Source organism: Artemia sp. Qi Xiang Cuo, chromosome 11 (assembly GCF_049724085.1).
Source record: "Artemia sp. Qi Xiang Cuo chromosome 11, ASM4972408v1, whole genome shotgun sequence".
NCBI classification, from domain to species: domain Eukaryota; kingdom Metazoa; phylum Arthropoda; class Branchiopoda; order Anostraca; family Artemiidae; genus Artemia; species Artemia sp. Qi Xiang Cuo.
The window spans coordinates 71035404-71179582 of record NC_142804.1 but is presented as its reverse complement, the minus strand read 5'-3'; the positions used below and the strand labels follow the sequence as shown (position 1 = coordinate 71179582).

At 36.7% G+C, this 144179-nt stretch overlaps 3 protein-coding genes across 4 annotated transcripts in view; 2 read left to right on the top strand and 1 right to left on the bottom strand.

Annotated features, from left to right (window-relative positions):
* Positions 1–35492: 35492 nt before the first annotated feature.
* On the top strand, positions 35493–36413 carry LOC148947303 (uncharacterized). Its single transcript, XM_089096562.1, has one exon. The coding sequence runs from the start codon at positions 35493–35495 to the stop codon at positions 36411–36413; it is 921 nt and encodes a 306-aa protein (XP_088952688.1).
* Positions 36414–40395: 3982 nt separating this feature from the next.
* On the bottom strand, positions 40396–130465 carry Atg17 (autophagy-related 17). The gene is made up of 9 exons (XM_089096997.1): positions 130372–130465; positions 121809–122029; positions 117652–117813; positions 106732–106858; positions 101515–101731; positions 97158–97507; positions 84171–84357; positions 48139–49545; positions 40396–45458 (listed from the first exon to the last, which is right to left on the bottom strand). Exons 1-9 carry the CDS (start codon positions 130437–130439, stop codon positions 44604–44606), a joined length of 3594 nt encoding a protein of 1197 aa, XP_088953123.1. The 5' UTR covers positions 130440–130465; the 3' UTR covers positions 40396–44603.
* A 6867-nt stretch (positions 130466–137332) lies between these two features.
* mRpL52 (mitochondrial ribosomal protein L52) overlaps positions 137333–144179 on the top strand; it is a 19431-nt gene continuing 12584 nt past the window's right edge. Inside the window, exon 1 of one of the 2 annotated variants that reach the window (XM_089097377.1) lies at positions 137333–137357. In XM_089097377.1, the coding sequence (XP_088953503.1) occupies positions 137342–137357 (16 nt within the window). In that variant the 5' untranslated portion in view covers positions 137333–137341. The remainder of the gene's footprint in view (positions 137358–144179) is intronic. The other variant, XM_089097378.1, reaches the window with a different exon arrangement.

Sequence of the window (144179 nt, the reverse complement as noted above, 5' to 3'; positions counted from 1 at the left end):
TAGTAAAATTATTATGTCAAAATAATAAAAATCGTAATTATTTTAACTATTTTATTGTGTGTTTGTGCGTATGTTACTAACAAAATTTGTAATTTATTATGCATTTGTTCTGTAAATAATGCTATAAGCAAAAAGTATTTAGTTTAAATAATTTTAGGAGGAATTGAATTTTGTGGGTGGTATGGAAAAAAAATGGTATGTGTTAAATATTCAGCTAAACATACGACTAGAAATGAACATGATTTTTCAACTTTATGAAATAATGCTTATTTCACATAGAAAATAAAACCTTTTTTCGATAGATTAATTACATAGTAGTACCACTGGGTCCGGAAACACCAGCAATTACTGGACCAAATCTATCACCACCAATGGAGTTCAGGGACGAACCTTCATTAGTTCTAGACAATATGGAGTGGTATAGAGGTTTTCTTAATGATTGTTTTGGGGACATGGCTAGCCTAGACGATTTAACTTGTGATATTGACATGATGAGGGATCCGGAGTGGGCAGATATATTTATGCGTGAGCATTTAGGGGGTGTTACTAGTGCATCTGAACCGGGTCCTCATAAGGAAATCCCATCACAGGACAATACAGGCTTGCTCGATCATTTGTCCCCAAACACCTTGGAATATGTACTAGCAGACCTAGGGGACCTCATGCCATCTCCAGCCATTGCATTAGAACAGAGTGGGGATGGCGGATTTGACAATTGTATGTCACCCCCCACAATTCCGCTTAATGATACAGGAACAACAATGCAAATTGTTGGACCTAATGATTCCTGGGACATTTTTGACGATGACTTTACTATTAGTGAATTGGGTTCTGTGCAAATAGGTGCAGAACAAGAAAATAGCATCGCATCCCCAGAATTACGTGAATTTTATTTGTTTGAATCTGCTCTAGGTCACTTACAAACACATATGATAGATTTTAACCCTCCGAAGAAAACGTGGTTGACGGGGGCGTTATTTTAACAGACCCTGTAAATGTTCTTCATACCTACATCCACCGAAGTCGAGCACATATAGAGATTCAGATTCAGAAATGGGAGGGTCAAGGGGGGATTAAAGCATCGGTAAATCAAAAAGTTTATTTACAAAAGGGGATATCTGGGGACATTTTATTTTCATTTTTCAACTGGCAACCAAACTTTTTACCCTGGTCTAAATGAAATTGAGGGTAACTTTTTCAACTGGGTTAATAAATTTATTTTGACTTTGGACACATTTAACGAGAAGGGAAGCGGGTCCACAATTTTATACATTGAACAAATGGATCTGAATCTCTGTAGATTAAAAAAAAACTTCATTTTAAGTGGAAGGCGGGGTAATAAAATAAAATTCCACCCAGATTTGTTGGCTACCAAAGGAGTTCAGAGTTTCAATTTTGACACGGGGCTGCAATGCTTTAAATATACATTTTTAGCAGTAGCCCATATAACATTAAATAATGAGTCAACAATGAAAAATCTCGACGGCCTTGCTCGTAACGGTGGTGAAAATTTCCCTAAAGTAAATTTTGACTGTTAAGAGGGGAAGTATCCGGTTTCCTTGAAAGAAATAGCCATATTCGAAAAAACAAATGAAAATCTTCGGTTGGGGGTGGTTGTTCTCCAGTATGACACGGAATTTGTAAATGGGGGAAAGAAACCAAATAGAAAAGGAGTTTTGTATTCAGTTAGGACACCGTCAGAAGATAATATTAAAAATTGGGTTTGGGTTATTTACGAGCCCCCCAAAGATGTAAATTCCTATGGTCATTTTTTCCCCGTTACAGCAATAAGTCGACTCTTATCCCAAGGTGTGAAGAAAGGAGAACGTCTCTATTGCCCCATGTGCCTTTCCCCATTCACATCTGAGCGAACATTCTCGGATCACATGAGACATTGAAAAATTCATGGTAATCAAAGAATAGAAATGCCGACAGAAGGCAAAGATACTTTACAATTTAAAAATTTCCAAAATTCCCTGCTACAAGTTGATAAAGTATGTTTGGACTGTGAATCAAGACTGGTGGAGGTATCAGACCCATCAAGGCCAAATATAGTCAAGGAACTCAAACTAGTTGTGTGTTCCTCTGCGCATGCTTATCGCGATTCTAATAATAAAATGCAGCTGGAAGAGTTTTTTTGCTATGGATGAGGAGGGTAGCATGGAAAAGTTATTGGTATCTTTAATAAAAACAGCAAACGGTGCAATTTCACGATTGCGTCACACCAACTACCCAATGTCATTATCAGATAAGGAGCAACTGGCACTAGAAAAGGGAACAATTTGTTGGGTTTGTAGGAGTGCTCTTGCCTCAAAAGACGCTGTCCAGGATCATAATCACCTTATTGATCCCAATTCAACGGTAAAAAGTAACTTTCGGGGGTGGGCTCACCATTCATGTAATTTAAATATTAAACAGCACCTCTTTCTTCCGATTTTCATACATAACTCTAACTACTATCTGAAGTATGTGTTGCCAGAAATAGCGCATCATCAAAGAAATGGAGCAGTGAATGATGCATGGGTAATAGACAGATTTTCCAGCAACATCATTCCTGAATGGACGAAAAAGTGGCCTTTTTTGGAATTTATGTGGAGATTTATTGAAGACGACGTTGAGTACACGAATAAAATTCACTTTTTAGATTCCTACGGTTTTTACCCTAAATCATTGAGCGAATTAATTCAAGTGCAGAAAAACAATGACGGCTGCAACGCTTTCCCCCTTCTCAAGCAACAATTTCCAAATGATTTATATGATTTGTTGACGGTCAAGGGCATATATCCTTATGATTATTATTGTTCCATGTCGAGATTCGCCGAGGAAACTATTCCCTCGATTGAATCGTTTTACGACAGTCTACACAATCGTAGGTGCACCCCCGATGAATACAGTTTTGCTAAAAAAGTGTGGGCAGAGAGAGGGTGTAAAAATAGGTTTGACTACTGCAAGCTGTATTTATCGAGGGATGTGTTAACTTTTTTAGACATTATGTGTAAAAATATGTACAAAATCTATGGGGAATTTAATCTTGCTCTGGGGTATTATTTTCCATCTCCTCATCTGGTGATGGACCTCATCCTAAGTTTAAGTGGGGAAAAAATTGTCCTAATCACAGTGATTAATCAGCACCTGTTTATTAAGAGGTCAATCAGGGGTGGATATGTTTTTCACGGGGATCGTATCTTGGAAACTGATCCAACTGGAGAGAAGACGGGGACAAAATCAGATGCAGTTTTCCTTGATATGAATTCTCTCTACCCTTCGGCCATGTCCCATTATGCGCACCTTGCGATGACTATAAATGGCTCAATGACCCTCAAGCTCCCCATTTCCCCAACATTGACAGCGTTGAGAACAATGGACCAGTTGGATCTTTTTTTCAAATTGATAGGGATATACCAGTAGAGTTTCACGATTCAGTAAAGGGTTTTATTTTCCCATTCAGCATAGGACCTTTGACTAGGAATTCCTTGAGCCCTCGTAACGGGTCTTTATTCTTATTGGGCGGATTGCATAGGTCACCTTCAAAACAAAAGCTTATTGCTGACTTTTTGCCGAAAAAAAATATTGTTGTACATCATAAGGCATTAAAATGGATGTGCAACAACGGTTTCAACGTCACAAAGGTTCATAGAGCGCTCCAGTTTAGTGAAAAACCCCATCTGAAAACGTTTGTTGACGCCTTTGTCAAGAAACGTTCTGAAGCACAAACGAAAGCCGAAAAAGAAATTTATAAGCTCATTTTGAATTCGGCTTTTGGCAAAATGTGTGAGAGTGTTCCCCAAACAATGTGCTCGAATTATTGCCGATCCAAATGACACTTCCTTCACGATCATTGGCCCGGACATGGTACTATTGAATAGGAAAAAAGAAGCATTGTATTAAATAAAAATATTGCTGCAGGCAGTGCGATCTTGGAGATCTCTAAAAAGCTCATGTTGGAATTCTACTACAATGTGGCTAGGGTACAGTGGCCGGAAAAGGGGCAAGTAGAGGTCTGCTACGGGGACACAGATTCTCTACTGCTAAAAGTAAAAACCGCAAACCTAATTGATGATTTGGTGCATGGTGAAATTATCAGCTCACGGATGGACTACAACAATTGGAGTGGGCTTTACCCAGAGCTAGTGAAACGTCGGGCGCCAAATCAGCTTTTATTTTTTCAATAAGAAACGGGAAGCGACATGATTTCCCGTGGTATTTTTGTAAGTCCGAAGGTGTACTTTATACAAACCCACGACGAGGAAATCAAGAAACGTTGCAAAGGAGTACCCACGCGCTATGTGGATAAGAATTTTGACATGGACATCTATAGGAATTGTATTGTTCAAAATACAATTCCACGAGCCAAATTGCTGGCAATTCGTTCCCACAACTACAGGAACTTTACTCTAAATATAGAAAAAATTGCCATGAGTACCATTTCCGACAAGGTGTATGTTTGTCAAGACGGTGTGACTACCTCCCCCCTGGGACACTATTTAACTTCAGACCGGGCCAAATGTGTTATCCATAGAGAAAGTCTTGGTTTGAATTAAGTCCAATAAATTTTTCCCAAAACCTTGGGGGGGGGCCTCGCAGCCTTTGGGGGGGGGGGAGGGGGCTCGCATCCTGGGGGGGGGCCGCCAGCGGGGGGCGCACCGCCACTACCAAAGTTATCTTTTTTTTTTACCTAGAGCAGATTTTTTTTTTGTGCTTTTGTAAATATAAATGTTGCATTCAAATTAAAAAGTGATATTATTTTAAATGCTTTTTCTAGTGCATTTCTTATAAATAAATTTAAAAAGTGTATTTTTTTTCTTTGTTTTCTGTAAAGTGCTGTTTTTAATACAAGACATATCATTCTTTACTGATATTGTTCTTGAACGGAGTAGTAGTAGTAGTAGTAGTAGTAGTAGGAAAATTATTTAGTCATTAGACAACTATGGTCTACAGTTAGTTGTCCAGGTGAACTATTGAAGGGAACATGTATCAATTTAAAACATTATTCAGATTGCTTTTGTTTTGGCCGACAATTTCGGTCAAAACAGCACTCTCAATTAAACTAATTTAAAATTGTTACAAAATGTTTGTGGAAAAGCCGAAAAATATCTTCTATTGTTATAGTACTTGGCAGATGTCATAAGATAAAATCTAAGCGATTGCCGTTATGAGATTAGTGAAAATACTAATCATACAGGCAATTGATATTTTCAACATTATTGAAGCAAACTCTTGGCTGATTTATTGACAATCTGGCTGAATCTATTGAACAATAGTCCCTGGAAATGCTGCAATTGTTTACCGTTCGCTCTCATTATGAACAGATTTCCGTCACTCAGGTTCTACACAATCTCTTTCATCAGAGTAAATGTATGCGAACACTTGCATTGAACTGCACCTACTGTAACATCTACAAAGTTGTTCGTGATTCAAGCTTCTAAATATCCGTCAATAAACAAATGTTTCCAGGCGGCCCTAAATTTCTGCTCTCAGCATACAAAAAGGCAACTAATAAACTCCATGGCTACATCCTATTGGATATTAATCAAAATACAACCAAGGTTTTGCGCGTAGTCACATATATTTTCGACAATGAAATTACAGTATATCTCCCCATGAACACTACAAAGACCTATTAGTTGCTATCATGACACTGAAGAAACTACATGAAAATAGACATCTGTTTTCAGTTCTAAGCACTTCAAAACCCTCGCTCAGGAAAGCCATACTCAAACATGGTATTGACAATGATTTCATTAATCTAATATCTGAACATTTTATAAAATTGACTGAGGGAAATGTTCAACTGCCAGAGATAGTTAACCAACAGGCAAAGCGACATCGTTCCATTGTGTATACAGTGGCCTCTAAGAAGAAAGGATAAAATTTTAAAAAAGAACGTCTTCTTCAGGCGGGCGGTAGCTTTTTCACACTTATACTGTCGATAATTGCAAGACTTGTAAAGAGTTTTCCCTAGAGAATGGCAAAACCCTAAAAATAGACTCCAATAGAACTCGCTCTCACACCAGTGGAACACTTTGAGAACAATCTGAGATAAATTCACTGACAATGAGAATATTGATGATAAAAAAACTGCTTTTACTTCAGGATACACTTGGCCGAGTAGACAATCTTAAGCCCTATTGTGTGAAAGCCACTGGTATTGATTACGAAAAAGAATCATCTCCTCAATAGTCTGCTGCTGCTGCTGGAACACAATTAAAGAAGGAGGAATTGGATTCAATTGTATTGAAAATTGGAAATCTAATGCCCCACTCATATCGTGAACAAAGTAAACGACTCCTAGCCTATCTCATGGAAAGTGGTCAAGATCATTTTCAAGTTGATAAGAATGAGAAAGAGATTATAATTCAAGGTAAGAGCTATATTCTACTCGATTTAATCTACGACATGGCTACAAATCATAAAGGACTATTATCATTTTACATTAATTTATGTAGCATTAGAAATAAATCAAACTTCCCCAAAATCTTCATCGCCAATAGACTAATTCCAAGAAAATACATGACAATGCATGATCATCAACAACAACACCATTAAAATATGAAGCAGAAGAAGAAAAAGAAGAAGAAGAAAATTTTAAATCAATCTTGGAAAATACTAGCACACCTAGTGGAAACTTGACAATGGTGGCGGCGAAAAAGCGAAAACGTATCATGTCACCAACCACAACTAGTATACAAAAGGGTAGCGGACGTTACACAACGTATTTTCGTTAATAATGGTTGAAGATCTGAAAGATGCTTATGAAAATATTGTTGAGGTGGGGAGTTCAAGTTCACCCCCAACTCTTTCCAAGGTCACTGGTGTTCACACTAAAAGTGTACAAGACTATCTACAAAATGAATCAAGTTACACTCTGCATAGAAATCATAGACTTCGTGCTAATCAATATCGAAAAACTAAAGCCTTTTTCCCGTTGCATATAATGCAAGCAGATCTCCTAACTCTAGATGAGATTCAAAGACGTCACAATACACCGTACAAGTACATTCTACTTGCAATCAATGTTTTTAGTCGCTATGCATATGCAATTCCATTGCGAATAAAGAGAGGCGTTGAAGTTTCTCAGGCCATTGAAAGTCTTCTCGAATAGGATTCATATGAAAAAATTCAAACGGATCGTGGTAGTGAATTTGTTAATCCTCATGTTGCAAAAGTACTAGAAAAATATAGTAATATGTTGTATAATGGGCATAACCCTGTCCAGGCTTCATGGGTCAAGTAGCTGAAATAAACTATTTGGAAATTAATCTCAATACTTTGCACATTGAGCTATACCCTTGCGTTTATCCTTAACTTATCATAAATCTTGCCGATCGATTAGCAACTAGACCTTCGAACATTATACAATTATACACCAACTGAAGTTCATCATTCTGATCATGATACATTTGACAACTTTCTTAAACAATATTCCAATGAAACGATTGTCAAGAATAAAAAAAAATTAAATCTTGGTGATACTGTTTGAATTTATTGAATAACTAAAGTTTTTGAAAAGGGGAATTACTTGTGGTCAGCCGAACTTTTTAAAGTGGCAAAAATTCTAGACACTATACCCACAACTTATTGTCTGCGTGATACGAATGATGAAGAGATTCTCGGCGGCTTTTATGACTATGAACTACAAAAGGTTAAAAATAATATCTCTCAAATTGAAAAGATATTAAAGACTCGTACTCGCTGGGGTAGGAAACAGTTACTTGTTCGGTGGCTAGGATACAACTCTGATTTTGATTCTTGGATCAGTGTTGAAGATATTGACAATGCCCAATGATTTCTATGTAACATTTATGTCCAACGTTTCCGATCCTCTCTACAACGACTTGAATACGATAAGTGATTTTTGGACAAAACTCTCCCCCGCCATCAAATTTGACGGTGCATATGAAGTGGCTCTTGTCGACTGTATTCTCAAAAATACCTATGATACCCTGAGATAAGATCGTGTGTATGATATAAAAGTTATACCATTCGATTGGACACTCTTTGTCGACTATGAATGGTTTGAAGCACTTAAATCTAGTGAATACCCACATGCCAAATTGAAATATATCGAATATGATAATATAACTGATCTGTGTAATACGATCAATAAAAAACTCTCATATCGTAGGAATGGTAAATTCCATTTTAATTATTCATTGGAACATAATAGTATTTACATCACATCACCTTTTGACACTGAAATAATTATTCTCAATGATAATCTGAGAGACGTTCTTGTCTTTAAACAGAATACAATCAGTGGGAAAAATGCTGGCGCCGTTTACGGGATGGATCAAGTTATTTTTGCTGATTATCCACCTGGTTTCGCCTCGGACTCTTGCATATTTCTCTATGCATCCTTTGTGGAAACATCGAGAGTCGGTAATTCAAATTTCCCCCTCCTACGGGTTCTTGAATGGAAAACAACTTATGAACTTGTTCATCACTATAATATAAAGCATCTTCAGTATGTTTCTGTAAACACTTCGTATTTGGAAATGTCAGTTAACACTAAGAAGTGAATTGGGTGATCCTCTAGCAATAACAAAAGGCTTAGCAGTGATTACATGTCATTTTCGACCAATTATCGGTGACAGCACAATCACCTAAAATGAACAATTGAAGAATTCCATTTGTCTGCCCCGATATCGATTGCTATGTTGGTGCTTTGAGTCCACATCAAATAGGCAATGGATTGGACTACTACAAGGGTCGTACTACAATGTCTGGCTATGGTCTTGGTAGCTGGATTGCTAGGCTATTTCGTTCTGCACTACCCCTTGCCAGAAAATATCTTGTGCCAGGTGCATCAAATTTTGCTGCCTCCACAATACAGGAATGGGGGTCGGGCAAGAATTTCAAGGAGAGTGTTAAGGAAAATATTAGATCTTCAGCAAGAGCCGTTGGTGAGCAATTAAAATCTCGGAAAAATCTGGAGGGATTGAAAAGGATGCGTGTGCGTCATTCACTCATCAGTCTCCACCCAGGCGGGAAGCGAAGGACATCAAAAAGGACTTTGAGGAATAAAACAAGGAAGACCAATAAGCGGAAGAAGAAGAAGAAGAAAAAGATTGCTAGATCAAAGAAGGATTTCTTCTCTTAAGATGACTTATCTCCCCCACAAGGAAGCATATCCTCCAGTCAGTTCCTCATTAAATCTATTCAATGCTGAAAATGTTCATGTTAGTATCAAGTATGGCTACTATGAACAATTTAATCCCCAACAACCCCTTTCGAACAATAAACACTTTCAAATATTTTCCAATGAAGACTATTCCATTGATTTGTCATCAACATTTATTGATTTAAATGTTGCGGTGATGAAAAAGTCAGATAATACAAAACCAAATGCTGGCGATGGTCTCTCCTATGAAAACTGTATTCTACACAACCTATTCAAACAAATTAATGTATTTATTAATGGAACATTTGTGAGCACTAGCAATAATTTATCAAACTATGCAAGCTACATACAATTTATGATGATGACGCCAAAGGCATACAAGGAGTTGAGAGGACAATCATTGGGCTATGAATATCGATCAGGTGTTGATACTGATGGTGAGTTGACTACTGCAGTGAGCCAGGAGTATCATCTGGTTGGACAATTAAATCATGAGATATTCAATATATCCCAATGGCTCCCCCCAATGTCAAGATTGACATAAAGTTACAACTTGCCCCATAGAATTTCATCTTGAGAAAAATACTTACTGCAGCACCCGATGCAGATGTCATTATCATATCGCCTACTCTCCGTGTTCAAAAACAAAAAGTTATGAGCTCTATTTCGTTTACAGTGAAAAAGATTAGATCCAATGGTAACAATAATAAACTTCTTGTCCCCCATACAATCACCAATCAACGTCACATTGCCGCCGGCTCTCGTAGCTATTGCGATTCATCATTTATCAATGGAGAAATCCCATCAAAATTGGCTTTGGCCTTTGTGAAGAGTGGCAGTGCCGTTGGATCCTGGACTGAAACCCCCATGATTTTAATTTTTTGGTCTATCTAGCCTTGTGTGCAAAGTGAATGGTATTCCACTGTACACTCTATCATTTGAAAAAAAAATCATATAGAACACTGTACGAGTTGACTATTCAATCCCTAGATCATGACTCAAATATTTGAAAATGGAATAACCGATTCAATGTTTTCAAAAAATCATGGGGTAATTGTTTTGGACTTGTCGGGGGCTCAGGATATGAGCATAGTACGAACAGGGAATGTATGTTTAGAGTGTACATTTGCCGATGCTTTGACTGAGAGTATCACGCTAATATTATTGAGTCAATATGAAACTTATGGGGAAATCACACCTGACGGCAGTGTTCTATTAGACCTAGCACCATGAACACAAACCAAATAATCAACGTTTTTAGTATGGATTCATACAGGTCCGAGTAAAAGTCCTATTGCATACCTTCGGACTTCATTGAAAAAATTCCAGGTGTTAACAATACCCTAATCATTGTTAATAGCTGTCCATCGAATTTGAAGACCAGCCATTGGCTGTGCAGTTTTCAAATGGCAAAAAAAATTGAATTTTTTGATCCTCTTGGCCTATCGAATAAATTCTACACGCTATACATCAGCAACTTTATTGAATGCAGTGGGAAAACCATTATTCAAAATCAACGAAGAGTGCAGGATTTAACGACTAAGACATGTGGCTTTCATGCACTACTCTTTTTCATGTTCAGATTTCGTGGCTATACCTACAAGCAGTTTCTCGACATCTACGTTGACTTACCCCGATTGAATGACTTTCTAGTGGAAAATATACTTACAAGCGTATTTAATATTGATTTTAGTGCCCTACTAATAAAATGGTACAAAAATGTTTGTTGAATTGTTTACTGATAAATGATAAAAATTTATATACACGATAAAAAACGACTTTTCTACTCTTTAGATTTCCTCTTCTACCAGGTATAGGGATTTGTCAACAAAAACTAATGCAGGTAGATTATCCGAATACACAGTATACTGATCCTGATGTACTGCAATGTCAGGGTCACATTTTCTACAGTAGAGTTTAACTTCAATCTTGTCATATCTCTTTGTATAGTCAATAGTACTATTCTCATTTCTTCTATAGAATTCACATGTTTCAATTTGCTTATTTGAAGTAATGTCACAAACAGTGTCCTCAAGTGTCGAATCACATTCCGTCACAGCCAAATAAAAATCAGTGGGCTTATAATCATAACACCCATTGTCTTCACAACGATGACGTAGAAACCAAATTCTCTTGTTGTTCCAGCAGTTGAATCGCTGACCCGGATCCTCCTCCCAGAACAATCTAAAACCACGACGATACCAATCTCGTAGCATTAAACTAAAATCACGCTTAGGATTTTTTCCAATTATACCGAGATATGTATTCTCCCACTGATTACATTTATCATAATGGCAATTGGAGCATAGGTGCCCTCTAGGATGAGAGTCACACACCTCTTCAAGACAGGAATTACAACCTATAATTTGTACTGTATATCCTCTATGCACTTTACACTGGGTGCATAATTTACACTTTTGATCATGCTCGTCGATCATTGGGCAATTCTCACTTGTTGATCAGTTGCCTAGCTTGTTCATGCACAGGGGACAGGCATAGAACATTTTTTTCATGTGTTTAAAGTCACTGCCACAATGAAACCGAGCTAGCAACAACAAAAAATTGTCTGAGAGAGAGATAGAGAGGAGTAAGTAATCCTTGAACACCGTCTTTTTCATGAAAAAAAAAGTCCTAATTTCCAAAGCTAGTGTTTAAATGCGTATAAGAGAAATAACATTTTCGGGTTGCTTTTAGAATATCAGTAAATTTTGTATAAAAGGTGGGACCACAGTTCCAAGTTGTCATGCAATTGTTTAAGGGTGGCGAATCACTTTCCATTATATCAAAAAGCATCCCCCGAGAAAATATCTTCCTTTGAATAGACAGCTCTAGAAAATTGTCACCTAGAATCAAACGTTTTTCCATAAGCACTAGATTCCCCATGATTCGCTCTTTCTCAAATCTATCCATTTTTTTTTAGTCCTAACACTCTCACAACCAACTTTAGACTAACCAGAATTTCTTTTTCTACTCAAAAAAATATACGCTAGTCTACTATAGAAAGAAAAATACCTTTGATTTAGAAACAATTTTATTGAACATAATTACAATAATAATATTCACTGATGCATTTTGTTCTCATCAATATATTTCGATAGGACATCTAATGCTGACCGAAGTTAATTTATATGGAGAATATTCACTTTTCCAGCAAAACATAGTTGCTCCTCCTGCTTAAATTTGCTTAATGATATCACGTATCTAGCATACACATCGTCCCATTCAAGGCATAGTCTACAGCCAGCGGTTATTTCCACAGCCACATTGGGTACTCGTATATCCTTGCTGCTACTGCCGGCTCCATCATTAATCTCCAATAATGTAAATGCACCACTCATTTTTCTCTACTAATATCCTCTCAAATAAACTATTCTCTTTGAATTCAATTCTCTTTCTAATATGAATTGTAGTGAAAACCATTCCTTTTATTCAAATCCCAATGTGTATATGTCTTGTTGAAATTTTTTCCTATATGTCTTGTAGAAATGGAAGGCCATTTGAGGGGGTACTCACTCTCTTTGAAAAGGTGTATATGTCTTGTAGAAATGTTTTCCTATATGTCTTGTAAAAGTATAAGGTACTACTCTAGTACAGACTACCTGCTTAGGGTCGAATATGCCACCACATGACCTTTGGAACTGGGAGGCCCTTAAACAGATTTTGACGTTTCTAAGCCGATATGCCGTTTCAGACCCTGTCGTTGCTCCGCAGCATTTTGACTCCGCTTGGAGTGTGCTAAAGTTGTTTTTTCGCGGTCAAAATCGCAGAAAGTACGACTTTTTTGTGGAACGATCTCTTTTCTTACTTAAAAAGAGTACAAGAATCTTCCTTTGAATTAATAACTCGATATTATACGATTAATGTTTCACAACGATTACCGCTGGTAAAAAAAAAAACGAAAAAAAAACCCACAAAGGTGTACCCTTGACTATACTGCTCAAAAAATCCGAAATTTCGCGTTTTATAGGGAGATAGGGCCTTGAAATCTCTGTTTAAGGATTTTCAGACATTTTAAACTTGATGCCCAACTTTCATCCAGATCGTCCCCTTTGTTGGAGGTCCCCTCTTCCTTTTGATAAAATTATACATGTTGGGTATCTTCATGTTGGGTAACATGAAAAACAGCATTATTTTATGATTATACTGTTAATAAAATCCTCATTTTAATTTTGGTTCATATAGACACAAGGTTCATGTTGGTTCAAGGTTCAAGGTTCAAGGTTCAATGTTCATGTTCATGTTCATGTCATCTTCATGTTGGGTAACATGAAAAAACAGCATTATTTTATGATTATACTGTTAATAAAATCCTCCTTTTAATTTTGGTTCATATAGACACAAGGTCGCTCTTTACTTAACCTTCATTACCAAAAACAGTTTAAACTTAATATGCCATTAGTTTTAACCATCAGCGTACATTTTCATCGACGTTTTAAGTGCAATTTTCAAAACATTTTTGGATATAAATATATCATTGAACATGAATTTAGTTTCATTATTTAAATACAACACTAACTTTTAAGTTTTTGCTTTGTTTTAAATCCACCCCTTTCAAATGTACAGAAAATCTAAAACCAAATTAAACTATCAGAAACATCGATTAGTAGTACTTGAAGGAATAGATCTAATTTTCAAAAAAGCACAATTGGCCAGTTGATCTTCTGGATTATCCTTTTCTCTTCGCCGTTCGAGAGGACAGCAGAATGACTACTTATGTTATCATAGGCAGCGCGCTAGCGCTGCCTAAGTAAAGAACGATTTGACCACAATGTGTTTTTTTTTTTGGGGGGGGGGGTCTCCATACCCAGGCACTTCGTATCGAAGGAGTTGTCGTAGAAACTTCGAAGAGGGCTCATTCGATTGGAAATTGGAGTGGCTAGAAACCTTTTAAATAGTCGAAAGTGATTGGAGGGCAACTAGCCCCCCCCCCATACCCATCATTCCCCCAAACACATCCAATAAAAATTTTGAGATAGCCACTTTGTTCAGCGTAATTGATTTCCAGATAGAAAATATATTTTTGAGGAGGACATTCCTCCGCAACCCTCAGGGCAAGGATTATAGGTTATGCCCTGGGGGCATATAAGGTTTTTATTGAAATATTTATTGTAGAAAATTGAAAAAGGGCTCACTTGATTTAAAATTATAAGTCCTAGTACCCATTTTAATAGTCAAAAATGATTTGAGGGCAACTAACCCCCCTAAACTAACATAAACCAGACACGACACACACACAGAGACGACACATACGTACAGACGACACACATACAGGCACGACACACACAAAGAGGAGACACACACACAGAGACGAGAAACGCATATAGACGACCAACACACAGAGACGATAAAGAAATACAGACGACACACACTCACAGACGACACACACATAGAGACGACACACACACAAAGACGACAAACACACAAAGACGACACACACAGAGAGACGACACACACACGAAAAGGAGAAACACACAGAGACGACAAACACACAGAGACGACACACACACAGAGACCACACATACATAGAAACGACACACATAGAGATAATACACATAGATACACATAGAGATAAGGTTTTTACTGAAATCCTTTCGCAGAAACTTGAAAAAGGGCTTATTCGATTTGAAATTCAAAGGGCTAGTACCCTTTTTAATAGTCGAAAAAGATTTGAGCGCAAATAACGCCCCTCTCACGCCCATCTTTTCCCCAGACACTCCCCCAAAACCTTCAGTGAAAGGATTATAAGTTATGCCCTGGGGGCATATAATGTTTTTATTGAAATCTTTGTTGTAGAAACTTCAAAAAGGGTTCATTCAATTTGAAAGTCAAAGGACTAGTGCCCTGTTTAACAGTCGAAATTGATTTGAGGGCAACTCCCCCCCCCTTCACGCCCACCTTTTCCCCAAACACATTCGATCAAGGGTTTTTAGATAACCATTTTATTCAACGTAGTTGAAAGTTTTGGAAATTAGGTCTTTAGGGATGACAACCCCTCCCCCCACAGTCCTCAGTGCAAGGGTCATAAGTTCTGCCCTGGGGGCATATAAAGTTTTTAGTGAAAGCATTGTCTTAGAAGCTTCAAAAAGGCTCATTCAATTTAAAACTTAATGACCTAGTTTCTTTTCTAATAGATGAAAGCGATTTGAGAGCTACTAACGCCCCTCTGACGCCCACCATTTTCCCAAACACATGAAATTAAAATTTTGAGATATCTAGTTTGTTTAACGTAGTGTAAAGTTCTGGATATTAGGTCTTTTAGGATGATAACCCCCTCAGAGCCCTCAGTGCAAGGGTTGTAAGTTATGCCCTGGGGGCATTAAAGTTTATATCGAGAGTTGTTATAGAAATTTCAAAAAGGTCTCATTTGATTGGAAATTGAAATTGCCCTTTTTAATAGTTGAAAGTGAGTGGAGAGTAATTAACCCCCCTCTTACAACCACCATTTCCCCAAAAACATTCAATCAAATTTTAGAGATAGCAGTAGAGATGACCCTATTGATCGTGTCAGGGCTCCTTATATGGGCATAGAACCACGTGGTTTATGGTTTTTGTCAGTGAGAATGAAAAAACAGGAACTTTGTCACATTTATGTCTGTTTGTTGTCAGTGAGAATGGAAAAACAGGAACTTTCTCACTTTAATGGATTATTGACTCTAATGGGAGCAGGTCAATGACACTTCCTTCTTGTTGTTGCTCTCAGCAAATTTTATGATCCAGAAATAGTATTTGTTGTTGTTGCTCGAGCCAAATGTTATGAGTTTCCAGGAAACCGTTAGATCACGTGTTTCCTTCTCCGCCAATCAGAGGGCTTGCTTACATAACAATTCGACCTTGAGATTTCATATATAACGGGCATGCAATGTGATTCAATTATCAGAAAGTATTTTGACACAATGGATAAATTTGATGAATTAGAAGCCATGGCAACTTCAATTTACCATGTATGCTCCGTTTTTAATTTTCAAAATAAAATTATTTTCCTTGGTCACCCTCCAGTATATTTAGGTAAGTACCCCCCCTCCCACTCTAATACAAACATCACTTTACAATCTTTATACTCGATGGAAAACGTAAAATATATTCTTTTACCCTCGAAACCTGCCCCCCCCCCTCAATTGTTTTACAACCAAATTTTCGCAAAAAGAAATAATTCTAATTTCGTTAAATTCCTTCCTTCTATATTTCCAGCTAAAGCGACCACTGACTTCTCTCAATTTTTAATGAGAATGCCGTTTTGTTTTGACACACGAGTCCAGTGCGTGGTTAAAATTAGCAGTCACCCCTTTCCATCTGTGTTTACAAACGCGGCAGCCAAAGTCAAAAGGAACTGTTTCTCCGTCAAAATTAAAACACTTTGAGGCAATTGTAATAATTAGGCGCAGACGCAATGCGCTATTTTGGAGAAGTGAAACAGATTATTTTCAAGCTTTCTTTCGACAAAGTTTCTTTTATATTCCCGGGAGGGGAGCGTGAATCCAGGATTTTTGCCGGGGAGGGGGTTAGCACTTTTAATAGTGACAAAATAGAAATGAAAGATTGTTTTTACTTCAGTGTCTAACCATTTCTCTTCGAAATTTAGCGATTTTAGCTATAACAATTTTCCTAAATTTTGGGGGGGGAGCATGAATCCGTGATTGTTGTTGAGGAGGGGGTTAGCACTTTTAATAGTTACAAAATATAAATGAAAAGATACTTGTTTCTTACTTCAGTGTCTAACCATTTCTCTTCGAAATTTAGCGATTTTAGCTATAACAATTTTCCTAAATTTAGGGGAGGGAGCATGAATCCGTGATTTTTGTTGGGGAATGGGTTACAGCTTTTAATGGTGACAAAATAGAACTGAAAGATTGTTTTTATCATAATTGTTTTCTACTTCGTTGTGCGAACCATTTCTCTTTGACATTTTAGCGATTTTAACTATAGCATTTGAATAAAAGGTAGTAAGATATATTCGTTATTGATCTGGCATACGCTTGAATAAAAAACTGAACGTTCGTATAATAATGCTTTGAGTTATTTCTGAGAAAAGTTGAATTTATTATAATCAATCTATGATTTTCAGAGTTTAGGTTGCTTTCGACAAAGATTTCTCTTTACATACGGCAAATTTCCACATGGTGACTGATCCATGGCCCTTCTAAATGTGATAGAAGCTACTACACCCTGCTTCAATCTCTTTTTACGTATTCAAACTGAATGTTCGTATAACAATGCTTTGAGTTATTCCTCAGAAAATTGACCCCTCCAAAATATTTACTCAGAGGAGCGGGTGCTGAGATGTAAAACGTTACTTATTTGCCAATCATTTTCACAGTTTTCAAGTTGGGATCTTTGAATACACTCCCTCCTTCTCAGTTTATTCTATGAAAGTGAGCTGTATTTGTTAGAGTTTCAGAAACATTACATATTTATTTAATTTAAACACTTTTTTTCAGATATAATAATGTTTGGTGTGATCGACACAGAATATATTGGTCTGAAATATTCCTCAACTGGCATTATTTTCGAAGCAGCTTTCTTACTCATAGACAATAAACGAAGTGAAATTAATTGCTATAAATGGAACATCAGATACAATATGTATAAGTACGAGAAAAACAGATGAAGTCCAACACTAAATTTTATAAATCGAAATGGCTTTTACGCTAAAACCATACGACCACATAATGAAAATGGCTATGAAATAAAACATGTACAAGAGGAAATTCAGGAAATATGCAGTTTTTTCGGTGTGCAAGCTGTTTATGTTAAGGGTAACGTGCCAACTGATAAACTCTTACTAGAAAAATGTGATAAAAACATAGCATTATTCAATTTAGAAGACTTCAAATGTTAGAAATACCTGCATTCAGTCCATGACCCAGAAGAGGAAGTTAGATATTTCGCTCAATGGATACCGGAAAAGATACCTGACATGGAAAAATGCATCAGATATCCAAAGTCCTAAACTTGCTCCTCCTCATATAAAATGTATTAAGCTTCTTTTTTTTTTAATATTTCATTATTTTTTTTTCAAATGTTTTAAAATATGTTTAAGCAATAAATATCTTAAGCCTCAACCGTTTTATTATTTAGATTATTCTATCGCCATGAAAATTATACTTTCAGATTCAACATGTCAGGGAACACACTTTCAAGTTCAGCATGTTGGAGAACCCTAAATACTCACCCCTAAAAAGGTAAGTTAACCCTAAAAGGTTAAAGAATTTCCCTGAAATTACACTTTCAGATCCAACAGGTCAGGGTACAAACTTTCAGGTTCAGCATGTAGGAGAACCCTAAATGCTCATCCCTAAAAAGGTAAGTTAACCCTAAACGCTTAAAGAATTTCTCTGAAATCACACTTTCAGATTCAGCATGTAGGAGAACCCTAAATAGTCACCCCTAAAAAGGCAAGTTAACCCTAAAAGGTTAAAGAATTTCCCTGAAATCACACTTTCAGATTCAGCATGTAGGAGAACCCTAAATGCTCACCCCTAAAAAAGGTAAGTTAACCCTAAACGCTTAAAGAATTTCACTGAAATCACACTTTCAGGTTAGGTGAGGTAGGACCCCGACCCACACTACCACAACCCCGAAGTAACCCCCGGCCTCAAGGCCCCCCCGGCCCCCAAAGACCCTCCGGCCCCCACAAAACATTTCAAAGACCAATTCAGAGCAACTTCTTTTATTAATGTACCACCAAAACCCAATTCCCAAGTTGAAGTACTTATCTTTTTCATCCAAAACTATACTTTACAGCTTTTAGGATACCTCAACATCAAGAAATACTTTCCAAAGACCATTTCAGAACAAGTTACTTTCATATTGTCCCTCCTAAACCCATTTTACAAATTTAAGTACTTATCTTTTTCACCCAAAACTATACTTTACAGCTTTTAGTATACCCCAACACCAAGAAATACTTTTCAAAGACAATTTCAGAGTAAGTTACTTTCTTAATGTCCCTCCTAGACCCATTTTACAAATTGAAGTTCTCATCCTTTTCACCCACAACTTTACTTTACAGCTTTTTGAATGCGCCAACATCAAGAAATACTTTTCAAAAGGCATTACAGAGCAAGTTCCTTTCTTAATTTCCCTTCTAAAACCATTTTCCAAGTTGAAGTACCCATTCTTTTCACCCACAACTTTACTTCACAGCTTTTTGGATACCTCAACACCAAGAAATACATTTCAAAAGGCATTTCAGAGCAACTTCCTTTCTTAATGTCCCTTCTAAACCCATTTTCCAACTTGAAGTACCCATGCTTCTCATCCACAACTTTCCTTTATAGCTTTTTGGATATCTCAACACCAAGAAACACTGTTCAAAAGGCATTTCAGATCATGTTACTTTCTTACTGTCACTTCTCAACCCATTTTCCAAATTGAAGTAACCAGCCTTTTCACCTTAAACTTTACTTTACAGCTTTTTGGATACCTCAACACCAAGAAATACTTTTCAAAAGGCATTTCAGAGCAATTTCCTTTCTTAATGTACCTTCTAAACTCATTTTCCAACTTGAAGTACCCATCCTTATCACCCACAACTTTACTTTACAGCTTTTTGGATACCTCAACACCAAGAAATACTTTTCAAAAGGCATTTCAGAGCAAGTTCCTTTCTTAAAGTCCCTTCTAAACCCATTTTCCAACTTGAAGTACCCATCCGTTTCACCCACAACTTTACTTTACAGCTTTTTGGATACCTCAACACCAAGAAATACCTTTCAAAAGGCATTTCAGAGCAAGTTCCTTTCTTAATGTCTCTTCTAAACCCATTTTCCAACTTGAAGTACAAATCCGTATCAACTACAAATATACTTTACAGCTTTTTGGATACCTCAACACCAAGAAATACCTTTCAAAAGGTATTTCAGAGCAAGTTCTTTTCTTAATGTCCCTTCTAAACCCATTTTCCAACTTGAAGTACCCATGCTTCTCATCCACAACTTTACTTTACAGCTTTTTGGATACCTCAACACCAAGAAATACTTTTCAAAAGGCATTTCAGAGCAAGTTCCTTTCTTAAAGTCCCTTCTAAACCCATTTTCCAACTTGAAGTACCCATCCGTTTCACCCACAACTTTACTTTACAGCTTTTTGGATACCTCAACACCAAGAAATACTTTTCAAAAGGCATTTCAGAGCAATTTCCTTTCTTAATGTACCTTCTAAACCCATTTTCCAACTTGAAGTACCCATCCTTCTCAACCACAACTTTACTTTACAGCTGTTTGGATACCTCAACACCAAGAAATACATTTCAAAAGGCATTTCAGATCAACTTCCTTTCTTAATGTCCCTTCTAAGTACATTTTCCAACTTGAAGTACCCATCCGGTTCACCCACAACTTTACTTTAAAGCTTTTTGGATACCTCAACACCAAGAAATACCTTTCAAAAGGCATTTCAGAGCAAGTTCCTTTCTTAATTTCCTTTCTAAACCCATTTTCTAACTTGAAGTACCAATCTTTTTCACCCACAACTATACTTTACAGCTTTTAGGATACCTCAACACAAAGAAATACATTTCAAAAGTCATTTCAGAGCAAGTTCTTTTCTTAATGTCCCTTCTAAACCCATTTCCGAACTTGAAGAATTCATCCCTTTCACCCAAAATTTTACTTTACAGCTTTTTGGTTGCCTCAAAACCAAGAGATACTTTTCAAAAGACATTTCAGAGCAAGTTTCTTTCTTAATGTCCCATTCTAAACCCATTTTCAACCCCGAAGTACCCATCCGTTTCACACACAGCTTTACTTTACAGCTTTTTGGATATCTCAACACCAAGAAATACCTTTAAAAAAGACAATTCAGAGCAAGTTCCTTTCTTAATGTCCCTTCTACACCCATTTTCCAAGTTGAAATACCCATCCGTTTCACCCACAACTTTACTTTACAGGTTTTTTGTATACCTAAACACCAAGAAATACTTTTCAAAAGACATTTCAGAGCAAGTTGCTTTCTTAATGTCCCTTCTAAACCTAATTTCCAATTTGAAGTACCCATCCTTTTCACCCACAACTTTACTTTACAGCTTTTTGGATACCTCAACACCAAGAAATACTTTTGAAAAGACATTTTAGAGCAAGTTCCTTTCTTTATACCTCTTCTAAACTCATTTTACAAGTTGAACCATAAATTCATTTCATCCCCCAACTTTACTTTACACCTTTTTGGATGCCTCAACATCATGAAGTACCTTTCAAAAGGCATTGCAGATCAATTTTTTCTTAATTTCCCTCCTACACCCATGTTACAAGTTAAAGCATCCATCTTTTTCTCCCACAACTTTACATTACAACTTTTTGGATACCTCAACACCAAGAAATACTTTCAAAAGACATTTCAGAACAAGTTACTTCTTAATGATCCTTCTAAACCCATTTTACAAGTTGAAGTACTTATCTTTTTCACCCAAAACTATACTTTACAGCTTTTATGATACCTCAACATCAAGAAATACTATTCAAAGACCATTTCAGAGCAAGTTACTTTCTTAATGTCTCTTCTAAACCCATTTTATAAGTTGAAGTACTTATCCTTTTCATCCAAAACTATACTTTACAGCTTTTAGGATACCTCAACATCAAGAAATACTTTTCAAAGACCATTTCAGACCAAGTTACTTTATTATTTTCCCTACTAAACCCATCTTACAAGTTGATGTACTTATCTTTTTGTCCCAAAACTATACTTTACAGCTTTTAGGATACCTCAACACCAAGAAATACTTTTCAAAGACCATTTCAGAGCAAGTTACTTTCTTAATGTCCCTCCTAAACCCATTTTACAAGTTGAAGTACTTATCTTTTTCACCCAAAATTATACTTTACAGCTTTGGCGATACCTCAACACCAAGAAATACTTTCAAAGACCATTTCAGAGCAAGTTACTTTCTTAATGTTCCCTCCTAAACCCATTTTCCAAGTTGAAGTACCTATCTTTTTCACCCACAACTTTACTTTACAGCTTTTTGAATGCCCCAACTCCAAGCAATACTTTTCAAAGGGCATTTCACAACCAGTTCCTTTTCTTAATGTCCCTCCTAAGCCCATTTTACAAATTGAAGTACCCATGCTTTTCACACACAACATTACTTCACAGCTCTTGAAGGCCACAACACCAAGCAATACTTTTCAATGCATTTCACGACAAGTTCTGTTCTTAATTTCCCCTCCTAAACCCATTTTCCAAGTTAAAGTATCTTTTTCAACCCACAACTCTACTTTACAGCTTTGGGGATACCTCAACACCAAGAAATACTTTTCAAAGACCATTTCTGAGCAAGTTACTTTCTTAATGTCTCTTCTAAACCCATTTTACAAGTTGAAGTACTTATCTTTTTCATCCAAAACTATACTTTACAGCTTTTAGGATACCTCAACATCAAGAAATACTTTTCAAAGACCATTTCAGAACAAGTTACTTTCTTAATGTCCCTCCTAAACCCATTTTACAAATTGAAGTACCCATCCCTGTCACACACAACTTTACTTTACAGCTTTTTAGATACCTCGATAACAAGAAATACTTTTCAAAAGGCATTTCAGAGGAAGTTACTTTCTTAAAGTCCCTCCTAAACCCATTTTCCAACTTGGAGAACCCTTACTTCTCACCCACAACGTTACATTACAGCTTTTTGTATACCTCAACACCAAGAAATACCTTTCAAAAGACATTTCAGAGCAAGTTCCTTTCTTAATGTCCCTTCTAAACCCATTTTCCAACTTGAAGCATCAATCCTTTTCACCCCCCCAACTTTACTTTACAGCTTTTTGGATACCTCAACACCATGAAATACCTTTCAAAAGGCATTTCAGAGCAAGTTCCTTTCTTAATGTCCCTTCTAAACCCATTTTACAAGTTGAAGTACCCATCCTTTTCACCCACAACTTTACATTACAGCTTTTTGGATACCTCAACACCAAGAAATACTTTCAAAAGACATTTCAGAGCAAGTTACTTCTTAATGATCCTTCTAAACCCATTTTACAAGTTGAAGTACTTATCTTTTTAACCCAAAACTATACTTTTAAGCTTTTAGGATACCTCAACATCAAGAAATATTTTTCAAAAGGCATTTCAGAGAAATTTCCTTTCTTAATGTCTCTTCTAAACCCATTTTCCAACTTGAAGCATCCATCCTTTTCACCCACAACTATACTTTTCAGCCTTTTCGGATACTTCAACACCAGGGAATACTTTTCAAAAGGCATTCCGCAACCAGTTACTTTTCTTAATGTCCCTCCTAAGCCCATTTTACAAATTGAAGTACCCATCCTTTTCACGCACAACATTACTTCACAGATCTTGAAAGCCACAAAAACCATCAATACTTTTCAATGCATTTCACAACAAGTTATGTTCTTAATTTCCCCTCCTAAACCCATTTTCCAAGTTGAAGTACCCATCCTTTTCTACCCAAAACTATAATTTACAGCTTTGGGGATACCTCAACACCAAGAAATACTTTTCAAAGACCATTTCAGAGCAAGTTACTTTCTTAATGTTCCCTCCTAAACCCATTTTCCAACTTGGAGTACCTATCTTTTCACCCACAACTCTACTTTACAGCTTTTAGGATACCTCAACCCTAAGAAATACTTAGGTTGGGCTAGATTAAATTAGGTTAGATTAGGTTAGGTTATCCTACGTACGCTTCACTTAGGTTAGGTTAGGTGAAAGACAGGCAAAAAGTTAGGTGAATGGTTAGGTTAGGATAAACTAGATTAAGTTAGGTTAAGTTAAGTTAGGCTAGGTTAGGTTATCCTACGTACGCGCGCGTACGTAGGCTAACCTAGCCTAACCTAACTTAACCTAACCTAACTTAATCTAGTCTATCCTAACCTAACCATTCACCTAACTTTTTGCCTGTCTTTCACCTAAACTAACCCAAGTGAACCGTACTTAGGATAACCTAACCTAATCTAACCTAATTTAATCTAGCCTAACCTAAGTATTTCTTGGGGTTGAGGTATCCTAAAAGCTGTAAAGTAGAGTTGTGGGTGAAAAAGATAGGTACTTCAAGTTGGAAAATGGGTTTAGGAGGGAATATTAAGAAGATAACTTGCTCTGAAATGGTCTTTGAAAAGAATTTCTTGGTGTTGAGGTATCCCCAAATCTGTAAAGTATAGTTTTGGGTAGAAAAGGATGGGTACTTCAACTTGGAAAATGGGTTTAGGAGGGGACATTAAGAACAGAACTTGATGTGAAATGCATTGAAAAGTATTGCTTGGTGTTGTGACCTTCAAGAGCTGTGAAGTAATGTTGTGTGTGAAAGGGATGGGTACTTCAATTTGTAAAATGGGCTTAGGAGGGACATTAAGAAAAGGAACTGGTTGTGAAATGCCTTTTGAAAAGTATTCCCTGGTGTTGAGGTATCCAAAAAGCTGAAAAGTAAAGTTGTGGGTGAAAAGGATGGATGCTTCAACTTGTAAAATGGTTTTAGAAGAGACATTAAGAAAGGAAATTGCTCTGAAATGCCTTTTGAAAAGTATTTCTTGGTGTTGAGGTATCCAAAAAGCTTAAAAGTAAAGTTTTGGGTGAAAAAGATAAGTACTTCAACTTGTAAAATGGGTTTAGAAGGATCATTAAGAAGTAACTTGCTCTGAAATGTCTTTTGAAAGTATTTCGTGGTGCTTAGGTATCCAAAAAGCTGTAATGTAAAGTTGTGGGTTAAAGGGATGGGTACTTCAACTCGTAAAATGGGTTTAGAAGGGACAATAAGAAAGGAACTTGCTCTGAAATGCCTTTTGAAAGTTATTTCTTGGTGTTGAGGTATCCAAAAAGCTGTAAAGTAAAGTTGGGGGGGGGGTGAAATGGAGTGATGCTTCAATGTGAAAAATGGGGTTAGAAGGGAGATTCATAAAGTAACTTGCTCTGAATTGCATTTTTAAAAGTATTTCTTGGTGTTGAGGTATCCAAAAAGCTGTAAAGTAAAGTTGTGGGTGAAAAGGATGCGTACTTCAAGTTGGAAAATGGGTTTAGAAGGGACTTTAAGAAAGGAACTTGCTCTGAAATGCCTTTTGAAAAGTATTTCTTGGTGTTGAGGTATCCAAAAAGCTGTAAAGTAAAGTTGTGTGTGAAAAGGATGGGTACTTCAATTTGTAAAATGGGTTTAGGAGGGAAATTAAGAAAGTAACTTGTTCTGAAATGGTCTTTGAAAAGTATTTCTTGATGTTGAGGTATCCTAAAAGCTGTAAAGTATAGTTTTGTATGAAAAAGATAAGTACTTCAACTTGTAAAATAGGTTTAGAAGAGACATTAAGAAAGTAACTTGCTCTGAAATGGTCTTTGAAAAGTATTTCTTGGTGTTCAGGTATTCCCAAAGCTGTAAATTAGAGTTGTGGGTTGAAAAGGATGGGTACTTCAACTTGTAAAATGGGTTTAGGAGGGGAAATTAAGAACAGAACTTGTTGTGAAATGCATTGAAAAGTATTGCTTGGTGTTGTGGCCTTCAAGAGCTGTGAAGTAATTTTGTGTGTGAAAAGGATGGGTACTTCAATTTGTAAAATGGGCCTAGGAGTGACATTAAGAAAAGGAACTGGTTGTGAAATGCCTTTTGAAAAGTATTGCTTGGAGTTGGGGCATTCAAAAAGCTGTAAAGTAAAGTTGTGGGTGAAAAAGATAGGTACTTCAACTTGGAAAATGGGTTTAGGAGGGAACATTAAGAAAGTAACTTGCTCTGAAATGGTCTTTGAAAAGTATTTCTTGGTGTTGAGGTATCCCCAAAGCTGTAAAGTATATTTTTGGGTGAAAAAGATAAGTACTTCAAATTGTAAAATGGGTTTAGGAGGGACATTAAGAAAGTAACTTGCTCTGAAATGGTCTTTGAAATGTATTTCTTGATGTTGAGGTATCATAAAAGCTGTAAAGTATATTTTTGGGTGAAAAAGATAATTAATTAAACTTGAAAAATGGGTTTAGTAAGGACATTAAGAAAGTAACTTGTTCTGAAATGGTCTTTGAAAAGTATTTCTTGATGTTGAGGTATCCTAAAAGCTGTAAAGTATAGTTTTGGATGAAAAAGATAAGTACTTCAAGTTGAAAAATGGGTTTAGAAGGGACATTAAGAAAGTAACTTGCTCTGAAATGGTCTTTGAAAAGTATTTCTTGGTGTTGAGGTATCCAAAAATCTGTAAAGTAAAGTTTTGGGTGAAAAGGATGGGTACTTCAAGTTGGAAAATGGGTTTAGAAGGGACTTTAAGAAAGTAAGTTGCTCTGAAATGCCTTTTGAAAAGTATTTCTTGGTGTTGAGGTATCCAAAAAGCTGTAAAGTAAAGTTGTGGATAAGAAGGATGGATGCTTCAAGTTGGAAAATGGGTTTAGAAGGTACATTAAGAAAGGAAATTGCTCTGAAATGCCTTTTGAAAGGTATTTCATGGTGTTGAGGCATCCAAAAAGGTGTACAGTACAGTTGGGGGGGGGTCACAAGGAATGATGCTTCAACTTGTAAAATTGGGTTAGAAGAGGTATTTAGAAAGGACCTTGCTCTGAAATGTCTTTTGAAAAGTATTTCTTGGTGTTGAGGTATCCAAAAAGCTGTAAAGTAAAGTTGCGGGTGAAAAGGATGGGTACTTCAAGTTGGAAATCGGGTTTAGAAGGGACATTAAGAAAGGAACTTTCTCTGAAATCTCTTTTGAAAATTATTTCGTGGTGTTTATGTACGCAAAAAACCTGTAAAGTAAAGTTGTGGGTGAAAAGAATGGGTACTTCAAGTTATAAAATGGTTGTAGAATTGACATTAATAAATGAACTTCCTCTGAATTGTCTTTTTAAAATGTATTTCATGGTGTTGAGATATCCAAAAAGATGTAAAGTAAAGCTGTGGGAGAAAAGGATGGGTACTTCAGGTTGGAAAATGGGTTTAGAATGGGACATTAAGAAAGGAAATTGATCTGAAATGTCCTTTTAAAAGTATTTATTGTTTTTGAGGTATCCAAAAAGCTGTAATGTGAATTTGTGGGTGAAAAGGATGAATGCTTCAAGTTGTAAAATGGGTTTAGAAGGTACATTAAGAAAGGAAAGTGCGCTGAAACGCCTTTTTAAAAGCATTGCTGGGTGTCGAGGTACCCAAAAAGGTGTAAAGTATAGTGTGAGGTAAAACGGATAGGTACTTCAAGTTAGAAAATGGGTTTAGAAGGGATATTAAGAAAGGAACTTGCTCTGAAATGTCTTTTGAAATGTATTTCTTGGTGTTGAGGTATCCAAAAAGCTGTAAAGTAAAGTTGTGGGTGAAAAGGTTGGGTACTTCAAGTTGTAAAATGGTTTGAGAAGGTACTGTAAGAAAGGAAATTGCGCTGACATGCCTTTTTAAAGGAATTTCTTGATGTTGAGGTATCCAAAAAGCTGTAAAGTAAAGTTGTGGGTGAAAAGGATGGATGCTTCAAGTTGGAAAATGGGTTTAGAAGGGACATTAAGAAAGGAAATTGCTCTGAAATGTCTTTTGAAAAGTATTGCTTGGTGTTGAGGTATCCAAAAAGCTGTAAAGTAAAGATGTGGGTGAGAAGTAAGGATACTTCAAGTTGGAAAATGGGTTTAGAAGGGACATTAAGAAAAGAACTTGCTCTGAAATGCCTTTTGAAAGGTATTTCTTGTTGTTGAGGTATACAAAAAGCTGTGAAGTAAAGTTGTGGGTGAAAAGGATGGGTACTTCAACTTGGAAAATGGTTTTAGAAGGGAATTTAAGAAAGGAACTTGCTCTGTAATGTCTTTTGAAAAGTATTTCTTGATGTTGGCGCATTCAAAAAGCTGTAAAGTAAAGTTGTGGGTGAAACGGATGAGAGCTTCAATTCGTAAAATGGGCTTAGGAGGGACATTAAGAACGTAACTTACTCTGAAATGGTCTTTGAAAAGTATTTCTTGGTGTTGGGGTATCCTAAAAGCTGTAAAGTATAGTTGTGGGTGAAAAAGATAAGTACTTCAACTTGTAAAATGGGTTTAGGAGGGACGATAAGAAAGTAACTTGTTCTGAAATGGTCTTTGGAAAGTATTGCTTGATGTTGAGGTATCCTAAAAGCTGTAAAGTATAGTTTTGGATGAAAAAGATAAGTACTTCAACTTGGAAAATGGGTTTAGGAGGGACATTAAGAAAAGAACTTGCTCTGAAAAGATATGGTAAAGCCTTTTGAAAAGTATTGTGGGGTTCGGAGGGTCTTTGGGGGCCCGGGGGGTTTTGGGGCCGGGGGTTACTTCGGGGTTGTGGTAGTGTGGGTCGGGGTCCTACCTAACCTAACCTGAAAGTGTGATTTCAGGGAAATTCTTTAACCTTTTAGGGTTAACTTACCTTTTTAGGGGTGAGCATTTAGGGTTCTCCTACATGCTGAATCTGAAAGTGTGATTTCAGAGAAATTCTTTAACCTTTTAGGGTTAACTTACCTTTTTAGGGGTGACTATTTAGGGTTCTCCTACATGCTGAATCTGAAAGTTTGATTTCAGAAAAATTCTTTAAGCGTTAAGGGTTAACTTACCTTTTTAGGGATGAGCATTTAGGGTTCTCCTACATGCTCAACCTGAAAGTTTGTACCCTGACCTGTTGAATCTGAAAGTGTAATTTCAGGGAAATTCTTTAACTTTTAAGGGTAAACTTACCTTTTTAGGTGTGACTATTTAGGGTTCTCCAACATGCTGAACTTGAAAGTGTGTTCCCTGACATGTTGAATCTGAAAGTATAATTTTTTTGGCGATAGACTAATCTAAAGAATAAAACGGTTGAGGCTTAAGATATTTATTGCTTAAACATATTTTAAAATATTTGAAAAAAAAATATTGAAATATTTAAAAAAAAAGAAGCTTAGTCGATTTGATATGACGAAGAGCAAGTTTAGGATTTTGAATATCTGATGCATTTTTCAATGTCAGGTATCTTTTCCGGTATTCATTGAGCGAAATATCTAACTTCATCTTCTGGGTCATGGACTGAATGCAGGTATTTCTAACATTTGAAGTCTTCTAAATTGAATTATTCTATGTTTTTATCACATTTTTCTAGCAAGAGTTTATCAGTTGGCACGTTTCCCTTAACATAAACAGCTTGCACACCGAAAAAACTGCATATTTCCTGAATTTCTTCTTGTACATGTTTTATTTCATAGCCATTTTCATTATGTGCTCGTATGGTTTTAACGTAAAAGCCTTTTCGATTTATAAAATTTATTTTTGGACTCCATCTGTTTTTCTCGTAATTATACATATTGTATCTGATGTTCAATTTATATCAATGAATTTCACGTCGTTGATTGTCTAGGAGTAAGAAAGCTGCTTCGAAAATAATGCCAGTTGAGGAATATTTCAGACCAATATATTCTGTGTCAATCACACCAAACATTATTATATCTGAAAAAAAATGCTTAAATTAAATAAATATGTAATGTTTCTGAAACTCTAACAAATACAGCTCACTTTCATAGAATAAACTGAGAAGGAGGGAGTGTGTTCAAAGATCCCAACTTGAAAACTTTGAAAATGATTGGTAAATAAGTAACGTTTTACATTTCAGCACCAGCTCCTCTGAGTAAATATTTTGGAGGGGTCAATTTTCTGAGGAATAACTCAAAGCATTGTTATACGAACATTCAGTTTGAATACGTAAAAAGAGATTGAAGCAGGGTGTAGTAGCTTCTATCACATTTAGAAGGGCCATGGATCAATCACCATGTGAAAATTTGCCGTATGTAAAGAGAAATCTTTGTCGAAAGCAACCTAAACTCTGAAAATCATAGTTTGATTATAATAAATTCAACTTTTCTCAGAAATAACTCAAAGCATTATTATACGAACGTTCAGTTTTTTATTCAAGTGCATGCCAGATCAATAACGAATATATCTTACTACCTTTTATTCAAATGCTATAGTTAAAATCGCTAAAATGTCAAAGAGAAATGGTTCGCACAACGAAGTAGAAAACAATTATGATAAAAACAATCTTTCATTTCCATTTGTCACCATTAAAAGTGTTAACCCATTCCCCAACAAAAATGACGGATTCACGCCCCCTCCCCTAAATTTAGGAAAATTGTTATAGCTAAAATCGCTAAATTTCGAAGAGAAATGGTTAGACACTGAAGTAAGAAACAATTATCTTTTCATTTCTTTTTTGTCACTATTAAAAGTGCTAACCCCCTCCTCAAAAACAATCACGGATTCATGCTCCCTCCCCTAAATTTAGGAAAATTGATATAGCTAAAATCGCTAAATTTCGAAGAGAAATGGTTAGACACTGAAGTAAAAACAATCTTTCATTTCTATTTTGTCACTATTAAAAGTGCTAACCCCCTCCCCAGCAAAAATCCTGGATTCACGCTCTCCTCCCGGGAATATAAAAGAAACTTTATCGAAAGAAAGCTTGAAAATAATCTGTTTCACTTCTCCAAAATAGCGCATTGCGTCTACGCCTAATTATTACAATTGCCTCAAAGTGTTTTGATTTTGACGGAGAAACAGTTCCTTTTGACTTTGGCTGCTGCGTTTGTAAACACAGATGGAAAGGGGTGACTGCTAATTTTAACCACGCACTGGACTCTTGTGTCAAAACAGAACGGCATTTTCATTAAAAATTGAGAGAAGCCAGTGGTCGCTTTAGCTGGAAATATAGAAGGAAGGAATTTAACGAAATGAGAATTATTTCTTTTTGCGAGAATTTGGTTGTAAAACAATTGGGGGGGGGGGATAGGTTTCGAGGGTAAAAGAATATATTTTATGTTTTCCATCGAGTATAAAGATTGCAAAGTGATGTTTGTATTAGAGTGGCGGGGGGGGGGGTACTTACCTAAATATACAGGAGGGTTACCAAGGAAAATAATTTTATTTTGAAAATTAAAAACGGAGCTTACATGGTAAATTGAAGTTGCCATGGCTTCTAATTCATCAAATTTATCCATTGTGTCAAAATACTTTCTGATAATTGAATCACATTGCATGCCCGTTATATACGGAATCTCAAGGTCGAATTGTTATGTAAGCAAGCCCTCTGATTGGCTGAGAAGGAAACACGTGATCTAACGGTTTCCTGGAAACTCATAACATTTGGCTCGAGCAACAACAACAAATACTATTTCTGGATCATAAAATTTGCTGAGAGCAACAACATGAAGGAAGTGTCATTGACCTGCTCCCATTAGAGTCAATAATCCATGAAAGTGAGAAAGTTTCTGTTTTTCCATTCTCACTGACAACAAACAGACATAAATGTGAGAAAGTTCCTGTTTTTTCATTCTCACTGACAAAAACCATAAACCACGTGGTTCTATGCCCATATAAGGAGCCCTGACACGATCAATAGGGTCATCTCTACTGATAGCCATTTTGTTTAACAAGTTGAAAGTTCTAGAAATTATGTATTTAAGGTTGAGACACCCCCGAGAGCCCCAAGGGCAAAGGTTGTAGTTTATGCCCTAGGGGCATATAAGATTTTATAGATAGAGTTGTCGTAAAACTTCAAAAGGGGCTCATTCAATTCAAAATTGAGAGGGCTAGTGCCCTTTGTAATAGTAGAAAGTGATTAAAGCGTAACTAACCTCCCTCCCACGCCCACCATTCCTCCAAACACATCCAATCAAAATTTTCAGATAGTAATTTTGTTCAACGTAGTAGAAAGTTCTGGAAATTAGGTCTTTGAGAATGACCTTAGGGTAAGGGTTGTAATTTTTGCCCTGGGGGCATATAAGGTGTTTAAAGAAAGCGTTGTCGTTTCCAAAAGGGCTCATTCGATTGGAAATCATAAGGCTTAGTGCACTTTTTAATAGTCGAAAATGATTGGAAGGCTTGACATTTCTATAGTAAAGATCGATGTGGGTATAATGTATTATTTTTTGTTGTTGTTGTTTAGACCAGGGCACTTCGTATCGAAGGAGTTGTCGTGGGAACTTCAAAAAGGGCTCATTCGATTGAAAATAGAAAGGGCTGGTGCCCTTTTTAATAGTCGAAAGTGATTGGAGGGCAACTAGTCCCCCTTCCACTCCCACCCTCCTATTTTCCCATTATGTTTAAAAACTAAATGTCGCCTTAAGATTAAATCAAAATGAACTGTGATAGTGCTAATTCCCAATAAGGCATCTCAGCTGTATCCCAAGAACGACCGAGGTTATTATGTTCAAACTTTCGGGGCTACTTCTGCTCTTAAAATTTAACCAAATCAAAATAGCGTAAGTTTATCCAAGCTATCAAAGAAAGTAAACAGACTTTCTTATGAATGGTATAAAGTTTTCCATTACAGGTCAACTAGAGGAGGTATGAAACTAAATTATACAGTACTATTTGTGTCTAGATTTATAAAATGGTGTATGCTGTTAAATATTGCTGGAAATTTTTCTCCGGTACAAAAAAGGCAGGCCAAACTATATAGTCTTAAAACAAGAAAAAATTTGAAGTATTATTTTCTTTCTCCCTGAAAAGACTATGTCAATATAAAACGAACAAAAATTAATTAAAAAAAACTTGTTCTACAAAATAAGATTTTCAAAGAAAAGTAAAGAACTCCATTAAACAAAAAAGGAGCAAAAATAAAATCAAATAATCTACCAAGCGTGAAACTACCACAAATCAGCATCGATAAATAAATGAAACCCAAAACGAACAGAAATTACAATAAATAACCGAGTCAAACTCAAAACGAACAGAAATTAACATAAGTTGGGCGCAAAACCCCTTTGCTTTCTCAAGGCCAGAACAAAATTTGCACTGTACTGAAAAAATACAAATGAATGTGCATTGCAAGTTCAATATACATATACTGATATTTAGTAATCAAAATGTTAATATTATTTGATTTATTAAAGTTATAAAAGTAAAAACATTTATATGTTTTCAGTAATGTGCAAATTATGTTCTAGTCTTGGGAGGCATAGGGTTTTTGAGCCCAACTTATGTTAGTTTCTGCTTGTTTTGGGTTTGACTGGGTTATTTACTGTAATTTCTGTTTATTTTTGGTTTCATTTATTTATCGATGCTGATTTGTGGTAGTTTCACGCTTGGTAGATTATTTGATTATATTTTTGCTCCTTTTTTTAATGGAGTTCTTTACTTTTCTTTGAAAAACTTATTTTGTAGAAAAGCTTTTTTAATTAATTATAATGAAATGACTACATATACTGGGCAAAGCGCACCAAGATGCTTCAGAGACACATTTTCTTGGGCTTTTCGACCAATCGAATTAAAATACCTATCTTGGAATTTTTATTCGATACTACTTGAGGTGTCAGAGCCACAAAGGGCAGCTAGGTGCCATCTGATTCATTCCGACAGTTAAAAAGAAGCATTAGAACTTCAAATGAGCCTTCTGTTAAATCATCAATTCTATTTTATGAGACGGCATATAAAACAAAACAAAAAAACGGAATACATAGGAGGCAGATCCGTCTTCAAAAAGTATACGCTATATGGCAAGTTGACCTTTAGACTCCAATGCCGCGCTTGATGTCACATACCTGCTGCGGACGTCATGACATGTCTTTTTATTCCACAATGGCGAACAGCTTTCTAGTTAAAGCCGGTATAGGTGCAGCATTTGTTCTTCCTGGAGAAAAGGTTAACCGCATGATTCAAAGTCCAGTGGTCAAATATAACAGATTAGTGACCATCTTAGTCACTGATATGCGAGAACGATCTGCTTTTCGTTTGGCCAAAAAGCACAATTTTTGGCAATCTATCATACTTCATCCGTAAAATGTACTTAGAATTATTCTTAGATTTTCTCTGGAAACAATTTAAAAAACACCTGCCCCACGTCTTTATGTACGCCCATGTTCCAGAGCCATTTCTGGCATTCTAACCTGAGCCCGCAGACTCATCTTACATTCTTCCAAACCAACTGAAAAAAAACTGAAAAGTTTCAGTTTTTCACCTGAAAAAAAAAAGCAACAACGCCTTGGCTATTTTATGTTTTATACCCCCATATCATTCATTATCTCTACTGTTAGTACTAGTGAAACTCTTCACTTGGTAAATTTTCTCATCTAATATAACCTGTTCACCCTCATTCATTCCTACTCGAATCGACTTAAGTCTATTTAACATTAACTTCTCAAAAAGCCACGTTTCCCACTAAAAAAACTGCATAAAACAAGTACAGGAGAGTTTTACCTTTACATTTTATATCCTCTTCTCAGTAGGAACCCTCCCCAGGCCACTCAGCGCATCCCCAGGTGGCGGATAGGGGAACGTCCTGCAGATATGTAGGGTACATCCCATAAAGGGAGGCACAGACCAAGGAGAACCTAGCCCCAGGGGGTCCATAAGTTGAAACTGGGGTACCCTTACCCGGGGTTCATAAATATAGGGGGAGGAGGAGTACGGCCCTTCTGATGCACACTGAGCAGGGCCCCCCGGCGTATGAACACGTCCCACTAGTTGCGAGCCTTCTTCCAGCAATGGGTTAAATTGTATGGTACTGCAGGATACCATCGTGGAAGGATCCTTTTCAGGGGGACAACTGCGAAAGGGCAGAAAATCCAGACTTGGACAACGACCTTTGCAAGTTCGGTAGGCACCGGGGAGTTCCAGCCCACCGGTCATGAATTGGGGTTCCAGCCACTAGCCGAGCCGAAGAAACCGGTTGGGCAGTAGCCTAGCAAGTCGCTCCCGAAGAAAAAAATATGCTAAAGAAACGTCAGTAAAAAGCCTCGGATCAAATCCCAATACGATGGCGACCTATCCATGCCCCTCGACCAGATTTCTGAATGCGAATAAACTAGTACAAATCGGATTTTGGAGCGTAAGGACCATGTCTGCTCTTTCAACAACTGAACAAGTTCTACAAGAGTGCAAAAACTTTCGACTAGACCTCCTCGCAGTGACCGAAGCACGATGGAAAGGCTGCGGAGAAAAGAAGCTCAAAGCAGTAAACAGCAAAACAAACAGCAACACAATACAGTTCTGTACAGCGGAATGCGGACAGACATACAGCTGGAGTCGCAGCTATATTGAACCCAAATGCAGCAAAATCACTCTGCTCGTGGAGGCCGGTTTATGAGAAAATCCTGTATACACGATTTGCATCTAAACATACAAAGCTGTCGCTAGTCATCTGCTATGCATTAACAAATGATGCCGATAAAGCCTCGAAAGACGATTTTATGAAACCCTCATGTCCGTCCTAGACTCCATTCCTCTCTATGACGTTGCTTGCTTGGCAGGCGACCTAAAGGCGAAAGTTGGTCACCACAGATCTTATTGCCCCGAGGTATTGGGGCATCACGGGCTTGGAACTATCAACGAAAATGGTCCAAGGCTCGTCAGCTTTGCCATTTCGAACGACCTGTTGATAGGAGGTACATTATTCGATCACAAAGTTATCCATAAGTATACATGGACATACCCAGACAAAACTGTCAAAAACCAGATTTGCCACTTTCTTATCCGACGAGGGTAGAGAACTAGTCCGAGAAACATGAGGAGTTACATCACTGCGGACATCGGGTCGGACCATGAACTTCTTGTAGCAACACCGAAGTCGAAACTCGGCTCCAACGGACCTAGACAACCAACAAAACTACCAAGAAATTTCGACGTGGAGAAGCTCAGAGACAAGGACGTTAGGAGACAATTCAGCATTAAACTCTCGAACAGATTCAAGGCACTTGCTGATATACCACAGGACGTGGAAGAAGCTTGGACGACTATACAACAGAACTACACTGAAACTGCTGAAGAAGTCATTGGCTCTAAAAAGTCAATAAAGGAAAAGTGGATATCCCAGAAGACATGGGACTTGAACGAAGACCGAAAGAAAATAAAACAGAGCACGCTCAGTAATGATCCCTCGGCTGATGTCATGAAAGACATAGCGTATAAAGACACGAACAAAGAAGCGAAGAAAAGTGCTAGATCAGACAAACGACAGCACCTCAATGAGAAAGCAAGAATGGCAGAAAAAGCAGCCCAACGTGGTGACACGAGAGCTGTGTACCGCCTAACTAAAGAAATCGTCGGGAAGACAAACGTACAAGATGTAACAGTAAAAGAGGAAAACGGAAGACTGCTAACTGATCCAGATGACCGGAAAAAAAGATGGGCGGATTACTTTGATAGCCTTCTCAACCGAAAGTCCCCTTCTGTTCTACCAGATATTCTGGACAGCCCACTTTTGGATCTCTTCATTAATGAAGACGAGCCAACGGCGGGTGAGATCCTTTCAGCCTCGAATATGCTGAAGAATGGAAAATCTCCAGGTAGTGACCGTATATCTGGAGAAATAGTCAAGTCATCGATCCGCAGGTCCCTTTCGATGTGGCTAGTCTTCTTTTCCCACCTCTGGCAAAAAGAAAAAGTCCCAGGGACTGGAGAGCAGGAATCATTATTAAATTGTTAAAAAAAAAGGAGACGCGACGGTCTGTGGCAATTACAGAGATATCTACCTCCTCTTGATACCGGGGAAACTCTTCTGTATAATCATCCTGACAAGACTTCAAGCTGCCTTAGACCCGCATTTACGCGAGGAGTAACATGGTTTCCGACCAAAAAGATCTTGCGCTGATCTGATATTCACACTGCGCACCATGCTTGAAGAATCAAACGAGTGGAGACTACGTCTCTATCTATTGTTCGTCGACTTTGAAAAAGCGTTCGACTCAATAGACTGCCCAATACTATGGAGGAAACTGATCTTCTACGGTATTCCTGAAAAGCTGGTTCGCCTTACCACAGCAATGTACGAAGACACGGAATGCTGCGTGACAACATCCGAAGGAGATACAAGATATTTCAAAGTGATGACAGGTGTCAAACAAGGATGCATATTGTCTCCATTCTTCTTTATTCTCATAGTGGACTACATATTCAGGCAAACTGATGGATACGGGATCAGAATTGCAGGCAGACTAGTCCAAGATCTCGACATTGCAGACGATGTTGGATTGATGGAGAAAGACAAAAGCAAACTTCAAGACTTTTTATGCAAGTTAGCCGAAAGAGCCGAGCAGTTTGGGTTACATATCAACGCCCCCAAAACCAAAGCGATGTCGCCCACTAACTCACCAATGAATATCCAGTTGGGGACTGAAAGCATAAAGCAATTCACCGACTTCCGATATCTTGGTAGCACCGTCTCGTTCAGTGGCGATTCCAAAAAAGAGCTGCGAACACGAATAGCCCTGGCAAGCTCGGAATTTCAATGACTTCGACCAGTCTGGAGATCAGCAAAATACTCACTCCAGCTAAAACTTCGCCTTTTCAGAAGTAACATCCTTTCGATCTTGACGTACGCGATGGAATGTTTAAAACTCACAGCTCAACAGGAAAACGGCTCACTGCATATGAAAACAACGGTCTTCAGCGTGTCCTAAACATTAACTGGAAGGATAGGATAACAAACTTGGAAATTCGCCACTACACAAACCAGCCTGATGTCGCTGATGCAGTCAGGCAACGAAGATGGCACTATCTTGGCCATGTTATCCGTATGCCAGGATCAAGACTACCGAATATACACCTCCAGTGGCAACCAGACGACAAGCGTCAACGAGGAAGGCCTAAAAACACGCTGCGCAGGACATATGAGCGGGACAGGAGAGCCCATCCTTAATCCCAGAGTGGAAGGACATCTACCGCCGCAGCTCATTTTCGGGATGATTGGAGGCTGTTAACGGACGGCCCATGTGCCTCTTGAGGAACAGGAGGAGCTAAGGTCTAGGGTAAGGTCTCCCATTGCCTTTTGTCAGTGTTCTTTATTTCATCTAAATAAGATTAGGACATAGCCCTTCTTAACTACTGATTCCGTACCAAACTAACTACTGACCCCACGTACATTTTTTTGCGTCTATGCAGGACCGTAGCCAGGATTTTTTCGGGAGGAGGGGTTGAAAAAACTTTAAATCATATCAAAAACTGATTTATATGCATTTTTGTTACGTTTTTACGAAACAGACAAAACTATTGTGAGGGCGAGGGGTTCAAACTCTCTAACTCCCCTGCGTCCATGGCACTAATCACTTTAATGTACAGTACTTCTTTAAAATACCATACAAGATTAAGTCCTTCACTAAAGCTTTTCTATCAGTTGAATAGAATGCCCGCTCATACTTTATAAACTACTACTAATATTACTAACTCTAGTACCTAGCCACCTGAGGCCAACACAGCTGCACACGCTCCTCATTCACTTCAATATATTCAAACCTTAACTCTTCACCCCTCCTATGAAGTTCTGATATCCTTCAAATCTTTCCTTATAACCTCTCTCCGCCCTGTTCTGGGACGACTTGCCTTTCGTTTTGCCCTAATTGGATGACCGAAAAGCCAAATCTTTGGCAATCTGTCATCCTTCATCAGTAAAACATGGCCTTGCCATCTCAACCTTTCTTTTATTATAGTCCCAAAGAGTGGAATTAAACCACATTTTCAGACACTTCTTGATTATTAATTAAATAAATAACAAGTTTTTTCAACTGAAAGTATGGATTAACACTAAACCTTAAAACGAACAGAAATCATTCTGTATATGAGGGGGACTGCCCCTTCCACATCCCTCGCTCTTTGCCCTAGTCTTAAAGTTCTTTGAAATATTTCTTGTTCAAATTCAACGGCTCTTATGTTTCACGAGTCATTCTTAAAAATATTGGGACATAATGTCAAACTTTAGCGTAAAGAGCGAGAGATGAGGAAGGGGCAACCCCCCTTTTATATATGGAATAATATCTGTTCGTCTAACTTTCCTCATAAAACATCTTCTGCTACTTCGCAAACTAATTTTCTAAAATTACTCCATTCATCTGCTACATTGTCAAATTCAATCCAAACTCTTCAGTTTCACATCCTACTGTTCTTGGTAGGTTCCTCTAAAATTCTAATCCTGGTGTCTATTAACGTCAGAACTCCTCAGAAGGTAGTAAGCCTTCCTAAATTTTAGCTTTAGATTAACGCTAGACACCTACAACGGCACCCTTCTATTTCTTATACAATAGGAAAGCCCCTTGAAAAGGACTTTGACGACAATCTCGTCAAACTCCCCAGCTCACTGATTAGAAGAAAAAAGATTACAGATAAGAAAGAAGACTGATTATCACCAAAAAAGGCCGAAAGCCAGCCACAGGTACGCAGGTGCGGATAGTTTGAAAATCCTTTTTTTGCTAAGAGGAGAGGAGTAAGAAAAAAGTTAATGAGCCATATTTTTTTGTCAATATAAAGGTATAAAATAGTTTCACTTAGGGATACAAACACGACCTGGGATCCACACTGTCGAGGGATGATACGTATTTACAACGCTTTAGTTACCACTGTATTGCTGTATGGAGCAGAAATATGGCTATTCGCAAAATCTGTCCTCTATACAGTCGATGTCTTTCAAACTAATCACCTTCGATAAAATTGAGGGTCTTCACTGGACTGACTTTGTTTACCAATCAGAACCTTCCTGTCACGTACTTCGCAAACTCCTTTATAAACGCAGCTTTCCCAGCGCACTGTTCGCTGGTATAGCCACCTCTTTTGTCTGCCAAATGACACCCCAGCACAGGTTGTGTTTGACTTCGAACCCACCCTACGCGGATGGAAACATCCCAGAGGACGCCCCCCACTAGGTGGAAAGACACAGCCAATGAACTCCCTGCCTAAGCCTACATTCCAGTGAAAGTTGTCATGAGCCTGGTAAGCGACAGGTCAACCTGGAGGTACCTAGTCTCATCGTTCTCTACGCTGTCCTGGCAAGAGCCGTAAGTCAAGATACAAACAAGGATTTCTCATTTTCGTTGCTTCGCTTCATTACAATACCAAAGCTTTCACGTCAGCTTGTTTAACCATAATTACTATTTTATATATGAAAAGAAAGAATTAAAATCTTAATTATTGTTAATGGTTCATTCTGAATAGGAACTTCAAAGTTGCCATTTTTGCGCGAATTATGGGTGTTTATTTTTGTTTACTTTTGCCCGATGTGTGGAAGTAGGGACGAGAGTGTGGGTCATGTGATGTATGAGGGTGTAGAATTGAGTGAGTTGAGAAATGAAGTGTATGGAAAGTGTGAGCTTGATAAGAGATGACTGGTGAATGTAATGAGGGATGAAAGTTTTGCAAATATCAAAAATTTAGGACGATTTCTCAGGATAGCAATGGAGCACAGAAGCAGATTTTTGTGATTTGCGTTTCTCTTTGTCTGTGTTATATAATGTATATGTAATGACAATTATTTAAAAGTGAATTTTTCTTTTTGCTTTGTATTGCCATGGCCCTAGGGCTGTTAGCACAATAAAACTTACTTACTTACTTATTTAGATTCCTCAATTTCTTTGCCGCAATGCCAGCATTTTAAGCCACCTTATTTAACTAACTTTCACTTCTATGAAAATGAAAAGAAAAATTAAAACTCTATTTATTGATTAGCAATCAGGTACAAAACAAAATATATCTCACAAATAAAAAAATGACAAGACACTTTTTCCACTGACAGTCTCACACAAAAAAGAATAAAGAAAGAGTAAATGTTCTTAGCCTTTCCCATTAGAAATTTCAGCGTGGCGTATGCACCATTGGGAGGAAGGGAAGCGATTTCCAAGTCTGTCACCCACAAAAACCCACGATTTTTACCATTTTATCAATAATTTACTTATCCTGCATATAATTCAACCATCTTTTGTATAGAACCCCCTCCCCCAATGAACCCCGAAGACAAATTCCATATGAACGCCTGATCTGGTTTCTCAGTATGGATTGTTAAGTTCTTAACGGGGATGGAAACTCACGATGTTATCTTCTTTAGGGAAAAATGTAAAAATTCTTGCAGATTTTATTCAGCATTAAAAATTTTTTAAGATAAACGTATTGATAAGATAGGGGGGGGGTAGGGAAGTACCTCATAATAGTTCGCTTTTTTGCAACAAATATCCGACGTCCACAAACCAAACAACTTATTTTTTGCACATACATTTGTTTAAAAATCCGGTTTCCCATAAGAGTAATACTTCGGCTTGGTTTGAGAAGTTCAAAACTTCTTAATGACTATCCCTATCTCTGTAATGATTTTCTAACTTAATCCTTAAAAGTTTTGTATTTTATCTTTTTTCAATTTATTCATTTCATCAGTGAAAAAAGGAGGTTTCTGAAACTCTATAAAAATATGAATTTCTTCATGCAATTGGACAACCTTGATTGACTCGAATATTGTCAATTTGAAAATACAAAGAATTCCTTCCAGAGGACTGACAAACCCATATACAGGAATAGCGACATAACAGGTCCTTTTGACGTACCTGCCACGCAAAAGCGAGGGCTACCCATGTCCGCCACCTGGAGTGTGCTTGGAGCGCAACATATGGCACATGCCAACTGATGTACGTGATTTCTTTAAGTAGTCAATCCTTCACGCAAAATAGTTAAAAAGGAAAAAATACTGTTCTGGAAGTGTCAACACTGATCAAAATTTATAATCAGATTTTCACTGAGAGACCCAATTCCACAATCCAACCATCAGCAAAAGTCAACGAGAAAAAAAGAAAGTTTTTACTGAATTTTGTTGAGCAATAATATATCTGGAAAATGTCTAGGCTGTCTGGCCATATACTTGATTATTGCACAGTGCTTAATATTTAGAAGTTTAAAAAGGGGATATATGATATACATGCGAAAAGGAGGAGCTCCCCCTCCCGGGGTTTTGTCTGGAGAAGCCCCTATGAAATTAGAAGACCTGCGCTTAAGAAAATGCAATTTTGAAGATTTTCAGACCAATTCGCTTTTCCGTCTCAGAAAGCTACAGGGACTTCCGAAGAATACTCTAGATTCATGAAGAAGAACCAATACTGAAAATAAGGAAGAACTGATTGATAATGAAAACAGGAAATACAAAACTATAGAGGAAAATTTTCAACCGAAGTCAGAACTCAAACATCATAGATCTAAAGAAAAACTTAACAAAGACAAAAGACTTTTGGACCCACATGCAAAATATCCTTTGATGATTCTCCGTTACTGAGGTTATATGCTATACCCAATTATGATTCACAACTGTTTCCAATTGTGGATGTATACAGTAGGGTATTACTATCATAGGCGAATAAAAAGGCTCGAGTGAAGGAGATTTGAGAAAAAAACTTGCATTTAACGTTGGCATTTTTCTTTTTTAATACTGGCTTTTCGGATAAGATAGTTCAACCACCATCTCGGCGACATTTAGAAACTTTTCTTCCAGTCTTTTAAGAAAGAATCATGTTCACTCTTGACGAGTCTTCATGGGAATCGAATTAATAAAATCTAAAACAAAATCATTTTCATAATTCTACGAATTATTGCACAGTTTAACGAACTTGGATGGGTATTAAATAGTGATGCCAAATCAGCCGGAGCGAGACTACGTTTGGCGTTTTATGAAAAACTGGACCGGAAATATGGCAAACTAAACAAATTAAGGCGCACCCAAAAATTGGGACGAATCAGGACATATTACATCAAGGTTTGTATTGGTTAGTTGAGTTTCCCAGATTTCCGGCCAAGTTTAACAGAAAAACTAAATGTAAACACGTTCTCAGAAGATAGGCAAAACCCAAATTCTACACTAGACTATAAATTTAAATGCCAAAGGGCACAACTCCAAACCCTTCTCAAAGTTACCATAACCTTTCCCGAGAACTAACATAGCATTATTAGCTATTCAATTTCTAATGAAGCAGTGTTGTCTTTAGAGTATTCTGGTCTATTTATGGACTTATCACCCATAAAGTTGATAACTACCCAATTCCAGCGACACATAATCGAACAACTGATAAAACAACGAATCTCATAGAATCGACATGGAATCTCAAAATACTAAATTTACTTATGTAGACTTTTATAACCTTTTTGAATATCTCTAATAATCACGTCCGCTGCTAAAAGAGGAAATAACTAAACCTTAAAACGACTTCTTAGTAATCCTTAAATAAAAAGCCAGCAAATAATACATACAATTAGATATATATAGGAGTACCGCAAGGAATTTCTCTCCGGGAGGGGTTACTATCAGGAGCACTATTTTTACCAACAGTTTTGTTTTTACCAACATGGGAATATTTCTCGTTTTTTCTTTTTATACCAACATAAAATGTCATCTTCTTTCCCAGGGGGGGGGGGTCCCCTGATATCTCCCTTGGGGCGCCCGTGGAAGTATATGTAATACAGTCTCTCAATGCGAATAAAATATAAACTCCGATGTACCTCAAATAAGACTAATACACCTTCAAACACCATATTTTTATTGTTGTTAAAGGTTGTACTGGGTTTTTTTTTTTATATTTCGATTTACAGCTAAGTTCTGAAATCGAAAATAAAATCTTTCAATTTATATTTTAATGGCAAAATAATAGCCCAAAGTAATTTCAGTACAAGAGAGAGGATGTATATATACTTCCACAAAATAGGGAGGAGGCAGTTGCCTTTCCCAGCTGACTTTTTGGATCCCTCCCCTGAGCAAACGAAAAAAAAAATTAAACCATAGATGACTGTGGGTGAAATCGTAACAACACCAATACTTCAGGAAGGGAGGGGGCTCGGGTCTGAAAGCCCCCCTTACGCACATTGCACACAACAGATAAAAACATGCCCGATTTCCAAGTTCTATTTCCTAAACTAGAAAAAACAGTAAAAACAATATAATATTGAAGCCAGAATTGTAACTAAGTAATGTGGAAACAAGATTTTCTGTAACAAAATCTCCAAGAATACCGTCAACCAAAGACATCCTGTCACAAGTCGAAATAAGATAAAAATCCAAGTGATTGTCTATAATACACCAGATAAAATACTAACCATTAAAAAAAAAATACTAATGCAATTATTGTCAATTTTTACTATCAAAAGTCAATTTTTACTATCAAAAGTCAACTTATTAAAAAAAAAACAAAAGAACTCCATTTTGAAAGTTCATTGTTAAATAATTTATATCCAATATGGTCCCCCAGATACACAACAAATCTTTACCAAACAGGATTGAACGAGTAAATACTGAGGACGAGAAAGGCCGCCCCCCCGAAATCTCATGATTTTTTTCTTTCCTCATTATTCCCTGATACTTCTCACAGAATAAGGGATTTGGGCACCCCCAAAACAAATTTCTGTGTACGTGCCTGTCCTGTTCTATCAACTTCGTCAATGAAATTAAAAAAAAAAAAATTAGGACTATTTAAGTTATATCAAACACGTTTTTAATCTAAATTAACTTTATTATCAGGCAACCCGGGTTGCCCCCCGCTCCAATTTTTTTTTATTAGAAAGTGGATGTACTTTTCGGACTGTAATTGTATTTCTATAACCAGAGCTAATGGGGGACATGGAAGGAGTGTGCACCCTACCCTCTCTCATTTTTTTTAAGTGTAGTTTTTGTGTATGTTTCTAACTACACTTTGGTAGAAGTATTGATAAAAGCAGTTACGAAAAAAAAAATATAATAAGTGCCTCTTTTATTTTGTTTTGCTAAGTCTCAATCGGACTTGATAGTTAAGACTTACTTGATAGCTTCGATAACGAACGGAGAAGATGATTTTAGAAGATGGTTAGATGGTACTACCCCGAATGACATAAAATATAACCGCTTTTCCAACAACTATTCTTGAATATTCATTTTTTCAACCCTGATTCGAAAGAACTGTTTACCCCGTGGTAAGTTATACCGATTACCATCTTTTCTCACCATACAGCACTCTTTTTTAGTGATCTTAACCCTAGCTTGACCTGCAGGATCTCCAAGACTTGAAGTGCAATCAGTATGCACCAAATGTAGAGCGTCAGTATTGCCAACCACAAACCATGCACTTCTATTCGGGTCGTATTCTACAGTAACAATAGATCCTTCATTAGCAGTAACTTTTTGGGGTTTTTCTTTGGAAACTGTACGCATCAGTCTAGGAGAAGAAGGCGAAGATAATATTACGCTACTGGTCATGGGATCTGTACGTAAGCTTCTGGATAAATCAGGATCAGCCAAGTCAGATGTAGCTTTAGAAGTGACCATGCGAAAACGCATTCTCTGTGTTTCTAATTCTTGTCTATACTGTATGCTTAGATTTTGCCTCTGAGTTTCCAAACCTTTCAAGTATTCTTCTTCCAAAGTTGAGCGGAGATCAGCAATAACTCTTGCATGATCATTTTTAATTCCGTTGATAGTCTTATTCAACTCTTCGATTTTTGTATCTTTTTCTTTCAGCATTTGCTCTTTTTCCATATCTATGCTGCTCTTTTTTTCTTTTTCAATTTGAGCTTCGATTCCCTGTTTCATTATATTTATCTGTTGTTCGTAATCATCTCTGAGTGTGTTCTCTTTCAATTCGATTTCCTTCCTGTGTTTTGATATAAGAGAATCGATTAAATTTTGATTTGTCACAGCTTCTTTAGATTGAGTTTCAAGAAATTCTACTTTCATTGCTAGTTCACGATTTTCATTATTCTTATCTTCAAGAGCCTAAAAAATGTAAAAAGGTAAGCATAGACAACGTTCCTTTAGTAAGGCAATCAAACTGAATGTAGAATACATGCTATACGTGTTTATACCCTCACCACTACCTTATCAATTTCTTTTTTGTTGATTATATATTTTTCTCTTCATATTTTAATTCCATTTTTATTCCACCACTATCTGAGTAATATTATGTGGCTTATAAATAAATAAATTGACTTTACGCACAAAAAAAGAAATGCCCCCATGATTTTAAGCTCCCTTACCCCCTCCCCATTCAAAAAGAAATCTTTTCCTGATAGTCCTAACTTGATCCTCCGAGGCGTGAGACAAAACAGTATATAGTTACCAAACTTAGGTAATATCGAAGACCAAACTGCCTTTATGGCGATAAAAAGCAGTTCGAATACTCACATGTACGATCACTTTATATGTGATCGAAATATCCAGTATATTTTTTTTCACTGTCTAATAATAGGATTTATCCATATTCGAAATGTTATTTATAGTTACCAAACTACGTATAAAATTTGTCACCAATTAATGATACCAACTGATTGCATACAAGTTGTATAACGAGATTTATTTGCTTGCCTTTGAAAAAAAAATTGAATATTCTCTTACAGCGTTCGAAAAAGAAACAAAAAAAAAACTCGTTTGTCTTTTGAATTTTCTGAAAAATCACACTTATGGGTTCGAATAAGGAATTTGCCATGCTTGATATAAAATATTAATAAGTCAGTTATTTTAATTTTTTGCCTGATTAGTCTTTCTGATGTACATTTTTTTTATTGTAAAACCCAAACTAAGTAAAATGTACATTTTTGGAATCAATATTGACAGATACATATTCTCATCATTAAGGAGTAAACATTAAGGAGTAAACATCATTAAGGAGTAAACAACATCAGGAGTAAACATTGATCTAACCACTATCAGCCAAATTTCCACATACCTAAATTTTAAACCAGTTTTTTTTTTAGTTTTCTGCCAAAAACAACATACAAATACTTGGAGGGGGTATATCTTATCAAAAATTTTTTTACACTCTCGCCCGTAACTCATGTATAAGTACGCACCTACGCCCACACATTGATCATCTTAAATCGCACACCATTAAAACAAGTATGCTTCACCTTAATTCAATTATATATATATATATATATATATATATATATATATATATATATATATATATATATATATATATATATATATATATATATATATATATATATATATATATATATATAAAAATCACAAGAAAACCAAACAACTGAAAAACTGGCAAAAGAATGCCAAAAACAACAGTATCAGAATTAGTCAAAAATATTAAGCGGCAAAATGCCAGAAAGCTAAAAAAGTATAAACTATAAAACTAAAAAGGATTGAAATAAAATACGTCAAAAAGGTTTAAAATAGAAAATATAAAAAGTGGGAGGGAACACAAACAAAATCAAACGAACATAAAACTCGGGTATCACCAGCACTAAAAAAAAGAGGATAACTAACTGTTTATTTTTTATCAATAATGAAGGGATGACAGGTTTTTTCATACCTGGAGGTAAAGCAACGGATGGGGGATAAGATAGGAACGGGTTCAGAAACAGTACGTGGCAAGCGGTGTCTTGGTGGAAAGTGTCTTTTGGGGAAAAAGTTTAACGTGCGAAGGTTTATAATTGCATTTTTTGCAAAACTGAGGCATAACGTTTCTCTCGACCTGTGCTCGAGTGTTTCCAGCTTGCCCTTTTTTTAGAAGGAGCGAGTATGGTAGCCCTGAGAATGAAAAGAATTATTCTCAGGGCTCTTTTTTGAAAGGATTCAATTTCTTCTGATTCATAGCGGAAGATGCCAGGATGCCAAACTGGAAAAGCATATTCAAGATTCGGGCGGACAAAGGAAATATAGATCCATAAAGAATGGGACGGAGGGACATTAAACTTATTCAAGAGCTTAAGGAGAGACAAGGACGCATTAGCTCTATGGACAATATCTTTAACGTGGATTTCCCAAAATTGGGCTGGAGGAGAAGCGTTTGCAGCAGTGTCGGTTTCGGACAGCTTGGTTCTAAGCTGCGTTCATAGTAGTAGTAGTGGTAGCGTAACTGGATAAAAATTGTTGCCCAATATGTAGCTACTGACATTCTTTTTTGTTTGAGAAGCTATTGAATGAGCTGTCCCAAGATGTTTTTCTTGCTTTAGAACCTCATTCAGGCTCATTGCAAATTATTCTTTTTTCTTTCTCTTTTCGTTAGTCTTTATTTTTGCCATCATTGCTGCAATTTTATTTGTTTGTCTTTTTGTTTTGCTATTCATCTATTTTTTCTCAATTTTGTGGTTTTGGTGAAAAATAAATTTTTATATTATAGTGTGAAATGATAATTCGTGCAAGATATTTTATAACATGTAGTTTAAGTTTCAGCTCAATGATTCCCTTGAAATTCCTAATAGAACAGCTTCCGAGGACTGATCAGTGACTCACTAATATGTTCTATCGTGTTGATACAGTATGATGCTGTTAAAAAATGATATTGGTGAATGTAGTCACTTTTAAAGGACTAGACAGACCAGTTTAGGCAGACAAGACTAGACAGTCTAGGCTACACACACTATACCAGACAGACTAGAAAAAAAAATACGGAAAATAAGGACTTTTCATTGCCCAAAAGTAAAAATCGAGTATCAACCTTTTTGAGAGCCTTAATGATTTCATCCGAAGTGGACTGCACTTCCTCAAGTTCAAGCTCATGTACCAATATGATTTGCTTCTCGTGACTTTCCCATGTGTCTTTCGCCTCTTTATATGCTTCCTTTGATTTTGCATTCTCAGTTTCTAATCCCACTTTAACTGAGTTTAACTCTTCTTTTTTTCGAAGAATCTCTTCCCTCTCATCCTCAAGATTTTTCACAAGGATCTTAAGACTCTTAAGCTCATTTTCACTCATCGATACTTTGTCAATAAGGCACTGTTTTTCCACATCAGAATCTTTCACTTTTTGAGTCTCCAAATGAAGTTGGTCAATCAGACTACATATCTTATTTTCAAAAACCTTCACCTTCTCCAAATACTCCTTTTTTTTACTAGCCATTTCTTCATTATCTCTTTCAAAACGTTTCGCTGCTTCCTTCAGCTTTTCTAGATCCAAAAATGCTCTATTCAAATTGTCATTTTCTTCTTTAACTTCTCTAAATTTATCTTTAACTTCTGTCAATTCGGTTTCCATAGTGGCTAGATGTTCTTGCAATTGACGTCTTTCCGACGTACTATTTTCACTTAGCTGACGTAAAACACTAACGTTTGATATTAAGGCTGCGTTTTCCTCCTTTAATATTTGTGTTGTTTCAAAAATATCAGATTTCTCCTTATTCAACACCTCATTTTCTTGCTTTAACATGACTAACTCCATTTTATGCTTATCTAGCTCTGCATTCATCTTTTCTTCAGCTCCTTTTATAACATCCATTTCTTCATTGAGTTGTTTCAAATTTTCTTCTAAAGAGTTTCGTTCTTTTATTATTAAGCATAAGCGTTTTAAAAGCTCCAACCCTTTTTCATTCCCTTCATTTACAAAGTCAGCAATCATTTCTTTTTCATATGTAAGCCAGTCTTTATAGTCATAATCACATTTGGATGCTAATGATATCTCCGTAGCAACAACAACTGCTCTTAACCTCTCACAAGCCATCTTTATATCTAAGCAACTCGAAACCTTTACATCTTGAATCACATGTTTAATCTCAGCAATAGCGTCTTTAAGTCCTACAACAACCTCCTTTATACTGCTCAGTTTCTGCTCAGAATCTGGGTTGAAAGTCAGTGGAATCCCTATGTCACAAATTAGATTTAAATTTGTATTTAACTGGGAAGCTAGCCAAGCTATTTCTGCTTCTTTAATGTGAGGCATATTAAAATCAGACTTGTCCCCAATGGGAATTTGAGGCAAAAAAACTTCTTGGCATTCAGGGGGTGGAGCCGCCAGTGCCTTAAAAATAGAGCCTAGAAAGTGACCGTCCAACTTGTCAAAGATATCTTGTCTCACGGCTATTTCTCTGGCTTCCATAGTCTTTAAAGCGTTTTCAGTTGTCTCTTTCCACTGGAAAAAAAGTTGGATATAGTTAACACTAACACTCAGTAATATATTCAATAACAATAATAATCTATGACAAAAAAAAATGTGCAATACGTTTATAGCATTAAAATTAGAAAATAATAATGTATAATAGCAAAAGCGGTGAAATGTATCAGGGACAGAAGCAGGGGCGCAAAATTTCCCCTCCGTGCGTGTCTGGCCCACACTCCAAGAACGGTTTATGATAAGATCAAGCTCAAAGAAAAAACCCTAGATAACTTAAATGATAGCGAAAGATCCAATGACTTCTTTTTTCAATATTTAATGCGAGATACAAAATCTTTCCATTCCACAGCTTATGGCACCGGGAATGAATTTCGAAGGACAGCATGTGAATTTCACATTTTAGCACACATTTTTTGAATGACATCGTAGCGTTATACTGCTGGTTTATCATTAGTTTTGGATAGAAATTAATTTTAAAAACTTTCCACAAAATAATTTTTTCAACCATAAGTAAAGAGCACCATTAAGCCAAAAATGAGCGGAAATAAAGTCAAACAATCTTTCAAGCGTATAACTACCACAAATTACTATCAATAAATAAATTAGACTCAAAACGAACAGAAATTACAATAAATAGCCGAGTCAAACTCAGAAGAAGCAAGAATTAACATTAGTACGGCTGATAACCCCCATGCCTTCTCAATACCAGAACATAATTTGCGTTTTACTGAAAGAAAACAACGAAAAAAAAAACGAATGACCGTGGATTGTCAGTTTAATTGACATATACTGATATTTATTCCTTAAAGTTTTGATAATTTTTATTTATGAAAGTAAAAAAAGTGAGGACACTTAAAACATGTTTTGTTTTCAGTGAAGTCTAAATTATATTCCGGTCTTGAGAAGGAATGGGGGTTATCATATCAGCCGTACTAATGTTAATTTTTGTTCTTTTTTAGTTTTGATTCTGTTATTTATTATTATATATTGTAATTATAAATTTATTGTTTTAATTATATAATTATATATGTTATTATATATTGTAATTTCTGTTCGTTTTGAGGTTTATTTATTTATTGATAGTAATTTTTGGTAGTTTTACGCTTGAAAGATTATTTGACTTTATTTCCATTCATTTTTGGCTTAATGGAGCTCTTTACTTTTCTGTGAAAAACTTGTTTTGTAGAAAACGTTTTTTAAACTTATTTCTTTCCGTTTCATATTGACATAGTTTTTTTATGGAAAAAAACAACATTTTATATCTTTTCGTTTTTTTCTATAAAAATCCACAGTTTGGGTTTCTATTTGTATGTTGGAGAAACTTATTCAATAAATTTTAAACCTGACACTAACATCCTTTTTAATTTAATTAAATAAAAAAAACAAATTTTTTTAACTGAAAGTAAGGAGCGACATTAAAACTCTAAACGAAGAGAAATTATTCCGTATATGAAAGGAGCTGTCCCCTCCCCAACGCCTCGCTCTTTACGCTAAAATGTTTTATTGTTTTAAGAAATAGAGTTGTGAGAAAGAGTCAAACTTTAGCGGAAAGATCGAGGCATTGAGGAGGGGACATCCCCTTTCATATACGGAATAATTTCTGTTCGTTTTAAGTTTTAATGTCACTCCTTACTTTCAGTTAAAAAAATTTGTTTTTTAAAATTTAATTTCTGAATGTTTTTGAATTAATTCAGGTTCTGGTTTTGGCTCACCGTACATGAATAATTAAAACAAAATTTGCATATTAACCTTACTTTTTCTTTTGGCTAAATGGCTTTCCCGAAAGTTGTTTAATTTTATTTACCATTGTTTTTATTAATTATAAATAAACATAACTTGCAAATCAATTTTCGTAACAAAATTCAATGTTTGTATATTTTTATTACGTATATTAGGGGGCTCGCCCCCTTATCAATACCTCGCTCTTTACGCTAAAGTTCGATTTTTTTTTTCAATTCTTTAAGAATGGCCCCTAAATCACAAAGGCCGTTAATTACAATAAATAGCTCTTATGAAAGTACTAAAAAAAAATTAGCGTAAAGAGCGAGGTATTGACTAGGGGGTGAACCAAATCCTATACGTAATAGTTTCTGTTCGTTTTAAGTTTTCAGTTGAAAAGTTTTTCAGTTTTTTTTTTTTTAATTCTGATTGTTTTTTAAATAATGCTGGAAAATCCGGCGCCCCCTTCATAGCAATGTCCCTTCCCCCATGAAAATTTCCTCCGTGGAGGGATTCTCCCACGTAACCCCCAACCCAAACCCCTCCCCAATACAAGAAAAAATCCCCCTGAAAACGTCCGTATATTTCCTAATAACCAATATTATATGGTATGTAAATATTGGGCAAAGTTGATAACTTGCAGCCCTTCCCCCAGGGACTGTGGGGGATTAAATCATTCTCAAAGACATAGCTATTATATTTCTCGACCATGCTGAACAAAATGGCTATTTCAAAATTTTGATCGGGTGACTTTGGGAAAAAATGAGCGTAGGAGGGAGGCTAGTTGCCCTCCATTTTTTGTTCACTTAAAAAGGTCACTAAAACTTTTAATTTCCGCTTGAATGAGCCCTCCCTCGATATTCTAGGACCACTGGGTCGACACAATCACCCCTGGAAAAAAAAAACAAAAAAATAAATAAATACGCATCTGTGATCTTTCTTCTGGCAAAAAATACAAAATTCGACATTTTTGCAGATAGGAGCTTGAAACTTCTACAGTGGGGTTCTCTGATACGCTGAATCTGATGGTGTAAATTTCATTAAGGTTCTATGACTTTTAGGGGGTGTTCCACCTTTTTTCGAAATGAGGCAAATTTTCTCTTGCGCGTAACTTTCGATGGGTTCATCTAAACTTGATGAAACTTATAGATTTGAAATCAGCATAAATATTTGATTCTTTTGGTGTATCTATTAGTATCAATATTCCGTTTTCTTAGAGTTTTGGTTACTATTGAGCCGGGTCACTCCTTACTTACAGTTGGTTACCACGAACTGCTGGATTTTACAACTCCTGAAGTTGACCTGAAAAATAAGACAATATCTTTCCCAAAAGATTCTATCTATGCTCTTTGACAACATGGGTACATTTACACTCTTTTTATTTATTTAAATTGCAAGAGCAGAAGTAGTAATATTATTAGCCCCAAAAGTTTTAACTTAATACTCCCAGTTGTTCTCGATATATTGCTGGGGTTTCTTCCTGGCAACCATAAACAGAATGTTTTTTTATTTAATTTACAGCAACATTTAGTTCCGAAGTATAATGAGCCAATTACGTGATTGTGGGGGTTGGCATACCTGGTTGGCATACAACCTGGGTACACTTACACTCTTTTCATTTATTTAAATTGCAAAACAGAAGTAGTAATATTATTAGCCCCAAAAGTTTTAACTTAATACTCCCAGTCGTTCTCGATACATTGCTGAGGTGTCTTCTTGGCAACCATAAACACAATGTTTTTTTATTTAGTTTAAAGCAACAATTAGTTTCAAAGTATAATGGGCCAATTACGTGATTTGGGGGGGGGGGTGGAATACCCAATATCCCTAAAGACACAATTGCTGGACCGATGTACTATGCTGAACAAAATAGCTGTCTCAAAATTTTGACTGGATGCGTTTGGAAAATGAATGGGCTTCAGAAAAGTTCTGCTTGCCCTCCAATCTTTTTTTACTCTTAAAAAGGGCACCAGAACTTTTAATTTTGAAAATCAGCTCCTTTAAAATTTTCAATGATATTTATAGCTATTATAGAGTGGTGCTGCCTATAATATTGTTTACATGCCCTTTCGAAAACTTGCATGCGGACAGTTTTTTCATCTAATTGACACTCCTCCTAAACTTTCCCTAAAAGTTTCACCTTACCCTTAGCGTCATTAGTTACAGTAACTGTAGCGGTAGTATTCAAAGTATACTAATAACGCCTTCTGACTAGTTCAAAATCTTCCATAACTCAACCTTAAAGGTCTAACTTAATAATATAATTTGTTATTCAGATATTCTATTGTCACCTTTTTGAAAGTCCACACGCTCATAGTTTGTTTTGAATTAGATCAACATCCGCCTCAATATTCCTTAAAAGCTTCACCTTAATACCCTTAGCTTGCGCAGTAGCAATAGTCGTAGAGGCATTAGTAGCAGTATGCACATATCACCTTCGGTTTCCTCGACATCCCCTTCAACACACGCTGAAAGTTTCAGCTTTATGCTATCAACTGCTCCTGGAGTATTTCCGATACGCCCACTTGACAACCTGTGTGGGCATAGTGTGTTTCAAGATAGTTCCATTTAGTTTCTATATATCCCAAAATTTTCACCTTAATATACTTAGCTTTAATAGCAGTAAAAGTAGCATTAGCAGTAGAATTAATTGTAGAAGCCTAAGCTTTAATGGCAGTAGTAGTAATAGAAGTAGTGATAATAGTAACAGTAGTAGAAGTATGAGAAGATGCAGTAGCATTAGGATGAAAATATTTTCTGTTGATTAGTTCAATATCCCTCACAACAATCCCTGCTAGTTTCAACTTCACACACCAAACTGTTCCTAAGAGATTGCTTTTACACTCTTTTGACAACCTACATACAGACAGCGTGTTGTGATTCAGTTCACCTACTCCCCCCCCCCCTCAAAAAAAAGAAAAGAAAAAAAATTCCTTGAAAATTTCACCTGCATACCCTTAGGCATAGTTGTAATAGTAGTCACAGTAGTAGTACTGATATTAATAGTATTAACAAATTGCCTTTTGATAAGTAGAACATCCCTCTCATCATATCCTAGAAGTTTCAACTTAATACAATTAGCCGTTGCTATGACATTGCTGATATGTCCTTTTGATAACCTGTATGTTATCAAATTCCCTCTTAATGCTCTTAGCGTTACAAGTAGTATCAATAGAAGTAGTAGTTGTAAATGCAGCATTAACCGTAGTATTTGCAGTAGTGCGCACATATTGCCTTTTGGTGAGACGATCTTACCCTTTAATTATTCTCTGAAAGTTACAACTTAATACACAAATAAATTCTTGGGATATGCTATTTTGACAATTTGCATGCACATAGCGTCTTCTGATTTAGCTCGAATTTCCCCTCAATATTGTAAATAGAGTAGTCTGGCAGCAGTAAAAGTGGTAATTGTAGTAGTATTGGTAGCATGCAAATATTGACTTTTTGATCATATCCCTTATCATCCTGAATTTTTCAAATTAATACACTCAGTTATTCCTGTGTTACACCCTTTTGACAATCCTTATACACACAACGTGTTTTGATATAATTATACACTCCCCTCAACATCCTCTGAAAGGCTCAACTAAATGTCCTTCGTCTTCTGGGAAAGTAAAGTTCAAACATGTATACATTTCTCAACTACATATACTGTGTGTAAACAATGAAGGAATTGCCTAGCTTACATCCCTTGTCCTGAGGACTGTGGGGAGGTTGACATCCCCAAAGACATAATTACTGGACCTTTCAACAAGGCTGAACAAAATAGATCTCTTAAATTTCGATCAGATATGTTTTGGGGAATGAAAGGCTTGTGGGGGGGGCTGATTGCCCTCCATTTATTTTTTACTCTTAAAAGGGGCACTAAAGCTTCGGACTTAAAATCAAATGAGTTTCATCCGATCCAAAGCTTATACGACCACCCGTTCCAAAAGAACCTTATATGCCCCGGGGCATAACATACAACCCTTGCCCATAGGCTCTGGGGGATTTTGTCCACCCGAAAGACATTAGAGGAAATTTCTTAAAAGGGAACTAGAATTTTACATTTCCAGTTAAATGAGCTTATTCTAAAGTTCACACGACCACCACTTTCATAAAAACCTTATTAGTCCCTGGGCATAACTTACAACCCTTACCCCCAGACTCTGGGGGATTCTGCCCACCCCAAAGGCCTTATTGTATGATCTTTGGATGATTTTTGAACAAATGGCTGTCTCAAAATTTTTATCGGATTTATTTGTGAAAAATACAACGGAGCGGGGGGGGGGGCTGCCCCCTATCACATTGACTCTTAAAAAATGAACTAGAAAATCTGATTTCCGATCCAATGAGCCTCTTCCGGGGTTTATACGAACACCCTTTCTATAAAATCCTTATATGCCCTCGGGGCATAGCTTACAACCCTTGCGCTAAGGGCAATTGGGGGGGGGGGGTGTTATTCTCAAAGACATAATTTTTAGATCTTTCAACTACGCTGAGCAAAATGGCTATCTCAAAATTTTGATTAGATGTGTTTTGGGATTTAATAGGTGTGGGGGAGGGGCTTGCTACCCTCCAATCATTTTTGACTATTAAAAAAAGGTCCTTTCAATTTCAAATGGAATTAGAATTTTTTGAAGTTTCTATAATAACAAATGGCTATCTCAAAATTTCTATCAGATATATTTCGGGAAAATACGAAGTGTGAGGGGCGGGGGGAGGGGCGGGTATCCACCATCCAATCAATTTTAATCTTAAAAAGGGCATTAGAAAATCTAAGTACGAATCTAATGAGACTCATCCGAAGTTTATACGAAAACCCTTCTATATAAACCTTATATGGTCCCAGGGCAAAACTTACGACCCTTGCCTTGAGGGTTGTGGGGGGGAGGTCGTCATCCTCAAAGACATAATTTCTGGACTTTTTAACTACATTGAACAATATGGCAATTTCAAACATTTTGATTGGATGTGATTGGGGAAATGGTGGGCGTTGGAGGGGGGTTAATCGCCCTCCAATCAGTTTCGACTATTTAGAGGGGCACTAGCCCCTCAATTACCAATCGAATGAGCCTTTTTCGAAGTTTCTACAACAACAAATACCCTTGTTTTAATCTTGTCAATCTCGTCTAATCTCAAGTTTTAGAACAAAGGAATCTAATCTAGAACTGATAGATTTTATTAAGTAAAAGCACCTTAAATATCAAGGGGAAAAAAATTGACCTGAGCATAGAACCATTAACTAGGCTCACATTTTTACTTAATCATATTTGGAAATATATCAATGTGGAACATACTATGAAGTGTAACGGAGCCCTATTTTTCTCGTTCTCTTTATGTTAGAAAAGAGCATGGATTAGCTTAAAAAAATAATTTGCTCAAAATTAAGAGTAATTTTGACACTTAAAACGAGCTTTTAAACAGGTTTGAAGCTACCTAATAAATTACAATTTTTCCCAATTATTGACGGGAAAGGCAGGGCATGCCTTTCCAAAAACTAACCTGACAAGTATGTGTCCAATAAGAGAGTCATGCATACTCCTGCCATTTACCCGTGCCCCATCCATTTAAACATTTGCCTCTCAATTACTTGGACTATCTGTCTTGGCTTTTCTCTGTCTAGAATTACCCAGCGTCTTGATGCAATCCTATTGCAAAATACTTGATAACTTCAATTCAATTGAAGTTATCAAGTATTTTGCAATAGGTTGCATACGTTGCATCAAGACGCTGGGTAATTGTAGACAGAGAAAAGCCAAGACAGATAGTCCAAGAAATTGAGAGGCGAATGTTAACTGGCTGGGGCATGGGTAAATGGCAGGAGTATGCGTGACTCTTACTGGACACATACTTGTCAGGTTAGTTTTTGGAAAGGCATGCCTACCTAGAGTCTTAGGCATGCTGATCAAGAATTCAAAAATTGACATAAGACCGTTAGATTGCCTCTAATGAGAAGCAAACAAGGCACGCCCGCCTATGGTCTTGAGAAGGTTGACGAATAAATTAGAATTCACATCGGACCATAAATTTGCTTGAATTAACAGGCAAACAATCATTTAAAGCCATCTTTATCTTTCAAATAGTACCTATTCATTGCCTAAGCTTAGCCCCACATTCTGAAAAAATTTGAATTTTTCACAAATTTTTTTAATTTTTGGGTCACTTGCCCAAGACTCTGGGCGGGTGGGCGCCCCCAAATATTGTCCCAAATTCCTCTCTCAACTTAGCACTTGTTCACGAATGCCCAGCGTCTCCAATCACTTTCCCAATAGTATCTATTCATTGTCTCAGCTCAGTTTAGCAATCTGAGCCAATTTCCACTTTTTCAAGTTTAGGGTAACTTGCCTGAGACTCTGGGCAGGTGAGGTGGGCACCTCCGAAAACTGTCCTAACTTCCACTCTCGCCTTAGAACTTATTCACGGATACCTAAACCCGTCAACGGTTAGACTTTTGCCCTAGCGGTAACCATGCATGCGCTACACACATACCAACAATATTTTTTTTTTTCATTTTCACATGGGGTCCCATTTACGCTTTCACATATTGATTCCCGAAAAATAAGATTTATTACCAAATAAATAGGAAGAAAAAAGAAAGAAGATACCATTTTGGGCACTTAATACTAAACAAAAATCGTTCCTAACCAATTACTAGTTCCATGATAGAATTTAAAAAAAAACCAATTTTATTTAACTGAAAGTAAGGAGCAACATTAAATCTTAAAACGAATATAAATTATTCCGTATATGAAAGGGGCTGCTGTCCCCTCCTCAACGTCTCGCTCACTACGCTAACGTTTTTTTATTGTTTTAAAAAATAGCGTGGTGAGAAAGAGTCTAACTTTAGCGAAAAGAGCGAGGCGTTGAGGAGGGGACAGCCCCTTTCATATACGGAATAATTTCTGTTCATTTTAAGTTTTAATGTGGCTCCTTACTTTTAGTTACAAAAAACCTGTTTTTTTTATTTAATTTTTTAACATTTTTGAATTAATGCAGGTTTTGATTTTGGCTCACCATACATGAATAATTAAAAAAAATTGCATATTAATTTTACTTTTATTTGGGTAAATGGCTTTCTCGAAAGTTGTTTAATTTTATTTACGAACGTTTTTATTAGTAATAAATTTACGTAGCTTTCAAATTAACTTACGTAACGAACTTCTATATCCATATATTTTTAATACGTATATTAGGGGGGTCGCCCCCTAGTCAATACCTCGCTCTTTAGGCTAAAGTTCGAATTTTGTTTCAATTCTTTAAAAATGACCGCTTCATCACAAAGGCCGTTAATTAGAACAAATAGCTCTTATGAAAGTACTAAAAAATCTTTGGCATAAAGAGCGAGGTATTACCTAGGGGGTGAACCTAATCATATATGTAATAATTCATGTTCGTTTTAAGTTTTGATGTTGCTCCTTAGTTTCAGTTGAAAAACTTTTCTTTATTTAATTTCAGATCGTTTTTTAAAATAATGCTGGGAAAACTGGCGCCCCCTTCATAAGAATGTCCCTTCCCCCATGAAAACTTCCTCCATTGAAAGATCCTCCCACATAACTCCGACCCCCTCCCACTACCAGAAAAAATCTCCCTTGAAAACGTCTGCATACTTCCCAATAACCAATACTATATGTAAACATTGGGTAAAGTTCATAACTTTCAGTTCACCCCCCGGGGACTTTGGGGGATTAAATCATCCTAAAAGACAATTTATTATATTTTTGACCATGTTGAACAAAATGGCTATCTCAAAATTTTGATCGGGTGACTTTGGGGGAAAATGAGCGTGGGAGGGGGCCTAGTTGCCCTCCAAGGGCACTAGAACTTTTAATTTCGGTTCGAATGAGCCCTCCCACGATATTCTAGAACCACTGTGTGGACGATCACCCCTGGAAAAAAAAATAAAATACACACGCATCCGTCATTTTTCTTCTGGCAAAAAATACAAAATTCCACATTTTTGCAGATAGGAGCTTGAAACCTCTACAGTAGGGTTCTCTGATACGCTGAATCTGATGGTGTGATTTTCACACCATCCTATAACTTTCAGGGGGGAGTTTCCCCCTTTTTTCGAAAATCAGGCAAATTTTCTCAGGCGCGTAACTTTTGATGGGCGAAACTAAACTTGGTGAAAGTTTTATATTTGAAATCAGCATAAAATTTGATTCTTTTGATGTATCTATTGGTATCAAAATTTTGTTTTTTAGAGTTTCGGTTACTGTTGAGCCGGCCGAGCCGGGTCGCTCCTTACTTACAGTTCGTTACCACGAACTGTTTGATAAGCTTAAACATATTAAATAAACTCACACAAAAACACCACTAGAACCCCCCCCCCCAAAAAAAAAAATTCATCGTATGATTGCTAGATTATCATAGGCAGCGCGCTAGCGCTGTCTAAGTAAAGATCGATGTGGGCACAATGTGTTTTTTTTTTCTCCACCCGGGCACTTCGTATCGAAGGATTTGTCGTAGAAACTTCGAAAAGGACTCATTCGATTGGAAATTGGAGTGGCTAGTGCCCTTTTTAATAGTCGAAAATGATTGGAGGGTAACTCGCTCCCCCCCACGTCTATAATTCCCCCAAACACATCCAACCAAAATTTTGAGATAGCCATTTTGTTCAGCGTAGTTGATTTCCAGATAGAAAATATGTTTTTGAGGGGGACACTCCCCCAAAACCCTCAGGGCATGGGTTTTAAGGTAGGCCTTGGGGGCATATAAGGTTTTTATAGAAGCCTTTGTCGTAGAAACTTCAAAAAAGGCTCATTCGATTGGAAATTCAAAGGGCTAGTGCCCTTTTTAATATTCGAAAGTGATTGTAGGGCAACTAGCCCCCCCCCCTCCACGCCCATCATTTCCACAAACACATCCAATCAAAATTTTTCCATAGTCATTTTGTTCAGCGTAGTTGATTTCCAGATAGAAAACATGTTTTTGAGGAGGACACTCCTCCACAGTCCTCAGGGCAAGGGTTTTAAGTTATGCCCTGGGGGCATATAAGGTTTTTAATGAAGGTGTTGTCGTAGAAACTTCAACAAAAGCTCATTCGATTGGAAATTCAAAGGGCTGATACCCTTTTTAATAGTCGAAAGTGATTAAAGGATTAATAGCCCCCCCAACCTCAGCAGTCCCCCCCTCAAAGCGCTGAAAAAATTCGAGATACCAATTTTGTTTAGCATTGTCAATTTCCACACATAAAAAATATTTTCGAGGAGAAACCTTCTCCACAACCCTCAAGTTAAGGGTTATAAGTTATACCCTGGAGGCATATAAGGTTTTTCTCGAAATACTTGTTGTAGAAACTTGAAAAAGGGTTCATCAGGTTTGATGTTCAAAGGGTTAGTATCCTTTTTAATAGTCGAAGACGCTTTAAGGACAACTAGCCCCCATCTCACGCCCACCTCTCCCCCAAACACGTACCATTAACATTTTTAGGCAGCAATTTTTCTCAACAGAGCTGAAAGTTTTGGACATTAGGTCCTTAAGAAAGAAAAACCCTCCCCCCAAAGTCCTTACGGAAAGGGCTGTAAGTTATGTCCTGGGGCATATAAATTTTTTATTAAAAGCGTTGTCGTAGAAACTTCAAAAGGTCTCATTCAATTCGAAATTGAAAGGGCTAGTGCCTTTTTAATAGTTGAAAGTGATTGGATAGCGACTAACGCCCCTCTCACGCCCACCATTTCCCAAAACACATTCAATCAAAATTTTGAGATTCCAGTTTGTTCAACGTAGTTGAACGTTCTGGAAATTAGGCCTTTTAGGATGATAAAGCCCTCAGAGCCCTCAGTGCAAGGGTTGTAAGTTATGCCCTGGGGGCATATAAGGTTTATATAGAAAGTTGTTGTATAAATCATAGGCAGCAATATCGTACTGCCTAAGTAAGAACGGGGACACTCGAGAACGAGACAAGAAACGGGGACTAAGTAATGAGGAGGACACTCCCCCACAACCCTCAGGGCAAGGGTTTTAAGTTATGCCCTTAGGGCACATAAGAACGATGTTGGCACAATGTATTATTTATTAATTTTCTCCTTTAGAGCAGAGCACTTCGTAACGAAGAAATTGTCGTACAAACTTCAAAAAGCGCTCATTCAATTGGAAATTGGATTGACTTGTGCCCTTTTTAATAGTCGAAAGTGATTGGAAGGCGACTAACACCCCTCTCAAGCCCACGATTTCCCCAAACACATCCAATCAAAATTTTGAGATAGCCATGTTGTTTAACGTAGTAGAAAGTTCTGGAAATTCGGTCTTAGAGGATGACAACCCCCCTAACAGACCTTAGGGTAAGGGTTGTAATTTATGCTCAGGGGGCATATAGGCTAAGGTGTTTATAGAAAGCGTTGTCGTTTTTGTTGTTGTTGTTGTTGTTTAGACCAGGGCACTTCGCATCGAAGGAGTTGTCGTGAGAACTTCGAAAAGGGCTCATTTGATTGAAAATAGAAAGGGCTGATGCCTTTTTAATAATCGAAAGTGATTTGAGGGCAACTAAACCCCCTTCCAGTCCCACCCACCCACGCCAACCCTCCCATTTCTGCTCTTAAAATTCAACCAAATCAAAACAGTGTAAGTGTATCCAAGCTATTATAGAAAATAAACAGTCTTTTTAGCGAATGGTTTCAAGTTATCCATTTCCGGTGAACTAGAGGAAGTCTTAAACTAAATTCAACAGTACTATGTGTGGCCATATTTTTAAAAGGTTTTTTTTTGTTTATAACTGCTGAACATTTTTCTCCAGCATACAAATAGAAGGCCAAACTATAAAGTCTTAAATAACGAAAAGATTTAAAGTATTATTTTTTTTCCCTAAAAAGACTATGTCAATATAAAACGAACAGAAGCTAATTAAAAAAATTTCTTCCACAAAATAATTGTTTCAAAGAAAAGTAAGGAACTCCATTAAACAAAAAAGGAGCAAAAATTAAATCAAATAATCTACCAAGCGTGATACTACCACAAATCAGCATCGATAAATAAGCGAAACCCAAAACTGAACAGAAATTACAATAGTTAACCGAGTCAAACTCAAAACAAGCAGAAATTAACATAAGTTGGGCGCAAAACCCCTATGCCTTCCCAAGACCAGAACAAAATTTGCATTTTACTGAAAAAAACAAATGAATGTGCATTGTCAGTTTAATATACATATACTGATATTTAGTAATCAAAATGTTAATATTATTTGATTTATTAAAGTTATAAAAGTAAAAACATTATATTTTTTCAGTAAAGTGCAAATTATGTTCTGGCCTTGGGAGGGCATAGGGGTTTTGCGCCCAACTTATGTTAATTTCTGCTCATTTTGAGTTTGACTCGGTTAATTATTGTAATTTCTGTTCATTTTGGGTTTCATTTATTTATCGATGCTGATTTGTGGTAGTTTCACGATTGGTAGATTATTTGATTTTATTTTTGCTCATTTTTTGTTTAATGGAGTTCTTTACTTTTCTTTGAAAAACTTATTTTGTGGAAAAAGTTTTTTAAATTAATAATGGAAACGAACAACCAGACACGTAAAGGGAGGGTTTTCGTGACCTCCTATTTTTCAATATTTTCCATAGTGTTCGCTATTAGATTTTCGTGTTCCTCATTGTAGACAATTAATAAATTTGGTCAGGGCATATCCAGGGTAGTTACTGGGTTTGACCCTCGTTCCAAAAAAGTTTGGTACTTATCTGTTAGCCAGTACACACTCGAGAATTTTGGATCTACCGGTACAGGGTTGAAACAACTGAGACGCTTGGGAGATAAATAGGATATATATAATTTGGGTTGCATATTTGCACATTAAGAGGGGTTGAGGGTTAATTATAGCGGGCCTGCATGCAAAATGTAACCTAACCTAACCAAAATACCAACTAAATATTAATTGAAATATAGCTGCAATGTGGTTTTACACTGAGCCAAAGCTAATTGTCTCCGTATACAAACAGCAATAAACTGATTACTGTCTGATTTTATAGATCCAAATTCTCGAGTGTGTACTGGCTCATAGATAAGTACCAAAAAATTTTTCGAATCGGTCATATAAACTAAGGTAGCCTACAAAGATTATTTCTCAAAAAAAAAAAAAATTCAAATTATTTCCCCGACTACTTGATTGGCCCGAAAATTCATATAAAAGATCCTCTAACCCCGAAACCCCAGCAAAATTCTTTCGGTGAACCCCCACCACTGGACAAAAATTCTTTCGGTATAACTCATAAACTAAAGTCCATGAATAGCAAGGAAGCATTGTCATTTCCATTTTTATATAGAAAACAAATTAATGGTCCCAATTTTTCATGTTAAACAGTTCTTTGCAAGTTGATTAAATCACGTAACATATGTCAAAGTGAGTTTTTGTATTGTCACTAAGAACGTCACAATACCATATTAGGCTAGATGATCTTTATATCCTGTTTTAATACATTAATATAAATCGTATTTATGTGTCATCCTTTCAAAGCTACAAAGACAACCGGCTAGGGCAATATTCAAAGTTATGGAAATTAAACAAGAGACAAATCAAATATGCACAGAACTCATTAGTTTATGTCACTATGCTGTGGACCCATGATGACCACTTAAGAACACTATGTTATAAAGCGTGGGTAGATACCAAATATATACCCCCTCCCAGTTTCAAAGGCCTATAACTATTGAATCTCTAAGAATTGTCTATCTTAAAACCAAACTTTCATGTTGTGCATGTCAGGGAAGCCCCCCCCCCTCCAAAAAAAATAAAAAAAACTACAATCCTATTATAGTTTCCTAAGAGTTTATAATATTTCATACAAGTCGTCAGTTTTTTTTTAGTTGCCCCCTCTGCCCAATTCCTACGTACTTGTCCACTTCATTGTTAAAGGAAAGAAACATAACACTGGATTATAGTTCTCATGAAGCTGGAGTCCATCTACACTTTTATTTTTTAAAGTTTACAAGCGACTTAGGAAGTATTTACCCGTCAACAAGGTAAGTATTCAGGGGGAGGGGGGGGAGGACTCTGAACCCAGCCCATCCCAAAACTTATTGATTTTCACCGTTGCCCCCTTGCTTCCCTGAAATTTGTCTTCTTTTTTGTTTTCTTAACGGAATCAGAGACAACCCTTGTCAAAATGAAGATCGGTCATATTCTACACGTAGCAATTTTTAAATTGGCAATCAAACACATAGAAGGGGGGGGGGGCAAGAAATTCCGTAATTTTTATGATTTCCCTCTATAATTTCCTATATCTCCCATCAGGGCCGTTTCCAGGGGGTAGGGGTTCCAACCCCCTTCCCCGAAATGTTTGTCCAACTCGTAAAAAAAATATATAAACCAATCTTTGATGCGTTTTTAAATTTTTTAATAACCCCCCCCCCCAAAAAAGAACTATTTTGTAAAACCCCCTCCAAAAAAAAAAATCCTGGATAAGTCCCTGTCTCACACATAGTTTAACTGAAATGACGAATTAACTCGCCTCCCGATATTGGCATTGGAATGAAAATGCAACATTTGATATTCTTTCTAAAATAAAAGCTTTGCATGCGAACTGGAAAGGAGGGAGGTGGTTCCATCCCAAGATCGGTTTGCAGAATATTTGGATACATTTTATACTTCCCCCCTAAATATTTCGAAGAAATACCCATGAATGAAAAATTGTAGATAAGGTTTAAAAATAAAGAGAAAAGGAAATTTAAGATGAAAAAAAAGAACAAAGGAGACTAGGGCCAGTAGATATTTTTCTCTTCAGTTCGGCTGTACATCTTTCATTTGTATATAAGGTTTTTATAAGCACATATTTTTTTAAGCTTCCCCTCACCCTTGAAATGCATCGTGTCGTTGCCTCAAAAGTTTCGGGTGTGTGCACCTAATAAGAAACTGATACTACCCAATGGCTTCCCAATATCTAAAAATTCAGATTAAGTTCAACTGATGTTAATACCCACCTTAACAAGCAATAAACCACAGAGAAAGGAAATATTCAGAGATCTCAACGAGTTTCTTCTTTATTTCAACAGAAAACATAATCAAGTTTTATGCAAATAAATTCAAGGTTTATATGAGATTTACGACAACGTAACATGGATAGCTGATAATGTCTGAGATAAAACAGACATATAGCAACAGGTTCTAGAGATCTGTTATAGAATTGGATAAAAAAAAAAAAGACACGAACGGTTTTAAATAATACGAACCTGGCTTCTGCAAACATCGAACAAGCTTCAAGAAACAGACAAATAAAGTGGCATATTACCAGAGAGTGGCGGACAAGGCCATATCCAGGGAGGGGGCTACGAGGTTTGACCCCCCCCCCTCCGAAATGTTTGTCCAACTCGTAAAAAATGTAACAAAATACATATAAGCAAACATTTGACGCGTTTTTTAATATACTATTTTTTGTCATTTAATTTTGATGAGAATAGACATATCAAAAGAATTGACTGTTTATTCTGATTCCAAATATGTAAAACTCATTGAGTTGCGTGTAACCAATGAAAGGCCACGAGTCTGAAAAAATTGCCTGATTTTCTAAAAGGTGGGGGGGAGATATTCCCAAAAAGTTAAAGATCTTAATGAAAATCCCACCATCAGATTCAGCGTATCAGAGAACCCCAGCACAAAGGGTTCAAGCTCGCCAAAATACGGAACTTTGCGACCAGCCCCCCTTCCACAGCCTTTTTAGATGCCACCCCCAACCCATGAAAACATCTAATCCAAATTTCGAGATAGCCTTCTTTCTTAAAATAGTCAAAAGTTTATTATAATTGTGACTCCGGCGACATGGCCTCCCATAACCCCTGGGACAAGGGTTGTAAATTCTGCGTTGCCCAGTATTTACACATAGGTTTTAATTGCTGGGAAAAGGGGGCCTGTTGATCCATGGTCTCCGAAAAGGTTAAGGTAACTAGGATGAAACTTTGAGAGAATGTAGAGGGGGGTGTTGAAATAAATCAAAAGACAGCATGTGCAAGCCGGTTGTCAAAAGGCCAGATTTGCTATTTCTCAGGAACGGCTGATGGTATTAGGTTGAAAATTTTAGAGCATGAGGATGATAGGACTTTACCAAGAGACTAAATAAAAAAAAACAGTTTTTTTAAGTGAAAGTAAGGAGCGACATTAAAACTTAAAACGAAAAGAAATTATTCCGTATATGAAAGGGGCTGTCCCCGCCTCAACGCCTCGCTCTTTACGCTAAAGTTTTTTATTGTTTTAAAAAATAAAATTGTGCGACAGAGTCAAACTTTAGCGTAAAGAGCGAGGCGTTGAGGAGGGGGCAGCCCCTTTCAAATACGAAATAAATTCTTTTCTTTTCAGTTTTTAATGTCGTTCCTTATATGCACTTAAAAAAAACTTGTTTTTTTTATTTAATTTCTGAACATGTTCTAACTAATGCAGCTTTAACTTAGGCTTACTCTACTTGAATAATTAGAATGAAACGTGTATATTAATTTTACTTGTTTTGGCTAAATGGCTTTCTCGAAATTTTGTTCTGACGTAACTTACGAATTAACTTACGTAAGAACTTCTACATTTGTACGTTTTTATTATGTATATTAGGGAGTTTACTCCTAGTCAATGCCTCGCTCTTTGCGCTAAACCCCTGAATCACAAAGGCCGGTTAATTAGAATAGATAGCTCTTTTGAAAGTGCTAAAAAAACTTAGCGTAAAGGGCGAGGTGTTGACTAGGGAGCGAACTCCCTCATATACGTAATAATTTCTGTTTGTTTTAAGTTTTAATGTTGCTCCTTACTTTCAGTTGAAAAAAACTTGTTTTTTTATTTAATTTCTGATCCTTTTTAAATAATGCTGGGAGATCCGGCGCCCCCTTCACAGACATATCCCTTCCCCCAAGGAAACATCCTCCATGGAAAAATCCTTCTCCGTAACCTCCTCCGACCCCTTCACCCAAAAAAAAATTCTTCCTGAAACATCTGTATACTTTCCATTAACCAATACTATATGTAAACAATTGACAAAGTTCATAACTTGCAGCCCTTCCCCCGGGAAATGTGGGGGATTAAGTCATCCTGAAAGACATATTTATTAAATGTTTGGCTATGCTGAATAAAATGGTTATCTAAAAATTTCGATTGGGTGACTTTGGGGAAAAATTAATGTAGAAGGGGGCCAAGTTGCCCTCCAAATTTTTTGTTCACTTAAAAAGGGCACTAGAACTTTTAATGTCCGTTCAGATGAGCTCTCTTACGATATTCTAGGACTACTGGATTAATACTGTATCAAAAAATAATAATAATAAACACGCATCCGTGATCTTCCTTCAGGCAAAAATTACAAAATTCAACATTTTTGCAGATAGGAGCTTGAAACTTCTATAGTAGGGTTCTCCGATAAGTTGAATTTGATGGTGTGATTTTCATTAACGTTTTAGGACTTTTAGGGGGTGCTTTCCCCTTTTTTCGAAAATAAGGCAAATTTTCTCAGGCACGTAACTTTTGATGGGTAAGGCTACACATGATAAAAATTATATATTTGAAATCAGTATACTAATTTGATTCTATAGATAAAACACCGGTTTTTAAAGTTTTGGTTACTATTGAGCCGGGTCGCTCCTTACTTACAGTTCGTTACCACGAACTGTTTGACACTACGTATATGCATGTTGTGAAGGGTACATCTGCAGCATCAAAGAAATGGCTAAGGGTATTGAGTTGCAAGTTGCAGTGCATGTTGTGATTGGGATGTTGAACTAAATCAAAAGACACAATGTGCATCCAAATTTCCAAAAACAAAGTATCTGCAATGTCTAAAAAACAGCTAGGGGTATAAAATTAAAAATCTCTGGGCATGTTGAACTAAATTAAAGGACATACAAACATCTAGGTTGACATAACGACGTATCTGCAATATCTCAGGAAGGACTAAGGTCATTAAGTTGAAACTCCCAAGGGTGTTGAACTAAATCCAAAGACAGAAGGGGGAATCGTTATCTTGAAGGACTACTCTATCTAGTCCACTATAAACTTTTTTAGTTTGTGTTGCCAAACTATTCAGAACTGATTAAGCGGTCAGGCCATAACTTGTATAGATTGGATAAGAGATCCAAATAAACGACATAAAACTAAAAGCCGGCAAATACTTTCCGGGCAATAATAGAAAAAAACATTTAATTTCTCCTGTTTTGTAACGGAGATAGATACATTGAGATTTAATGAACTTACATCATTAAAAAGCGCTATTTTTTCAATTGAATGGAGCAGAATTTTTTTTCTTAAGGTGATGAAAGGGCAGTCCCTAAAAATATTCGAGTATACCTGCGTGGAAAATGTTAAACATCAGCTAAAAGGAAATTTCATTTGAGTAATTTGATAACTTTCGGAATCCCCTGTTATGCTACCCGCCTTGATTTCAAACCTTTCCCGCACCGGATGCATTATTTACGCTGTATGCACATTGAATACACAACACTTCGCTTAGCAATTAGAAAGAGATTATACGTTTTCTTTATTTTAAAATAGCCTCTTGTCAGCTTTTTGAACTGTTAAAGAATTTAAGATCCTCCATCAATTTTTACCAAACTTGCTTTGGGAGTTTCCTATGGGTCTGGGAAAATTCGCTAATGGACTCGTTGTCTTTGAGACGGTCAGCCAACGCTGACACTCGCAAAAATAATTTTTAGGCATCGGATCGCCTCAAATTGAAACTAGCGGTGAAATGTTGATAGGGATTTTCGGCTATGTCAAGAGACTTTAAGTGCATCTAATGTGTCAAACTGGCATATATGCAGTATCTCAAAACCCGCCAAGGGTACTAAGTAGAAGCTTTTAAGAAAAGTTGAGAGAGATGTAAAAACAAACGAGAAATAACTATGTGCATCAAGATAGCCAAAAGGGTAGACGTGCAAGATCTCAGGAACAGCCGAAGGTATTACGCTGAAACTTTCAGATCGAGGGATAATGTGTGGACCCAAGTTGTCAAAAGAGCGTATCTGCAGTATCTTAGAAACGGCTAAGGATATAAAGTTGAAACGTTCAGAGAATGTTTAGGAGGAAAGTTAGAGTAACCCGGAATAAACTATGCGCACCATGGTGTTCAAAAGGACGAATCTGCAATATCTATCTCAGGAACAGCTAAGGATATTAACTGAGATTTTCAGGGAAAGTTAATTATATCAAAAGACAATATATGCATCCAGGTTATTGAAAATGCTTATCTTCAGTATCTCAGAAAGACACTAAAAGCATTCAGGTTATAAAAAAAAGGCATATCTGCAATACCTCAGGAATGGCTAAGGGTATTATTTTGAAACTGTTATGGCAGTTTGGGGGGAATGTTGAACTAGATCAAGACACTATATACATCCATGTTGTCAAGAAGGGTTAAATGCGACATTTCAGGCAAGAATTAGGGGATTAAGTTGAAAAATTCACAGAATGTTGAACAGAATCACAACACACTATGCGCTACCAGGTTGTCAACAGCGCTTACCTGCAACACCTCAGGAACGGCTAAGGTTATTATGTTGAAACCATCAGGGAATGTTCAGGATGGTATTGAACTAAATCAAAAGACACTACGTATATTCATGGTATCAAGAAGGGTTTATTTACAATTTCTCAGGAATGGCTGAGGGCATTAAGTTGAAAATTTCAGGGAATGATGAGGGGTTGTTGAACAAAATCAAAAGACACTATGCTTGTACAGTTCGAAAAGGGCGGATTTGCGGTATCTCAAGAACGGCTAAGGGTACTAAGTTTAAATTTTCATGGAATATCGAGGGGGATATTGAATTAAACCAAAAGAGATGTTGAAAGAATTAAACCAAAAGAAATTGAATTAAATCAAAAGAAGTTCATCAAGGTTGTCAATATAGCATATCTACAATACCTCCAGGAGCAGCTAAGGTTATTAAGTTAAAACTTTCAGGAAAAGCTGAGGGTGGTGTTGAACTAAATCAAAATACACTATAGGCATCCACATCGTAAACAAGAGCATATCTACAATATATCAGGAACAGGAAGAGAAGGGCGTATTTGTAGTATCTCAGGAGCAGATAATGGTATTATGTTGGCATTTTCAGATAATGTTGAATGGGTGTTGAACTAAGCCAAAAGACACTGGACATCCGGGTTTTCAAAAGGGCGTATCTGCAGTATATTAGGTACGGCTAAGGATATCAATTGTTGGCTTAAGGGAGCCACTTGAAACTTTTAGGGAATATCGAACGGGGAGACTAAGCAGATTTTAGAGTTTGAGTTGGGAGACCAAGGGGAACCTTATTTTCGTCTCTATTAAGGACAAAAAGAGTTTGAAAAAAAATGTAGCTGTATTGATTCTCAGTGTAAAATATTCTTTCTTTTTTTGGGATGATCTGCTTAGAATGTCAGGCCGTAAAGTCACCTCACTTAAAGTTTAAGAACCAAAGGAGCCTCAATCGGAAACAAATCTGTTTGCATGGATTCTTCAAGCTCTGTTTTAATTTCTTAACCGAAAAATGAGAAATGTTTTTAGTAAATGAGCTCAAAATGCATCGATTCAAACAAACAACCAGTTAAAACAAAATATAACACAACGATATTTTAAAAATGAAACGGTCAATTAATATTCACATATACACAAATTGTAACATGATGGGGGTAAGGATGGCTTCAGCCCCATAGACGGCCAAAAGTTATGCAATTTTTCAATCCGAAGGTTTGAATAATATTTCTCCCAACCAATTCATCCAAAGTTCTATGACACAGATACTATTAAAAAATTTGCAAAATTTTGTCCAAAATATAACTACTTCTCCTATTTTTGGCAATTTCTTTTTTTAAGTTTGACTTGATCATTCATTGTTACCTCTGTTCGTTTTAAGCTTTAATATTAAGTTTTAGTTTATTTCTGCTCAATTTGGTTTGACGTAGCTTTGTTCTTTCTTGAAAAACATTCTTTTGTAGAAGTTTTTTTTTGTAAAATTAATCAATAAAAAAAAAAGAAAAGTTAAGTTCCACCTATTTGATCCACCTTTGGAAAATTTGAAGCCATTAAAAAGATCAAATCATTTTAGAGACATGAGATTTATTACTTGAAAACTCCGTTTCTTTGTAGTTTTAACAGTAAAACAGCATTTTCTTCCTACCCTTTCCCCTGAAAATGCAGTTTTATGATATCTTGCTGTTTTCCAAAGAGCTGCTCAATTATACTACTTCATTAATCGATTCATCCTTACCAAAATTATGGATACCTAATGCAATTTAGCAGCGAATGCAAATAAGTCGTTTTATTCAAACTCATAAATACACTTAGTACCTTAATCAGGTGTGAAAGATCATCGATCAAAATTAAATAATCTACAGTCAGGCATCTTCAAGAGAACCCCTTAAACGACAGGATATCTAAACAAGTAATTAGAAAATCAGAGGACCAGCAAGAGGCGTCATAAATTATACATTCTTATTTAGACAAATTTACAAGTCTGGATTTGAGACTTTGGATTTCTGATAATTTTTCAAGTCATTTGAAATGACAATTCAAAGTAATGGAGAATTTTCCTTTGATAATGATGAACAAACAAACCTAAAAAAGGGATCAGTTATCAGGGGGTATGAATTGGGGGGGGGGGGGTACCCACCCCCCTCGAAATTGAAAATTCCTTTTAAGGTCTTTACATTGAAATAAAAACCTCACCCTACACTTAAAAAATAACTTTTTTGTAGTTTCATAAAAAAATTCCTCACCCCTCTCCCTATATTTTCGTGAATTGGCGTATATGTGCAGGGTTTATCCGGAAAGTAATAGGACGAATTTTCTTTCACCACGACTGTCCTTCGGAGCGTATGCGCTCCGACTGGATTCGGTAGAGGGCTTCCCTAGCTAACAAACAAAGTATAAACACATACAACAAGTACTGACAAAACTCTTCAAAAGTGACCCCGCGTACCTCAGCGCCTCTAGAGGAAAAATGCTGTACTACTTAATCGCTCCGAGCCAATAAATTAAATTTAATACAGCTTTTACGGAACAAGTATAATCACCTACGGAGCTTGTGCATTTATCCCCCAGGTTCGCATAGATATGGAATCGTCTCCGGAGACACGGACAAAGGGTCACTTTTTTTGGGTGGAGAGGATAGGTTTTGTCAGTACTTGTTGTATGTGTTTATACTTTGCTAACAAACGAGCTGCTGATCAGTTGTCTCCGAGCACCTGGAGAGTCAGGACAGGCATTTTTGCGTGACGTGTATTCTGTGCGTGGTGCAAGCCAAAATGCAGCGTTCGCTAGAGTAGAGGTACGCGATTAAATTCTGAGTAAAACTCAGTAAATCTGCGACAGAGACGTTTGATATGATCAAGCAGGCTTACCCAGATGTTGCTTTAGCAAGAAGTGGCGCGTTTCGGTGGCACCAGGCCTTTTTGGAGGGCTAGGAAGAGGTCGCCGATTAAGACCGTGCTGGAAAACCTTTGACTTCAACAAAAACCGACAATGTGACGCGTGTGCGCAAAGTTTTGAACTCAGGCCGTTGTTTAATTGCATAAATTTTAAATTTACCAAAATCTGTCGTTCATGACATTGTGACGGTACATTTGAGCATGCGCAAGGTGTGCGCGAAGGAGGTCTTAAAAGTGCTCACTGGCGACCAGAAATTGCGGCGAGTGGAAGTGTGCCAAGAAAATTTTAACATGTGTGAAAGTGACCCCCAATTTTTGAATAACGTAATCACAAGTAACGAGTGCTGGATCTTTGAGCACGATCCCGAGACAAGGAGGCTATCTTCCGAGCGGCTCATTTCGATGTCTCCTCGCCCAAAGAAGGCAAGAATCAGCAAATCCAAAGTGAAAACGATGCTCATTGTCTTTTTTGACATCAAAGACATCGTCCACCATGAATTTGTTCCTCCTGGGTAAACCGTCAACGCGAAGTTTTTTTGTGGAAGTGCTCAAGAGACTCAAACGAAGGGTCAATTGGGTCCGACAAGACATCGCAGCCGACTGGAAGTTACAACAAGACAACGCCCCGGCTCACACCGCCTTTCTCGTGAACAGCTACCTGACCAAGGCTGGCATCCCGCAGCCGCCCTACAGCCCAGATGTGCCCCCCGAGACCTTTTTTTGTTTCCTCACCTGAAAAGGCCGATGAAAGGAAAGTATTTTGCGGCAGCAGAGATGATCCAATCAGCATGCACCGCGCCTCTCAAGGCTATTCCGGCGAATGCATACCGTGACACCTTCAATGCTAGGAAATCGCGATATATAAATATATATTTTTTTCGGGAAATGGGTATCCTGGGATTTTCAGGCCTAAAAAACGATCTATAGAAGTCAAAACTTTGAGAAAATTCGTTAAAAGCCTCAATTTTGGAAAAAAAATCTATACAAGTGATGTCATATTTATGGATACATTTGAAAAGCATATATACGTCAGATTTACCTCAGTAATGGTTGTATCGTTTTCAGTGTCTATGATGCAGGCAGTAATACACAAGAAACAAACGATTGACAAGAAAAATCATATGATTGACGTCATTATAAATTATATAATTCCCCACCCCCCTAAGAGTGAACATATCATTTATATATCAATTAATTAAAAAAAAAATTTCCACAAAATAAGTTTTTCAAAGAAAAGTAAAGAACTCCATTAAACAAAAAATGAGCAAAAATAAAATCAAATAATCTACCAAGCGTAAAACTACCACAAAACAGAATCGATAAATAAATGAAACCCAAAACGAACAGAAATTACAATAAATAACCGAGTCAAACTGAAAACAAGTAGAAATTAACATAAGTTGGGATAAAAAACCCTATGCCTTCCCAAGGCCAGAACATAATTTGCACCTTACTGAAAAAAATATAAATGTTTTTACTTTTATAACTTTAATAAACCAAATAATTAATATTTTGATTACTAAATATCAGTGTTTTGCCCTGGTCTAAACAACAACAACAACAAAAAAATAATACATTATACCCACATCGATCTTTACTATAAAATGTCAAGCCTTCCAATCACTTTCGACTATTAAAAAGGGCACTAAGCCTTTCGATTTCCAATCGAATGAGCCCTTTTTGAGTTTCTACGACAACGCTTTCCATAAACACCTTACATGCCACAAGGGTATAAATTACAATCCTTACCCTAAGGGCTGTGAGGGTGGTTGTCATCTTCTAAGACCTAATTTCCAGAACTTTCAACTGCGTTAATAAAAACGGCCATGTGAAAATTTTTATTGGGTATGATCATGGAACTGGCGGACGTGAAAGGGGCATTGCTTGCTGTTCAATCACTTCCATCTATTAAAAAAGACACTAGCCCTTTCAATTTCGAATCAAATGATCCTTTTTGATGTGTTTACGGCAACACTTTTAATAAAAACCTTGTATGCCCCCAGGGCGAAACTTACAACCCAGGCCCTGAGGGCTGGGGGGGGGGTTGACAGCCTCAAAGATCATATTTCAATAACATTCTGTTACGTTGAACAAAATGGGTGTCTGAACAATGCTATGTGAGGTGTGTGGTAGACAAGTGAGGGTGAAAAGAGGGATAGTTACCCACCAATCACCTTCAAAAATTCAAGGGGGCCATATCCGTCTCAATTTCAAATTGAATGAGCCCCTTTTAAAATTTTTACGACAAATCTATCTATACAAATCTTATATCCCCCTAGGGCATAACTTACAACCTTTGCCCTGGGGGATCTGGGGGGTTTGTCATCCTCAAATACATAATTTCCCGAACTTTCAACTACGTTGAACAAAATGGCTATCTCTAGACTTTGATTGAATGTGTTTGGGAAATGGTGGGTGTGATACGGGGGTTATTTACTCTCCACTCACTTTCGAGTATTTAAAAAGGGCAATTTCAATTTCCAACCAAATGAGCCCTTTTTGAAATTTCTATAACAACTTTCCATATAAACCTTATATACCCCCAAAATAACTTACAACCCTTGCACTGAGGGCTCTGATGGGTTTATCATCCTAAAAGACCTAATTTCCGGAACTTTCGACTACGTTGAACAAAACAGATATCTCTAAAATTTTGATTGGATGTGTTTGGGGAAATAGTGGGCGTGAGAGGGGGATTAGTTGCCCTTCAATCACTTTCGACTATTATAAGGGCACTAGCCCTTTCAATCACTTTTGACTATTAAAAGGGCACTAGCCCTTTCAATTTCCAATCAAATGAGCCCTTTTTGAAGTTTCTACAACCTCGCTTTCTATAAAAACCTTATATGCCCTCAGGGCATAACTTACTACCCTGACCATGAGGGCTGTGGGGGTGGAAGGGTTTTCATTTTTAAAAATCTAATTTCCAAAACTTTCAACTACGTTGAATAAATTGGATATCTCAAAATTTTGATTGGATGTGTTTGGGGAAAAGGTGGGCATGAGAGGGGGGTTAGTTGCCTTCAAATCACTTTCGAGACTATTAAAAAGGGCATTAGCCCTTTGAATTTGCAATCGAATGAGCCCTTTTTCAAGTTTCTACGACAAAGATTTCAATAAAAACTTATATGCCCCAAGGCATAACATATAACCCTTGCCCTGAAGACTGTGGGGAGATTGTCTTAATCAAAGGTATAATTTCCTAAACTTTAAACTGCGCGGAACAAAATGGCCATCTCAAAATTTCGATTGGATGTTTTTGGGGAAATGGTGAGCGTGGAAGGCGTGTTAGCTGCCTTCCAATCACTTTCGACTATTAAAAAAGGCACTAGCCATTTCAATTTCCAATCGAATGAGCCCTTTTTGAAGATTCTCCGACAACCCGTTCTATAAAACCGTATGTGCCCCCAGGGCATAACTTACAGCCCTTGCCCTGAGGGCTGGGTTATCATCCTCAAAGACCTAATTTCCAGAATTTTCTGCAACGTTGAACAAAATCGCTAACTGAAAATTTTGATTGGATGTGTTTGGGGGAATGGTGGGCGTGGAGGGGCGTTAGTTACCCTCCAATCACTTTAAACTATTAAAAAGGGCACTAGCCCTCTCAATTTCAAATTGAATGAGTCCCTTTTGAAGTTTTTACGACAAATCTGTCTGTAAAAGCCTTATATGCCCCCATGGCATAACTTACAACCTTTGCCCTGGGGGCTCTGGGGGGTTTGTCATCCTTAAATACATAATTTCCAGAACTTTCAACTACGTTGAACAAAATGTCTATCTCTAGACTTTGATTGATTGTGTTTGGGGAAATGGTGGGCGTGAGAGGGGGTTATTTACTCTCCACTCACTTTCGAGCATTTAAAAATGGGAATTTCAATTTCCAACCAAATGAGCCCTTTTTGAAATTTCTACAACAACTTTCTATATAAATCTTATATACCCCCAAAATAACTTACAACCCTTGCACTGAGGGCCCTGATGGGTTTATCATCCTAAAAGACCTAATTTCCAGAACTTTCAACTACGTTGAACAAAACAGATATCTCAAAATTTTGATTGGATATGTTTGGGGAAACAGTGGGCGTGAGAGGGGGATTAGTTGCCCTTCAATCACTTTCGACTATTAAAAGGGCACTAGCCCTTTCAATCACTTTTGACTATTAAAAGGGCACTAGCCCTTTCAATTTCCAATCTAATGAGCCCTTTTTGAAGTTTCTACAACATCGCTTTCTATAAAGACCTTATATGCCCCCAGGGCATAACTTACTACCCTTGCCCTGAGAGCTGTGGCGGTGGAGTGGTTGTCATCCTTAAACACCTAATTTCCCAAACTTTCAACTACGTTGAAGAAATTGGCCATCTAAAAAATTTTGATTGGATGTGTTTGGGGAAAAGGTGGGCGTGAGAAGGGAGTTAGTTGCCCTCAAATAAATTTCGATACTATTAAAAGGGGCACTAGCCCTTTCAATTTGCAATCGAATGAGCCCTTTTTCAAGTTTCTACGACAAAGATTTCAATAAAAACTTACATGCCCCAGGGACATAACATATAACCCTTGCCCTGAAGACTGTGGGGGGATTGTCTTAATCAAAGGTATAATTTCCTAAACTTTAAACTGCGCGGAACAAAATGGCCATCTCAAAATTTCGATTGGATGTTTTTGGGGAAATGGTGAGCGTGGAAGGCGTGTTAGTTGCCTTCCAATCACTTTCGACTATTAAAAAAGGCACTAGCTATTTCAATTTCGAATCGAATGAGCCCTTTTTGAAGATTCTCCGACAAACCGTTCTATACCGTATGTGCCCCCAGGGCATAACTTACAACCCTTGCCCTGAGTGCTGTGGGGGGGGGGGGGTCACCCTCAAAGACCTAATTTCCAGAACTTTTAACTACGTTGAACAAAATGCCAATCTCAAAATTTTGATTGGATGCGCTTGGGGAAAGGTGGGCGTGAGAGGGGGGTTAGTTGCCATCCAAGCACTTCCGACTATTAAAAAGGGCACTAGCCCTTTGAATTTCCAATCGAACTAGAGTTATTTGAAGTTTATTGGACAACGCCTTCTATAAAAACCTTATATGCCCCCAGGGCATAACTTACAAAACTTGCCCAGAGGGCTGTGGGGGAGCGTCCTCCACAAATACATAATTTCTATCTGGAAATCAACTACGCTGAACAAAATGGCCATCTAAAAATTTTGATTGGATGTGTTTCGAGAAATGGTGGGCGTGGAAGGGGTGTTAGTCGCCTTCCAGTCACTTTCGACTATTAAAAAGGGCACACGCCACTCCAATTTCCAATTGAATGAGCCCTTTTCGAAGTTTCTACGACAGCTTCTTCGATATGAAGTGCCCTACTCTAAAGGAAAGAAAAAATAATAAATTATACATTGTGCCAACATCGCTCTTATATGCCCCTAGGGCATAACCTAAAACCCTTGCCCTGAGGGTTGTGGGGGAGTGTCCTCCTCAAAAATATATTTTCTATCTGGACGTCAACTACGCTTAACATAATAGATTTATTAAATTTTTGATTTGATGTGTTTGGGGGAATGATGGGCGTGGGGGGGGGGGCGAGTTGCCCTCCAATCACTTTCGACTATTAAAAAGGGGTGTTCCAATTTCCAATCGAATGAGCCCAAGTTTCCAAGTTTCTACGACAACTCCTTTGATACGAAGTGCCCTGGTATGGAAACCAAAAAAAAAAAAATAATAATAATACATTGTGCCAACATCATTCTTTACTTAGGCAGCGCTATTGCGCTGCCTATGATACGACATTACAAAAGGAACATAGCTAATACCAAATGCCAAATGTAAATCAAATACCAAATGTAATTAGTCTATTTACAAAAGGCGCTTTAAATAATTTCACAAGGCCTAGAGTAAGCAGAGCAAGTAAACAGAGTAATTATAATGCCTAGAGGACAAATTAAGAACCTAGACCATAAAACGTAACAATACCAATCCGATCCGACCGGATCTGACCAATCCGAGAGGCTAAGGCGAAGGACATTGAAAAAAAGTCTAAAGTAATGATAAATGAAATACAATCAGAATACTTGCATCAGCGAAAATCACTACAACTCGAAAACAAAAGTGAAGAACAAAGAAATGTCTGGTCCAAAGATGATCTGCAGCAAAAACTAATAGAAGTCAAAACAAATATGAAGATCAAAGAAATATCTGATTACAGCACATGTGACAACGAGGAGTAGAACGAAGTAAAAATGAAAGTGAAGAGCGAACATATAAGCGGTTAAGAGATATGCAACAGCGAGAACAAAGAAATATGGGACTAGAAGATAAGTGGCAGCAAAAATCACAAGCGACAGCCAGAAAGCGAGTATGACTGGCCACAAAAACGATCTAAATAGGCCAGGACTTTAAGAAAGAATTCGTGTTTTTCTAAGGGTGGTTGTAACGGGTGGCCGGCGTTTACCTCCCCTGAAACTACCCCCCCCCCCCGCGGCGAATACCCCCCACGGAGTATATAGAAAATGATGGAGTCTAATAGAAAAAGAAATAAAAAATATATATAAAAAAATCCATGAAAAAGACTATCATAGGCAGCGCAATAGCGCTGCCTAAGTAAAGAACGATGTTGGCACAATGTATAATTATTATTATTTTTTTTTAGTTTTAGACCAAGGCACATCGTATAGAAGGAGTTGTCGTAGAAACATAAAAAAGGCTCGTTCGATTGGAAATTGAGAGGGTTAGTGCCGATTGTAACAGTCGAAAGTGATTGGAGGGAAAATAGCCCCCATCCCACACCCATCATTTCCTCAAGCACTTCTTGCCATTTTGTTCAGCGTAGTTTAAAAGTCCGGAAATTATTTCCTTGGGGACGACAAGCCCCCCACAGCCCTCAGGGCAAGGGTTATAAGTTATGCCCTGAGGGGCATATAAGGTTTTAATAGAAAGAGTCGTCGTATAAACTTTGAAGGGGGCTCATTGGATTGGTAATCACAATTTATAGTGTCTTCTTTAAAATTTAAAGTGATCGAAGGGCAGCTACCCCCCACACACGCATCGTATTTTCTCGAAATGCATCTAATAGACATTTTGAGACAGCCATTTTATTCAAAATAGTTCAAATATCATACAAAAAGGCTTTTGGAGTTGAAACAAACTTCCAGGGCTTGGGGGCAAGAGTTGTAATTTATACGTAGGGGATATAAGGTTTTTATGAAAGGGGATGTTTAACTTTAGAGGAGGCTCATTTGGATGAAAATTGGAAGTTCTGGTTCCCTTTTAAGAGTCAGAAGTGATGGAAGGCAGCTAGCCCCCCCCCCCCCCACCTCGATTACCCCTCGTCACCAAACAAATCTTATTAAAATTGTGAGATAGTGATTTTACTCAAAATAGTCCAAAGAACATATAACAATGCCTTTATGGTTGACACAATCCCCAGTGTTGTAAGTCACGCTTTGGAGGCATACAAAGTTTTTATGGAATGGGTGGTCGTATAAACTACTGATGGGACTCATTTGAATTGAAATTGGAAGTTATAGTGCCCTTGTTAAAAATCAAAGTGATTAGAGAGCAACTAGCCCCCCCCCCCTAGTTCCCAAGGAATAAATATATAAATATGTATATTAAACTGACAATCCAGGGTTATTATTATTTTAGTAAAATGCAAATTACGAGGGCTATTCAGAAACTAGGGAACGCTTCCGTCTGACGCCACTAGACACGCGGCAGTCACGTATGTTTTGGTATGCACGTGCTCGTTGCTTTAGTCGGCATCCAGCCGTGAGAACGAGAACATCTTCGCATTGCCCGTTTTCCCAATATTCCAATTTAAAATGTGCGCTGTAATTGCAAATCCCGCTAGTTGTGAAGTGCGGTCCGTAGTACGGTTTTTGTTAGCAAAAAAAAAACGATAGAAATTCATCGGCAACTGTGCGAAATGTATGGCAACGAAGTAATGAATGAAAGTTCAGTGCGAAAATAGTGTATCCGGTTTAAAAATGGCCAAACTAACGTGCATGATGAAGAGAGGAGTGGACGCCCGAGCATTGTGACAGACGATCTTCTCGCCAAAGTTTGATGAGAGGATTCGTGGGACTCATTTAAATGGGATATTTTCCCACATCCACCCTACAGTCCCGACCTAGCACCGAATGATTTTCACTTTTTTCCGAAGATGAAGAACTGGCTAGCGACACAGCGTTTTGATGACGACGACGAGCTCCGAGCGTGCGTCACTGAGTGCCTGAGATCACAGGCGGCGAATTTCTATGATGAAGAAATTTCGAAGCCTGTCCACCACTATGATAAGTGCCTTAATTTGTTTGGTGACTATGTAGAAAAGTAGCATTTTAGTCACTCTTTCAGATGTATATAATAAAATATTTTTCCTGTACCTAGTTTTTGTTTAATAACAAAACGTTCTCTACTTTCTGAATAGCCCTCGTATGTTGGGGTTGCAAGAGTTGTAAGTTATGCCCCGGGGCATTAAGGTTTTTATGGACGGGAGGGATATTTAACTTCAGAGGAGGCTCATTTGGTTGAAAATTAGAAGTTCTAAAATCAGAATATGTAATATTAAACTGACAAACCACGATTTTTTTTTCTTTGTAAAGTGCAAATTATGCCGGGGTTGAAACAAACCCCCAGGGGTTTGGGGCAAGAGTTGACAGTTATGACCCAGGGGTATTTAAAGTTTTTATGGAAGGGATGGATGTTTAACTTTAAAGGAGGCTCAGTTGGTTGAAAACTAGAAGTTCTAGTTCCCAAGGAATAAATATCAAAATATGTATATTAAACTAACAATCAACGGTTATTATTATTAATTTTTTAGTTAAGTGCAAATTACGTTGGGGTTGAAACAAACTCCCAGGGCTTGAAGGCAAGAGTTGTAAGTTATGCCCCGGGGGCATCTAAGGTTTTTATGGAATACATGGACGTTTAACTTTAGAGGAGACTCATTTGGATGAGAATTAGAAGTTCTAGTTCCCAAGGAATAAATATCAGAATATGTGTATTAAACTGACAATCTATGGCTATTATTATTATTTGTTTTAAGCAAAAGTGGGTAATACGTTTTTAGCAAAATTTTGATGATTTTTCACCCACTTTTTTTCTTCTTTTTTTTTAATTTGGCGCCCGCTACTGCCAAAAATTGCACAAGTTCATACGGAAGTCTTTTCAACAAGATGGGTTTGCTGGTTTTTTTCTAAGCTTTTAAGGTACTTGTGGGGTTTAAATTCTTCTGTTTCCCTTTCCTTAGCACTTCTCAACGAAACTAAAAAAAAAACACAATTCAAATACAATTCTTAAGTTTAGAAAACCCAATTTTCCGCACGGAGGTCGGGGGGTATTTTCCGGGGGGGGGGGGGTTAAACACCTATAAGCAGTTGCAACAACCTGAGGTGACGTCATGACATCAAGAAGAGGCTCATTCTACTAAGCTTCAGCGATATCTACTAAGCTTCAAACTTTTGGTTTTCGTTTTTAAGGTTTTTCAGTTGTTGTAATCCCTTGTTAAAATATATATAAATATTTTTGCAATTACCAGTTTTTGGTTCTTTAAGTAATTTAATGTAAACTTCTCCTTGCATGAAAATCTTCAATTTTTCTACATAAATATGGCAAATGTGATAAAGTTATTGTAATACTGATGTAATCTAGATCGTTTTTTAGGGGGGAAAGAATATCCCAGGATACAAATTTTCCCGAAAAAATGGGAAATACAGTGTCTTTTCAAAGATATTTGATTATTGAAGCAAGTCCGATTTCTAGCACCGATTATCTACTAAGCTCCAAATTTTTAGTTTTCTTTTTTAAGCTTTTTGAATTGTTGTAATCCCTTATTAAAATATATTCAAATATTTTTGCAATTACCAGTTTTTTTCTCTTTAAGCAATTTAACGTCTTTTCATACTGCTACCTTTTCAAAGATATTTGATTATTCAAGCAAGTCCGATTTCTAACAAAGTTTTCTACTAAGCTTCAAACTTTTGGTTTTCTTTTTTAAGGTTTTTGAATTGCTGTAATCCCTTGTTAAAATATATACACATATTTTTGCAATTACCGGTTTTTTTGCTCTTTGCGCAATTTAATGCCTTTACGCAATTTGAATGATATATTTCGACTTACTTTTGGTTTTCTTTATTAAAATTCTTGAACTATCGTAATCTCTCGTTAAAATGTATACAAATATATTGGTACTTACCAGTTGTTTGCTCTTTCTGCAATTCAATGTCTTTTTATACTGCAGTCTATTCAAAGATATTTGATTATTACAGCAAGTCCGATTTCTACTAAGCTTAAAATTTTTGGTTTATTTTTTTTAAGGTTTTGGAATTGTTGTAATCCCTTCTTAAAATATATACTAACATTTTTGCAATTACCAGTTTTTTCTTCTTCAGGCAATTTAATGTCTTTTCACACTGCAGTCTGTTCAAAAATATTTGATTATTACAACAAGTCCGATTTCTACTAAGCTTCAAACTTTTGGTTTTCTTTTTGAAGGTTTTGGAGTTGTTGTAATCCCTTGTCAAAATATATACTAACATTTTTGCAATTACCAGTTTTTTCTTCTTCAGGCAATTTAATGTCTTTTCACACTGCAGTCTGTTCAAAAATATTTGATTATTACAACAAGTCCGATTTCTACTAAGCTTCAAACTTTTGGTTTTCTTTTTGAAGGTTTTGGAGTTGTTGTAATACCTTGTTAAAATATATAGGCTACAAATATTTTTGCAATTACCAGTTTTTTCGTCTTTAAGCAATTTAATGTAACCTACTTCTCCACAAATGAAAATCTTCAATTTTTCCTCATAAGCGTGACAAGTGTAAAAACGTCGTTACATTACTGATGTATATAAAAATGGCATCACTCACATAAATATTTTTTCTTCCGAAATTAAGGTTCTTAACGAATTTTCACAAACTTCTGACATATCCAGATCGTTTTTCTTAGGCCAGAATATACCAGGATCCAAATTTTCCGAGTCGTTTTGAGAAAAAAATACAAACATACATAAATAAATATACAATTATTGCTCGGTTATAAAGATAGTATATATAAAATATGGCTTTTATAAGTTTTTCGTAGGAACTGTTTTTGGTCGAGGATTTAAATGATTATACTTTTTTTTTACATAATTATCGTGAGCAGCTCAGTGATTTGGTTACATTTAGGTATACAATACATACATTACGTTAAACATTCTTTGGAATAGAGGTACTAAAATATTTGTTGTTGACATTACGAACTTTAGATCAATGACCCCCCCCCCTGTAAAGTAATGTTGACATTTCTTTGATTTTTTCCATAATTCCTCACATTCTTTGGATAATTCACATATATATATTTTTCGAAATTGACCGCCTTCCCAAAACACATGTCTTTGTGTGTGTCAAATTTTTCCCAGGTAAGCAAAGAAGCGAAAGACGAAAAATTGAAAAACTAGGTCCCAAAATATATATTTTATCATTTAATCCCCCCCCTCCGCCCCTCTAAAAGACAAATCTTCCAACTGTGGTAACAACGGTGTGTGCACCAATAATTTTTTGGGCTTGTACATTCAATGATCTGTAACTAAGTTCCCTTGTTGCACCTTTTTGCGTCTATTACTTTTTTTAAATCCCAGCTATTTATAAGTTGAACAGGGAGAAATTGAGTCATATTTACCTTACAATAGGTTTTGATGAAGTTCCGCCTCCGTAGAACCTCCCTTATTGCCTCTTCATAGAGTTTAGGAGCAGAGTGAATCTGAGACACAAGTTGCACGTACTGACGAAGTTTTTCAAAAGATTTCTGCTGAATTAGAACCCTATTTGTTACTTCAGATATACTTTTCTCTGTGTATATCAGCCATCTAAAATGTGGATTTCAAATCAATATTGGTAAAAACTAACACCCGAAGTTGCTGCGCTATGAGAGTGAGAATCTATTCAAGGGGGAGGGAGGTATAAAAAAAAAACACACACACAAGCGGGCAAACTATATGTAATATATAGAAAACCATAATAATCCTGAGATTTGGGGTATGGAGTGATCCAAACATCCCCCCACATACATGACTGATGGAAAATAGAGGATAAATTTGAGCCCCAGTACGTTCTCAAATTCTTAATTCCGCCTCCTTCCACCCTCAGGAAGATGAATCTATTGTGGTAGGTGAACGAAATTTTAAAAAAATGAATCAATAGGTCAAGAGAAAAGCACACAAAACTTGATCCACTTACACCAACCTAGTTTTATAACTAATTCTTCGATCGAACTTTTCACCAAAGAAAATTGACAGAACCCTGAACGCTACTTATCCTTACATCACACATAGGCAATAATAGCCGAAGTTTAGTTTTGTTAGCATTTAGCAACTGTTTCTAAATATGATTTATTTGATTGAAAAGCTAGTAATGGCTGCAAAAATAATAGTTGCACAATAAAAGCAGCAAAATTAATACCTGCACAGGTTTAAAACCGGTGCAGACATAACGGCAACAAAAATTTGCTTGTCAATTTAATGGACGAATAATTTGAACCCCAGCATCAGCTGAAACTGCGATTCTGAAAACTGAATCGCATGAAAACTGAAACTGCAACTGAAACTGAATCGCATGTGAAACTGAATCGCATGAAAACTGAAACTGCGATTAAGGTGAATGTCGCTAAATTCATTGCAATGTTAATTTTTCTAAATTCATTGCAATAATAATCTGAAAACTGAATCGCATGAAAACTGAAACTGCAACTGAAACTGAATCGAAGTGAAACTGAATCGCATGAAAACTGAAACTGCGATTAAGGTGAATGTCGCTAAATTCATTGCAATGTTAATTTTCCTATGCTACGAAAAGAGATCTTGCTCTCTGACCCGACATACCAGCACAATGAAATTTTGCACAAGTGATCTTTGGACAAGGATCTAAAATTTGGCCGGTTTTTTTTTCTGATTTAAATCCTAGGAAAAAAAAAAATCTAATGTGAAACCTGGTAGCTTTTTTTACAAAAAGGTCTGGAGCTTAAGAATGAAAAATTTGAAGCAATCGAAAGTACTATAAATTCAAAAAAAAAAATTGAAATTAATTGGCCGGATTGAAAATTCTAGATTCTTTTAATTTATTCCTCCACGATTGTTTTTGTGTTTTTATATTTTGGACTCTTGCACGGCATGGATAAAGCGATAAAGTCGAAAGTAACTTCAAATTGTAGCTCTTTTTATTCCAAAGTTTTCAGCTTTCTAGTCCAATTCATTAATTATATATATATTTATAAATAAAATTAAATTTTTACTCTGTTTCTCCTGTCTTACATAACCCCACTTTACACCCCCTTAATGGAAACATACCTCAGGCTAGGACGGGTCATGCTTGCGTTTAACTGTCAACTTGTCTTTAATTGGAGTTTGTCAGCTAAGAGAACTATATAAAAATGACCAGAAGAAAAAAGATGAACAAAGGATGGCTTAATCTAAAACAAATGCGGTAAGTACATAAATTATAAAACTATCAACACAGTTTTTTCATAGTTTGAACAAGATCTTGAAGGAGGGGGCCCGGGGCTCATGACAGATTTGGAGACCAATTTGGCAGAAGCAACGAAATGCAATCGAAAAGATTATATCCAAATATCGTATATGGAATAAGAAAAATCGTGTAAAAGCGATAATAGACAAAGGCATACGCGTCGTAATTTCCTGGGCGAGGCTCTAAATCTCTTTGTCTCTCTCTCACTCTCTTGCTTTCCCTCTCTCTTCATTCTTCGGTAACAGTTTATTTCATTTATAAAAAAAAAACATTGCCATTTGATCCAGCCTCAGTCGCGTCTATTATTTTGTTTTTAATAATAAATGATTCTGATCAACATAGTTTTTTATAAGGCCATTACTGAATTTATTTAGATTATATCTGAATCTTTTAGATATATTAATTAGATTACGTCTAAAAGAGTATTCCATGTCGTATATATGAAACACTGTAGCTTATATATAATAGAACACTGTATATCAATAATTATATATACAATGATATGGAACAAGAAAAATCGTGTAAAAGCGATAAAAGACAAAGACATACACGTCGTAAGTGTACTGCGGGGGGGGGGGGGGGTGGAGGTCTTTAATCTATTTTGCTGGTTTTCAAAATATGAATTTAATTGCTACCATTACTGAATTAAATTAGATTGATTATTTAGTCTGAAAAAGTAAGAGCATGGGCAGACTGACACCACGAAGAAGGCGCTAAGTTTGAACTGTGGAGGGTACCAAAAAGGGGGATGGTCTAAAATTTATAGAATCTGAGGGTCAGGAGGCCCCCCCCCCAAAAAAAGAAGCAAAATTGATCATCCTATTTTATAGTGTATGTAAAAATAGCAAAGCTTCGTGGAATCTCAGTATTTTTCATAGTTGAAAAACCCAGTAACTATGTTTTTGAGGATAACACCACCCTCCACAGCCCCTGGGGGAAAACTTCGCAAGTAAATAAATTTGTCCATTGTTTACCTATAGTATTTCTTATTGGGAAGTAGACAGACATTTTTCTGGGAGGAGGGGAATTTTCTACGGGGATGATTTTCCGTGAAGTGAAGTTCCCGAGAGATGAAATTTCCAAGACAAATTTTGTACTGGGAGAATTTAGTCTCCGGAGAAAACTTCATGCGGGAGCATCTTTATACTAGGGGGTGGGGTGTTTTGGAATAATTTTACACAGAGGGTAATTTTCGGTGTAATTTTGAAAACAATCGGAAATGAAAGTCTTTTCCAAACGAAAGTGGACTAAGAAAATTTTTTAAGCCGGAATTGTTCGCAAGAAGTTTTGCGGGGGTAATTTCCAGCTAGAGTGGAATTTTCCTGGTTGGGGATATTTTATGTGGGAAAAAACTATATAGGGAAGAATTTCCCGTGAGGGTAAGGAATTTCTCTTGGTGGGTTATACTGTATTCCCCGGAATTATTTGAAAAATATCATACGTTAAATTTAAAAAAAAAAGGTTCTTCAATTGAAAGTGAGGAACAACATCAAAACATAAGGCCAATCTCCTTCCCAACGTACCAATGGTATTTTTCCATAAGAGGAAAAATCAACAGAACTCGGAAACAGGAGCGATTTCCTGGATGAAAAATTTACTGTAGCTTCCTTAGACACTTATCCAAGAAATGGCCGTTGCAATTTTTCCATTTTTATTCTCTGAAATCTCTGAAATAGTGTCCGCTATTTGTTTGGTTTTTCTTTTGGTTTACGGACTAGGAATTGATTTTGATCTGATCTGAGTCAGAAATGCCTTAGAAAGAAATAGAAAGCAACAGAATGTTGTAAAAAACATTGCCAAAAATACAAGTTCTGCAAAGCCTTATTTTGCTGAAGAAGACCAGCGGAAACATTTTCAGTGTCCTTGATAATCCTAAATTTTTCGGGCCTTTGTTTTATTCTATAAGCTCGGTGAGAGAGATCCAGGCCCCAAAGTAAACGAAAAGTGAATTTATTTAATTTTCAAAAAAGTTATGTAAAATTCATTTTTCATCCTGACTCAAGAATAGTAACCTAGGAATAGGAAATTCCTATATTAGGAAAGCACCAAAATTGGTGGACTTGTACTTTAAAACCTGCTCTTTAATTTATTATTACTCTATTATTTATTATTATTATTATATTATATTTATTATTATTCGTAAGTTTGGTGCATCAGACTGGTGTCGTATGAAAAGCTACATTCTAAGCTGAAAGAAGAAGCTTAACTACGATTAGGTCCATTTCATCGACTAGTGCGATTATTTTGATTTGCATTTGTTTTCTATATTTTTAGTTCTGTAGTAAGAAAAGTTTTGTTTTGTATGTGTTTTTCTCTTTCTGTTTTGTTACTCCACTTCTCGTTATTTAGTGGGTTAAAAATAAATTATTATTATTATTATTTGGTCCGAGGACGTTGACGAGATCTTTCCTCTGAGCACCGCTAGCGGCTCATGACGGCGTAAAAAATAGAAAACCTGTATTTTAGTAGAAAAGCACAGAGTTGGAATCATTCAGGGGGGTTTACAGACTCATAATTCTGGAATAACCCATTTGACTGTTTTGAGCCACCATCTTGAGCCGGTGGCTGAACCGGCGGCATAAAAAGCTTGCAACTTCAGTTTGTTCCTGTTATACAAGCAAATTGATAGTTTCTTTGTTAGAAAAAGAGCTTGCATCAGAAAGCACACTAAAATAGGCCTCCTGCCGCAGCTACTTTGAAAACGGGTTTGGTACTGGCAGCTCATATACACATAGATGATGTAAAATTCTGGTGACTGATGATTGAGTTTCATAATATGATTTTTTTTTTCAGGACGAAAACACAAGGGAAGGACAACGGAAAAGGAACCAGTAAATCATGTTCGACTTCTTCAGTAACGGAAGACTCCAGAGGAGAAGAGAATCTGGCACCTCTAAGGCCATGTGGTGCAGAACCGTCCGCTAATGACATCGATATTTCAATAGTCCCAGATGTGAACTGCGTCGTAAACTTGCGTCTTTTCCTTCACGAACTGACGGTAGTGACTATGCATAAGACGAACTGCAAGAACGGGCAGACTAAACTTAAAGTGAATACAGTGAAGAATGATGGAATCAAAACGGAGTTGACCATTGAATGCCTTTCATGTTGCTGGACAAACCGAATACAAAGTGAGCCAGATTCCCCTATTACCACGGTAAAGAAATGCCTAAGGAGCTTCGGTGCAAGCAAGTCGAGCACCGTAAATGAACGGTATCAAAATTTATGTGGTGACGTCAATTTGAAAGATGTCTGGGGTGTACTTGGCACTGGCGGAGGATATGCTTCACTTATCGAAATATTAAGCGTGATAGGAGTGAAAATTATGTCACTGGGAATGTTTATGCGTATTGAAAGGGGATTAGGCACCACATGGATGAATGCCCTAACTGATATCTTGATAGAAAATGGACATGAATCATTGCAATTAGCCATACGTCAAGACAGTTACATGAACGACTCTTACTGGACAAAAGTGGTTTGTGATGGTGGGTGGAACAAACGCAGCAAAGACCACGACTACACTGCAAAAGGCTGCGTGGCAGTGATCATCGACGCCTATACACTTAAATTGCTATATGTAGGCATAAAAAATAAGTATTGCTACGTTTGCTACAGTTCAGAGAAGGCTAAAAAGAGTCCCAAGAACCACCTCTGTTTTATGAACTATAGGGGGCCTTCAAAAAGCATGGAAACTGAAATTCTTGTCGAAGGTTTCTGTGCGAGTAAAGACATATATAACCGACAGTACATGTGCTACATCGGAGATGGGAACTTTTGCGTCGATTTAAAACTGAAGCACAGTGTTTCATATGGATCTCTCATCCAGAAAGAAAAATGTGCAAATCACGTAACAAAAAATTACACTTCGTACCTTCATAACTTGGCCAAGGGGAACAGGGATTTGCACGCAAAATTCTTAACAACTGATGTCATTTAGAAGCTTACCAAGAACTTACGTGGCAGCATAAAGAAAAACTCAGAGGACAACGGGACTGCTGGGAATCTCAAACAGCTATAAACAGCTCCGACCATGTGTTTGGAAATCACACACATTGTGACGCGGGCTGTGCCAAAAGAACTCAATTACCAGAAGGGAGTTTTGGTAGAGGAACGCTGGAACATTTTCCCGAAAGAAGTTATAGAAGACGTCAGAGCAGGTGTCGAGAATGTATGTCGTAAGGCGGATTTACTAAAGAATGACTCTACAACCAACCTGGCAGAGAATTACGTGTCGGTTGCAGCAATGTTCATAGGTGGAAAACAGACAAGTCGTTCAAAACGTTGGTCGTACCACGCAAGAATTCACGGAGAGAGCCTATCCTATTCATTAGGTCCTAAGTGGCATTCTATGACGTGGAAAAAAATGTTTGGTTTTAGCCCTTATAAGGGGACAAAAGATTACTGCACAAAGACTGCCAAGTTCCGAGCCCGATCGAGAGTCAGATTGAATAGGCATTTCCCTTCTATCGGAGGAAGGTACCAGGTTAAAAAGAAAAGTAACGGAAGTTATTCTAATGATGACCAAGCCTACGGGTTGGATTGTAACAAGCCTTATATGACTATCGAAGAGCTGGAGACGGCAGAGGTTGCTTATGTAGAACATAACTTAAATCTGAAAGAAACTGAGCTTCATCAGCTTCATGAAAATACCAAAGAACCGCCAAGGAACGATTATTGGGTTTATAAGAGAATAAATTGCAATACAAGAACTTATTTCGATAGAATCGTATCCCGAAAAAATGGCACGAAAACCGCCCCGATTGTGGAAGTCATTCAGACTGGTGGGTGCAGTTTTCAATCTGTGGCTATGATTAGAGGTCTACAATTGGAGCCTGTTGCTCTTGCGGTATACGAGAGCAAATTAGGCATGTCGGTTGTAAAAGGGGAAGAATTGGGCCTTCTAAGACACTTCAATATTCAATATCTTGGCGCTTCTCTCGACGATTGCTAGCTTGATGGTACACCAGTTGAAGTAAAACCTGTAAACAATATCCCCTAGGGGAAGACAATCAGAGAAGCAGTTAATGAAAAACGCTTAGCAAAGTATTTTTTCTAGGTGCCTTTACATTTGGGATCGCAGTTGAAGAAAAAGCACAAGCATTATGGACAAATACAAGGACAGCTCGAGATCGCAAATCGAGACGAATGCCATTTAGTCGTATTCCACAACGAGCACGACTGGGAAGTGGTGGTTGTTCCACGATCGAGGGAATACTGGTCTAGGATATTGCCTAAACTTGATCAGTTTTGGAATGAATCTGTGCTACAAGAGATCCTAGATTCAAGAATTTTAAGAAGCATGTCAGTTAGAGAACCTTCATTAGTTCTAGCTGCTTTAAAAAGTAAATCTAGCGGACCTGCAGACCGTCCTGGTTTGAAGCGTAAAGAGAACATGGAGCCAGTTATTGCAAAAAAGATGCGCCTTCTCGAGCAAAAGAGTAAGAATATGAAGCAGAACACTGGAGCGATTCTGATAGTTTAGACTTGAGTGAAATCGACTGGTCTGACGATGAAAGTGAATGACAAGTGGTGACTTCGTAAACGCGACTGGTTATTTCGTGTTATATTATCATGTAGTCGAATTGGATTGGTTCTTGGAAGTATAAATATAACCAATATATAACGTTTGCTTAGTGCCTTTGTGTAGGCTCTATATTTTTGTATAGGCTCTATATTTTAGTTTGCCTTTTGATGTTTTTCTTATTGTATTTCATCATTTTTTTTTATCTAGTCAGTGGTTTTGCCGATAAATAGCTTAGAAAAGTCGTAAAATACGAGTAACAATAATTATTATTGACTTTTGGCTGGAATAGGCAAATACGGTTACTCTTGAACTCAGGGACCAAATACGTTTTTGGCAAATAGCGGGGGAAAGGTAAACGCATAGAAATTTTTTCAGAGGTGGAAATTTTTTCATAATTTTTTAGAAAATTTGAATAAAGTCTTAAAAATTTGAAAAAATTCAGATTTAAAAGAGGCCCGAATCTCCACCCATCCCCCCCCCCACCCCCTGCGTACGTGCATGAAGAAGAGATATAGCTTTCTACACTTTGTATAATCTTTTGCAAAAAAAAACAACAAGAAATGGAGGTCGAGGATAAAACAATATTTGGCAGTGACTGGATCCTCCCCCCATCCCCCCCAAAAAACAACAATAATTCGGAAGCAAAACTCAGAAGCAAAATATAAGTCTAGCGGGCCTGCAGACCGTCCAGGTTTGAAGCGTAAAGAGAACACGGAGCCAGTTATTGCAAAAAAGATGCGCGTTCTCAAGCCAAAGAGGAAGAATATGGAAGCAGAACACTGGAGCGATTCTGATAGTTTAGACTTGAGTGAAATCAACGGGTCTGACGATGAAAGTGAATGACAAGTGGCACTTCGTAAACGCGACTGGTTATTTCGTGTTATATTATCATGTAGTCGAATTGGATTGGTCCTTGGAAGTATAAATATAACCAATGTATAACGTTTGCTTAGTACCTTTGTGTAGGCTCTGTATTTTTGCGTAAGCGAGGTTTGAGCCCCTGTTGCTGCAGAAATCGTTGATTCAATTCGCTCGATTTCTTTTGTATTTTATTTGGACTTTAATTCTCACTATTTGGGTATTCGTTTTATGTCAAAAGCAACTGAGCTATGTCCACTTTCTCACCAGACAGTACCCCAATTGGCTACATTGGACTCTATCCGGCGCAAAAATTGCGTCTTTAGCCCCTTGGAAAGACTCATCTGTAGCGGAGAAGCGTAGTCGAAGGGCGGTCAAACAGTCAGGAAGCATGTTAGACCTATCTTTGGGAAATTACAGTGATGCATATAAACTACGAAACGAGGTTAGATTGACTAGACGTGTCTGTAGAGACAAAGAATCCCTATTTCTGATTTCGTTTTCTGATGTCACTTTTTTTTTACCCAAAATCACTCTTTTCGGATTTTTTCCCTCTCTCGAGCCTTGGTTAGTCGGGAACCCTGCTTATCCGGACCTCAAATAATCTAGAATCTCGTCCACAAGTCAATTATTCTTAGTCAAAGTTGTCCTCATAAGCGGTTTCACAAATTTGCACTTTTCTATTTCTAGCTCTGCCATTTCAAAGAGAACAACTATTATCGTATCTCTAACCATTTCGGAGTATTGAGCGTCGCATCCAGAAAAAAAACCGTACAAAATCAAAGTATCGCTTCGCGACACAAATAAAATATCGTTAGCATCCTCGGAGGAAAAAATCTGGGTACGGTCCGGGACACATGCTTCCCAATAACCTGAGGTGGGGCTATTGAAGGGATCAAACAGTGAGTCATGAGTACAGAGCGCCCTTTCGAACTTAGACGATTACAAAATAAATAATTCTATTATTATCAGTATTTCTTCAGATTGTCTTCTGAATAGGAGTTCATGTAAAGCACTGACAACGCTTATTTCTGCAATTGTACTTTTTCTCGTAGCTAAGACACTTCTCGCAGAGCTTTTTGTTGCTACCTCACTCTGTCTTTTTACAGCCCAAAGGGTGAATTTACATGATTGACATCTGACGCACCACGCACGCATCTGATAATGCCAAAACATTAGTGAGCGTAGTGACGCACGAGGCGGGTGGCTTGTGACGCGCTGGTCTAGAAGTCCACCCGCCGCGGGAAGGAGATTAACCTTAACAGGATTAGTGAGGTTACTCATTCTGAGAAATCTGACCAAGACATTTGCAAAATTTTTAATTGAAAATTTAACTGCCAAATTTAAGATTTTACTAAATTTAAATGTCATATTACAGTTTGTGTGCCCAAACTATCTAGTATTGATTGGGCGGTCTTGCCACAGCTTGGACAACAACTAGTAATAAATGGCAGAAAAATAAAAGCCCATGCCTAATTTCCCGGGAATCTTAGAAAAACCATTCATCTCCTCACGTTTTGTGCCGGAAATAAAAACACTCAGCTTCAATAAAATTTACATCATCAGAAAATATGAATTTGATTTTTTCCATTAAATGGAGCAGAATTTTCTTTTTAAGTTCAGGAAAGAACAGTCCCTAAAAATTTTCTAGCATACCTACTCAGAAAACACTAAAAATGAGCTCAAAGGAGTTATCATTTTGTAAGCAATTTGGCCGCTTTCTGAGTTCCCTTTTGTGTACTTTAATTGACAAACTCGCCAACAAAAGGGACGTAAAATTTTCCCGCGTTTTCAGCGAAATTTCAAAATCGAACCGCAAATTCTCGACAGCTACTGATGATAGGTAGTCCCTTTAAAGAATTCGTTAATGGACCCTTGTCTTTGATACTTATAATAAAGATCCTGAAGCTAAGACTGCGAGGACTAATGACAGAACGCTAAAGGTTATCATCAACATCTTAACTATTTTGAGGGTGCACTAATAAGGTTGGCTTATGGCCCAAAAGGAGCTAAATCAAACGACGGGTATTAGGGTATTTAGGCCCTAAGAAATTTAACACATATAACTGGAAAGTACATATAACTCATAGAGAAATCTATTTATAAAAAACCCACTTATTTGTATATTTTAGTAAACCTAAGGAGTAAAACATACAACAAACCCGACTAACAAAAATGAACATGACTCCTATCTCGGGTCCCGGGTTTGACACTGAGGTTAGGCTCTTTTTTTTGTCAGTAAAAGTGAAGTACCGAGAATTAAGGACGTATCCATGGCGGGGGGTTACCGGGTTTGAATTCCTCCCCAGAATTTTTGCCTGACTCATAAAAACGTAACAAAATACACATTAACAACTTTTTGATGTGTTTTTTAAGTTTCTTTGTACCCCCCTCCCTCCCCGACCCTTCCCCGTACAAAAATTCACGATAAGAATTTTTCCAAGAATATATTTCTTTTTTGGTAAGAGTTAAATTTTTTGTAAAAAAGAAACGACAACAGACTATTTTACGCGTACAAATGGATAAAGAATTCGGCTGAAGGGGATAGGAATGTAAGTAAGGACTAGAGCGTCATTTGCGTTTTGCTGAAAACAGAATATACCTCAAGCATTTTTTCCCATTAACAATTATGACATTAAAAAATCGATAATTGCTGTGACTTCTAAGAATTTATGTCAGTATATATTAAACAATCAGTATACTTTCACTGGTTCTTTTCAGTAATCTTGGTTATTATGGAAATTTTGTTGTTCTTGCTGATGTTTTGACAAGTAAAAATCAAAATATGCATTTATTACTGTCTTTGATATATTATTTTTTAACCTTGATTATTTAACACCCGAGAGGCACACAAAACCAGACCTGAAATATTGATATTATTGTGGCATTTATGTATGTATGTATTTTTTTCTCAAAAATGACTCGGAAAATTTGCATCCTGGTATATTCTGGCCTAAAAAACGATTTAGGTAGGTCGGAAGTTTGAGAAATTTGCTAAGAGCCTTAATTTTGGAAAAAACACTATTTATGTGAGTGACGTCATTTTTATGATAAATACAAATCACACTGCTCGAGATACAGTTCGTGCTCGGTAATGCACAAACGACTCTCTGGTCTTTAGAAGGTTTTGGGGGCGATAGCCCTTCTCCTGTGTGTGGTAATTTCTTGTCGTTTTAAATTTGACATGTATACACATTTTAATTTCTGTTTGTTTTAGGATTCACTTATACTTTATGTTTGATATGGTTATTCATTTTATTTTCTGTTCGTTGTGGGTTTTATTTATTCGCTGGTAGTAATTTCTTTTCGTTTTAAATTTGATATGTATACACATTTTAATTTCTGATTGTTTTAGGATTCACTCATACTTTATGTTTGATATGATTATTCATTTTATTTTCTGCTTCTTGTGAGTTTTATTTATTCGCTGGTAGTAATTTCTTTTCGTTTTAAATTTGACTTGTATACACATTTTAATTTCTGTTTGTTTTAGTATTCACTTATAGTTTATGTTTGATATGGTTATTCATTTTATTTTCTGTTGCTTGTGGGTTTTATTTATTCGCTGGTAGTAATTTCTTTTCGTTTTAAATTTGACTTGTATACACATTTTAATTTCTGCTTGTTTTAGGATTCACTTGTACTCTATGTTTGATATGGTTATTCATTTTATTTTCTGTTGCTTGTGGGTTTTATTTATTCGCTGGTAGTAATTTCTTTTCATTTTAAGTTTGAATTACCATTTGAGTTTATTTGTGCTCGTTCCAGGATTTAATATGGCTCTTTAATTTTCTTTGAAATACTTCTTTCTTGGGAAGAGTTTTTTTTTTTACATTAACATAACAAGATATGCCAGAGAGTAAGATAATGATATATTTATTGTACGAGAATAACACTGCTGCGTTTAAGGTAGGAAATAAGATTAGCAGCTGTTTTTGTGTTATATAAGAAGTTAAACAGGGTTGTGTTCTATCCCCCTTTATATGGATCATTTTGATGAACTTTGTCTTAAGGAGCACAGGAAAGGCAATGGGAGACCATGAAAATAATGGGGAGGAAAAACTCTCCTGGAGTTAAGTTATGCTGATAATTTAAGCATCCTAGATAAAATTTTGAGCAAAATGAATGAACTTTTTGAGGTTTTGCGAGTTCAGGTTGCTAGAATAGGTTTGAAAATTAATGTTCAGAAGACTAAGTCACTAAGGCTAGGAATAAGTGAATATGAAAAGGTGACGCTGGGTAACAAAAAGATTGATCAGGGAAGGGTTTAAAGAGGGAGACTTTGAATAGATTAGGATGGAGGAGGAGCGAGCAAAGCTATGTTGGCCTCAGGCGGTTTGGTGCTGCGGTGAGTTGTTAGTAGTAGTAGTAGTTTAATAGAATGAGAAAAAGACACCATAACCTCAAAATTTAATAAAACTGGAAATAGTTCTTTTCTTGCGATCAGGAAATTTTTTTTATTTTGATGTTTAAAAATTATAGGGTGGGGAGAGAGGTTCACGAGACAAATTTTGTGCTTGAATAGTTATAAAATGTCTCATGATCAATTCAAGGTTTAATTTTTTGGCAAATTTCCATCAAGAAAAGAAAATATTCAGTTTCTAGTAAATTTTGAGATGAAAGCGTTTCCATTTTCTAAAGTGTCTATTGAGATGTGCATTCTTGGCTAAACAATTCTTTCATCGTAATACACATTTTGGTGGACCGTTTACCCCTACAGCTCCACCCACTTTTAGGCTACATAAAAGTTCTGCAGCTTACCTCAATCGCTGACTCAAATTTACAGACATTTCAGCCTTTGCTCTTGCCAATCTCAGCCTCATATCTAAAAGCTGATTCATCTTCTGAACCATTCCCGTTATTTCCTTCCTGTGACTGTTGCACAATTCAGGAAGTACTGTACTATCTTTAACTGTCAGCAGTCTTTTCTGATTGCTTGTCAAAGCTGCTAATGAGCCAGATATACTGTCAAGAACTTTTTTCGCCGAATCTTTCCACTGTTCAAGCTTAGCGAGTCGCTCAGTTATGCCCTTAATATGTTTCATGTCATTGTTGTCACACTCACGTAAAACCAGTTCCACTTGCTGATCATCAGTGAGTGATTGATCAAGCTAGAAAAAAACCAGGACGATTAGTGAACAATTCCAAATAGATAATTTGTTTTTCTTGATTTCACAGCCCTGGACTAACCAAGGGTGCCCGATATGCTGTTAAGCCTTTATCCAGTTCAATGCTGAGATTTATGCAACTGGCGAGCCTTCCCTTGAAAGAATCAACAGATGGTATTGATGGAATAAGGCCATTAAGGACAGGGTTGCATATACTTATTAAGCATAAACTTGTATATGAGAAAATTTGCAATATAATTGCAGGTCTTATTGTGCTTTTTTAAGTGTTATTTTAATTTTTTTAAAAGGAGATAATAATGAAAATATTCCGATTGAGACTTTCGTTCAGCCATCCCCATGCAAAAAAAAAAGCTCATTTCTCGATCATTTCTTCTACGTTTTAAAAAAAAAAAATAGTGAAACATATGTCAAGCAGACTTTTTAAATTAAAATTAAAAATAATTTAATTTTTATTAGAATATAAATATTAAAAACAGTAAAAAATAATTGGTTCTGAATGATCCAAACTGCAACACATTCCTATACCTCGAAAACACATTTTAAGCACAAGATGGAATCCATTAAAAACTCTCAAAAATACCTCTTAATGTGACTTTTCACAGTGTTTTGCAACGAAATTATACAAAACACGAAACACGAAGAAACACGACGAAACACGAAACACGAATTATACAAAACACGAAGAAAATACAATCTAAGTAGGAATTAAAATCTAAGTATGAATTTTCGCTGAGTTTTGCGGCAATACTGTACAAAGTACGAAGAAAATTTGCTTGTATGATCAAATATGCCCCTTTCAATCAATCAACTTAATCTCCAGGGTTAGAACAAGCAATTTTTCTCCTTCTTCAGTTACGTGTTACAGTCTGTCTTGTAACGGCTATTTAGCCCTCTTCTTGTCTCACTATACATTTTACATTGTACTATAATGGAGCTGTTTTAATCCATGAATTTTAATTGACGAGTCGATTGAATACCTATCCATCTATCTAAAACCATGGAGAGCCGTCCTTACAATAGTAATGTTCATCGCTTTGGGATGAACATTACTGTATCACGACAGTATGACTGTTTTCATACGATTTTATTTAGAAAAATTCCGCTGTATTTTGAAATCTCAATGCACTAAATTAACTCTTTGTCTCGAAGTATCATTATGCAAAAGCTTTCAGATGAGAAAAATCCAAAAAAAAAATGCAAAAAAACATTGGTTAAAAATACAGAACGTGTTTTTGAGCCAAAATTTGTCAATCTTATTATATTTTTAGTTATTATATGCAATATACCATAATATCGATGTCTATATTTACATTGAACTATATAGATCCTTTATATAACAAATATGGCACCATACCCTAGAAAAATTTACTGATGATATTGCTGCGACTAAAACTAAGGCTAGTACTATTAATTAATATTTCAGTTACTATGAGCTAGCTTTTTACAGTATTGTAAATTACACTATTGTATTTTTTTGTAAAAAAAAAAAATCAATGATCTTTCTTTAGACTTTGAGATGATGTGGACTAAGAAAGGTGGCTGTCTAAGGAAAAAATTTCGCTTAGAATGTTTTCATCAATAGAACCTTGTTATAGGTTGGTCAATACAAAAAAGAAAAACTGAACAGAGATGATAAAAAAAACACATAAAAAAGGATATGATCAAATAATACACGGATATAGTTTAACCAATTTTGTATCCAAAACTACTAATTTTAATAATTAACTATGAAATTAGTAATTAATAAGATTTATTTGATTCTTTATTTGACTGAATAGAAATTATTTGGTTAAAAATGTGATTAGATACAAATTAAATAACTAAAATAATAGAAAGGAGTAGTTTTAACATTAATGGAACTCTTGTATTAACTTTTATATGAATTAGAAGTAAGTAATTCCAGATACTCAGCTGAGCGAGGGAACACCTAAATTTGTTACCACACTTGAATTAAGACCAACATCCTACTCAAGACAAAATATCCTTTCTCTCATCTGAAAAATTAAAGGGCGAGGTTGTGTAACGTAGTTGTACATATAGTTGTGCGTATTTGTACGTAAAATACGCTAACGAAGTTGCGTAGCGTAACGTACAGATACAGGTCCTAGGCGACCTTAGAAAATGATATGCCAATATTTAGAAATGGCAATATCATTTAGAATCCCTAGTAGCTGAGACTAAATTACCTCTATATTTTTCCCAAATTTGAGGCAGATAAAAATCAATTATTAATTGAAACAATTTCAAACTTGGAACAAATTAGAACAATTGTTGGAAATCCAATCAAGACTGAACCTATTTGAAGCCGTAAAAACAGAATACTGTTTTACAAATTTATAGCCCTTTGAAAAAAAAACCTTTGAGACTTGGACCCGCAGGAAAATCAAATTTATAAGTGATTAAATTTGTTCTACCTAGTCCTGCGTACATTGCTGTATTTTTGGTCAATCTGTATACATACTGTAGATCCTAGGTTATTCACAAAATCAAAAGAGGTAGCCTAACAGATATTGCTAGTATCGACCGTATTTGACATCGAACAGGTGTAATATAATAGAAAAATCATGCAATTTAATAGATCTCGAAAATGTTTCAAGGAAAAGTTCAATTTGCAAAGAATCAATTTTCTTATGATTTTCAAATTTGCCTACTTTGAAGCAGATTGAATTAAAGATATGCATCCTATTCCAAATTTGTGATTTTTGACAACCTGTCATCCGTAAAACGCGTCCCAACTCTCTAAAACTTTTTTTCATTATACTCTTAGAAGGTGGAATTGAACAAATCGGGCAGGTGTTTCAGGAACTAGCCCTTTCAGTTTCCAATCGAATGATCCCTTTTTAAGGTTTCTACAACAACTCTTTCTATAAAAACCTTGTAAGCCCCAAGGGTATAACTTACAACCCTTGCCCTGAGGGTTGTCATCCTCAAAGATTTAATTTCGAGAATTTTAAACTAGATTGAACAAAATTACTATCTCAAAATTTTGTCTGGATGTTTTGGGGAAATGGTGGGCGTGAGAGGAAGGTTAGTTGCCCTTCAGTCACTTTCGACTATTAAAAAGAGCACTAGCCCTTTCAATTTCCAATTGAATGAGCCATTTTTGAAGTTTCTACTACAAAACTTTCTATAAAAACCTTATATGCCCCCAGGGCATAAATTAAAAACCTTACCCTGAGGGCTGTGGGGGAGGGGGGGTGTCATCCTCAAAGACCGAATTTCTAGAACTTTCAACTACGTTGAAAAATTTTTTATCGGATGTGTTTAAGGAAATGATGGGCGTGAGAGGGGGGTTAGTTGCCCTCCAATCACTTTCTACAATTAAAAAGGGCACTAGCCCTTTCAATTTCCAATCGAATGAGCTCTTTTTGAACCATTTTTCCAGTCCTTATCTCAAAATTTTGATTGGATGTGTTTGGGGAAATGGTGGGCGTGAAAAGGGTGTTAGTTGCCGTGGAAAGGGCTGTGGGGGGTTGTCACCATCAAAGACCTAATTTTCAGAAATTTCAACTACTTTGAACAAAATGGCTATCTCAAAATTTTGATTGGATGTGTTTGGGGAAATGTTGGGCGCGAGAGAGGGGTTGGTTGCCCTCCAATCACTTTTAACTATTAAAAAGGGCACGCGCCCTTTGAACTTCCAATCGATTGAGCCCTTTTCGAAGTTTCTACGACAACTCCTTCGATGGACGAGTGCTCTGGTCCAAAGAAACAAATAAATAAATAAATAATACACTGTGCTAACATCGTTTTTTACTTGGACAGCGCTATTGCGCTGCCTATGATGATGTTGAAATTAACGTCACAAAGGATGGGTGCAAACTTTCCATTTTTCGAGGGGGTAGGGGTGTAGATGGAAAAAAAATTTCAGCTTAAAAACTTTGATATTTTGATCATACGGAGCAATTATTTGGGATGACCCTGACCCCTGGCTCTCCAGCACTCATGTCTGTAAGTGAATTCACACCAATAACACAAAATAAACCTACCTGAACTACAAGCTTCAGTCCATAGTCATAAAGCTGTGAAATATAGCTATTCTTAGGATCCTTGGAATCTAGCCATTGTAAAAGCGATACTTTCTGCCTTTCTAGGCTTGATGTTTGGTCAACACCACTATCAACTGAAGCTGCATCCGAAATCGACAGACTTAACAAAGATGGCACTAACGGTACACTGTCTAAATTCTGCAAGGCAGTCTCAACACTGAAAAACAGAGCCTTGTATAAAAAGGGCACCATAATGTGCCACACTCAGGGATGCCACACCCCGTGATTTATTATTGGTTTTGGTGATTTATTCTCCTCTCTGGTGATTTTTTCTAGTGATTAAGTCACACTTATGGCAAAAATGAACATTTCACATCAACACCCGGAAACCTTTATCAACGGGCAAAAATAAAGGAAAAACAAATACGAAAAACTAGCTGAAACAAATTAAAAATACAAAAAAAGATGGAAAAAAAAACATAAACACTACGCCGAAAAAAAACTATAATCTTATACGTTATTGTTATCATTATTGTTTGTATAGCATTTATGTTTTTGCCATCTCTTTATTTATTTGTTATTTTGTTTCATCTGATTTTTTACCTTTCTTTTTCTTTTATTGACAAAGCGTTCCGGGTGTGAAGCTAAAACATTTGGACTTTTATTGGAATTGTTTACTGTGCTTACTTACTGCAACAACATTTATTATTGTACTCCAAGTAAATATTCGCACCTCGGACACAACCACATTACAGACAAGAGTGGGATGACTTCAGACCGCAAAATGCTGCAACCGGCATTGCTAATTTAAAAATCGGTTTAATTTGTATAACTGCAGGGTAAAATTACACGATTTTCAAGGTCATATTAGTGGATATCAGAGGTCTTAGTACTGAAGAGAGTCAAATTATTAACCTATTTCTTTTGCTTGATCTGCTAAATAAGTTTGATTAAATACTAAAAAAATATTTTGTCTAAGAAACAACTATCTAAATTTTCAGTGATCTTTAAGTACCAGATACTTTGCATTTTTAGAATAGATTCAAATTCTGTAAATAATTTTGACACATAATTGGCGTAGACCGTGTGGTTCGTGTCGTAGACTGTGGCGGTTTCTCAGTCTGAGGGACGCGACCCTCTCGGAGTGGACGTTGGAGGACCTTCAGAGAGGTTGCAATCCTACAAACAAGGGGAATATAGTTGTTCAAAAAACACTAAACTTAGAAAAATGAAGAAGCATGGACAAAAAATTAGGATCTATGGATCAAACAAATAATTAGGCTCAAATTATTATTTAATATTACACGGTCATCAGATAAATCAATTAATTTTTAACAATTTGAAGGAGGCACTCTAGCTTGAGAAACGCTGATATAGACTATCTAAGCCCTTGCACGAGGGCCAAGCTTATTTTAGGGGGAAACAGGGAGTTTTATGAGTAAAAACGCGTTTCAGATATCTTGATTTGTGTGCAATTTAATCAAGGAGGTTTCATTTTTTCCAATACTGCGATGGACGTCTAATTTTATGTACAGGAAAATACTCTTTCGGATTGCTACAAAAAAAAACAAAGCTCTACAATAACGTCACAGTTAATATACCAAAACATATATACATAGAATAGAATTTAATTAAAAAATTTCTTTCACAGCATGGTTGTCGAATTTGAATTTCGTTTCAAAAATAGCACTAGTACACAATATCATATCAAAAATTTTGTCATCGCGATGTTCACGTCAGTACAAAATACATAAATAAAATGAGTCTAAACTTAGTTAAAAAAAAAAAAAATTGAATTAATGACTAGTTTTCGTGGCTATGATACAATTCAACAAAACTTAGAACAAAACTCTTGCAATATCTTTCATGTTTAGTAGGGACGGGAGTAAATTTGGGGACATTTTGGGACTTTATACTACTACTACAACTACTACTACTACTGACAACTCATCGCAGCACCAAGCCGCCTGAGGCCAACACAGCTACGCACGCTCCTCCTCCACCTCAATCTATTCAAAGCCTCCCTTTTTACACTCGCCCACGAAGTTCCCATTTCCTTTAAATCTTTCTTTATGACGTCCTCCCACCCCAGACGGGGACGACCTGCTTTCCGTTTAGCCCTATATGGTTGGCCAAAAAGAACAATCTTCGGCAATCTGTCATCCTTCATCCGCACAACATGCCCTAACCACCTCAACCTTTCTTTCATTATAGACCTAGAGAGCGGTATTGAACCATATTTTTCGTAGAGCCTATTATTTGAAATACAGTCAGTCAGCCGGGTACCCAGAATAATCTTTCAGCAATTTCTCTTGAAGACACCTAACATATCGTCATCCGTTTTTCGGAGCGCCCATCAGAGCCATATTTGACCACTTTCATCACAGTAGCTTCTAAGATTCTAATCTTGGTTTGCAGACTTATCTTCCTATTCTTCCAGACTTTTTTTAACTGTGAAAAAACACCCTGAGCCTTGGCTATTCTATTTTTAACATCTTCACTGCTCCCACCATCTTTACTAATAATACTACCAAGGTAAGTGACGCTGCCCACCTGATCAATCTTTTCATTACCCACCGTCACCTTTTCATCTTCACTTATTCCTAGCCTTAGTGACTTAGTCTTCCTAACATTAATTTTCAAACCCATACTAGCACCCTGAACTCGCAAAACCTCTAAAACTTCATTCATTTTGCTCAAACTTTCATCTAGGATGCTTAAATGATCAGCATAATCCAAGTCCAGGAGACTTTTTCCTCCCCATTTGATTCCGTGGTCTCGTATTGCCTTTCCTGTGCTCCTTAAAACAAAGTCCATCAAAATAATTCATATAAAGGGGAATAGAACACAACCCTGCTTAACTCCTGATTTAATACGAAACAAGCTGCTAACCTCATTTCCTACCTTAACCACAGCAGTGTTATTCTCGTACAAAGCACTAATCACTTTAGTGTATTTGTCTGGTATACAAGGACATACAAGGATAAAACGTTTGCTAAAGCTTGTCTATCAACAGAATCGAACGCTTGCTCATAATCTATAAAACTGAGGACCAAAGGTGTTTGATAACTCAGGCACTTTTCAATTGTTAACCTAAGAGTGAAAATTTGGTCGACACATCCTCTACCTTTTCTAAAACCGCACTGCTCTTCTCTTAAAACTTTGTCTACGGCATCTCTCAGTCTAAAAAGTATCATATTACTAAGCAATTTGCTACCTACAGAGACCAGACTAATGCCTCGATAATTACCACACTCACTTTTATCACCATTCTTATAAAGTGGCTTAATTAAGGTTTTCTTAAAATCGTTAGGTACTTCCCTTTTTTCAAAAATCATATTCATAATCTTCAATAACTTATTTCTAACCTCAGAGCCACCATATTTAAGAAACTCATTTACCAGCCTATCAGCACCTGGAGCCTTATTATTCTTTAATCCTTTTAGTACTGTTGCTAATTCCTCCTCACAAAACAAATCTTCGTTCACATCCAAGGTATCACAAACTTTTTCATTCTCTTCTATATTTTTTCCTGCAACTCTATCTCGGTTAAGCAAGTTCTCAAAATGTTCGGCCCATCTCGCTTTAGCTTTTTCCTTATCGCTAATTGCCACCCCATTCCTATCTTTAACTGGGACAAGTCGGGATTGACTACTACCTCTCAATTTGTTAATGTGCCAGTACAATATTTTACTATTATGCCGTCTAGCTGCATCTTCTAAATCCTCGGCAATTTTATCCATGGCTTCCACTTCACACCTCCTTAGTTCATATTTCAATACTTTCTCCACTTTCTTTACATTTCTTTTGTTTTCATGCGATCTATCACTCAGATAATTCGTGTACAAGTCCTTTCTCCTTTCTATTAAAGATAAAGCTTTTTCACTAATATTCTTAGCTACAGTTCTAGCTTTCTTCCCTAATACACCTTCAGCAACTTCACAAATTATTTTTCTAAAATTATTCCAACCAAATTCCACATTATCAAATTTTAAAGTCTCAAGTTTAGTATTCAACTGTTCCTGGAAGGTTTCTCTCAAACTCGCATCTTGGAGTCTAATAACTTCATAACTTCCCGGGAGGTAATTACCTTTCCGATATTTCAGCTTTAAATTAACCCTTGACACTACTAGATGGTGATCTTTACTTTTAATATCAATAACAGCACTCCTATATACACTAGTATCTTGTATTGATCCTGCCAGTCTTCGGTTTACTATAATATAATCAATAAGGCTTGCTGTCTTACCATCACGTGAAGACCATGTTAGCTTATGAGCCATTTTATGACCAAACACCGTATTGGTTATAACTAGATTGTTATACCTACAAAATTGCAAAAGTCTGTATCCAATACTGTTTTCTTTTCCTACACCAAATTTACCTAAGCTGGGATACCATCTATCCTTATTTCTACCAACCTGGGCGTTAAAATCTCCCAGTAATAACATCATATTTCTACCTGGGACCTTGTCTATTTGCTCCTGTAACTGTAAGTAAAATTCATCTGAGTCACTAGTATCTCCATCAGTCGGTTCTACAGGGGCGTATACTACTATAACTGATACCCTGAACTTTCTATATGAGCAATAAATCACCTGGGCGTTAAAATCTCCCAGTAATAACATCATATTTCTACCTGGGACCTTGTCTATTTGCTCCTGTAACTGTAAGTAAAATTCATCTGAGTCACTAGTATCTCCATCAGTCGGTTCTACAGGGGCCTATAGTACTATAAATGATACCCTGAACTTTCTAGTCATAAAATGAGCAATTAGTATTCTATTATTAATACTTTCCCAGCCTAAACAAGACTTAGCAGCTTCCTTATTCATCATGAGCCCTACTCCCTGTCTATGTACCCCATCCTTCCTGCCTGAGTACAATGGCACAATGGCAGCTTCTTTTTCTGTCTCATACCTGTCCCATCCCTGAGCTTAAATATTTAGCTCATGGCAATATATCCGCTTGCTTTAATTAAAATGTAGAGGGCTGCTCTTTATCCACAAAACTAAATTAAAATATTTAACTATACATTCTCTCCTCTTGAATAAAACCTACCTTTGTATGGCAGTATCGAAATCATCTCGCAAGCTCGGGTATGATTCGAGATGACTCTGCACATTTTAATAAAACCTATCTTTGTATAGCAGTATCGAATTCATCTCAAAAGCTCGGGTATGATTTGAGATGACTGCATATTTTAATAAAACCTACCTTTGTATGGCAGTATCGAATTCATCTCGCAAGCTCGGGTATGATTCGAGATGACTCTGCACATTTTCAAGTTGCTTTTGAAAACTGGAAACACAATCCTCCAAATTGGCTACAGCTGCCATCCATCCTAAATGAAAGTTAGAAGGCTAATTATTTTATAGGCCAGAGCTGAAGAAAAGCTAAAAACAGAAAACTTTACTGAAAAAAAATTCAGAGCGAGCCTGTGTCCATTTTTTTACATAAAATTGTTAGAAACAACTCTACAAACAATTGTGTTTCTGCAAGCTAACAAAAAAATATTACCAAAATTGTGAGCGAAACTCACTAACAAATCAAAACATAGCAGAAGGAAATTTTTGATTGATTTTTGGGGGCCAGCATTTCCCCCTCCCCGCCCACACTTAAAATTACCCCTAACACAAAATTGAGCGGTCATAGAGAAATTAAAAAATAGGTACCTCAAAATGTTGATTAGATGTCCTAAGGGATTACAAAAGGACCAGATATCAAAAACGGTTCTGAGACAGGGGCTGATGGTCTCCAATTATTTTTGACTTTAAAAAGAGGACAAGAACTCTCAATTTCCGATCAATTGAGCATTCTCCGAAGTTTCTACGACCAGGAGGGGAAGGCTAAGGATGAGGAGGGGGCACCCCCCGTCCTATACAGAATAAACTCTTCTCGTTTTGGGGTTTGATGTTATTCTTTACTTTCATTATAACGGCGTAGACCACAAATTTTCCCTGGAATCAAGATGGATTATATATCAATTTCTACGTCCACCTCCCTTCCTTAAAACTAATTCTGTATTTGTTTGAAGGCTCAATGAGAGTTAGGAAGTTTTCACATTAAAATACACATTTTGAGGCATCTCAACTGCCCCTCTCCCTAATTACAAAACGATCAGTGAACCCTACTCTAAGAGGTTTATAACTCTCATCTACATATATTTGGAATGTTGTATGTTTTGCCAAAAAGTGTGTTAAACAAACATTTTGCTGTTTTTTCCCCAGATATGATCGTATCAAACCAAGGGCCCTAGAAGATCGGGAGCGGACTCATTCAACCAAACAATAAAATATAAGTGCCATTTTAAGTAACCAAACAGATTGGAGGGCAACTAAACCCCTTCCCATATCCCCTTTCCCCAAGACATCTGAATGAAATTTTGAGATAACCATTTGGTACATCATAGAAAGAAAGGTCCAATAAATATACCCAGGGGGGGGGGGGCTGGTTGCACTCCGATCTAAAAAAAAGTCACTAGAACTTTCGATTTCCAATCGATTAAACTCTTTCCAAGTTTATACGATTACCCCTTCCATATGAAGTGTCTATGGTAAAAAAGATAAATAATAATGCATTGAAGCTTTATGGTCGTTTACTATAGGCAGTACTAGACCGTTGCCTACTGATCTGGTTTGTTTCATTAGAATTTTTGCGCAAAAAATGTGATTAACTGTTTGATTCCATTAATTTTTTTAACTTTGTTGCTGAAAAAAGCTTGTTAACTTTCATTAAAACACCAGACATCCGGTCCTTGTGTTACCCCTTAGGACATCTGAGAGACATTTAAGGGTACCCATTTTTTACTTTCTGTGTGGCTGCTCAGTTTTGAACGTGGGGTTTTTCAGTTGGAGGGAGGGCTATCCGGAGAAACTTTTCCGCGGGGTAGGGAGATTTTCCAGGTGAAAAGACGTCAAGCACCTGATTTTCAGTGCAAATTCAAAATTTCTTCATATAAGAAATATCTATTGACGACATTTATATCTTAAAGTTTTTGCGTTTGTGTTTCGGTGTTTTAAATTTGTGTTCACATCTGAAGCAGATTCTCAAGTCAAATCTTAAAGTTGGAAATACCCAACTCTAACATTCTCAAAAGGAGCTTCTTTAAGAAAAATTACAGCTTGGCAATTCTCTCTGTACTTTTTTCGCATCCCCCAAGAAATGATCTCTTACCCCTCCTACCAAGACCTGCACCTGTATGCACAAATAGGATACAACAATTCTTGCTTTTAAAAATATAGCCTGAAAGTCTTACTGAATTTAGAGTCATCCCCTTCAACATTAAACAGCAACTATAAAAATTGATACCTTATCGAAGAAATAGAGTATAGCATTTGCCTCGAACTAAATTTTCTTTCCACCAAACTAAAGCCTTCAGAGGCTTGGGAAAACTTCCACACCTAAGCGGGTTTGGTAGTAGTTAACAGAAAAATATTAATTTCTCGAGCTGAAATATACGTTCAAGATGAGATACATTCTAATTATGTTTAAGTAATTTTATAGTATTGAAAGGTTCTAACAGTGTTTTATAACTCTTTAATCTTTTACTTTTTTATGTTTTTGGAAAAGTTGCGTCTATTCCCCCCCCCCGACCCAGAAATACACTCCTGTGTATGTGCCTGAAAATGTACATTTTTTTTGAATCGTTTGGCCTCTGTGCAACACTATCAATACTATACCGGGCACTTCATATCGAAGGAGTTGTCGTAGAAACTTCGAAAAAGTCTCATTCGATTGGAAATTGGAGTGGCTAGTGCCCTTTTAAATAGTCGAAAGTGATTGGAGGGCATCTAGCCCCCCCCCCCCCCCGCCCATCATTTCCCACAACCCCTCCACTCAAAAATTTGTGTTACACATTTTGTTCAGCGTAGTTGTTTTCCAGATAAAAAATATATTTTTAAGGAGAACACTCCCCAACAGTCTACAGGGAAAGGGTTGTAAGTTATACACTGGGGGCACATAAGGTTTTTTATAGAAAGTGTTGTCATAGAAACTTCAAAAAATGCTCATTCAATTGGTAATTAAAACAGCTAGTGCCCTTTTTAATAGTCAAAAGTGATTGGAGGGCAACTAGCCCCCCCCCCACGCCCATCATTTCCTGAACACGTCCAATCAAAATTTTGAGATAGCCATTTTGTTCAGCGTAGTTGATTTCCGGATAGAAAATATGTTTTTGAGGAGGACACTCCCCCAAAGCCTTCAGGGCAAGGGTTTTAAGTTAGGCCCTGGGGGCATATAAGGTTTTTAAAGACGACGTTGTCGTAGAAACTTCAAAAAAAGCTCATTCGATTGGAATTTCAAAGGGCTAGTGCCCTTTGTAAAAGTCAAAAGTGATTGGAGGGCAACTAGCCTCCCCCACGCCCATCATTCCCCCAAACACATCCAATAGAAATTTTGATATAGCCATTTTGTTCAGCGAAGTTGATTTCCAGATAGAAAATATATTTTTGAGGAGGACACTCCCCCACAACCCTCAGGGCAAGGATTATAAGTTATACCCTAGAGCATAGAAGGTTTTTATTGATATATTTGTAGTAGATAATTTGAAAGGGGCTCATTCGACTTGAAATTAAAAGGGCTAGTACAATATTTAAAAAGGAGTGGAGGTAAACTAACCCCCTTCTAGTACAAATTATTTCACCAAAGACATACGATCCAATATTTTAGATAGCCATGTTACTGAATTTAGTTGATAGTTTTAGACATTAGATCTTTGTGGATGACAACCCCTCCCCCCACATCCCTCAGGGCAAGCGTTGTAAGTTATGCCCTGAGGCATATAAAGTTTTTATTGAAAGCGTTGTCGTACAAACTTCAAAAGGGCTCATTCTATTGGAAATTGAAAGGGCTAGTGCCTTTTTTAATAGTTGAAAGTGATTGGATAGCGACTAACGCCCCTCTCACGCCCACCATTTTCCAAAACACATCCAATCAAAATTATGAGATTTCCATTTTGTTCTACGTAGTTGAATGTTCTGGAAATTAGGTCTTTTAGGATGATAACCCCCTCAGAAGCCTCAGTTCAAGGGTTGTGAGTTATGCCCTGGGGGCATATAAGGTTTATATAGAAAGTTGTTGTATAAATCATAGGCAGCACGATCGCGCTGCCTAAGTAAAGAACGGGGACACTCGAGAACGAGACAAGAAACGGGGACTAAGTAAAGAGGAGGACACTCCTTCACAACCCTCAGGGCAAGGGTTTTAAGTTATGCCCTGTGGGCATATAAGAACGATGTTGGCACAATGTATTATTTATTATTTTTTCCTTTAGAGCAGGGCACTTCGTATCGAAGAAGTTGTCGTAGAAACTTCGAACAGCGCTCATTCAATTGGAAATTAGAGTGGCTTGTGCTCTTTTTAATAGTCGAAAGTGATTGGAAGGCGACTAACACCCCTCTCACTTCCACCATTTCCCGAAACACATCCAATCAAAATTTTAGATAGCCATTTGGAGATAGCCATTTTGTAGAAATGATATTTTTGAGGAGGAAACTCCCCCAAAGCCCTCAGGGCAAGGGTTTTAAGTTATGCCCTAGGGGCATGTAAGGTTTTTAAAGAAGGCGTTGTCGTAGAAACTTCAAAAAAAGTTTATTCGATTGGAAATCCAAAGGACTAGTACCCTTTTTAATAGTCGAAAGTGATTTGAGGGCAACTAACCCCCCTCTCACGCCCACCTTTTCCCCAAACACATCCAATAAAAATTTTAGATAGCCATTTGGAGTGATTGGAGGAGAGCAACAAGCCCCCCCCCACACCCATCATTCCCACATACAAATCCAATAAAAATTTTGAGATAGCCATTTTGTTCAGCGTAGATGATTTCCAGATAGAAAACATATTTTTGAGGAGGACACTCCCCCACAACCCACAGGGCAAGGTTTATAAGTTATACCCTGGGGGCATATAAGGTTTTTATAGAAGGCGGTGTCGTAGAAACTTCAAAAAAGGCTCATTCGATTGGAAATTCAAAGGACTAGTGTCGTTTTTAATGGGCGAAAGGGATTTGAAGGTAACTAACCCCCCTCTCACACCCACCTTTTCCCCAAACACATCCAATCAAAATTTTAGATAGCCATTTTATTCAACGTAGTTGAAAGTTTTGGAAATTAGGTCTTTAAGGCTGAAAAACCCTCCCTCCCCCCACAGCCCTCAGGGTAAGAGTTGTAATTTATGCCCTTGGGGCATATAAGGTTTTTATGGACGGCGTTGTCGTAGAAACTTTAACAGGGATCATTCACATCGAAATTAAAAGGGCTAGTGCCTTTTTTAACAGTTGAAAGTAATTGGGGAGTCACTAACGCCCCTCTCATGCCTACCATTTTCCAAAACACATCCAATCAAAATTTTGCAGGCCAAACTATAAAGTCTTAAAAAACGAAAAGATTTAAAGTATTATTTTCTTTTTACCTGAAAAGACTATGTCAATACAAAACGAAGAGAAATTAATTTAAAAAACTTTTTCCACAAAATATTCATTATAATTCATAAAATATTTCCACAAATCATTCATTTGGAAATTGAAAGGGCTAGTGCCTTTTTGTATAGTTGAAAGTGATTGGGTAGCGACTAACGCCCCTCTCACGCCCACCATTTTCCCAGACACATCGGATTAGAATTTTGAGATATCCATTTTCTGGAATCCATGTTCTGGAAATTAGGTAAAGAGCGATGTGGGCACAATGTGTGTTTTTTTTTCTCCATACCCGGGCACTTCGTATCGAAGGAGCTGTCGTAGAAACTTCGAAAAGGGCTCATTCGATTGGAAATTGGAGTGGCTAGTGCCCTTTTTAATAGTCAAAAGGATTGGAGGGCAACTAGCCCACCCTCACGCCCATCATATACACGCCCACCCCCCACACCACGCATATAAGAACAATGTTGGAACAATGTACCCTTTATTATTTTTTTCCTTTAGATCAGGGCACTTCATATGGAAGGGGTCGTCGTAGAGACTTCAAAAGGGGCTCATTCGATTGGATATCGAGAGTTCTAGGGCCCTTTTTAATAGTCGAAAGTGATTGGAGGGCAACTAGCCCCCCCCCCCCCACGCCCATCATTCCCCAAAACACATCCAATCAAAATTTCAAGATAGCCATTTTGTTCAGCGCAGTTGATTTCCAGATATAAAATGTCTTTTTGAGGAGGACACTCCCCCACAACCCTCAGGGCAAGGGCTTTAAGTTATGCCCTGGGGGCATATAAGGTCTTAATAGAAGGCATTATAGTAGAAACTTCAAAAAAGGCTAATTCGATTGGAAATTCAAAGGGCTAGTGCCCTTTTCAATAGTCGAAAGTGATTGGAGGGCAACTAGCCCCCCCCCACGCCCATCATTTCCCCAAACACATCCGATCAAAATTTTGAGGAAGCCATTTTGTTCAGTGTAGTTGATTTCCAGATAGAAAATATGTTTTTGAGGAGGACACTCTCCCACAGCCCTCAGGGCATGGGTTTTAAGTTATTCCCTGGGGCATATAAGGTTTTTAAAGAAGGCGTTGTCGTAGAAACTTCCAAAAAGCTCATTCGATTGGAAATTCAAAGGGCTAGTGCTCTTTTAACAGTCGAAAGTGATAGGAGGGCAACTAGCCCCTCCCCCACGCCCATCATTCCCCCAAACACATCAAATCAAAATTTAGAGACAGCCATTTTGTTCAGCGTAGTTTATTTCCAGATAGAAAATATATTTTTGAGGAGGACACTCCACACAACCCTCAGGGCAATGATTATAAGTTATGCCCTGGGGGCATATAAGGTTTTTATTGAAATCTTTGTCGTAGAAACTTGAAAAAGGGCTCATTCGATTTGAAATTCAAAGGAATAGTACCCTTTTTAATAGTCGAAAGTGATTGAAGGGCAACGAACCCCCGTCTCACGTCCACCTCTTCCCCAAACATATCGAATCAAATTTTTGAGATATCAATTTTGTTCAGTGTAGTCGATTTCCAGATAGAAAATATGTTTTTGAGGAGGACATTCCCCCACAACCCTCAGGGCAAGGATTAAACGTTATGCCCTGGGGGCATATAAGGTTTTTATTGAAATCTTTGTCGTCGAAACTTCAAAAAGGTCTCAATCGATTTGAAATTCAAAGGCATAGTACCCTTTTTAATAGTCGAAAGTGATTGGAGGGCAACTAACCCCCCTCTCACAACCACCTTTACCCCAAACACATCCAATAAAAGTTTTGAGATAGCCATTTTGTTCAGCGTAGTTGATTTCCAGATAGAAAATATGTTTTTTAGGAGGACACTCCCCAACAGCCTTTAGGGCAAGGGTCGTAAGTTATGCCCTGGGGGCATATAAGGTTTTTATAGAAGGCGTTGTCGTAGAAAATTCAAAAAGGGCTCATTCAATTTGAAATTCAAAGGGATAGTGCCCTTTTGAATAGTCGAAAGTGATTGGAGGGCAACTAACCCCCCTCTCACGCCCACATTTTCCCCCAACACATCCAATCCAAATTTTTAGATAGTCATTTTACTCAACGTAGTTGAAAGTTTTGGAAATTAGGTCTTTAAGGATGACAACCCCTCCCCCACAGCCCTCAGGGCAACGGTTGTAAGTTATGCCCTGGGTCATATAAAGTTTTTGTTGAAAGCGTTGTCGTAGAAACTTCAAAAGGGCTCATTCAATTGGAAATTGAAAGGGTTAGTGCCTTTTTTAATAGTTTAAAGTGATTGGATAGCGACTAAAGCCGCTCTCACGCCCACCATTTTCCAAAACACATCCAATCAAAATTTTGCCGGCCAAACTATAAAGTCTTAAAAAAAGAAGAGATTTAAAGTATTATTTTCTTTTTACCTGAAAAGACTATGTCAATATAAAACGAACAGAAATTAATTTTAAAAACTTTTTCCACAAAATAAGTTTTTCAAAGAAAAGTAAAGAACTCCATTAAACAAAAAATTTGCAAAAATAAAATCAAATAATCTACCAAGCGTGAAACTACCACAAATTAGCATCGATAAATAAATGAAATCCAAAACGAACAGAAATTACAATAATTAACCGAGTCAAACTCAAAGAGAGCAGAAATTAACATAGGTTGGGCGCAAAACCCCTATGCCTTCCCAAGGCCAGAACAAAATATGCACTTTACTGAAAATATACAAATAAATGTGCATTGTCAGTTTAATATACATATACTGATATTTAGTAATCAAAGGGTTAATATTATTTGATTTATTAAAGTTATAAAAGTAAAAACATTTATATTTTTTCAGTAAAGTTCAAATTTTGTTCTGGCCTTGGGAAGGCATAGGGGTTTTGCGCCCAAATTATGTTTTGGGTTTCATTTATTTATCGATGCTGACTTGTGGTAGTTTCACGCTTGCTCGATTATTTGATTTTATTTTTGCTAATTTTTTGTTTAATAGAGTTCTTTACTTTTCTTTGAAAAACTTATTTTGTGGAAAAAGTTTTTTAAATTAATATGATTAAACAACGGTGTTGACTAAAAACAAGCATGAAGATTTCATTCACGAGTAAGGCCATTATCCCCTTTGAGGTCTTCACACGTAAATAGAGGAAACAGGACATAAAAATCCAATCAAATGATCTAAAAGTCATTTTAGACATTTTAAACACATTTTTAGAGATTTAAACACATTTTAGATTTCTTCGGGAGTAGTATACAATACAAAATTTTGATGCGTAAAATTGCAACAACTATGGCAATTAAATACTTTTCTAAATTTAAACATGCTTATTTTTGTATTCAAATAAAGGTAGATTTTAATACATTTAGTTATTCGGTCTAACACTGGAATGTTTTTGCAAAACAAAATGCGCCAGGGTATGACACTTCAGGGGGGAGGGATAAAAAACTGTTCTGGACTGAGGATTCAATTCTGAAAAAAATCAAACCTTTAGGCCAGAAATTTTATTTTTGGTGGGGGGAGACTATTTTGTCCTTCGTATTGATCTGGGGAGAGGGGAAAACCCTCCGTCGATGTGTCATTATGTTGTCAAATACTCACACATACTCGTTTGGCATACATGTGTACAAAGAGGGTAAATAGGACCGCCATCCATCCAGCAGAGTGATCCAAAGCAGCCCACACCAAAAAATTAAACAAATTGGGTAAAAAAAATCACCTGAATTTTACAGCCATCATCACAGGAAAATGACTCTAATACCCCCCCCCCCCCTTCATTTTCCAAACCAAAATATTGACTGTGAACACCAAAGTTCTTTGGTAGCAACAAACATATAAACTGTACATGTATGCATAGCTTTATCATCATAATGTACATAAAACATAACTGACGGAATCCGAAAAACAGACAAAATATTTGTGAGTCAATGAAGGATAAACAGGAATGAATAATTATTTTTAGTATCAATGACACATGCAGAATTACACAAGATGACAGATAATTGTGAACAACTAAAGAAAAAGGTAATGCACGAGGAACAACACAAATCAAATTGAATTGTAAACTAAAATATAACGTAAAACTAAAGAATAACGCGATTAATAGGCTATAGCGCAATTTAGATATTTCAGAAATGACAATGGAATAAGGAACGTGTTATTTAGCATCTCTAAAGGATACAGGAAGAAGGAATTGAATTTAGGTCAGAATCTCAAATGTGTTATTTAGCTATTTCAGAGGGCAAATACATTGGTACATTCCTGGTTGTTACTGAATTATATATCAATGCAATTAAACCAAAAACATAACAACTGGGGAAAAGCTGGGAAAGACATGTTTTTGCTTTCTATGACTTCATGCAAATTTACACATGATTTAAATAAACACAAACAGCGAAAGGAAAAGCCATGGAAAATTTTCTGAAATAATGATGCATGAAAATGAAGCGCAACAAGATCTGCGGCTAAAAAACATGCCACAAAAAGCATCACAACGATTCCCAAAAGCATCAGAACGAATCCCAAATGAAAATAATGGACAAAGAAATCTGCGTTTAGCGACAGGGATGATCATATCGAATCGTAAACGAAATCTGCGGTTAGAAAAGAAGCAGCAGCGAGACTCACAATGAGTCCTAAGAGAAAAAAAAATCCTATAAAATGGATGGTTTAACTTTTCAAATAAAAGTAAAAATCGACATTGAGGCTCAAAATGGGTGAAAATTATCCTGTATATGAGGAGTGCTGCCACCCAACCCTTCGATCACCCCCAACAATTTAAGCTAAATATTAGCTAGTATTTCACTAAACGGATTTTAGAATGCAAAAAAAATTGCAAGTTGGAACTTAGAGGTGTTTTATTCACTGCTTACCTTTCAAAAAGCGTAAAATAAAAGTTTGACTTTTGCAAGCAAATGCAAATGACCAAATACTCCAATTCTCAAGGCACTGTGAAAAAATATTTTTTCCCTATTACTCTTCTATAAGAGCATACGCTCTTAAAGTATTGGTGGAAAAAAGCCAACTTCAGCACAAAGAGAGGGGGTTGCAGCCCTCATCAGATACAAAACAGTTTCTGGAATTTATTATTATGATTTTTTATTTTGTTTGAGTTATAATATTGCTCTTTACTTTCTTTAAATAAAAAAAACAAGTTTTTTCAACTGAAAGTAAGAAGCAACATTAAAACTTAAAACGAAGAGAAATTATTACGTATATAAAGGGGGTCGCCCCCTCCCCAACACCTCGCTCTTTACGCTAAAGTTCTTATTGTTTTAAAAAGTAGAGTTGTGACAAAGAGTCAAAGTTTAGTGTAAAACCAAGTCAAACCAAAAACTGTTTGATTCGGTATTTTGGTTTAATTTGTTTTAGTTTCTAATATCACAATCGGTATAATATAAATGACAGAGGAGCTCCCACCCCAGCTACCACTGGTCTTTACGCAAAAGTTTAACTTATGTATGACAATGCCTCACAAATCAAAATCAAAATATGGGCCATTACATTTTTAGAGGGGTCTGAAATGCCAGATTTGTACGTGTTCTAGATTACTCTAAGTATTTCTACTGTCGAAATGTAGAACTGAAACACAGACTCCCTTTGGTAAAAAGAACAGAATAAAAATTAAAAAGGTAAATATTCTCAATATAAGGCCTTAGTAGAATCTGACAGGATTTTATTTTTCTGAAGCTTGTCATACAGACCAGAACCTGAAATAAATAAATCGAGGCATAACATTAGTGACAATTTAAAAGTAAAAACCTTGTTGCTGAAGCAGCTGATCTTTAACAAGCCTTTCAATTGACTGCAAAATGTCACAACAATGGTCATGTATTTTCTGAGCCACTCGACATCTTACATTTATGGCCTCTGTGGAATCTGGCAGGACTTCACTTTTCTGAATTTCCTCGTTCAGGCCAAGATCTAAAATAAACAAATAAGTAAATCAAGGCTATCTCATTAGTATGAAACTGAGACTAAAAAGCCTTGAACCATAACAGCCACATATACCTTTTTTTAACTATAGGAGCCTGGGAAAACTTCACTTTTTCCGAATCCTTCATACAGGCCAAGATTTGATTTATGTTAAAAAATACATCATGAACATCCCATTAGTAAAAGTCCAAAATAAAGAGCAGTGATTCATAAAAGACACGTACTCTTCCTTTATGGGGTCTGTGTATTCCGGTAGGGCTTCTCATTTCTGACCATTCTCATACTGGCCAGGATCTAAATAAAATCAATAGCTAAATCATTGTCTATCGTATTAGCGAAGTCTAAAAATAAATAGCCTTTGGCCATAATAGACACAGATTTTTTACATTCACAGCCTCTGTAGAATATGGCGGGACTTCCCTTTCATTTCCTAATAGAGATCACAACCTGAATAAAATAAATAAGTAAATCAGGGGCTATAAAATGAGTGATACCGAAGATTGCTGGAAACTTATCGATTAACTTTATTAGTGCGGCATAACAAATTTACTAAATAGGCCTATACAAAATGGTATTTTTAAGGTGAGAGCCAGGAGTTTTCTTTTGAAAAACAAATTCTACGCTTCTGAGAAAAAATTTGTTCTAAAATTAAATCCACAATTTTCTGATAAAAAAAAGCTGATGAGTGTATGAGAAATGTACTTTGACATTACAGTCATGCTAAATACATGCATATACTTAAAAGTATAAACGTATATACATATATTATATAAATATAAAAAAGTAATCCTACATGATCCCTTTTTTATTTAAATCTTTGAATCGTTTTGAGTTATACAGTTTTTCTAGTTATTCCCAATCTTCTCGTGGGTGCAATTTCTTACTCCATAAAAACATTTTAATAATCTTTGGTATGAAGAGAACTTTAGAACAGTGTTATCCAGGAAGAAAGCTAGTAGGATGGGTGTTAGAAAAGTCATTCATTGTAATCCGGAAATCACGAGCTATTGCATTTAAGAATTTAGGATTAAGTACTAAACTTGGGGGGGGGGGAGAGGTTGTTGTTTTCGGACCAATATTGATCCAAGTACATTTCTGTCCCAGCAAATTGCGGCCTAAAAGGCAGCGAGACGATATACATGCAGAAGGATTTTGAGGGCAAACCCTTTATTTAAGGTTACCATTCGTCTTTAACAGGGCTACCATTTGCCTTAATACACTCCTACCCTTAGTCTGGATATACTGCAGAGATCTTAAGTTTTTGGGGCCACGAGTGTAAAATAGGCAATCAATAACTAGCAGTCTCTCTGGCTGTTTTCTCCAAGATAAAAGTCTAATAGTAGATCAACATGAACAGGGATTAAGTATCCATTTCAGGAGTCCCATCCATTTTCGGGAGGCTGCAACTATTCTTGCAATTTCTATGCAACAATCATATAATCCAAACCATTTATTTATTCTTTCTGAATTTCAAGGATAGAAAAGGGATCTGGACCGAAAATCCTCACCTTGCTTATGTCATAACACACAGCTGCATGTCATGGGGAATTCAGTTTAGGGTCTTAGTGATTGCATTTAGGGAGCTTATGTTTCCTTATTTGGGGTTGCTTAGAGGTTCTAAGGTTTCAAACCTTATCTGCCCACCGTTAGACCCTTTACTAAAACTTTAGAATATCACTTTCCAACCACCCTTTTCGCCAAAATATCCTTCTCCTTTTTATCCTTTCCACAGATCTGAACTCCCTCGTCAAGTGGCAATACCTATTTCCAAACCAGAGCATATGCTACACTGATGTGTGAGGTTAATAAAGAGGGTAAGTATATAATCCCTAAGTATGAAGGTAATTATATCATACACTTTTAAGCTTGTTTGGATTTAATATTCAATTGACAGAATAGACAAGTCACTTTGTTTGTCTTTTAGTTTTTTGTATATCATATACGAAAATTGTCTTTGTTCAGTCACCTCTGGGATTTTATTAAGGAAAGAATGAAACTCACTTGGTATGTAATTCTTTATAGCTTCACTAGTGTGCATGTATTTCACAAGTTTTGCCTAACATAGGGATACCATATAGATCTTATGGTAGAGGTTCCACTGTGCCAGGTAAAAAAAGTAAAGCCTCGAAATCAGTTGAGGCAGGTGGTATTTCTTGTGATGAGCCCTAATGGAAGGTTCTACTTGGAAATATTTTGCTAGGTTTAAGGTGCTTTAGCTTATAAATTTACAACGATTTATAATTATTGATGACGAGTTTGCATGGATTTGGACATTTCTATTTGGTTGATGGTTTGGTTATACTGTTTGGTCTTAGGTAGTTGGACAGTTGAGTAAGGTTAAAACCTCGTTCAAGTACACATTTGTCTGAATTGCTGGATTAGGATGGCAGTTTTTTGTTTTTTGTGTATTTTTTCTATTTATTTTTTTTTAGTATTTTTTATTTTTGCCAAGTAATTACCTCTAAAACATAATATATTATAAAAAAAAAGGTTTTAGCATATTGATGGATTTCAGCATTCATTTTTTTTTAAATAAAAATGATTTGGATTTGAAGTCAACAAAGCTGTCTATTTTTCCAGAAAAGAGTCCATTTCCCTGAAGGGAGGTGGGTTCTGCACACAAATAATGCACGACAATTCTTTTTAAAATCCGGCTGATGTTGCATATATATATATCATATGTTATATCAAATATTATGAAAAAAAGGTCTTAGCATATTGATGGTTTTCAGCGTTCATTTTTTTAAATAAAAATGATTTGGATTTGAAGTCAATAAAGCTGTTTATTTTTTCAGAAAAGAGTCCATTTCCCTGAAGGGAGGAGGGTTCTGCACACAAATAATGCAGGATAATTCTTTTTAAAATCCGGCTGACGTTGCAAAAATAGGCCAGTGAAAATGTGTAAAGTTAACTTATTCCTCCCCCCCAAGGGGTCCCAAGCACCATCTCCTTGGAAAACATGACCTCGGAAACTTTACAACCGAAAAGAAGTTTTACCCCCCCTCCCTGGGGGTTGATATTTCTGCACTCATGCCCATTGTCACTATCGATTTTTTTTTTTAATTTAAGATTGGTGTACATATTTCAGAGCGTGCTTCCCAAATAAATCCACACCTCAAATAAAAAATATGTACTCCAAAGACATAGGTCCAATAGTCCATCCCTTAGAGCGGGATAAGGGATTAGATGCTTTTTGCTAGAGGAGACAGAGCCAAAACAAGAAACAAAACTTACTCCTAGGCCATGATTTTAATTTTGTGGTTTTGTGATTTTTAATCCCTCCAACAGTTTAGCTCATCCCTTTGCAAGTATGTCTAAATAGTAATGTTAAGGGTTATGTGCTTGCTAAAAACTAAATTTGACCAGCACTTATATAGTGACTGAAACAAATTGGAAGTGAAAACTACAAGAAAGCTTTGGGTGTATAGAAAAATCCATAAGTATTTTACAAAACTTTTCCCATCCTTACCCAACTTGATAAATGAATAACAAAATTTAAGACAAAACAATCAAAACAAACACCAAAAAAGCCTCAAAAATACATTTTTACGCCAAAATTTTCCAACTGTCAGTGAAATATCCTTCATATACAAATAGTAGAAGGGAGGATAATTTACCCACTAACAACAATAATGAAATTATTTCCTTTTCAAACAAATATCAGCTTCAATTAAAATAGTTTGACTGGACAAAGCTCCATGAAAGACTGAGTAGTTTGTACCAAATTCTCAAGCTTAAAGTCTTTGCAGTCACAGGTTCACACCAATATAATCCCAAAGAACTCAGAGGGTCGAAATCAGAAATAAAACCATTTTTGCAAGAGGCATTTGCAAGAACCATTTTTGCAAGAGGCCACCATTTTTGCATGAGGTTTTTACAATAATCTGTGATGGAGAGAGAGGGGGCAGCTCTCCATTCCTTGTGTGCATACATGCTTGTTAAACATATTACTTTAAGACTAAAAATATTGCTGCTTGCCTTACCATTTGAGAATTCAGAAGGTAAGTACTGTTGTTGAGTTGACCCATCTGCTGTCAAGGTTGAAAACAAAAAGATGGGACTAGCTTCATCAGCCCCTCCTGCATCTGTATATGTGCAAACTTTCTCATTTCTATCAAGTGCAATGCCTCCACTTATAAGGAGCACTTGCTTATCAACAGGAACTTCTGTCTTCTGAAAAAGCAGTTCCTTCAGTTTTGGTACACTGCAAAGAGAGTATTAATAGAACCTGTACATATTAGTACATAGAACCTGTACATATTACTTGCCTATTGCCCTGCTGAAAAACAAATATAATCAAAAAGTATTGACTGTGCTAAAAAGTTTTGAGAAATAGCGCCTTAAAGTCTCAAGGCTTTAAGGCATCCTTTAAGTTTGGCGTCCTGGCATCTCCTGTGGTGAATCAGGAAAAATTGGATCCATTGAAAAAAGATCTCTGAGAATGATTTTCAAACTCGCTCCTTCTAAAAAAGGCCAAGCTGGAAGGACTTGACCATAGGAGAGGAACATTCTGCCTCCGTTTTGCAAAAAATGCAATAACAAAACCTTGCACGGAAAACATTTTCCCCAAAAGACACTGCCTGCCATGTACTGTTTCTGTAGGGTGTGTTTCTTCATATGTTTCCTCTTTCTTCCTCCACGTACTGTTTCTGTATATGTTCTCTTTTAAACCCTTTTTAACATGTTTTTTACTTCATTCTTTTTTAGTTTTTACCTTTTTGACATTTTGCAGCTTAATATTTTTGACTAATGAATGATTTTGCCATTCTGATATTATTGTTTTTGGAATTGTTTTGTCAGTTTTTTTTTAGTTGTTGTGCTTTTTTAGTGTTTTTTATTAGTGGAGGGGGGGGGGGGGTATGGCTCCAAAATACAAATTCAGCCCTTCAGGTCTTGTGATGGGAACTTTTTGAAAAAATATCTCTTAAAGGTTGCACATCAAGCAACACCAAAAGGGGATCAGTAATTCAATAGATATTATATGACATTTTGGGTATAATTTATTTATATTCAACCCACCATATATTCACCAGTTTCCCTTTTCTAGTATATGTTTATCTTTTTTTCATAAAGATGATAATTATTAAATACTACAGCTTTTATTATCAAAACTAGCAAAATCATTACGAAAGCAGTAGTGAGGTAGCCTGTTGAATGATAGTCATAAAAAGAAAAAAAAGAACACAATGTATATGTACAGCTTTATGAGAACAGGAGAAAAACAGCTTGCACCCTTCCCCTAAAGTTTTAAGTCCCCTTGCTACATTACAAAAAAAAGATAAATCTTTTCATGAATATTCCAAATTAATCGCCAAGACATGACACAAAACAAGTATAGTACAAGACTACAGATAAAACCGGTCATTTCTAATGGCGCCTAAGGACTCAACACAATATGTACAATGAGATATAGATGCTTAAAATAAACATTAAAATACATAAAAAAAAATATATGTTAAAATAAAATGTAAGTTCTCCTGTGAGCATCCAGAGCCTACTGACTGATCTTTCTGGTTAAAAGGTGTCCTTTTACCTGCTCTACAGCCTCATATCATTGATTTCAGATTACAAAATAAAGAATACTGATTGGAAAATCACTGCTGGTATGATGTTTAACCCAATCCTCTCTCATTACTCACCAAACTTTTCAATCCTGGACCAACAGACATGCCTGGTAATCATAGCGTTTTACTGCAAACTCAAATGAATCAGATAAATCTGTGTTGTCTTTCTTCATACAATTTAACACAGTGTATTTTTATACAATAAAGTAATAAAAATATGATTATATAAATTGGCCAAAAGCATTGCACATTTGGCAAGCAGAACTTGAGCCCAAAGCATATACAAAGCTACAAACATAGCTATAACTTCAATTTACTAAATTTAGAAGGAAAATTTACTAAATTTAGAAGACTAAGAACCATAATAAGTAGCCTTTTGAGGCCCTGCTAAGAGCTCAAAATGAAATTTGCCCCAGAAGCAATTATTATAGCCTACTTGGAAAGAGCTTAAAAATGGGCAGCAAGTGATGTATTCAGTTTCTTCCTAGTTAAATTATATGAAAAAATATAAATCTACTGGAAAAATTTATGTTGGTAGGACACAAAACATATTTTTACACTACCTAAAAGTTTTAATTCCAACCCCAAGTCATCCATGAGATATTACAGAAGTGTATTTTGATAACCTGAATACAAAGGGTCTCTTCTTACTCATACCTATCCTTTTCCTGAGATGTAAGTCATGTTCATATCCAGCACACCCCCCTGGCACCTCCTGAAAGTTTCAACTTTATATCCCAAGCTGATCCTGAGATATTGCACATTTACAATTTTGATAACCTGACAATACATGTTGTCTTTTGATTTACCTTGCTACTTAAATGTGGATAGATTATAAGTTCCAAAGGAGATTATAGTGCAAAAGCATGTTGGTGGATGAAAGGCAAAAACTGTTTAGCCCCTTCCCCCAAAAAAGGGTATGAGGGCCTTTTCTAGGTTTATACACTAAACACTAAAAAACGGAATTTTGATATCAATAGATACAACAAAAGAATTGGAATTTCATGCTGATTTAAAATATATAAGTTTCATCAAGTTTAGTTTTACCAGTCAAAAGTTGAGAGCCTGGGAAAATTTGCCTTATTTTTGAAAAAAGAGGCGAAACACCCCCTAAAAGTCATAGAATTTTAACGAAAATCAAACAATGAGACTCGGTGTATCATCCTTACTGTAGAGGTTTCAAGCTCCTATCTGCAAAAATGTGGAATTTTGTTGTTTTTTTTGGCCAGAAGAAAGATCACGGATGCATTTTTTTTTTTTTTCAGGGGTGCAAGGGTCTGATTGCTTTATGAAATTCTGGGAATCTTTGCCCTTTACTAAACACCATTTTTATTCCATTTTTAATCTACTAGTATTCCAGAAACTATGTAGAAAATATGGTGTAGGATCAAACAGTTCATAGTCAGTAATCTTAATAAAAATCATATCATTAAATTCAGTAGCCTATATTAGGGAACCCTACTGTGGAGGTTTCAAACTCCTATCACCAAAAATGTAGAATTTTGCATTTTTTTGCATTATTTTTTGTTTTCTTAAAGTTATAAGTGAAAAAATTTAAAATAACTTTTTTCATCAAAGTGCAACTTATATTCTGGCTTTTAGAAAGCATAGGGTTTGGGAGGGGTGTTAGTATTCCCCCAACCACTTTTGACTATTAAAAAGGACACTAGTCCCTTTAAAGTTTCTAATACAATTCTCTACAAAAAACCTTACATGCCCCCAGGGCATGATTTAAACCCTTGCCCTGAGGGGCGTGGGGGTTGATCATCCTTAAAGACATAACATCCAGAACTTTCAACGATGTTGAAAAAAATGGCTATCTCAAAATTTTGATTAGATGTGTTAGGTGAAATGGTTGGTATGAGAGGGGGCTTAGTTGCCCTCCAATCAGTTTCGACTAGCTTATTTTAAAGAACACTAGCCCTTTCAATTTCCAACTGAATGAGCCTTTTTTGAAGTTTCTACAACAACATTTTCTATAAAAAAAAAACTTATATGCCCCCAGGTTATAGCTTATCACCTTAGCCCTGAGGGCTCTGGGTGGAGTGTCATCCTCAAAGACCAAATTTCCAAAACTTTCATCTATGTTGAACAAAATGGCTATCTCAAAATTTTGATTGGATGTGTTTGGGGAAATGGTGAGCTTGAGAGGGGGGCTAGTTACCCTCCAATCACTTTCAACTATTAAAAAATGCACTAGCCCTTTCAGCTTCCAATCAAATGAGCCCTTTTTGAAGTGTCTACAAAAATGTTTTCTATAAAAGCCTTATATGCCCTCAGGGCATAACTTACAACCCTTGCCCTGAGGGGTTTGGGGGGTTTTTAATCATCAAAATCATAATTTCCAGAACTTTCAACTATGTATGAGTGTCATCCTCAAAGACCAAATTTCCAAAACTTTCATCTATGTTGAACAAAATGGCTATCTCAAAATTTTTATTGGATGTGTTTGGGGAAATGGTGGGCGTGAGAAGGGGGTTAGTTGCCCTCTATTCACTTTTGACTATTAAAAAGGGCATCCCTTTCAATTTCCAATCAAATAAGCCCTTTTTGAAGTTTTTATAACAACACTTTCTATAAAATCCTCATATGCCTTCAGGGAATAACTTATGACCCTTGCCCTGAGGGTTCTGAGGGGATTGTCATCCTAAAAGACCTAATTTCCAGAACTTTTAACTACGTTATACAAAATGAATATCTCAAAATTTTGATAGTATGTATTTGGGAAAATAGTGGGCATGAGAGGGGGGTTAGTTGCCCTCCAATTACTTTCAACTATTAAAAAGGGCACTAGCCCTTTCAATTTTCAATTAAATGAGCCCTTTTTGAAGTTTTACAGCAATACTTTCAATAAAAAACCTCATATGCCCCCAGGGCATAGCTTACAACCCTTGCCATGAGGGCTGTGGTGGGTTGTCATCCTCAAAGACATAATTTCCAGAACTTTCAACTATGTTGAAAAAAAAATGGCTATCTCAAAATTTTGATTGTATGTGTTTGGGAAAATAGTGGGCTTGAGTGGGGGGTTAGTTGTCCTCCAATTACTTTCAACTATTAAAAAGGCTACTAGCCATTTAAATTTCCAATGGAATAAGCCCTTTTTGAAGTTACTATGGTAATGTTTTCTATAAAAACCTGATATAGCCCCAGGGCATAACTTACAATCCTTGCCCTGAGGGCTGTGAGGGGGGGGGGGATGGTCCCTTAAATACCTAATTTCCAGAACTTTCATCCACGCTGAACAATATGGCTATCTCAAAATTTTGATTAGGTGTGATTGGATAAAAGATGATTGTGGAAGGGGTGGTAGTTGGCTTCTAATCACTTTTGACTATTAGAAAGGGCACTGGCCATTTTAATTTCTAATCAAATGAGCCCCTTTTGAAGTTTCTATGACAATGCTTTCTATGTGAACCTTATATGCCCACAGGGCATAACTTATAACCCGTACCCTGAGGATTGTGGGGGGGGGGGGGGTATCATCCTCAAAGACCTAATTTTTGGAACTTACAACTACTTTGAATAAAATGGATATCATGAAATTCCTAGTGGATGCCCGTGGGGAACTGTTGAATGTGAGAGAGGGGTTAGTTGCTCTTTCAGCACTTTCGAGTTTAATAAAGCACACTAGCCCTTTCAATTTCTAATCGAACGAGTCTTTTTGAAGTTTCTACAACAACAACTTCTATAATAACCTTATATGTCCCCAGGACATAACTTACAACCCTTGCCCTGAGGGCGCTGGGAGAGTGTCCTCCTCAAAAACATAATTTCTATCTGGAAATCAACTATGCTCAATAAAATGGCTATCTCAAAATTTTGATTGGATGTGTTTGGGGAAATGGTGGACATGGAAGGGGTGTTAGTTGCCTTGCAATCACTTTTGACTATTAAAAAGGGAACTAGCCACTCTAATTTCCAATTGAATGAGCCCTTTTCAAAGTTTCTATGACAACTCCTTTGATACAAAGTGCCCTGGTCTAGCCCCAAAAATAAATAATACATTGTGCCAACATTGTTCTTTACTTAGGCAGCACAAATGTGCTGCCTATGATAATGAAAGAGCATAAAAAACCATCAAATGATGCTTTGACTTTCATCCTAGCTAAATTATATGGCCCACTGCAAACTTACCATGAAATTTACCCACCCCCATCCCCCTAATGTTCAAATATATACCATGAATTGTTGACAGCAAAGTTTCAAATTGCAAAATTCAGTGCCATTTTTGCTGATGCCATTTGAAAAACTTGAAATGGTTTATATTTGAGTTGCCTAATAAATGAGGTTTGAAGGGTTATAAATAAGACATAGATAATTTTGGAGACCACACTGCCCTTCCATGATGATAAAATAAAAGTTCAAAATAGGGATAAAATCCTTTTCAATAGACATTGTATAATAAATTTCACAAAAAATACTTTTCAATAACTTAATAGTGTTGATAACTTCTTTCTGTGGTTACAAAAATGAAATACCTTTGGGACCCCTTTAAGGGCTCAAGATGCAACTAGCCCCAGAAGCAATTATTGAATTCTAAAAGAGCATAAAAAAGGCACCAAATGACATTTTCACTTTCATCTTAGTTAAATTATAGTGCCACCTAGAAATTTACCAGAATTGTTTTCTTAACATGTTTCCTTATCAACAGCCCCAATTCTAGACCTATGCCTAATCTAACCTCTAGATGGCATAGAGATAGTGCAGTGATTTAACTGTTGAAGCACTGATTAGCTGTCTGACTAGCCTACCTTAATGGGTAGGCCTTATTGTAGGTTAAATGATTAATTTTAAATATACCTCAACTACTTTCAAAGATAGCAAAATATCCTCATTCAGAACTTTTTGTATTCCTTATACATTACTGTCTCACAAGATGAATTTACCATTTCCTCAGCAATGTAGTTTAAATTTTTTAAAGACATAGGGGTAAATATCTAGGTGGTGCAATAACTTAGCTAGGATAAAAGTGAAAACATCATTTGATGCTTTTTTGGTAAATTTTTGGCAGTTTATATTATTGACTTAGGAATAAAGTGAACATACCACTTGATGCTTTTTTTGCCTCTTTACAATTATAATAATTGCTTCTATTTGAAATTCAAATTTAAATCTACAAAACCTCCACATTAATACTTAAATAACAGAGGACATTTTTTGACAGTTGAGTTTCATTAAGCAAAATGCACATTATACACATACACAAAAATTCTATGAAATGCTTAGAAATATTTTACTGAATATATTTTGTTCTGTTTAAAATATGTGGAGAATTAAAATTCCTTTATTTTCCTACAGCTGTATATTTTTTAGGAAGGGGTTTGGTAAATTGGATTGTTTTGTTTTCTATTTATCATTAAACATAGAAGATATTATAGGTAGAGAAATAGGTAGGCATAGAAGAAATAATATGAACTGCCAAAAATTTACCCCTTTTTTGTGCTCTTTCATTATTCAAGAATTGCTTCTGGGGCTAATTACATCTTGAACCCTTAAAGAGGCCCCAAAGGTATTTTATATGAATAATGAAAGAGCATAGAAAAAGCATCAAATGATGTTTTCACTTTCATCCTAGCTAAATTATATGGGCAACTGCAAATTTACAATGAAATTTACCTACCCCCCCCCCCCCCTAATGAGCAAATACATACACTGGATTGTCAACAGCAAAGTTTCAAAGTGATAAATTCAGTGCTATTTATGTCAATGGCATTTGAAAAATGGTACAAAAAAGTTTATAGGCTATTTGAGTTGATAATTGTTATAAACAAGTATTTTTGGAATACATTACAGTTGAGCAACTTATTTTTAAACTAGTGATAGCCTATGTTTTTATACTTTTCAATAACTTAGCTAATGTTGATAACTTCTTTGCATGTTTAAAAAAATAAGGTAAAATTCTACTTTAGCTACTTTTGGCTATCTTGGGAAGGGGTTAGGTTAAGAAAATGAGACTTTCAGGGATGGGTCTACAGGCTAAAGTATGTCCCGGGAAGGTATTTTGAAGTACCTACCTCCACTCCTTCTCCCTCTAAAGGGTCATGAAATTTGCCTACATGACAGGTCTATACCCATTGAAATTTTGACAAAACAACATTTTACCTTAATTTTTAGTTATCAGTTTCTTTTTCTCTGGCTTTAGCTCTGAAAATGCAATTTCAAATATTTGATCAGAATTTTAAGAGATATAAATAGTTTATTTCCAAAATTTAGGAAATTTATTTGCATATCTTTAAAGCCTTATAAATTGGGATTGAGAAAAGTTGTGAAGCTGAAAACAATTTTGTTGTACTTCATTTAAGCAGAAGATCTATTTTGCTAGGTTTCACTTCTATAACTCACATATTTTTAAAGGTCATCAAAGGTCAGGACCGTCTAGAGGGAGAAGGAGTGGAGGTGGGTACTTCAAAATATCTTCCCAGGACATACTTTAGCCTGTAGACCTATCCCTGAAAGTTTCATTTTCTTAACCTAACCCCTTTCCAAGATAGTCAAAAGTAGCTAAAGTAGAATTTTACCAAAAATAAAATAACTTTGGGGCCCTTTAAGGGCTCAAGATGCAGCTAGCCCAAGAAGCAGTCAACATTTACCAAATCATATTAGGCCTATTGAGTAACAACTAAAGTGAATATACCATTTGATGCCTTTTTTATGCTGATTACAAATATAATAATCATTTCCAATAAAAATGATTAGGCCTATTGCCATATAGCCTATTTGTAATCAGCATAAAAAAGGCATTAAATGGTTGTAGCCTATTCACTTTATTCCTAACTCAATAATATGATTTGGTAAATATTGACCCAAGAAGCAATTCTTGAATTATGAAAGAGCATAAAAAAGGCATTAAATGATGTTTTCAATTTCATCCTAGCCAAGTTATTGCACCACCCACATATTTAGCAACTTAGGCTGGCCTACCCTAGGCTGGTATTAACCTAACCAGGAGTAGTTCATGGCATCGAATTTTCCTTATAAGTACCTCCAAAGAGCGACATTTATGTCCAAATTTATCAATATGCCAGGTTCAACCTGAAATACAAATATCATTTCTGCTTATCCGTTTTCATAATATTTTTAAATTATCTGTCAGTGTTGTTAAACAAAGAATCCTGTGGACAGAAAAAAATCAAGATCTCTAAGCAAATGAGAGCTTGAAGGCGAAAACAACGAGTTTTTCTGGAAAATTCACCTTAAGCGGCGTTCACAAGCGTGTCCAGCTGGAACCCCATGTCTAGACACGTGTCTAGCCAGAATTCAATGTCTAGGCAACGACCGTTCATAAGTAAAACTCGGTGCTTAGCTAAAACTACAAATTTAGTTCTAAATTGTCATGTCTAGCCAATCAAGAGAGCTTATGCGGGCAAAACTTTCAAAATTGTAATCCCTATTTTTACTGTCAATTCGTTCATCATCTGTATTTAAAACCCTGGAATCATCACAAAATTCGGCTATTGGAATGGCTCTGGGTTCGCACAGGCACAGGCATTAGATTCATCTGTCTAAATTAGAACAACTGTCTGGGTTGGTTTCCCTAAGTGAAAGGGCATCCAGTCAAAGGAAAAAACATTTCTTGCGAATTCCAGCTTATTGAAAGTAAGCATTTTGTGTATAATCATACTTTGGCAGATTGCACCAATTGCCGTTCATCTTGGAATCAGTTTCAAATGGAGATCCCAAATTGGAGTCAGTATTCTCCCTATGCATACCTTTTTACCGACACTCCGCCGTGGGTAATGAGTCCACCTATCTGCAAGCAGAGCTTATTCCAATAAATAAAACCAAATTGCCAATCATGAGATTCAGACTATTCTGGCTGAGCAGATTTCGAAGTTGTACCCTAATCACAAGAAAATCTATTCTGATGGATCTGTTCAGGGTGAGAGAGCTGGAGCAGGAGTATGTATTCCATCACTGAACCTTTACCTTTTTTCACCCCTCCCTTTGAGATCTTCCATTTTGTCAGCTGAACTACGTGCTATTCGCTTGACCCTAGATATTCTATTAAACTATAGCATTCTGGAGGAGAATATTCTTTGCCTTTCTGACTCCAAATCGGCAATACTTTTGTTCTAAAAAATTAACAGAATTGCCAATGATAAGGACCTATTCAATTTTAGAAGACAGCTTCTGAACCTCTAGGCTAAAGGCAACCAGATTTATTTCCAAAATGTTCCAAGCCATAAAGGTATCAAATATAATGACGCTGCGGATTTACTGGCAGCCAAGGCTTCTTTGTTAAATCCAGGTCTTTTCTGACCTCTGATGAGGCAAAGATCTTATGTTAATCACAGTAAATTGACTTTATCTCCTTTTCATTCTAGATTACACACAGTGCTATATTACCGTCTGAAATCAGGTGCCGTTTCAATAGTATGATATTTAATTGAAAGCTACATCACTCCCCTCTATGTCGGGTCTGTTAGGGTATTAGGCTAATATTCCTAATACCTACACTGCAGTCCTGAATTTGAACCTGCCTTGGCACATAGATAGAAAGATTTTTAAGGCATCTATCGACATTTTAAAGAAGAATTTAATTGATTAGTGTTAATTATTGGATAATGAGGTCATTAAAAAGAAGAAGGCTATTCGTCATTTGTTCTGGAGAATGCAAAAGAGAGCGGGAGTGAGCATAAAGAGCCGTGTTGGTACCGGCCGGCCTGTAGGTCTTAAATTGCTGGGGAAAGGTGACTCAAGTACCCGCACTTCCCACAACCCATCAGCAGAATTTAAAAGTTTAATTGGGATGATTGGTTTGTTTTAACCGATAAGAAGACAGGATTATAGCTGGTAGCTCATATACTCTGCTACAAATTTTTGGAACTGGAACTGTCAAAAGATAATGGATGAGATAAACGAAGCGAATGCCTTTTTGTGCTTCACTAATATGTCTGGTGTTGCATATTTGCCTAAAATGAAAAAAACAATTAATGAGAAAACAAAAATTAAATCTCAGTTTAAAAATGTAAACGCAAACGATGAAAATAGTGGAACTTGACACATACTGATTGGCTGCAATCGAAAATCCTTCGATTCAATCTTCTTGAAATCCTTTCAAGAATAATATCCTTTTGTAAGCAATTGGATATGAGTTTATACACTTGCGTTAGATTTTGTGGCGGCGTATGATTCAATTATCCATTCTTGGGCTATGACTGCGCTTCTGAAGAATAATGTCCCACTACCAGTTGTTTTGGTTTTAGAAAAGTGGTATGGCTCCTCTCGTATTCGTATTAAGTGGAAGAATCAGTTTAGTGATTATAATTTTAAGTTATGTAGGGGGCTGAAACAAGGAAGCATTATTTCTCCTTTGATTTTCAATGTTACTGTTTCGGGGCTATTTGATCAAATTTAGTTGACTTTTATTTATGGTAAAGGTTATGTTCTGTCGTGGATTGCTTACGCAGATGATTTACTCCTTTTGAGTCGATCACTTCAGTCACTTCAACAAAATGTAGATTTTTTAGCAAAGGTTTTTAGTGAGCATGGACTCTTCGTTTTCGCCCTGAAAAGTGTAAGTTTTTAATTCTTAGTCCTAAGGCTAATGATCTCATTAATTCAGAAATTTCTGTTCGTATTTATGATAGTATTTTAAAACCTTTGGAATCTTTTTTATATCTTGGTGTGCCTTATGGACCAACTTTAGCTCTATGCCGTGCTTTTATTTCTAAAGCAGTTAAAATAGAATAGAGTCTAGTTTCGGGGCAGTAATTTGTCTTCGCGACCTTCTTTCTTGGAAATCACTGGCTCGGGTATATAATACGGTCGCTTTGCCTCAGATATTAGTTTTTTCGTCGCTTCTCCTGTTTCTTAGAATTAATAATATTTTGCATGCAAAAAAACCATTTTTAAATTTTTATAAAGTTGCTTCGCTGCTTTTCTAAATCTGAATCAAATAATTTTTTAATGATTTCATATAAAATAAAAAACCCTATTGATGTTTTGGAGAAAAAGCAAAAGAAATTTTTATCCAAATTACCTGTTTTTTCTCATAATTTATATAGAGCTGCGCACGAAGCCTAATTTATTTTATTTGATTTAATTTTCGAATGAAGTGTTAATTTGTGAAGTGTTAATTTTAAGTGTTAATTTATTATTTATTGAATGAAGTGTTAATTTGTGTGGTAATTTTTATTGAAGGCCTTTGCGTACTTGTTGTTATATAGTTTAAAATAATTTCATGGCCTGTTGATTAGTGGTTATTATTTTTATTTATTTTTTTACTCTTCGTATTCGGAGGAAATAAAAAGTTTGAATTGAATTGAGTTCTAGAGTCTAGAACTCAATGTCTAGCAAATCGCCTTGTCTAGCGTGTCTAGCGAAGTGCCAAATTTTACTTGTGAACGGTCGTTGCCTTGACATTGCATTCTGGCTAGACACGTGCCTAGACATAGGATTCTAGCTAGACACGCTTGTAAACGCCGCTTTATTCTTTTTTGAAGCCCCATTCTCAGATAGAGAAAGAACTACTCGTGGCAGTCATCTTGTTGGGCATAATCACTCATCCCTTATAGGAACAAAGAAAAAAATACAAACAAAAGTCTACTTTATGCGATTTTTTTTTCGAGTCTATCTTGGAAAGGCTCCAAGACCCAAAATTAACTGACAAGCCGACAAATTGATTATAAAAGGTCTTTTTTTACCTGATTTTACTCTACCTAACTATCCAAATAAATCTTTCACTATGTCAAAATAAAGATACCCACAAGGTATCAGCCCTACCTTTTCGTTTTTGGTGCCTAGGCAACATTGAAAGAAAATGCACAGATACTTTAGAATCTTTCGGCGAGGCTTAAACCATGCAAATACATTTTTATTAAAACGACTCGGTATACAGAGGCTAACTTGTAGTAATACTGTTTTTCTAGTGTTTTCTTTAAATTAGCCTCTTACATATCCTTGGAAAAGAAAAGAAATAATCTGACAAAGCACGAGCCTTTAACTTTTTCGCAAACTTCCACGTCTCCTAAATACGATGGCATTAAAAAAAAACTTTTTAAAAGTTAATTTTGCTTTTCGGTGTACTTTAATTTACTGATTTGCTTGTACATTAACATGTAAAATTGCATGAAACTTCATATAAGCATTTGGACTTGTTTAACGTAGGCCAAGTAAAACACAGAAAATAAATCTGAATATGGCTCCTCAAACTATGTGAAAAAACTAAAACTTTCAGCGAAATAGAAATCAAGAAAAAAATTCTGAGAACTGTCTATTGGAGCTTCCAATGAGGAATGATCTTCAAAAATCTCCAAGCGATCCGGGCAGTGCCTACTGGAAAATATTTTGCAAAGATTTGTATGGAAGCATAACAAACTTGAAACCCACTTTAAGACAAATTTTCACAAGCAGAGTCTACGATAAAAAATACATCAGAAATTAGTTCCAGCATTTGAAGATGCTTAGAAATAACTGCATGCCGAATCCTGTAATAACACAAGTCTGAAGTTATTAGGATGGACCAAGTCAGAAGATATTGCGATAAAGAAGAATGATAGCCAGATTCCAGTGCTAGAATCGGTATTTCCAATCAGCTCTGTGCGCAAAGAATTGAGCCAAGATTACGCTAAAGAAAGTGAGGTCATCCATCCTGTTTTAGCATCTGTTGAACGGAACGTAATAGTACGTGAACTAAGTATTGCGATTCATTCATTGATCGTGGATTAATCGACTCACAAGTCTTATCATAAAGTTTTGGTACCTATTGTTAAATACAAACCGTCAAGCTATTCGGTTCATGAGGATTTTCTCGGACTCCTCTGTGTTGCCAATACTATTGCAAAAGGACCGAAGAAACTAATTCTCGGTTACCTATCAAGTCTAAATGTCTCGTTGCAGAATCTTAGCGGTTTGTATTTTGGTGATGCAATGTTAACTATAGGCCCATCACCCCCGTAAATTGCCCCTGGAAAATTTTCCAAGCTGAGAATGTCACCCGTGGAAAATCCCACCACAAGTTCTCCCCAGAACATTTTCGCTACCACGAAAAATTCCTCCCGACAATTCTCCCCAAACGTAAGATTGAGCAGCCAAAGAGAAATTAATACAAACAAAAATATCAAAGAAAAAGTATCCCTTTGAAATTGGTTCCTCTTCTAGCAAAGGGGGCTCAACTAAGTTTCGTTTTTTTCCCATTGGAATGAAACTTGTGTGAAACTCTTGGTTCAAGGAACCAAAAGGGAGAAGGAATATAAAAAAAACATTGCTGCTCCTAAAAATGTAGCCCATAAAAGGCCAGAAAAGTGCCAAACAAAATTTCCCACCCACTTCATATGCGACAGGTTGTTTTAGAAACTTTTCAGAGGGTTTTATGAAGTTGCTTATGCTTGGTTGTACGAGTCGTCCTTTTGTAATGGGCTCCCAGTTGGCAGTCAATAAATTGCCAAAGGACCTAGATATTTTTATATGTGACTTTGTTTCTTATGTTACAATAAGCCCAAGAAGGATTGATGAGCTGAAACCGCACCAAAAGTTTTCCTGTGTTTAAAGCCACAAACTACTGCAAGTTGCGAGTACGGAAAGGCTATTCTAAAAATTGTTGGATATTCTTTCTGTTATATATAATCCTTGTACATAAGCGTATTTGAACTTTCGGGTGATAGAATTCAGAAAGTGAATATGGTCAACAAAGAGTTTCAGTCTGTGTTGGTCAAAACCCACCGCATGATAAAAACCGCAGGCGGGAGTACTTGTTCCTTCTGAAGTGTTTCATTAGGCCCAAAGCAATTAAAAACACAAGTGACCCTTTCAAAGTGCAGTTGACCCCTTCAAACTATACTGACGGTGAAAATTTGAAGTTCGGGCAGATCGTAATGGGCTATTTAGCATCCAAGAGCGATTCTGGTAGGATTTTTGGAATTTTGTAGATCTTAGCAATTTTATGTTGCGTAAATATTCGCTGCTACACTCACGAAATTTGCAAAGCGAAATTTTTGAACTAAACAGCCTCAAAACTGAAATCCAGATCGACTTCTAGCCAAGACCATAGCCAAGATTGTGTAATCAAAGCAGTATGTGAGTAGGGAAAGCGATGTAAACCATCCATTGACGTGGAACTTGTCGTGAAAATTGCGCCGTTGGTACCGAGAGTAGCAAGAGATTTCTAATAAACACAAACAGATTGTCTTTAATTTGCAAAAGAAGAGATAGTGAATTCCGAATCACCCTAGTCACTTCTTTCGGCTGCTTCTCATGTTAGTTGAAAATTCTCATCAGATGTTTTTTTCTTTTAAATTATAATACCTACGCCAGAAACAGCCGTCTTCAGCATGAGTCTTGTTTTTGTTTACTTGGTTCTACTTTACGTTTTTACTTGTATAAAAAAGTTTGAAAACTGAAGCTGCAATTGATTTTGTGACATTAACTGAAAAAATAAAGATTTATAGTTTCTGGAAAAGTTTCATTTCCCTATAGTCACTACCCTTCCAGTCGAATTCAATTTCAACGGTAGTGCCAACAGTCCACTACTAAGGTTAAACCGCCTTTCTGCTACCGTTCCCGAAAACAAGGTATTGACTTGGCCTCAAAAGCTCCGGTCACTGAAATCAGTAACCTCGCGTATAAAATTACGATATTTAAGTTGTGAAAAAAGGAAATTATGAATAATGGGTGTTATAACATAAAAACTGTATTTATTGGTTTAAGGAAGAGAGGGCTGTTTTCAGTGTTTATACCTCAATGTTTGATTTTGCACAGCCGACCATGTCAATGGGCTAGTGACTGGTTGCTATGGAAACTTGTGCTTCTTATTAACTGAAACTGGTATTTAAGTGACTGAGCCAGCGAGCTGGCTTTTCGAGCTTTCCAGCCAGCTTCGCATGGCTAACGGAATTTTTGGCTTCTCGCATGGTGATGGCGAAAGTCGAACTTTTCGGTTTGCATTGTCGCAACATCCTCAGTTTGAAACCGTGGAAAACCACTAAAAGCAGGTACATTTAAGATTATACAACATGTTGGTATCTAAAGGTAAAATTTTTGCAATATAATGTCATTTTCTTCTTCCTTTAATTGCGCATACTTTAATTGAATATTCGGTGGCAAGGATAAAGAAAACAGCTTGATACTGCGAAATTTATTTATCCAACTTAATTGTGGAGAAGATGTCCAGAGATGTGCCACTAAAGTGATAGGCCTATCTGGCATGCAAGAGCTTTCCTATCCTGTAAGACTATCAAAGTTGGGTAAAATTCTACTTTAGCTACTTTTGGCTATCTTGGAAAGGAGTTTGACTAGGAAAATGAAACTTTCAGGGATAGATCTACAGGCTAAAGTAGTCTACCTATGTCCTGGGAAGGTATTTTGAAGTACCTACCTCCACTCCTTCTCCCTCTAGAGGGTCCTGACCTTTGATGGCCTTTTAAAAATCTGTGTGTTATAAAAATGAAACCTTGCAAAATAGATCTTCTGCTTAAAATGAAGTCCAACAAAATTGTTTTCAGCTTCACAACTTTGCTCAATCCTGATTTATAGAGTTTTAAAGATATGCAAATACATTTCCTAAATTTTTACAATTAACATTGATATGGCTTAAAATACTACTCAAATAACAGAATTGCATTTTCAGAACTAAAGCCGAAGAAAAAGAATCTTATAACTGAAAATTAAGGTAGGCTAGCCTAAAATGTTGTTTTGTCAAAATTTCAATAGGTATAGACCTGTCATGTAGGCAAATTTCAGGATCCTCTAGATGGAGAAGGAGAGGAGATAAGTACTTCAAAATACCTTCCCAGGACATATTTTAGCCTGTAGACCCATCCCTGAAAGTTTCATTTTCCTAACTTCACCCCTTTCCAAGATAGGTAAAAGTAACTAAAGTAGAATTTTACCCAAAGTTGAATCTCTACACATATATACAGGAGAAATAGAGGGGATGCCATTTTTGCCTTTAAGTTAGGCCTATTGTGGGCTAATATTCTCCCAGCATTATTCCCTGCTGTTAGCACCAATTCAAGAACTAGAGGTCATCAACTGAAACTTGTCAAGCAGTTTACAACATCTAGAGTCCATATTCAATTCTTCTCAACACATATTGTCAACAATCAGAACAAATTATCTAATGAAACTGTTACTGCTGAACCCATTGATGTGTTTAAATGAAGGCTAGATGCTGAGTGGTCCTCCAAAGAGTGTAAATTCAATTGGGATGCTATCAAAGATGAAGTAGCACCTGGTCACTAGTGATTCTTGCATACAATTAATCATTATTCCAGAGCTCTACAAGGATAAATCCTTAGATTGCTCCTAGCTGCAATTCAAGGTGATTTAAGGTAGATCATACAAAACTAAAGGAATGGATTTATAATGTAACAGTAAGTTTGAGATCAATGTTTTAAGACTTTTATACCCAAAAACTAGAAATATATTGGTCATTTTCAAGAGATCAAAAAGGGCTTAAATTTGAATTTGCAACAGAAGCAGTTATTATAGCCTAGTTGAAAAGTAAGGTAAATTTATTGCAGTTCATATTATTGACTTATGAATAAAGTAAACATACCACTTGATGTCTTTTTTTATGCTCTTTCCAAATATTATAATCATTTTTGTTGGAAATGAATTTTACCCCCACCCCCACATATACCAATTCAGAGTATATATTTACACATTAGAGGGGGTGGGGTAAAATTTGAAATTACCTCTCATTTACATCAGAAATAAAATTTACCCCCCATCCCCCTAATGTGTAAATATATATCCTGAACTTGTATATAGCCTATAAGGTTGGGTGTAAAATACATCTGCAACAAAAATGATTGTTATATTTAGAAAGAGCATAAAAAAGGCATCAAGTGGTATGTTTACTTTATTTGTAAGTCAATAACATGAACTGAAAGTCTACTGAGCATAAAAAAGGCATCAAGTGGTAGGCTATGTTCACTTCATTCATAAGTCAATATTACAAAAGACAAAAAATCTACAGTACTCAGAATCTAATCAGCATTTCAAAAGTTAAATCACTGTTAAAATCTCAATTATATCAGATATGAAGTGAATTGTTTCACCATTTGATTTACCTTAATTTACAACTTAGTGTAGTCTAGATGAGTTAGGAGAATAAAACTTTCAGGAATCTATTTAGAGTATAAACAATACCTCTGGAAGGTATTTTCAAGCTCTTACCTCTGTGTTTTTTTGCCATCCATCTAGGGCCAAATGAAGAACAGGTTGTCCCCAAATTGGGTGAAAAGAAATTATAATAAGGATTTAAAGGAGATTCAAACTTCATAAGAGGCAGTAAACAGTAAGAAAATTTGGCAGTTGTGGAAGTATCCCTAAAAGGTCTAAGGACTTTGTGTAAAATAGGGTCCATTGTATCTCCTTCCCCAAATAATTTTCCCCTATAGAGATCCCCCCTCTGAAAAATTCTCCTCAAATGTAAAGTTGAGTAGCCAAAGGAAATTAAAACAAATAAGTAGAATGTAGAAAAAGGAGGAATTCAGGAACATTCTACCTAGGCTATATTCTAAAGTAGATCTAGAATAGCCTATATGGTGTAGAATCAAACATAAATAATGAGCAGCTCATGCCAAATGTAACCAAAATGCAAAAAAGGAAGTCTGATAATAACTAACAGTACTCTTGCATTTTATGGGCCTTTACAAAGAAACCAGTCACAAAAAACCTGTTTTTGACAGGTTAATTCAAGATGCCACTATAAAGTAATGGAATGCATAGTGTGGTTTTATTGCATATATGATATTTAAACTGTTGTTTTTTTTAGGTTTAGGGAGGGGGAAGGTACCTAGGTTAGGTTATGTATTTAATATATGCAATGCTTTACCCTTACCTTAGTCTAGGACTGGATGGTGTCTTTGGAGAGGCTGTTCTAGTGAGGGATAATGTGTACAGAGAAGAAGTGCTGGCACTCATGTTAATGGCAACAGGGGACTTTCAGCTTCTTTGTGTGACCTCTTGTTGTACATGCAAGGGATGAGGAGAAAACTTGAATTGAGAGGTCGTTTTTGAGTAGTTTGCATATAACAATTGCATTTCCTCTTTTCCTTTGATAGACTAGGGTGGGGAGTTTGAGGGACACAAGACACTTCTAATACAGCTTGTCTTGCAAAGCTGTTATAAACTGGGCTGCTTGCCTTTGGACACTCTTGAGTGCTTTAACATCCATTTTATAATGGGGAGATGCCAGGGTCATTCCAATTTCCAGGTGTGGATGTACAATAGCTTTGTACAGCTTGTTGACCACACATGGCTTCCTGGGGGTAAACATTCATTTTATGAGCCCTAGGGTTTGGTTTGCCTTAGCAACTTGAGCTTGTTTGTGGCTGTGGAACTTGACTTTGTCATCAATAATAACCTCCAGGTCCTGTTCACTTACATCTTTAAGTAGGTCATCTAGGGCTGTCATGTCCAAGATGTTGGATTTTGCATTTTGACATGTTGAATTGCAAACCCCACTCAGATAACCATCTAGATAGTTCATCTAATTCCTCCTGCATTGTTGGGTTATTGGGGCTTATTTGTCCCTGTCCTAGCAGCTTGCAATTGTCAGTAGATTTTTCAGGTGAGATGTACAGTCTTTAATGTACATGCTGAACAAGATGAGCCCCAGGATTGTGCCCTGTGGAACTCCACTAATGACTGTAATTTCATCAGAATAAACAGTTTTACCCATGGCATCATAAACTACTACCCTCTGAGTTCTAACAGTAAGAAAGGTTTCAATCCAGGCAACTATATCCTCAAGCACCCTGTATACTTCCAGCTTCAAGGAGAAGAAGTTGATGCTTTACTTTATCAAAGGCTTTTGCTTGATCAAGCAATATGACATCCACTGCAAGACCATCATCCAAGAGTCTGGTCACAAATTCACATGATTCAATGAGGTTTGTGTTGATTGAGTGACCTTTATGGAAACCATGCTGACTTTTTTAAAGTGACTGATTTCTTGCAAGGTGAGAGACCAGTCCATCATTTATGATGCTTTCAAAGACCTTGCATATAACAGAAGTAAGACTTAGGGCAATAATTACTGCCTTGGTCCTTTCTCCCTCTCTTGAAGTTAGGCTTGATGTTGGCCTGCTTCCAGTCATTTGGGAGCACTTTGAAGTGAGTGGCATCCCAAACATCACTGCTACTGGCTCAGTAACTTATTCAGCTGCTTATTTTAATAATCTTGGTTTAGGTTATCTGGCTCAGCAGCTTTATTTGCATCCAGCCTTTTCAGAACATTCTCTATACTTATACTTGTCATGTACATTGGTTCTCAGATTGATTGCTCTGGCAAAGTGGGCTGAGTGGAGAAATTTGTACCAAAGCGGGAGTTGAGCAAATCTGCATTTTCTTTAGCCTCTGAGGCCTTTGTGTCATCCTCTTTCATGAGGTCTGGGATATCATGTCCAGAGGGATTAGCTTCTGAGACATGGAACCTGAACCCCTTTGGATTCTGTTTTGTGTCAGCTGCAATTGCATCCTTGTGGTTTTCTACAATCTTCAGCCCGCCATCTATGCTATATACAGAGTTATTGTAGCTGAGTTTGCATCTTTGCCCTTAATGAGATAAAGCTTCTGCACTACTTTGAGGTTATTTCCATACTGATTTCTACATTCTAATTATAGATTTTTAGTTGAGTAGTATTTGAGGGACCTTCTATAATTCTTGATATAGGTCTTTCTCTCCGGGTATTCTCACCAGCACCATCTTCTTTTTTCATATAGATTGGCACGCCATCTATTGTGCTATTTTCATATAGCACCATCTTTTTTGCACCGGTGTATCTGTTTCTTCTGAATAAGTGAAGTCACATAGTTGCCAAATACAGCATAGCTGTCAAATTTAGACAGTATATTTTGGCATTTTCGGCGATATAATTTGGGCTACATTTTTTGGAGATAGCCTGTGCAGAAGTGAGCAACAACGAACATTCAAGAGGCAGTACAGTGCTAGCGGGATTTTTTATCCTTAAACTGCTGGGATAAGGTGATTTGTGTGTTGCACTTCCCACGGGTCTTATCTACTGCTAAATCTTTAAAGCTTGTAATGCTGGTGTTGCCAAATTAAACTGAAGGTTTGCTGATAAAATCTTTGCCAAATAACATAAATATGGTAGAACTCTGCCCACTTGGCAAGAAAAATGTAACAAGAGCTCAAGGAGGAATTCAGTGCCGAGACTGCTTAAAATGCCTCCACTTTGGTTGCGCAGATCTTGCGTATACTAAGGAAGTTGCTGACAAACTCCAAGGACAATGGCAATGCTATAGTTGCAAATCTTCTAGCAACGACCAATATAAAGCAACTCCTCCACCAAAAGCACAAAATACTAGAGGGACTCCAAGAGAAGAATCCACCAAAAGCCAAGGTCCCTCAGTAAGCCAGCCTATGAAGCCCAAAGAGATTCCTTTGGGCACTAGTTTCCCAGATAACAACACAGAATGCAGCTACTGTCACAAAGATGTCAACATTGCCACCTATTTCCTCTGCTTTTGCTGCAACGAGTGGGAACATGCCTCTTGCCGAGGTATAAAGGCAGATCTTGTGCTGGTCATGAAGAGAGAAGACAACAAGTGTCTTCTGTTTAAATACGAATGCCTCTCCTGCTCCAAGCGAAAAGTAGCACTTCTACAGCTTCAAGTGCGACAGCTAACAGAAGCTCAACCTCACAGACCTCATGAGGCAACACCTTCGAATCATAGTGAAAAACTCTCACCTCATGATATCCAGCCAACAATAAATGCAATTATTCAGGTAGAAGTAGAAAAGGAATTAAGAGAACAGAAAAAGATGAATTTTGTAGTCATGGGGCTGCCTGAATCTACTGCTGTCAATGACATTGCACAGGTTGTCAAATTGACTCAAGAAAACAAGCTTGGGGCAAATATCACTGAAGGAAAGATACTAGAAACTGCCCGGATTGGAAGACCAAAAGAAGATGGTAGTCCACGCACTTTGTTAGTTAAGCTAAAAAAATCACAAGAGCTTGAGATGAAAAGGCAAACAATCCTGAGGACAGCTCCAAATCTAAGAAAATCATCAAATGAAGAAACTCGTAACAAAGTATATATAAACCCAGATCTCACGCCCATGCAGAGACAAATGCTCGCCATGAAGAGACAACAGAAGAGGAATACCCGCACCCAGTGCGATTGTCAAATGGAGATGCAGAGCCATTGGATGCGAGGTAAAGACTCCAACGAAGAGCAACGGCAAATATGAAGTAGAATAGCCAAAGCCAAACAAATGCCACCATCCTTCAAGCCTAACAAAAAAGCTACTAAAGTAAAAACACTAAAGATATTATATTTAAATGCTGATTCACTACCAAACAAATATCAGAATTAAAAGTAGAAATTGCAGCAAAGAACCCAGACATAGTAGCAGTGGTCGAAGCTAAGCCTAAACACTGTTGGTATCTCCCAACTTTACCAGAGTTGGCCATCAACGGTTACAAAAGCCACACCTTGAACATAGATCAAGAAGAAGGTTGGGAATTATTTGCTACGTCTTAGACAATTTATCAGTCTAGAAAGTGTCATCAAAAACAAAATGGACAGGAAATTATTTGGCTTCAGATATCAAACACAAACCAAGCAACTCTAAATTTGGCTGTAGTATATAGAAGTCCAAATAGCGCAGCTGTGAATGACCAAGTACTCTTTAAAGATATTCACACTATATGTCAAAGATATACAGAGCCAACTCTCACATTCGAGATTTCGATTGCCCTTACATAGATGCGGACCTTCCATACATCCTATAGCTTAGCGGGTCACCCTCAGAGAGGGAATTTCTGAAGGTAGTGAACGATAATTACCTAGAACAGCTTATTAAAAAACCAA

What these genes read in the sequence shown, in the direction of transcription:
- LOC148947303 (XM_089096562.1), top strand. Translation starts at nt 35,493, where the DNA reads ATGAGGAGTTACATCACTGCGGACATCGGGTCGGACCATGAACTTCTT.
- Atg17 (XM_089096997.1), bottom strand. Translation starts at nt 130,439, where the DNA reads ATGATATTTGTATTTCAGGTTGAACCTGGCATATTGATAAATTTGGAC. An exon ending in ACCTTCTGAATTCTCAAATG is followed by an intron (nt 117,814 to 121,808) that starts GTAAGGCAAGCA and finishes TGTTTATTTTAG; the next exon opens with ATCTTGGCCTGAACGAGGAA. An exon ending in GACTGAAGCTTGTAGTTCAG is followed by an intron (nt 97,508 to 101,514) that starts GTAGGTTTATTT and finishes GTTTTTTTCTAG; the next exon opens with CTTGATCAATCACTCACTGA.